The sequence below is a fragment of the Psittacula echo genome (genome assembly GCF_963264785.1).
Source record: "Psittacula echo genome assembly, chromosome: 3".
In the NCBI taxonomy this organism is placed as follows: Eukaryota; Metazoa; Chordata; class Aves; order Psittaciformes; family Psittacidae; genus Psittacula; species Psittacula echo.
The window spans coordinates 102,506,133-102,650,311 of NC_137736.1; the positions used below are offsets into that span (position 1 = coordinate 102,506,133).

Here is a 144,179-nt window from a genome sequence, read left to right on the forward strand (position 1 = left end):
AGATGAAAAAGGGCCTATGTTATCTATTCTCCTTCACTTCTTTCTCTAAATCAAACCTACACAGAGGACAAGGGCAAGCATATAAAAACAAACTTACTTGTTCACAATGATTTTTCAAGGAAACATGATGGCTTTTCAATTAATTATATTTTCATGTGTTTCCCTCCCACCCCAGCCCTCCCACCCCCACCCACCCCACCCCCCCCGTACATGCTTATTTTGCCCATTTTTTTATTTGGCTTAGTCATAATCCTGTATTTGCCTAATAGTATGCAAGTTTGATAAACAACATGCAAAGACACAGCCAGATGTTTTCAGAGGCAACCTCATTTTAAGTAATCTCAGGCTATAAAAGTGGTGGAACTGTGTTTCTGCCTGTGGTGGATGAAAATATCTGATAGTGGTTTTGATGAGCTAAAGTCTAATGAGAGTGACACTCCTGAAAATATCAGGGAAAGACAATAATTATGAGTGCTCTCTATTATTGATTGGCTTTGGGCCTCTCGGAAAAGATGTGAGAGGAAGGAAAATATAGGAGGTCTTTCCTTGATTTTTCATGGCTGATCAGTCAAGCTGTGCAAGGAGGACTTGCACAATCAGTTTGAACTCACCAACTCTTCTTGAAAATACCTTCATTTACACCAGGCATAATCACAGCTCTGTGTGTGACTGGACACACATAGATCCTTTTCCTGTTATTAGTCAGGCCAATCCACACATTAACTTCATATTTGGCTTATCAAGTTATTATAGAGGATATTGCAGCTTTTCTCTCAGCTACTTTCCTATTTCTCCAAGATCTCCAGGACTTATTATAACACTTGCATCTCTGCTTTGCTATATTAACTAAGTCTCCATGGCCTCATGCCAGTATCCACTGCCTTCAGCTCTATAGAATTAGCCAAGGATGACTGTAGAAGATAGTCAGAAGAATAAAGCATAAACTGCATTTAATTTCATACAGTGGAGTTAAATTATTTAAAGAGCCCTTGCACTGCTACCAGGAAATATTATTTTAAACACAGAAACAAGGGTTTAAAAATAAAGCCATTTAGTTCCTCTTGAATGTTTTGATGTTGACATGAAACATGTTCTTGGGCAACTCATTCATTCACTCAAATAAAATTGCCTGTAAATCCTGTCATTTTTACTTTTTTCTCTGCTTTTGTGAAGGAAATACCTTTGACTGTTGTGTCCCTGTGACCCATTCAAGACAGTTTTATATTGCAGTATCAAGTTTGTCACAGCACACTAAGAAATGGGGTATTTATGTAACACACAGACAGGGTGTTCTTTGGCCCTGAGTCAACATTTATTCCAAGCCTATAAGCAGATTATAGCACAAAATAATCCCTTTGCTTGCAGCTCCTCCATCTATCCACCTGGCATGGTAGCTCACTGAATAGCAAAGATGCAGTAGCGGCATTCAGCAGTGAAGAGCAGACCATGAAGGGAAAGAATCTGGGAGTATATTGTGAGGGAAGAGAGGGACGTGTACGACAAGAAAATTGCAGAGGCAAGGAAAGAGAAGCCTGTTGGAGGATGTACATACACTACATACAAAACTACCTTGTTTTCATTTTCATAGTATTGGAGCAAGTGTTATTATCCTTATATACTATAGAAATCATAGATTATATACTTCATAAAACAAAATGTAAGTATTAGAATGATTTGAAATCATATGTTTTCCATTATGGTTGCACATGAAATCATTATGGGTTCCTTTCGTGAAGCAGAAGGTGGAAATGCACCATATTTCCAATCTGCCCTTCAAACTCTGTCAGCAGTAAACCCCAGAAGAGCTTTAGCTTAAATTCAGTGAACTAATTTCACACTCATTTAACTGCTACGGAATATTTCTGAGTTTTGACAGTATTGGTGCGCATTTTTTTTCCCTTTTTCTCAGTGTTCCAGCATAATCATATCCTTCAAGCAATTGCTCTTGTACAGGTAGAATACAGTTTGAAATGATTCAGAGAAACTGTAAGGAGACAAAAACTGCCAATTTGAGCCTGTAGGTTCAACAGAAATCCTTCACAACATTTTTGAGCTTGTATGCAGTGGCACATTAAATTCATATGTGACATTATGACGGTAGCTTGCTCCCTTTCTTCAAGCACAGACATTCACTCACACTTGTCACAAGAATAACTGGAAAATTTTTGCCAGATTCCCTCAAATGCATTCCTGGTTTTCCCTGACAACATATGGTAGACTACATCTCCAGCTGGTCTAAATCAGAAGAGTTTCACTGAAGAATATTGATTCTAGAATTAATAAACTACACAATTTCAAAATAGCACATAAAATTTTAGAGGAACTTTCCCAATTTTCCATGGCATTTAATCTCCTAGAAACTGTATCTGTACCATATTATTCCATTCTACTGTGTTAGATTTGTGACCCATTTTGTGTCCTTACCTCAGGGAAATTTTAACTTTCTGATAGCATTGTGCTACTGATTAAATTAGTCTCAATATGACATTTCAACAAGCTGTTGAAAAACCTAGTCATGGATTTTCTTCCATTCTGAAAATCCCATGAGACTATACAAATCACTTCCAGAATCTGGTACAGTCAAAGAAGAAACTTTTTGTTGAGTTCAGGAAATTTAAGCAGGCTCCTATGTGTGTACCAGCCACTTTGCCAACTAACTGCTGAAGCTCCCATGAAGATGGCTCCTACCGGGCAGAAGAAGGATGTTTTCAAGGGACTCCTGAGGAATTAGAGGAATGCAGTCTTCCTTAAAGAATGAGAAGCATTTTGGATGAGATACCACAGAAAAGTCACTCCTCTCATGAGAAATAGAAACCTTTTGTGACAGTACTTGTGAGTTTTCCTGGTTGTGTTTACACATACACACACGTGGTTGTTGAAGAGGACACAGGCAAGAGCAACAGCATGAAGTACCTAAGCACATGAGCAATGCCCAATAGTTACTGTCAGGAGTGTCAGCTTCCCAAATATTTTCAGAAACTCTGATAGGCTCAAAGCCTGTAACAGCTTTGTCTGTATAAAAATAAAAACACCTTATGTTAGCCTGATTTTATTCAGGTAAGCAAATATAAAAGCAAATAGAACGGAAACAAAATAAAATATCTTCCAAAGTCAACAGATCATGCATTAAAGGGACCTGTTGCAACTCCTTGCATTTTCTTTCTTCTCCATGTAGTTGTAATGGAAATCCATATTGCACATTTTTGCAGAGCATGTGCCATTTCTTGTGCAAAGTTAATGCTCCCAAATTGCATGGTTGAAGAAAGATAATCAGCACCTTTGTGAAAATGGGCTCTTTCGAAGATGTAATTTTCAAAAGAAGTCTCAGGCAAAGAACTCCTCTATACAAGAAATAAAAGCACAAGTAGTGAAACTGAAAAGCAGTACATTTTAGAGGTGCCTTTTACATGACATAGTAGGATGTGTGGGTTATTGTTATGAGATGCATTCAAGCATTGGCCAGTAATAAAAGTAGAATTAGGCATCCATATAAATAATGAGAACATTCAAAGCTCTTTTTGAAAAGGTAAATGTTAAAGATATATATTATTCTTACCTTAGCTCACTAATGAAACATCCAGGAGAAGGAAGAACCTTCTGAAACGCAGGTTTTGCCCTTAGCTATCTGTCTGTCCTTAGATATATCTTTCTCAGATGCTGGTTCTGCTAGGACTGGATACTGAACAGAACGAGCAATTCTTTGCTCACAGATGAATAGAGTTCCTTCTATTATCTCTGGTGTTCTCAGTTATTTTCCAGAGGCCCATTGCACATACATTACATACTGTTACTTATCACTGCACCACACAATTCCTTGTGGCTCCTGAAGATGTCATGCTTCCAAAGGTTTCTCTGTCAGCTGACTCTGGAGACTCCAGTGAGGGGTTCACAACACAGAGCTACACCAGTTCTTATAAACTCCATCTGCGAGGGCTCAGCCCATTTCTCCCCTGATCTTCCTCAGGGGGAAGCACTCAGCAGACAAGTCTCTATAGCCCTGCTCGGCATGGACAGAACTGAGCTGTGCAGCTGCTCAGAAGAGCTTCTCAAGATCCATTGGACACAAAAGCACACTGCCAGAATATACAATCACACAAAAAAGGCCGTGGCCATGTTAAGGAAATGGGCTCAAAACAAATCCCATTTGCAAACCAGCCGTTGTGAACAACTAAGATTATGCTCAAATGACCCACCTTGTCCCAGACTGAACCCAAGACTTAGCTGTAAGCACCTCTAAAAGTGAGAGTTGTTGAAATTAGGATCTGAATTAAACCTTGTGGCCTCGATTTATGTTTAATAGTCATACTGTTCTTCTTGTATCACAGCTTGAAGGTCAATACTACTTTAGGGAGCTTTCACTTTTTTTTTAATTGCTCAGCATCATGCTGTTGGATGGAAAACAATGTTTCTATAACATTGAGATCTCTGGTTTCCAAAATACACTTTTTTCTCTTCCTTTTTTTTGGAAAAATCAGAATGACCAGGCAAAAGGTAAGAGAATACTTTCATTAAGCAAACAATCAAAATGCTAAGTTTTTATTTCCTAGAGGAATAAGAGGCTGGACGCCTGAAAGATGCAGTCACTAGTAACTTATGCTACTACAACTCCAGAGAGTACAGACAGCTTTCCAGCAAGGGAAGCATTAGGTCTCTCTGTACATGCATAGGCTGTATCCTCCAGAGGATCTCAAGCTGCAAATGCCAACAAGACTTTCCCAGGAACAAGCTGTGCTTCATAGCAGCATTCCAGACTGCAGGAGGGAAAACACCAGAAGGCCAAAGGAAAAAGAGCATAATGACCAAGTGATTTATAGCATTCATCGAAGGCAGTGTTATTACAAAATGAGGAAAACATCTTTTTCAGCACTCCAGTCACTTGGTGCAAGGTAGATGCCAAAACCTCACACCTTTGTATGGAGACCTAGATTTGCAAGAAATAAAGCAGTGGAAAGAGACTAACAACTGGGCTATAACAAATGCAAACAGTTATAACATCAAGCAAAATCTCTCACTAGTTATTTTGAAGAATCAGGTTCAGGAACAAAGTAAACTCATTCTCAATTCATACAAAGCACTCCTGAAGCTCTCCACCCTGCTGTGGTATTCAGCATTGTAAATTTCTCTCTCTCACTGGCACAAGCAAGTAGCATTGCAATTAGTATTGACAGTAAGCTCAGCAAATACTTTGATTTCTACCTTATTGCCTGCTTTTTCTCTGTTGAGTCTCTCCTGATAGCTGGGGGATCATTATCTATAAAAGCTGTTAATGCAGTGAGGTTTTGTGGTTTTGTTTGGTTGGTTGTTTTTTAACTGATTTCAGTTCCAATTTAGTAACTCTGCCAAGCTACCTTATGAAAAAGCTTCTAGAAACACACCCTCTAACCAAGCAACTGTGCTGCTTCCTCATGTGTTCCCTCTTGCCCTCCTGAATAGAAATGTACCTGTCTCCAACAAGTTAATTATTCTGGGCTGAATGCACTTGAACTAAGTCTTCTTGCCTACTAAGGGGAAAAAAAAAAAAAGGGCAAGTAACTGACAGCCAATGGTCAAAATGGGTAATAGACAAACTGAGCTCAGGGACAGAGGACAAAGAAAAACTCATCACCCCATGTTTTGCAAAGCTGCAGACCCACACACAAAAAACTGGATGGACCATAAGAAAAAGGAAGACTATTAGTATACGAATTCATGCCCTTCATGTTAAAAGCAAAAAAACTGCTTTATTTTTTAATCACTTCCTTTGGTGGTTAAGAAATCACTCTTGACTCTGTGTGATGACATTCAGACTACTGGCTGAAACTGAGAACAGAGATGGAGAGGATCAGAGCTTACCCTTGGATATGCCAGTTTGTGTTTCAAGGTCTGTTCTGCACTTGATGCTTAAAAAATGAAAAGAAAGGAATTGCCCTATCAGAACAGACTGCTGATCCATCTATCCAGTAAAAACTTGTGGGATAACCTATCCAGAGAAGGAATGTCTTGTTCACTCCAGACAAACAGTTGTTGAACCATATTCTGAAGTCCAGGTACTTATCCAAAACCAGTTCAATGTTTCCACTATATAAATACGTATAATCTCTTGATGCCTGCCAAATTTTGTTCCAATAGTTCATACTACAATCACCTAAAGTAAGAACTTCACCATAAATTTGGATGTTTCAGATTCTGATGAGTTGTCCAGATCCATCTCCTGATGAAAATGTCTATGAATAGTTTTTTCGAAAACATGAATTAGCATCTTTATGTACAACAGCAGCATCAGTAAGCCTGGTAAAGAGTCAATAGGTAAAGCATCAACTCTTAATCAGGTAAATGTTTCTTAGTGAAACTGAGTGCCAATGAAGTGCAGAAAGAGTAAGTTTTGATTTGCACTTTGCTTTCAACTGAAAATGGGTTACTACAATTACAGTTACAGTTCAGAGATCTGGTGTCACTGATGGAATATTAGTTTATAGAGATACCCAGCTTGGATTTCAAACCCTGCAATTCTGGCAATATTAGTATTTATTAATATATACATTAACTAATATATGTCTATATAAAAGAGAACAGAGCTAATCTACTGTCACTCACTAGTTCAACTCCTGTCAAAATGATTTATGATAGAAAGCTGGCTATTCATTATATCAAATGGAATGGAATATTTCAGTTAGAAGGGACCTACAATGATCATCTTGTCCAACTGCATGACCACTTCAGGACTGAAGAAAAGGTAAAGCATGTTATTAAGGGCATTGTCCAAATGCCTCTTCAACACTGACCGGCTGGGCTATCAACAGCCTCTCTAAAAAGCATGTTCCAGTGTTTGACCACTTGCTTCCTTATGTCCACTCTTACCCTAATGCCAAGCCAAAGTGACAAGCAATACACAATCAGACATCTCAAATCATTCCTCAAAAGACAAGTTTTCACACCGCATTGAACTGGGTGCTATGTATCAGTACTGTGATAAGCAGCGGGGCCCATCAAATCATGCACATAGCAAAAGTAAAGACAGAGCTCAGCTGCCTATGTAGAATAATAACTGCTACCCTAGGTTCCCTAGGAAGCTCTTTCTGAGGCTGAGATTTACATAATGGGAAAGGAATAGGACCCATTACAACCCTCCATTGCTTTGCAAGACGAAATAATGCTCCAGACTTTCCTAGAGACCTTTTCTATCCATAAAACATGCTTTTAAAGGGCAGATGCCAAAGACAGTCTCTCGGGTGCAGATACAATGTCAAAGTGCTGTCAATTATCTGTGGGATGAGACTCCTCTAAAGATGCAGAGTCAGCAAGCACAAATACAAGCTGGTTGATTCCAGCTGACTGACTGTTTTGTGGAGGGTTTTTGTAACATCAGTTTTGCTTTCCCCTAATAAATAGATAGATAGATAGATAGATAGATAGATAGATAGATAGATAGATAGATATTTAAGATGTGCATTCACTCCAGTTTGCATCTCAGGAGCATTTTCAAAGGGAAGGCAATTTGACGGCAAAAAAGTGAAATAACCAATTAACATTTTTGCTGGCATGTGACACAAAGATGCCAGCAGCTGATCAAACACCACATCTTTCTCCACTCTGGGCAGAGCAGCAGCACAAAGAACAGAGCAGCTCTTGGGTGAAGAGGCACCCGCTGCCCCTGGAGCTTTCTGGTCAGGCATTCGAGTCCCACCATCTAGGATTAGTCCTCACCCATTCTGCATTTTCAACTTCTCATTACTAATTTGTCCAAACAAACCACAGAAGCCTGTAATCTAAGCACACAGCACACACTGCAGATTTTCTCAGAACCAATTCACAAACCCTAAGGAGCTGTGGAACAGAGGTGAAAAATACTACCACCCACTTACAAATAAGTAGACAATGACTACACCTTTCTGTAAGGAAAGCCTGACATTAAGTTATTGTATTAATCCATACTTCTTACAGGAAACATCTTTGACAGACACAGTGGACAGGCTTTACTGGGGAAACTCTCCCAGGCATGACAGACAGAAATAATTAAATTAACAAATAAAGATTATATTTTAATGGACAGCCAAAAAAATAGAAATCTTTTAACTGCCTTTTCCAACAGCTCCCTTCAGGGCCGTATACAGGAAGATTATTGATGTGCTATTTAGCACCACCTTGTGCTGACTTGTCCGTTGCAAAAGAATGCAGTAAAGGGAGAGAAACACACTCAGTCTTAGCAAACAAATGGATAAGATGCTGAGTAAAACACTTTGGTGTCTGGGCTGGGTTTGTTAGATTCTTTTTCTCACACCAGCAATTTCAGAGTATAATAATTAAGAGCAGAAACTGCCAGTTATTACTATTATAGCATTTAAGATGGGAAAAAAAATTAAATTAAAAATTCATCATTAATAGTTACACATTAACAAAGAAAACAGTTTACTACATTTACTCTACTACAAATAGTCTTGAAAAGCTGCCTCTGGCCTAAAACTTTACAAGAAGCAACTAGTGAAATTAGAAATATTATCTGTGTAGAAAATATGAATTTACTTAAATTAATTGCACTTTGAATAATGTGAGAGGGAAAAATCTGGTTTTGAAGTCTGCACACCACAGGGTTAATTCCTCAGGGCTGCAGTTGATCTCCCTGTGGATATGAGGTTATACATTCACCCTCCCTCCTCCATCTCAGCCCTCCTGAGTGTCAAGAGTGACGCTCACAGCCCTGCTGACAGAGATGTGCGCCTGTTCATCTTCAGAGCACCTCTGTGGAGTAAGAAAGTGCTGCTATCTCTCCCTACCCCAAAGGGGGTCCTTTGCTTTACTCCTTGCCTAAAGTTGTGTAGCACAGGGTTTTTGGATCCAGACCATGGGCTAAATTTCATGACTGCAACCACACCTGCATGGGCTGCCAGGACCAAATGCAATTACCAATGCTGTGTTTAGATACTTGAAGCTTGAGGTAAAAGGCCCAGTCTGAAGCCTGACAAAACCTTAGTGCACAGCTTGTGAAAAATGATAACCTAATAACAAAAAAAAAGAAAACAGATAAAATAAAGATAGATTAGCCTATAATCAGTTTAAATCTCTGCATTGGGTACCAGGCTGTAAAATATGTTCAATGTGGCATTGCAAGGTCCAGGAGGTAACTGAAGCTGAAATATGAAAAGTTTCTCAGTCCAGGTGAAACTGGGAAGAATCGCATAAATCTATTAATTCTGGCCTGCATGAACCACATTAAAGAAAACTTTTTGAAAAGAGTTTTCTTTAAAGGCTTCTGTTAATCTTAAGTGTAATTCAGGATGCACACTTTAGCTGCCTATCTTACACATTCAGCTCACTTGAGGTTCAGTGGTCTTCCCTGGGACATGAGTCAGACCACCCAGTTATGCTGGAACATCAGGGGAGAGAAGTAAGAGCTCCTGAAGACCTCTGGACCAGGATCCTGATTCCAAGTTCCTGGTACCTAGATCCATTTTGGATCCAACCTACTTACTTTTCACCAGAAGGACTAAGGACTTGGTGACCACATCTTTCACCTTCTGCAGAGCAACATGTACAGTGCTTCAATCAGAAAAGGTTCAAACACTCACCTTTCACAAGACTGCCCTGGACTTCAGGATTGCAGGTCACTCATGAGAGGTGTTCTGTGCCAGCCATGTCAGGTTGCTATGTGGTCAGGCATGCAAGAGTCATAAGGCCAAAAAGAGGGTAGATAAAGGGGAGTGTGATTAAAGGGTAGCAATGAGGACAATCAGCTGGAAGGTAATAATTGTGGAGAACTCGTCTGAGGGCTGGAAACAGACTTCTGGATTAGGTTCCTCCCTTTATCCTATAAATCATATTGCCCACTGCACATTGGTGAACAAATCTTCTCTCTTTCTCTCTTTCTCTCTCTGTTTCCTAGTCTACCTTGCTTTCTTTGTTCTTTCTCTTTAGCTCAAATTCCTCTCAAGTTTCCCAAAAGGAAAACTGAAATCTCTCTAGTATGAAGTGCATGTTGTTCCATCATAAGGCTTCAGCTCATTTTTGAATGACAAGGTTTATTTCAGTGGTTTGCTAAACCACTGAAAAAGAAGGCAGTTTTTCCCTTTTCAGCCACAACCTTTGTTCATTAAAAAAAAAATGAGTTGCATCATCTGAAACTTGATTATAACTTGGGATTGGTGGGCTGGGGAGTATGAGGAGAAACAGATTATTTTTGTTTTGAAAAAAATGCTTGTGACTAGAAATGTTCTTATATGTGCATGGCAGAGGGATTGGAACTAGATGATCTTAAGGTTCTTTCAACCCAAACCATTCTATGATTCTATGCGCAAACATGTTCTTTTGCTAGGTGTATTAACCACCATTTTTTTCTATTAAATTGTCAGAACAATAGTTTTCTTACCCAATTCAGCAATTATATATTATATGAAAAAAATAAGAGTTCATTTAATGTCCATAAATCCAGTTCAAAGGTACGTACCGCCAGCAGTGGTAACACTGCCAGATCACCAGCAGAGTTGTGAAAATTACCATACTTGAGAATTTTCCATTATTAATTTATTCCGAGGCAGCTGGACAAGGCCTATTGATTCAGCATCTCTCCTGCTCCACCTGGGCAGATTTCAAACTTCCCCTAGCCAAAAACCTAGTACTTTTGGTTAGATCATGTCTAGACATAGTCTAGACCATGCCCAGCCCCATGGACAGGCACACGTCCCAGTTCCCAGGCCCAAATGTCCATATCCCAATTCTCATCCAGGCAGGTGTGTCCCCACCTACACCCCTCATCCTCCACGTGCCCAGACAGGCACCATGCAGTCTCCACCATCTGCTGGAGATGCATGATGGAGAGGCCAGGACTTTGGGGACAGCTGATGTGGGCAAGGTCGAGGTTACCAGATCAGATTAATGAGGTGTAGGGAAAAAGCAAGCCAAGTTGATTCAGTTGTCTAACACTGGTGTCTAGTGTCATTTTCAGTTACCTACAGTATTGAAGAGACAGGGCTAGCAGGTATGACAAGAACCTGTGGATGACCTATGTGCCTAAGGAAGGTGAAATGCCATCTTTTCTTTCTTTGAAGACAAGCTAAAATAGTTGCAAAATGGACAGAAGACATATCTGAAGCAGTTTATCTCCTCTAGCTTGAGTTGGCTTCCATAGCTTATTCTTTGTTCCTCCAACAAACGTACCTCTAATTCATAGAATCATAGAATCATAGAATAGTTAGGGTTGGAAAGGACCTTAAGATCATCTAGTTCCAACTCCCCTGCCATGAGCAGGGACACCTCACACTAAACCATGCCACCCAAGGCCTCATCCAACCTGGCCTTGAACACCGCCAAGGATGGAGCATTCACAACCTCCCTGGGCAACCCATTCCAGTGCCTCACCACCCTCTCAGTAAAGAATTTCTTCCTTATATCCAATCTAAACTTCCCCTGTTTAAGTTTGAATCCGTTACCCCTTGTCCTGTCACTACAGTCCCTGATGAAGAGTCCATCCCCAGCATCCTTGTAGGCCCCCTTCAGATACTGGAAAGCTGCTATGAGGTCTCCACACAGCCTTCTCTTCTCCAGGCTGAACAGCCCCAACTTTCTCAGCCTGTCTTCATACGGGAGGTGCTCCAGTCCCCTGATCATCCTCATGGCCCTCCTCTGGATTTGTTCCAACAGTTCCATGTCCTTTTTATGTTGAGGACACCAGAACTGCACACAATACTCCAAGTGAGGTCTCACGAGAGCAGAGTAGAGAGGCAGGATCACCGCCTTCGACCTGCTGGTCTCTCTCCTTTTGATGCAGCCCAGGATACGGTTGGCTTTCTGGGCTGCGAGCGCACACTGCTGGCTCATGTTCATTTTCTCATCGACCAACACCCCCAAGTCCTTCTCTGCAGGGCTGCTCTCAATCTGTTCTCTGCCCAACCTGTAGCTGTGCCTGGGATTGCTCTGACCCAGGTGTAGGACCTTGCACTTGGCATGGGTAAACTTCATGAGGTTGGCATCAGCCCACCTCACAAGCGTGTCGAGGTCCCTCTGGATGGCATCCCTTCCCTCCAGCGTATCAACCGAACCACACAGCTTGGTGTCATCGGCAAACTAGCAGAGGGCGCACTCAATCCCACTGTCCATGTCACCCACAAAGATGTTGAACAAGACCAGTCCCAATACCAATCCCTGAGGGACACCACTCGTTACCGGTCACCAGCCGGACATCGAGCCATTGACCACAACTCTTTGCATGCGGCCATCCAGCCAGTTCTTTATCCACCGAGTGGTCCACCCATCAAATTGATGTCTCTCCAATTTAGAGACAAGGATGTCGTGTGGGACAGTGTCGAATGCTTTGCACAAGTCCAGGTAGATGATGTCAACTGCTCTGCCCCTGTCCATCAGTTTCGTAGCCCCATCATAGAAGACCGCCAAATTGGTCAGGCAGGATTTCCCCTTAGTGAAGCCATGCTGGCTGTCACCAACCACCTCCTTGTTTTTCATGTGCCTTAGCATGCCTTCCAGGAGAATCTGCTCCAAGATTTTGCCAGGCACAGAGGTGAGACTGACTGGTCTGTCATTCCCCGGGTCATCCATTTTCCCCTTCTTGAAAATGGGGGTTATATTTCCCTTTTTCCAGTCGTCGGGAACTTCACCTGACTGCCATGATTTTTCAAATATGGTGGCCAGTGGCTTAGCAACTTCATTCGCCAGCTCCTTCAGGACCTGCGGATGGATTTCGTCAGGTCCTATGGACTTGTGTACGTTTAGGTTTTTAAGATGAGCTCGAACCAGACCCTCTCCTACAGTGGGCCTAGGGTCCTCATTCTCACAGTCCCTGCATTCCCCTTCCAAGACTTGGGTGGTGTGGTCAGAGACTTTGCCAATGAAGACTGAGGCAAAGAAGTCATTAAGAACTCTTCCCTCCTCCAGCTTTGGTTGTGGGTGCTCTAGACCAGCTCTGGTCTCACACACTGTGGCTGTAACCTTGGGTGCAGTTAATTGATAGGAACAAGCTGTGTAAGAGCCAGAAGAAGCCTCACTGAAGGCCTCTTCCCAGCTCAAGAGCTGCTTTTGGCCTCAGTCCCAGTTCACGGTCCTTCTCTGAGCCACATTGTAGGGATGCCTGTGTTAAGCCTTGTAGCCTCACCTACTTAAGTGAGCATAACCTTTCCAGCTTGGCTTCAGACCAAGTCCATCACCACAACCCTATCTAGCAATTAGGGCCATAGGCTGCTCTGGTTACTCTCAGACGTGTCCTGCTCCTCTTGTTTGGGTACCACAGGACAGGGCTCTTCTCTGAAGGTCTTTGCCCTTCACTCGGGGCTTACTTTCCCTTGCAGAGCAGTTCTGCAACCACTGCTCCCTGGCAGGCCTGAAAATGTTGGAAGATAAAAGTTAAGACAAGTGCAAGATCAAATGCTGGAGTACAGGCCTCTTTCACTACTCAGACAATGCATACTTCAAGGAATTATCTTAGTACACTACCCTTCAGGCATGATATCTGTCCACTGCTCATTGTTAGGAAAATTTATCCTAATTTTAATGACAAAAAAAAATTTAAACAATTCCATGAGCCAAATTGATGATGGGGTAAAATATAAACAAATGTTACATGGACATGTAAATGGCATTTAGCCAGCTACTCTATAAATCTACTGAAGCATCAAAGGGTGTTAATAAGGGTTGTCAGATGGCTAGAACTTATATAACTAAGATAGGTTTCCATAGTGGTTTTTTAGACAATTCCCAGTCTTGCCACATTTTCATCTTTCAGCAGGGAAGCCTTGATGATAGAAGAGCTTTTGGAGGAGTTTTTATACAAAGTTAAAGGAAAACCTCTTGCTGAAGTAGCTAAATCATCATGAATTCAAGACCCTTCTTCCTGATATGGAATCTTTTCTACATTAATAGTTTCACAATAGTATAAAAACCCAGTGTATGACTAGAAGAACTGTCTTTCTTTTCTGGTAACCCATCTGTAATCCAGGTGGACTACAGCAGATGCAAAACAAGTTCTAAATATTCTAAGCCCCTCAAGAATAAAATCTAAATATATACAGTTTATTACATTTTCTAAGCAAGGAAGAAAGAACTAATTTCAAATTGAAATATATCATCTCATTGCCTAAAGCTCCCTACTCCACAGTACATCATGAAAATGTAAAGGGGGGGGGGGGGGGCTTGTGTCTGTCTTTTTTGACAGCAAGTTTCCACTACTATTCTTAGCAGCACAGAAGCAGAAAAAGAGCATTGTTGTGGGGAAAAAATAGAGTGAAAAATCACATGAAAATATTCCCATTCATATTAGCTTGGATGTCTAGACAGAAAATGTGATAAGTTATCAGCAGCACATTAACTTAACACATGGCCTTTAAAGATTCATATGCCAGCAGTGAACTTGTTTTATGTTTGTCCCTGGCACCACTCACTATCATTAGAAGCCAATAACTGTAGATAGACATCAGGTTTGCAAATATCTTCAGCATTTTTATTTTACTTTTATTGCTTGCCTGATTTTTACCCTGCTTTTCCCTTTAGGAATTATTTATGCTTGTGGAAACTGAGAACTTTCTTCATGAATTCTTGCTTTAATTCTGAACCTTATAATTTAATAAACTACACACTATACTTTTCAGGTTAGACTTAGTGAAGAATGTACATCTCCTGGCTATCTGAAATCACAAGAACCTTGCCTAAATTTGGGGTTGGATATTTTCCACTGGAAAAACTGGCCATTAACAGAATTTATGTATTTTAACTTCCCTGTGTCCAGAAGAGACGAACTATGAAAAATTACCCAGAAGGAATTTCATGTGTAAATGAGATAGAGGTCAAGTATGCTGAGCTGGAAGTAACTGTCATAGTGATGTGGGAGTACAGTCTCTTTCCATCACATGAACACACATGATGTATATGGCTGTGCAAAAAAAAAAAAAAAAATTAAAAAATAGGGAAGTAGATCCTTTCTAAAAAGGAAAAGCTTTGTAAAAGCTTTTTGTTAAAAGTTTTGCAAAGCTAAAATTTTACATATACATACACAGAATATAGCAGGGATAGCAGAGACAAATTATTTGCAGTAAATATCCTTTAGATTTATATAAAACTAGAATTTTCTTCTCTGTTGAGAGAATAAACATAAATCCTTCAAACAGAAGCACATACTGGTAGACTGTCAGAAAAAGCAGATCACAGCATGTATGCAGACTTTGCTCACATGATGAAAGCAAACTGGAAAAGGAAGCACCTAAATTAAAGCTCCTGTTCATATGGATGCCTATGCCTGAAGTGTGGGACAGGACATCAAAGCTTCTGCTTCTGACTTTCTTTGACCTCAAGACAAGACACCTAAACCCATACACAGAGACTTACATATATGTCTTCATTTTCAAGGAAGCTGAAGTGCAGCTCCTCATTTAAAGGCTTACTAAAATTTCAGCACCCAAACATGTTCTGTGTTTCCCCTTATTTCACTTACACAGTAAAATGTTTAAAACATACTTAAATGACCTAGTAAAAAGTCAAAGTTCTATTTTAAGTGAAGAATATAAAGTTTTAGTATTACAGGTTCTCTCTGTATATTTTCTAAGGCTTTACAGTAGACAATCTTAATGGTGTTTAAAATGTCTTCAGCGAAGTGGTAGTCCAGATGACCTTAGCAAAGGTTAACTGCTTTTGGATTCACTCCTGTTGTCTGGCTAGGCCCCAGGGTAGTTTACGTAATACCAAAGGAGACAGGCAATTAGGAATCAAACTTCTTAGTCAGAGCTTCATATTTTAGTGGAAAATGTGGTTTTCAGCTCATAAAAACTGGAATCTGGATTTATTCTGACATCTAACTAACAATGACCAATTCTCATGTAAGTAGCTCACTCCCGCCTTCCTTCCCCACCTTCTCTGTTGCCTGAATTAGTCATGCAGTCAGACTGATGTGTCACCACCACAAGTAAGCAGTATTTTAGCTGTTAAAAAGAACAGTTGAAATGATAGAGCCTGATTATGGTCCTTTTTTCCCCGGTACTGTTTACTTAAGCATATCAATATTTTAAGAATGCAGACATATTGTTGGGATTATTTTCAAGGTCATAGAATGCAAAATAAAACATGTAAGAAAATAAATACCTAATAAGGATGACTCACATTTATTTGGAAAGGTCTAGGAAGTTATCAAACACCACTGTTCCTCATTGATAAATATTTTGTAGCATGCTTCATATTTCTCTGTCATAGTAAAATCAAAATATTGTATGTATAAGCCACAATCATTTCTTAGTTACAAGTTATTTAACTTGGAATTAGTCAGAATTTCAGAACAAGTGTTTGCCGCAAATGTCCCTTAAATTTATATTAAACTAATATTTTCTTCTCTGTTGAGAGAATAAACATAAATCTTTCAAACAGAAGCATATTCTGGTAGGCTGTCAGAAAAAGCAGATCACAGCATATATGCAGACTTTGCTCACATGATGAAAGCAAACTGGAAAAGGAAGTGCATAAATTAATATTCATACTGATGCCTATACCTGATATGTAGCTCCCACTGCACAATACACATATATGTAGGCTCTTTAATGCCACTATTCCTACAGAAGTGGGTCAGCACTTTCCAGTGGGTGTTCTGGGGATGACCAAAACAGGGTGACATTGTCTACAATGGGCCATATCCAAAGCCACATCATTCCATTCTGTACACAGCCAGAAGCTGCTCACTTGGAAGACATCCCATCATTAGGGCATAAACCCAGCTCAAATTTTGACAACCCAAACTATTCTATAATTCTATGATTCACAGAGCAGGGACGCTCCCAAACCCTGCACTTCTGCTGTTCTGAAAATAGGCTAATGAAATCTTTTACCAACTACCCAGTTCATAGAATCATAGAATGGTTTGGGTTGGAAGGGACCTTGAAGATCATCAATTTCCAACCCCCCCTGCCATGGGCAGGGACACCTTCCACTACACCAGGTTGCTCAGAGCCCCATCCACAACTTCTCTAGGTAGTTACAAATGCCTTTTCGTAATCACATACACATGTTCACTAGCTTGATATGATTTGTTTTATCATAGTGACTGGAAGTCGCAAGAAACATCTCATGGTAGATGACACATTAACATACTCTGAGTCAAAAGCCCTGCTCTGAAGAGCTAAATTAGGATTAAAATGATCTTATTCCTGAATAGAGACATCACAAAATAGGGTTATTCATACTTTCACCCCAGAAGTCCACCTCACCTCCAACACAGGAAAAACAAATGTGCTAAACCACTTACAAATCACCCTCTGAACTGCTCCAGTAAAGATTGTGGTATGTAAGGCAGACTAAAACTAGTGACACTTTAAATCATGACATTGCAATTTTTCCACTTCACTAGATGATAAATAGCAAATTCAGCTGTCCTCACCAGAGAAGAGGTGAAAGAAGAGAGAAGACAACCTAATTAGCCATCTTACCACCTTCTTTCCTCATGAATTTGGGCTCAAAGCAGAATAGACTGACAAACTGATGAGCAATGGGAGGGAATATGGTTTTCCTGTAAACTCACAATGGCTAGATACAGTATTTTGAACCTAGATTTTTAGAGTGACATCTCAGATTTGTAGCAGATAATCCCAATAGAGCATATGGTGTACTCATAAATCAATTGATGACACTGGGGAGAAGTGAGCAAGCAGTTGTGTGGGATCAACCTACCTACCAATGTGAACCAAAAAATACTCTACCTACACTCTTCAGCTCAATCTTATGTTGCCTTTTCCTCAGAAAACTATTCCAAAGGAGAAAGAAAAGAAACCCAAAACCCCGCCAAACAAACAAACAAAACCACAGACAAAGTAAGCATGAGCAGTAGGAGAAAACCTGATAGGGTAAAGAAGGCCCTGTGTCTCAGAAAGGAATATTACTGTGGGCCACAAAGATGAAGGGACTGGAGCATCATCTCTCTTATGAAGAGAGGCTGAGAGAGCTAGTGCTGTTCAGGCTAGAGAAGAGAAGGCTGTGGCAGTGCGTCCCTCCCCCTCTCTCTTGGACTCATCTGCTTTCCCAATAATTCCTATTAGCCTTTGCATAAATGCAAGGAGTTGGATGGATGGACACCCCTGACCATTAACACTAATCACCGAACAAAGACCACACAAATAACAGAAGGCCTGGATCCTCCCTTGTCATATCAGGAGTTCCTCTGAGATGGTAAATCATTCCCCAACAAAGATATGATATCAGGATTAAAATTTACACTGAGTAAAGCAAATCATCTTACAACCCTATAAATTGTGGATACCTCTCAGAGTCCGTAAACTCTCAAAGTTTATGAAATGGGGAGATCACCTGCCTGGGCCATTACTGTTGCTCAGTAACAACCCTGTGTCCATTGAGGAGCACTGGGAAAGCTGTCATGAGTATATTATTAGCAATATTACTTTTCACAGCACCTGAGGGTAATTTTTATCATGCATATGTGGATATATGTATATTCATCTAGATATCCATGTATCTCTTAGTGTGTTGTGTTAGTTTATATACTTAATTGTAAGTGCATGTATATTAGTATCAAGTGTTGTGATTCATTTTAACAATACAAACTGCTGCTAAATCACATTTGTAATCTTTTAGACATAAACCATTAACCGGGTCTGAGACTAAGTCTGGATCAATGTGCACCTAGTCTCCTTTCCAAGATGAAGTTTAGAAAGCAAGGGAGTCCAATCTGAACCTTGTGACTCAATGGGAGAGTCTTCCTTATTCCTTTGTATTTCTGGTTTCTGAACACACTATTTCAGCTCTGTATAAATCACTCTAATCCAATACTGTATAAATCATTGCCCATTGCTTGAGCAGGGAGGTTGGATCAGTAGACCTCCGGAGGTCCCTTCCAACCATAACCATTCTGTACTTCTCTGAAAATAAGCAATTATATCAGTGTTTACCAATGCATGCTCATCTGTAACTTATTTCATCTTTATTTCATATTTTATAAAGTAACGCTAAAGAATTAAATATAGAAGAGATATCACACCACACTATCACACACCTGTAATGTAAATACTTAAAAACTTACATTTTTTTAAATTGTAAGTCTTTAGTGCACTAAGACAAAGATTCATCTTACTTAACTCTGTTTCCCTTGGTAACTGAGGAAATCAGTTGTCTGGGCACCTGCTACTGGCAGTACAGTTCATTCCACACACTGTTTAACTGTGGTTAAATGGGTGTTTTTATGCAGCAGAAACCTGAATTGCCACCAACAGGGATTTTTCCACATCCTCCATGCTTCTGCATCCCTCCATGGAGACAGGCAGTATGCTGGATCCTGACCCTGCTCATTCCAGCAGCGGCTAAAAAGCTACAGAAGGAGCAATGGCATGAATGGAGCATGAAGGGACACCTCCTAAAGGCATGCTATCTCAAAGATGGCCTCTGACCATGACCTCAGTCTGCTTCTCTCCACTGGCTGTACAGGAGTTTTAAAAAAATAGCTCAGACTAGGCAGTCCGCTAGACAGAAATGAATCTCTTCTGCTGTAATTAAATGCATTTCATATTTAATCTGATCAACTCAGCTGTGCCCTAGCCAGTGGCAAAGCCCTACAATCTTCAGTGGTTCAAAATCAAGCCTAGTCTACCTGCAGACAGTTCTCAGTGATGAAGATACATGCACAAAGGAAGCTAAAATTTTATTTTTGTTACTTTGATCAGACACCTTTAGGTCAATTGTTGGTATTTCAAATTTACTGCGAGTATGAATCAAAACTCCTGTTACTGAGATCTACCTAGTCCTATATCCAAATAGAAGTGAATATGAATGAGAAGTCTTCAGAAAGACTTGCCTAGAAGTTCCACTTAAGCACAGAAAAATACACTCATGCATTGCATGATAATAACAAAGAATGTGCCAATTATCGGGAATTATACTCAAACAGAAACATGCTGTCTTTGAGATAATAATGTGATTCACAATAACTCTCCCAGAAGGAATAAGATCAGATTCCAGTCATTTTTAATACAGTAATTTTTCATCTGTTCATTAATCTAACTGCCTCACCATTTACAATTACATTTGTGTTAAAGATTTGCATATTTAACTCACTAGACAGCTGTCTGCTGCTTTCAGTCTGGCTTGTGTGACACAATCATATAAATGTTCCCATATGTCAATGACTTCATTCTAGTAAACACAGAAAAAGAGATGAGGGTGCCAATGAATACTGCTAAGCTTCTTCCATAACTGAATCACCGTGGCACAAAAAAATCCAATACTATAAAAGAATTACTAGGAATCAGCCATGAGAAACAGCTGCATAGTTCCCCAGACTGGATTAAAGTAATATTGCTAATGTTGGAACCTCTGGGACTATGACTCAAAGGAGAAACAGACTGAATATTCCAGCTACTTCTTGCTCTTTGTTTTCAGGGCTATGCAGCAATACCCTGCCATCCTACTTCCCTGAGCAGTTTTATGTCCAGAAATACTAGAGAAGGGCCAGCTGCACGTGTGCAAATCTGCTATACATATACAGTCCGTCTAATGGGGGACACAGGAAAATAAGCATCACCAGATTTCTAAAACTTTCTCTCCAAAGTTCATTCCTGTTCAAAGATTAGTCAAAAAGTGAGTTTAAAACAATTCTACCAGAAATGTTAACACTTATCTGTCAGAAATATAAATATCTGGATTCACATAAGTGAAGAAAACTGCAGAAGTTGAGCAATACCTTTTTGAATACTGAAATCAATGAATTATTACACTATTTGGCCATGTTCTCAACCACATATATACGCCACTATGGACTTTGGTGTCTCCAGTCTACTCTAGTGTTCCTTATTGAATGTGGATTTTGCAATAAATATGACCATCAGAAACAGAGGCTTGACATGGGATCCATATCACCTAACTTCAGACATCTATATAGAAACATTATCTTTATGGTTAAAAAATAGATACTTCTATGGCATGATTTATCTGCTCTATCTCATTGCCTTTCAGCTACTCAAAATTCACAGATCTGATCTGAACAGCAAGGATCCCTCGACAGTCATTAGGGAAAGACAGGAATCTCTAGAGGGTGATGCCATCCTGATACTGACATCTGAGATAGGAACAATGGCTGGCCATGGAAGAAAGTAATTTCTTAGCTTCAACATTCCTTCTAAGAGAATAGCAGCCTAGTGTGGGAACATCTTTCCATAATTATATATCAAGTCAGATCAAAAAGCAAATTATCCCACTAGTTATATTAAAGGTGAGTAGGTCTGTCTCTTAAGGGTTTTCCTTTAAACATTTATAAATACAAATACGAAATTAATTTATATAAGGACTGAAAGAAAAGACGAAACAAAGTTTACTAAGTTGAGAAGAGTGCTTTTTTCTTTGAGGCTATTTTTTACCATATTGGAGTGTAACCTATACACAATACTGTTGAGCAATACATGGTAATAATGTTCAGAAAGCGTTAACTCCACTGACATGCATATCAGTCCTACAGGTGCTATCAGATTTTTCCTCTAAAACCTCTCAGTCCCAGAAATGCATACTAAGCAGAAGCACCAACCAACCGCAGTTTCCACAGGCAGGCCCAGGAGGCTCAGTGCTTGTTTTTCCCTTCACACAAGAATCTAAGGCTGATCAGAGAGTCTCTGAGACGCCAAAGAATAAAAAATTAAAATAATATTCAAATATATGTGTCTTGCTTAACTGGTGCAGGTTCATCCATTTTCTGTGTGTCTCAGTTCCTAAAGAAAATAACAGATAGATGGAAACATCAGAGTACCATCCATATTTGTTATATAAAGTTCTACATCTCAACAACACCTAGTTCACCTTCCATGTTTTCAGTTGGCAGATTTGTTGCAGGTGGTCTTACAGATACAGGAGTTGAAGAGTTATAAGTACAGAGCTAACAGCTCAATTTGTTCCTTATAAATCAGTGTGGTGAGTGTGGGAATCTCCTCTATCTAAAAGATAACCTGCAGGTTGACTTCCCTGGTCACTTGCTTCCAGTTGCTATACCATGTGCCTTGTCAATGGCAATAAGACTAGCTCATGGTTTTACCTCCGTTTTTAAATGAATGGTTTGTTTCATTCAGAAAAGACTTTCTGTGACCATCCCATGGCTGCTTTTCTCAGTTTTTCACATCAAGCTTTCACATATATAATATACCAACATTTAGAAAAGTATGGCCTGCAGCCAAAATAATTTCCTACTCAAACATGAAAATACTAAAACATGAAAAGTCAGTGGTAAAGCCTTACAGTGGCTCAGTTGACACATGTAAGACAGATGAACGTCAGTTAGAGACACAGAGAGTTTATTGACAGTATTGACTGCTACATGTCTCTCTGGGAGAGATGTCAAATGATGGGCTCTGAAACATCCTACTCTCAAACTGGAAATCTAAAATAAAGAGCAATGTTTATTTATTAGGCAATCTGCATGGATTTGAAAAGAAAAGTGTAATATTAGCTAAAGCAGGTATTAACACGTAAAATACTCTAAAAGTGAGGACAATGTGGGTGGGAACCTAAGAATGTTAAGAACTGCCCTTCCAGCTACAAAACCAGATTCATTTAATTCCAGCAGTGGCCAGCACCTGATTCAAGGAAAAGAGCAGGAAAATGTGAGTATAGAGGGATTTGCTTTTAATATTTTCATCGTTCTCTAAAGTCATCAGTTCAGGGACATACTGTGCCAGAGTTTGTATCCAGAACACCATTTCTAACAGTTATGCAGACCATCTCTCATCCATTTGACTAATGAGAAACGCCCATTTTTGTCCTTTTTTTAATGATGAGAAACTGTGCAAAGTCACTGTCTTACTCAACGTCTCTACCAAAAAGTATTCAGAAAGCATGAAAATGAATGACTGGAAATGCCTTTTCCTCTTTCTTCCACTGAATACAAATGAGTTACTAAAGTTTAAAAGTTTCCCCCTGCATATGAACATATTTTCTCTTTCTCCCTTTTCTTTTTTGTCATTTTATCATTTTTCCAACAAAGAAGTTCTGAAACTTACAGAAGATAGAAAGGGTGGCAGGAAAAAGCACAAATCTTCAATGTTATTCTGTTTCACTCTAAACCAAAAAAAGAACAAAGGAAAAAGTAGTGGTGAAAACAGAACTCTGAAAAATTTAGTTCACCTCTTGCTGGGTTTGTAAGATAATTCCAGTTGGAAACCCTAGCTAGACTATATTCCAAGCTATGTGGTTTTATCATTTATCTGTCCAAAGCATATCTACTATATCTGCTATGCAAGCCACACGCTATTTGTACTATGCTATTTTTTTTTTTTGGGGGGGGGAGAAGGAAAATCTATCAGCAGCAAAACAGACACAGGGAACAAAATAATCTGGTTTTTACTGAAACATATCCCATTCTTTCATGCAATTTTGAGCTTTCCATTTAAGTGCTTAGCTAACTTTCTCCACATTTACAGAGGTTATGCTTTTCTTAAAGTGGAACTCACTGGAAAGATGTTTGCTTTTGGTTTTTTCATAAAATAACAACTGGAAATATGAATCATTTATTTCTTACTGGGTACATTTTCAACTAATTTTTCTTTGGATAATTAGAACAACTCTGAAGCAACAAAATTAAGAGGCAAGGCTTACCAGTCAATTCAATTTAATTATGTATTTTATGTGTCATCAATTGGTTGCAGTAATCGTATTTCCTTTATTTTGTATTTCAGTACCACTCAGCTGTAAAAATAGAATACTTAAATAGAAAAAGCTCCTCTCTGTGCAACGCTTTTGTCAGACAGGACTAATTATGTCAGGACCTGGTGGACAACCTATGTCAGGAACAACATCTGACAGTGATCAAAAGGGGCAGAAGGAAAAATTAGCTTAAGGAACCCCAGACATGGAAAGATGTATTAATGTTAGCTAAACAACTTTTACTCGTAGTCACATGAGCAATTTTTCCTGACTAATACTAATAAAATTAATAGAGTACCAAATTACTGAAGTGTAAAGAAATCTGAGAATAAAACAAGTAATATTCACCAAACAATACAATAAGTAACAATTTTCAAAAAACTTCTGTGGAAAAACATCCCCAAAAAAGTGCATTAGAGAAACCTGGTGTCCATGTGATGCTGCTTTGCTGACATCTGGAGAACTACCTTGTTGCAGGAGCAACAGTTTGAGATAAAACCCACAGTGAAAGTGACCTCTACTACAACAGGATTTCTGATTACCAGATCATGTAGCCATTCATTTTCTATCAAATCCTTTGTAGTTCACTCCACAGAGAGACCATCAATGTGCTAATGACCACCTGTTTAATGTGTTGTTTACTCTGTGTTCGCTTTCATGCATTATTCATAGTAGCCTATCTCACACTGCTCTGAAGACAGAAGTGTATGTTTGTGGGTATTTTTTCATGGTTATTTATAGTAGCTGAAATTGTATCTGTCTCCTGAGTGTATTGAGCATCCATGAGGCTTCAAAGGACATCTCCCATTGACTTCCACCCAGCTGCGAGTCCTTGGAATTTCTACAAATGTAACTGTAAGTTCTCAGACTGGGCAGCCCCTTGTTGACCATTTGTTGGCCACCAGAAAATGACTTTTCCATTAGCTCTGTCAGGAGTCTTCCTATAACACCTCGGACTGTGAGTGATACAGCACTGAGACTTTGAGTGTTGTATGACATGGGTCAACCAGTACTGAATTAAATCTTCATCAAAATGTTAAAATAAAACCTGAAGTTAAAGGTCTTTCTTCTTTATAAAGGACTCTGGCTACACTTTATAAGTCTCTGAAGTCCAGGAAGACAAACCTAATATCTGGATAAACTTAAATTGAGGCATTTCTATTTATTCTATGTAATGCATTTGTTGTCATGAAATGTTGTATAATTTTTTTCATATATTATGTAGTAACTGCTGCATTTGAAATAGGTAGCTGTCTGAAATGATATAAAACTTGTTATTTCAGAAGGCATTAGTTTCAGACAGAAATAGTAAAAAGCAATGCCAGAGACTTCTCCAGCTTACACCTGGACCAACTTCAAAATCTGATTTTTTGTCTAGCAATTCAGAATATTCTTTGCTGAGGAGAAGGGTGAGGTTTTGTAATTAAGCCTCTTCATAGCATCTGCAGAACTGGATAGTTGCTGTCTACACCAGAATAATGCTGGAGTTCTAATTAAGAACTTCATCAGTATGTTTAACTGTCTTAGTATTGTGAACTTAAAACAGGATTATGTACATGACATAAAATTTAAAACATACATGCAGGACCAGTGCCCAACACTTTGGGCATGATACAAAAATGATAGGTAGATTAACAGGGAGGTGATTAGTGGGACAATGAAGAACAAAGGCTGAAATTATTTCCAGATTTTGAAGATGACATTTGATGTTTCCTTACCAGATCTAGGGTAGCATTCAGTAGACTTGCAGGAAAAATGTGGAACCATAGCTGAAGTCCAGGAACGTACCTCTACCACCAAAAAGGACATTAAACTCAAATGCTTAGTAAACAAAATCTTCCTCCAGCCTACATAATCAATTGAGTTTACAGAATGATCCAGTTTATCGAAAAGAGACACATAACAGGTGATCAGCTGAGCAGTCTTCTAAAACCGTTCGGCTGAATTCAGGCAGCCAAATCCCAGCCTGTTCCCTCTACTGATCTCTCTCTTCACTGTATCAGCATCTAAGGTACCTTGCATGAATGTGGAAACTTGTACTGCGACACAGAACCTTAGCTGTCTATAGCCTGGACAAGAGTCCAATCTTGCGCTCTTGAAGATAAAAATACCTGAATGATACATGCGAATATGTATGAGAATTTAAAATAAAAATAGCATGCCCTGTCTAGTGCTCAACAGAGATTACAAATGTACAGAAATACAGGAACAGATGGGATATCCTCAGGTATCAAGTCCACTTTTTGACACCTGTAGAATAAGTTCTAACCAAGAAATGTCCATTCTTTGCACTTACACTCACATATGCCATGATACACTTCCTATTTCCCATACCAAATGTGATACTACCAATACAAAAGACCAGAAGCACCAAAAAATAGCCCTTGACATATGAAGAGCTTAGGCAATAATTAAAAGCACCATCAAACTGAGAGTATACAAATATGTATGATCTGCAAAGCCAAAAAGCATGCTATTCCCTGACAGTTTGTCCTGGACATAGCAATTAACATTTCTAGCAAAACAGAACAAAGACAAAACAAAAGAGTCCTCATACTGTGAAGGGACCTAGCTTAGTGAAAGATGCAATATCCACAGGCCTTGGGCTAGCCAGTCTCTTCAGTTAGCTTACCTGGCTGCACACTCTTCCCAGAAAATGAAACAGAACTCCATAGGAAAAAGTCATTAGAATCAGGAGGAGCAGGTGTTAGTATTGATAAGACATTTATTTTAACACATAAACAGGAACTACAAAACAACTTTTCATTACTATTATGGACAAAATTGGCTTTGTTTACATAAGAAAGGGCCAAATTTGATTTCAGTATCAGTTCAAAGTTTTAGATTTGTCATTTACAGCATATTGTACAATAATAATAATAATAACATGAAATTAAAAAAACAAAAAGCCAAAATGAAAAGGAAGCAAATTCCCACAGGAAAACTTTCTGGATTCTATACACAAAAAGAAGATGCAACGACTGTATTCTGTCTGGAAAATAACAAAAAGAAAATGGCTTTGAGTCAATGTTCTTCTTAACAGACACACATGAGGCTCATAAAGCTGAAAAGCAGTGGCTGCCAATAGCTGGAAAGAAACATATATCTTCAAACAAAATTATGACCTGATATATAAGACAAAGTTACACCATAAAGATACTTGGACTTCTCACCAGGTGAATTTTTCCATGCAGTGTCAGTTTAGCAATATTTAATCTGACTTCTTTTCAGAACAACTTCTTCATAAAAATATTATTTTTACTGAATAGCATTTTTAATTGACTTAAAACAGAGATATAGTGAAAATTTTAGAATTCTGAGGAACACAAAAAGAAGTATATCATAATGACATTCTTTCTGGGACTGAGAAACAAATGAAGGGCCTTGCTTTCAGCTATTTCATTGATCAGTTATTAGTTTTACTATAGCTAAAATTAGTAATAAATAACAATCTAGATCTCTCTTAAGCACCTGAGTCTCACTGTAGATGAGTCCCAACTGCTAATTTAGGTGTGTTAATTGAAAGTGTAGACCAGCAAGATCGCTATTTGGTATCTGTTCAATCTGGAGAGACAGAAACTGTGCAGCTGGTTTCTGATACCAGGTTCACCTGTTCACTACTATGCTGTACCTGGAAATTCTCAGAAGAAATCTACTCCTGACAACTCTGAGAAGCTCAGCACCTCTTTCATGCATAAACCAAACCAGGTGTTCCTCCAGCCCCAGGCCTGTAACCTCAAGAGCTCAATTCATGAGGTGTGTTCGGAGCGTAAACAGTGGATAAATCTCTCCTTAAAGGAGAACGAAGTGTCCCTCTTTCCAGCATTAGTGGTTGCACAATGGTTAGTGTGATTAGCAAAGATGTGGCTGATGGCCATTTAAGTCCACTCCTTGCTTGGGTGATTAAAGACCGTTCCTGCTTGCCTAAGTAAGAAATCTGTCTCCTACTCCTCCCCAGATCTAGGATGTTCAGAAACATGTGCATTTGTAGTATAAGACAGTGTGAGGGAAGAGCTGCAAAAAATTGGAGCTATTTTTGATAGCTTCATTCTAATTGAGCCATTTTTCATGGATAAAAGAACAAGAAAGAAAGTGAGCAAAAACTCCAGAGAAAGGGCTGATAAATATAGATCAAATTTCTGTATTTTGAGAGAAAGGACTGATAAAATATAGATCTAATCTCTGCATTTTGAGAGAAATGACTGATATCCAGCCTCAGACCACCACAATCCATCAGCCAATCCCAAAGGACAAAAAGATTGTCATCCTTCCCTCTTTAGAGCCTCACTATCCTAACTCTACTGGGTAACCAAATTAGTTTCAGAAGGCTTCCAACATGCAGCTCCTACATGTTTGTAGGAAAGCTGCTCTCAGGAGGAACCCCAAGGGCCCATTCACATCCAACCTAACACCCTTAATGCTAGTGACAACCACACCTTCACACAGAAGCCCATAGCTCTACAGCAGCAATGCCATGAGTAATTCAAAGGTTTAACCAATATCCTTTCATCTTTACCCTTAGGAAGACTTCCAAAGTGAATTAAAGGGCAATATTCCCCCACCTCCAAGATGTATGAAGTTGTTCAGGCTATCAGCTACATCATCAACACATGACTACTACGTAGAAGAAATGCTTGATATTTATTTTTGCATTTTGGCGTAAGTAGTAGGATGAAGATGCTCCAAATATCTTCTTAAACTGAGTGTCCTGAAAGACAGTATCATGAGAAAATTAAAAGGTGAGAGTTAAATGCTTATAGCAATTGAGGCTTCAGAACTGGCAAAAACCAAAAGAATCATAGAATCATAAAATAGGGTTGGAAAGGACCTTATGATCATCTAGTTCCAACCCTCCTGCCATGAGCAGGGATGTCTCATACAAGACCATGCCACCCAAGACTCCATCCAACCTGGCCCTGAACACTGCCAGGGATGGAGCATTTACCACTTCTTTGGGCAACCTGTTCCAATGCCTCACTACCCTCACAGTAAAGAACTTCTTTATATCTAAGAGATGGTCCTAGACTGCCAATGTGCTATAGCAAAAGTTGAATAAGGTCTATGATAGCAAATAATCAACTGGTCAGCGATTCTCTTACAAATCATCTCACTGACTTATTTGATCTGTCTACTGGAATGGCAAACTGTCTTCCAGAGATGATACTGTATCATGTAGCTGTTTCTTCTTTGTGAACAAGCTCCACATACAGCAGATCAAACTATACATTTAATATGGTAGAATACAAGCTATGAGAAATTTACAGGTCATTTTACAGTGTTCCTCATGAACACATTACAGAAAAGGATCTTTGCCTTTTCTTGTCACAATATATATCACCCTTCATGCTGACAGAGATAGCTAAGTTTGTTCTGCACCTCTTACAGTATTGTGAAGAATTTAGATGAGTCCACATTGTTTCTCCCAACCTTAGTCCACTAAGACAAGTGGAAAATGGAAGGCTGACAAATTCCAGCACATAATCTAAAGGATTTCTTTTGCTAAAGAGTACTGACAAATGTGCAAACACATCACATAGCATCCTCTTGCAAATACTGGTATCATCAGAGCTGCTTGGAAATACAACAGCTTCCATTTGAATTTAATCAAGTTCTGTAAGTATAAGATTCCTAAAAGATTAATCCAAAAATCATGGAAATAATTCTAAATAAATACACAACCACATATGTGAAATATTAATTTACAGACTTTTTCAAAAACTAAAGGATGGAGGGAGGTTTCATCCGCTGAAAAATGTTAAAACCAAATACTAGCAGACCTGTCAAACTTCTCAAACTCAATTTAATGCTCAATCTCCTGGCTCTGCTATGGTCTTTTCAGTTTGTGTTTTGCAGCTTCACTGCTCCAGAGCCCTATATGTCAGATGTCACCCTGATCTGGGATTTGTCGACTGGTCAACAAATTTGGTCAAAATGGCTACTGGGCTGGTAGAATGGCAGCAAAGCCAGGAGCACAATCGCACTCCATGGCCCACCAAAGCCAGGAGCATGATCCCACTGCATGGCTCTCTAGAGCAGCCACTCTGTACTATCAGCCCTTCCCTGTGGCACCCCCAGCACATATAACATAGAGTGCCCCTACTCCAAAAGAAGGCATACATTCCTCCTATGATGCTACATGCACAGCAAGGAGCTGGTGCTGCCATCACTCACCCCTACTTGCAGGCACACATCCATAACACAGACATCAGTCTGATAAATGAAACCTGTGTGTCTGAAGTTTTGTTACTCGAGAGAGATGTTTTATAGACGCTGATCTCATAGCAAACCATGGCAAAGGAAAGAGTGTCACTATTAGCTTCAGGATAAATACCAATTTCTTGTATATATGTATATTCTTGTGTATATATATATATAATATATACATATATAAAGGCTTTCCTTTTCTTGTCACAAGGCTTAGCTACCTATCTCAGGCTGATAGTGAACAGGGCAAGAATAGGCATGTCTCCTTTCTTACACCAGAAGCAATACCAAGATCCCCTGTCTGCCTTCTCTTCACTTTGATATATAATGATGTGGACACTGTAATTAACAGTTTGTATAGGTTTGCCATAAGTATCCTGGCTTCCTTTTGCTCTTGCATGTATGCATTTTACAAAAAGGACACTATTAAAGAACAGAATAAAATAATGCTAACAAAGTACTGATCATGTGCTGTGTTTTATTCATTCATAACAAGAAGAAATAAGATCTTGTAAACAGCAGGTAAGGAGTAAAAGTCCATGAACTGGGTGTCAAGCTATGAAATCTTATGTCAAAGACCTTGCCCATCATGCAGATTACAAACTGTGTTAACCCATTCATTCAAAATGCAGCTGAGAAAGTTACATGACTGGAATTAACCTTTGTTCTACAGAACTAAGAAATGTCCTTTACACCTGTCTCTGATCTTCTTCAGACATTTAAATAATGAGTGTATAAAATGCAATCACAAAACTGGAAATAAAGCCTCAACAACAATTAAATAGAAATCTAGGGATATATGATTTAAAAATACATTAGGTTTGGGAGGTTTTTCTGTCATTGCTAACTCAAGCTATATGACTTTACAATAACCATGGATCTGCCAATAGGTCTACTTCAGCAGTAAAAAATACATCTTGTAAATTTCTAAAATTTAAAAGCCTCTGACAAAATTTTCACTTCTGGCAACACGTTAAGGGATTTCTTACTAGATGATTTTTAACCTTAGCAGTACAGCCCTGACCTCTAGTGGGTTGACTGAAATAGTCATGCAGGCAGGATAATGCAGTAATTTGTTTTCATAAATAATTTCCTTTAAGGCTGGAAAATGTAGAAGTTCCAGGAAAGTCATACAATCAGGCAAGGACTAGCTGTTTTATTAAACAAATGAAAATTAACTATAGGCCAATAGCAGTGCTGTGTTTGCCTTACACCAACATCCATCTGATTGATGAGGTGTTTATGACACTCAGCAGATGAATGTTCATTCCCATTGGGAGCTCTTTATAAAGTAAACCCCATTGGTTTACTTTATTTTACTTCATTGGTCTCAGCCATTTGCATAGTTTGGATGACTTCTCTTTTTTTTTTTTTTTTTTTTTTTTTTTGGGGGGGGAGGGGTTACTTTAACTGTTGCCCAAGAGATATCTGTCATTGGATCCAGAAAAACAAATAAGTCAGGTTAGGGATAAGTACACTGCAATTTTTTGTAATCTAAGAATGCCTGATTGCTGCAAAGACTTACAAACCATTATTACATTTAGTGAAAACTTAACGCTTCCATGATACACTCCAGATTTCAAAGATTAAGGATCTTAGCTTTCCTGTTATTTTTGTCCCACAGTGAAAATCAAATCCAGAGCTCTGAAAAGATTGTTGCAATGATTTTCCAATGAAATATAGGAGGCTTCAATGTGAAGACTGCAGAAAATATGCAAGACACAACACAAAATTTAGCTGTCTTCATCCAGAAGGCCAAAGAAAGACACGAAGTGATGGGAATGAGGTCTGTGTCTTTCAAATCCCTGACACAGGGTAAATGATGTATGGAGGGTCTTAACAGCATAGCTATAGTTACTCTGCTGTGCTCCTCCCTATATATCCTAGAGTGTCCAGCTAAGAAGTGCTAATGAAAGCACGCACACAGTTGATTCTCTTTGTTACATTAGGTACCTACATCAGTATAAACAATGTTGTTCTGATTTACCATGAATAAGCAAAAGGGAAACAGACCAAACTAGACAGACAGAAGATAACACGGGCATCATTTCTGGAATAAAAAATAATTAAAAAATGAAACAAAGATACCTCTTCAATAGAGTCACAAGTGTCCCATATTTTCACATCATCTGTATATCTTCAACATGCAAATATGCAGATATGTTTTCCAGACTATGAGAACTGCAAGTGAAGACCAACGAAACTGTTTTTTATGAAGTCTGGAAAATTCAGCCCAAGCAGCTCATCCAAAAATTAATTATGTGGAAATGGTACATTCTTTGCTTATTCATTACAGAATCAGATTAATAAAAAATGCTCTTTTTTAAAAATCTTTGAAGGAGAAGAAAATATCCTTTTTTCTATTATTATTCTAGATTAATTAACTCAATATCCACATTAACTTTGCTCATAAATAGAAGTACATATGATTTTTGCCAACTGAAAAATAATTTGACAAAAATTCCTAGGGATTCCTGAGTGTGACCTAAATTCTGTTATGATGAGATTCATGCATTCAGAAATCACTGCATTAATTAGAGGGCCTCATTTCATTGTTCCAGTATGGTTTGCCTTTGCAACCTTCCTGTTTAGTAAAGCCAAGTTGACCACTATAATCTGTCATCTGGTACCAACTAGTACTGGACTAATCTTCCCCCCTGAGATACTTACAATGTAAGAGATGGCATAAAGGTAATCCTCCCTTTATATGCTAGAATACTGCAGTCCATTACATAAGCTTGGCATCATAGACTCATACTTGAATTTTCAGCTGTATCTATATTGACCTGAGGTCTCCTTGAAGTGCTCGCAGTGTCAAACTCCTCCAACCAGAGGTTCCCTGACTTTTGGATAGAGAATAACAGCTATCCCAATTCCAAAATCAAGCAATGGATTGACAATTGGTTGACACAATTGTGCAACAACATTAATTATTAAAAGCATGCTTTGGCATTCTCATAACAGTTTCTATGTAAGCACAGTGCAGGAAAAAGACCATAAAGTATAATGCAGACTGCACAGCCTTCTCTGGCCTTAGCTGACCCTGACTGCCTGCCTCTAGATCATCAGGGAGCTAACCTACTCTGACCATTGTCCATCTCCCCACTTCTCACTTCCTTCTCCCTCCCTTTCTCAAGAAAACAGAAAAACTGCAGCCAAAAATCACTCACAGTAACCTCAGCCTCTGGCTTACTCTCTGTGGCCCATGACGTTTCAGATGTACTAGCAGTCTGCTATAACTTTTTCTTTGCTTTATTTGCTATCCCAAGGAGGATGTTAGCTCCCAAATTCAGTCTCCAATTTCCACATTTATGTGTACAGAAATCCTAGCAAGTCTTTACCCAGCTCATGTCCTATTGACCAGTTTGTGCTGTGCCCAGTAGGAGCTGTCAAGTTCAAGCATGATCAAAGCAGTGAAGAATGGATGGTAATTAAACGTTCTGGACCAGGTTGCCCATCCTGCTCCCCTGTGTCTGTGAGATGCTGGTAGGAGTGAGACAATCTGTTATGAAGGGCTGGGAAGTAAAGTGTTTGAGGTATAAATAAGTGCAGGGTAGAGCAAGATGGAGATTTTGAAGAAGTTGGAATGGTCTGTGGAATAGAGGTTGTCTCCAGGTGTACACCTGTGGTGTGAATGCCCTGTTCATCCTCCTACAGCACCATAATGTCCTTTAATGCAGACAAGGTAGTCCAGATTTAGGTAGCCTTATTGCAACTGCCATCAGAAGAGAAAATCCAAAGTAACTCACATGGCTGGAACTGAGTAGCTTCAGCTATTACATTTTTCTGATAGAAATCATAAATAATTTGCAATGATAAATCAATTGATTTCTAGGCTTTATTGAACATAACAAAGATCTATGCTCCCAGCTCACCTACAATTACTTTATGTGTCTTAATTATGTACTGAATCCTACCCCAAAACACTTAAAAATACTCCACAGTATTTCATGCTTTCTTAATGTCTGCTGCCTGAATTTAAATTAAGGGGTTTCTCTCTAACTTTATGTGTCCGTGTTAATGAAGGAAAACAAATGTTCAGACAGCAAATTGAACATAAATTGAATAAGAATGTTGCTCATGTCTATTTGCCAACAGTAAAATTTGATTTAAACAATCAAATTAGAAATATCTGCCTACAAAACATTGGATGGTTATATTTGGCAAGGTGTATCTGACCTTAAAAATAAATAGAAGCTGTGGGTCTTCAGCATGCCTGCAAATCATTTAAGTTCTAAATATGGATATACATACCTATGGTAGGAAATGTTAGCCACAGGGATTTATAGCTGCCCACACAGAAAGTCAATGACATAACTGAGTTAGAATTCAGGAGTTCGTGGCTCTTTGCCCCAGGTTTCATTCACATGCCCACAGTCTGTCTGGCTTGAACAAAGAGCTTTACACTCACAGCACACCATCATTTCTTTTTTCATCTGTACTCAAATGAGAGGAACTATACTTGAATCACCGCCTCAGCCTGAACATATAAACCTGACTCAGATTCATATGCTTGCATTTTGAATAAAACAGGAAAACAGCACATGGAATGAAACAGCACAGGAAAATGAAAAACAGATTTGCAATTTTGTAATGGGACAAGTATATCGCTTATGGCTACAGAACTCTGATGCTCTGTTCCCACGAATGCATCAAACGCACCAATCATACAAACCTGTTTATAGCCAGCTAGCTATTATGAACTGTTATTGATAAAAAATAATCCAATTCAGATAGATTAACAATGAGACTGACTTCTCACAAGTTTTTAGAGCTAAAAATCCTACAGTGCCATCACAACACTTGGATTTGAAAACTCTTGCCCTGTCCTGTCTTGTATTTTTATTGTTTGATACAATCAGCAAAGTGAAACATAGGGATAGTAAAAGTTTGTCCTGCCTAAGAAATTTGAGGAAAAAAATTAATCTAACAATAGATATCACAGATTCAGACTCAGTCTTTGACTGATCTTATTACAGACAACTGAGCTCACTGTTCTTTGTAATTTATAGGTTCTGGCTTATAAACCAGAACATCAAGAGGAATAACAGGTTCTCAGTAGCTGCTTTTATGTAAAAGCCATTAGCTCATCAGATAATTCAGGATCTGAAGTGTTCAACCTCCTGCTCACAGCAAGATCAGCTGTGTAAGCAGACCAGGTTGTTCAGGATTTTGTTCAGTCTGGATAACAGGTAGGTAAGAAATGCAATGTAAGAAACTGAGAGAGTTTTAATTCTTTTCCCAAGAGGCATCTGAGGTTGCATGTGCAGGAAAATACCTTTCCAAGTGAATGGATTCATTTTCCCTCAAGTCTCAAGGGAACAAGAGGCATTGCAAATACTTCTCTTGTAGCTCATCCTCCAAGACAGGGAGATTAGCTATTCCCTCTTCCTTCTGTGGGGCTATGAGTGTAAGATCAACTGATTTCAAAGCTTAATTCAGTGAAGAAACAATGCTGAATTAAGAAGTATTGTCCAGTACTGTTTTGTCAGCATTAAAGAATAAAACCAACTTTGCAGACCCAAGGCAAAAGAGCCACACCACACTACAACTGAACGAGATGAGGAAGAGACAGACCTTAAGGGAAGCTCTGTCAATACAAAAGCACAAAATGGATGGAGATAAATGGCTTTAATTATTTATTGTTGGCATTTCCTATTCCGAAGGAGAAAGCATTGTTTGGTAGCAAGAGCTTTTAGTGAAATTTAATCAGTAAACTGCAAGATGAGTCATAGTACAATTTCTTGGACTGCATCTGCCTTACAATGCTCTGCATGTGTAGGAGGAATGGTAATCAAGAGGTTTAACTGTTTTTAAATGACATGCTGCACAAAGAAGAAAATGAGAAGATGAATAAATTGAAAAACAGATGGAACAAATTGTAAGGCAGTATAGATGGAATACCACCCATGAGTTCCGATTTTCCGTTTTTTTTTTCACTGGAAAAGTCACTAGGTTCCCAGATCAATCGTGTACCTCCAGTTTAGCTGGAACACCTGGGTTCAAAATCTTCACGCTTTTCCACATGGTTTGTAGAGAGCACTGGGAGAATATAAAACCAAATGGATTAAGCTAAAAGAAATCAAGAAAACATGACTTGCTTGAGGAAAGTCTAGGATTTCCCAAAGTATGAGTAATAGGAGATGACAGGCTTTACCATGAAACCCACTGGGGTCATTCAAGACTGTATAGGAGTTCATATTTCAAATTATCTCAGCCTGAAGTTCAGGATTCCTCAGAATGGAAGAGGGTGGTGAGGATATTCACCTAACATTATGAACGGTTAAATGACAAGGAAAGCATGTCTGCTGCTCCAAAGTTAATCACTGAACTCAGAAAAAAATATCAAATGTAAAGCCTCCTGTTCTGAGCAAGCATAGCAAAAGCCAGAAACGTATTGCATTTGTATCCCCATCACCAATCTTTTCTATCCCAAAACCATCATCACAAATCTTACAATCTTTCCAGGAGGGTAAGAACATGGACAGAATCTCCCAAGTGTTTCTTGCTGCATATTTTAATAGAATTATGAAGAAATAAATAGGTTTTATTTATGTAGATGCTTTATAACTCCAGCTTTAATGATCTTAGATGTATTATTGTCATGTATGTGATTTTTAGCTAGTTAGCTCCAATGATAAACTATCTGCAGTGAAAAGACTGATTTTCAGTAAAATGCTTACAACTAATATATGCCAAGTGAAGCAGAAGGTAGAATGACCATAATAGACAACGGCAAGTGTTCAAAACACAGTAATTACAATACTCTTTATCACTCTTGTTAAATTTGGCCATATGTTCTCATTTATTCCATCTGCATACAATAAGGAATGCATATTGTTTCTGAGGGGAGAAAGAGGACATAAAGAGGAAGGATGTTCAGAGAATATGCAAAACCATCTGTGATTCTAGGACATCTAGTTCTGTCATGTTGCTGGGCAGAAAGTCATTGCCTGCCTATCTCAAGTTTTCGTGGGTTCAGCAGTAGCAGTCATTTTTCTCCTTAGTAGCTGATGCAGTGCTGTGGTTTTGACTTTAGCCTGAGAACAGTGCTGATAACATCTAATGCTTACCCTGATCAAGGATTTTTCAGTCTCTCATGCTCTGCCAGCGAGGAGGGCCATGAGAGCCAGGAGAAAGCAGAAACACCTGACGCAAACTAGCCAAGGGGTATTCCATACCACAGCACGTGATGCCCAGTATATAAACTGGTGGGAGTCATCCGGAAGGCCCAGATCACTGCTCGGGTGAGGCTGGGTATGGGTCAGCAGGTGGTGAGCAATTGTATTGCGCATCACTTGTGTTTATTCTTTCCCTTCTCCTTTTAGTTTTATGTTCTCTTATTATTATTACTTCCCTTATCATTATTACTATTGGTGGCAGCAGTAGTGGTTTGTGTTACACCTTAGTTACTGGACTGTTCTTATCTCAACCCATGGGAGTTACATTCTTTTGATTCTCCTCCCCATCCCTGGGGGGTGGAAGAAGGGAAGGAGTGAGCAAGCAGCTTTGTGGCTCTGAGTTATGGGCTGGGCTTAAACCACAAGACAAGTCAAATGTAACGGAGTTCAGAAACACAAGAACCTTCTGCAGATTTCCACTCTGGTGGTGAGCCAGTGCTCCACAACACTGCTCTAGGCATCAGATTAAGCTAAAATGAAATTATACTTAATTTATGCCTGTCTTTTGCCATGTTCACTTGTGACCAATCATATTAAAATACAGAAAGTTAAGCAGAATTAAAAACCACAACCAAACATCCTTTTAAAACACAGGCTAGCTAGCTAGTTCTTCAATTCACAGGAAAAAAAGTAACCAAAAATGGCTTTCATAATGACAATTACGTTCTGATTAACTTTCACAGTCAATCACAACAGATGGCATAGAGCACAGCAGTTGCAGAACTGCAGTACCATACATCTATCAGGTGCATGGATGCATCCAGGAAGAACTGGTACCTGCTCCTAGTCCAGGGTGGGGCCCTGTTCATCTGTGGCGCTCAGGAGCAAAGCGCGCTCCTAACAAACCATTGAAACAGCTTTTCGCATGCTGAAATTAAGTGTCCAGCTTGATCCATCAGAGGTTTTACTGTAGGTACAGAGAACCTCCAAGGATTCCCAGGCATCCCTCGACCCTCCTCAGCACCCAGCGGCTGCCCAAGCCGCCAGCGGCCCCCCCCAAGACCCACCTCTACAGCAATCCCGTGAGTCCCTTCCCGCCCTCAGCCTATAACACCTCACCGCCATGGCGGCTGTTCCCGCCCCTTCCGGGAGCGACTCGGAAGCGGCGGGGCGGGTGCGGCCTGGGGCGCCGCGGTGGGGTAGATGAGGGGGCGGCGGGGGCTGTGGTGCGGGACATAGGACTCCGTGGGAGACTGGCAGGTAACGGCGCTGGGCATCACGGGTCGGGGAGGGGCGGCCGGGTCGCGGTGGCTCCCTGGCGGGCTGGGCTGGGTTGGGCCGGGCCGCGCTGGGTTGGGCCGGGCCGCGCTGGGTTGGGCCGGGCCGGCCGCGGCAGCTGAGGGCTCGGTCTGTGCCCTCTGGACCAACTGCAGCGCGGCCTTGCGGCTTGACGCGGGCCGGCCCTTCCCGTCTGACAGCTGCGGTCCGTGGTTCCGCCCTGCTGCCCTCCGTGTAGTAGAGGCAGCGGAGGTGAGATTGGCTCGAATGTCGGCCTGGCGGTGCTCGGCGGGGTGGCCACAGCAGAGCCTGAACAGATCGGGCTGCCCGCCCCTCGCCCATGCACCTGCACCTGCATCTAGCCGTGCTACGGGCTCTCTGACTCCCGCTTTTAAGACTTGGCTTCAGCCTGGGCCGTGTGGGGAGCGGAGGGGCGGCTCGGGCAGCAGCTGGCCTGGGGGATGGTGGGATGGACGTCCCCCGAGCCATTGTGTGCAGGCTCTTTTCCCCCGCCACCTCGCTATCTGCTAGGAGCCAGCAGGTTTGAGCCTTGCGGGGAGCTGTGAGTCACTCCCTGTTGTGGTTTTTTCCTTTCCTTTCCTTTCCTTTTTTTTTTTTCCTACAGCTGTTGAAATTTGTTCCACGCTGAAACAGCTGAGTAAGGTTTAGGGATGTCTCAGGGTGCAGACATACGTCGTCTAAAATCTAGGAAGGTGTTTGCCAAAATCAAGGCTGATGTGGAATGTGGCTGCAACAAAAGTATTTCTACAAATTAATATTATGCATAGTGGGATTTCTTGAGTGAACAATTCCAAGTATAGTAGGGCAGTGAAATGTTCAAGTGTGAAAATAAAATTGATTTTTCACATCTCTTGATTGGAAATGATGTGAAGAACGGGATTTAAAGGTTGGGCTTTGAGCTATTTTTTCATCAGACAGCTATCTAACTGAACTTAAATATGAAATGGCATAGAGACTTAGTATCTGAGGGCAAGAATGTCTAAAGAAGGTGCTAGTGCTGTGCAAATTTTATTCAGCTCATTATTGACAGCCTACTGTGAGTTAGTATTAAACTAACATTTCAAAATAGTGCTAGAAGGCACTGCTAGTGTAGGTGGTGATGTCTATGGAATAATACCTCCATAAAAGCAAAGTAAGAAACCTAATAGAGTATGCTAAATGTTGTGGCTGCTTGTCATTAAATGTTCTATCATTATATGCATCTGGGGATGTGATTTTTGAGGTGTGTATGTTGACTGCTGCAAAAGGGAAGAATATTTGGCTATATTATTTCAGTTACATACTTATTTTACTGTTTAATATAACTAATGTAAAATGATTGTGCAGAGTAGTAGCAGTCGTTAGAGTAGAAGCCTCTGCACTGGATGGAACTTTTTATTTCTCCTTTTGGAGGAAAGGATATATGCAAGTGAGATTTAAGTACAATTAACCACTGCAAATTTTGCATTTAAATAAAATGCTGATTTAATTTCTTAGTGATTTATTATCTCCTTGTTTTTTACTTATTTTTTTCAGTACCCCAAGTGTGACCATAAGATATGATTCTTTGCCTGCTGTGCCGAACTTCTTAAGTACTTTTTTTTGCCATTTGATCACCTGGCTTCAACTACAATGGTAAGTTGTGATTCGGAAAATATATTTTCAGATCTAGTCTGCTAGCTGTCTGGCTGATGAGGAGAAAGCCGTAAATGTTCAGCATCTTCTAAAAAACAAAAAAAAAGTTTTTGCTTGTCACTTCTGAGTTAGTGGTATGTTTTCAGTTAGGACTGATGTTAGACAATTGAGTATGTATAAATCCTATCTCCACATAGTAATTATTCTATTAATGGGTTATAATATTATCATGCATATTCATCTAATGTCAAGCAGTCAGTGAATTGAATGTCTGAAATCGACTAGACTTATATAGAAAGCATGAATTTTTGACATTTTCCTATAAACAGCAAGACACTTCTAAGTTTAAATGTTCTGTAGTGGCAGGTTCTAACGAGCAATAGCATGTTGTTAAGTGCTTTAATTATTAATTTTTATTTTTTTTTTAAGAGCAGGTAAGAAATTTTGTATTAGAGACACTACAGGGGAATGGTAGAACGCCTGAGGTTTTTTGCTGTGTATTTCTTTGTTGTTACTGTAGTATTTTTCCTGTCCTGAATTTTGTTCTAATGTATGAAGTAACTGCTACTGCCATGTACTGGAGATGGCTCAAATGCCTTCTGTTCCTTGAGGTTCAAGTAAAGGTATCTGCTTTCATGAACAACTGATAGGGGTGAGTTAAACTGAGGAAACGCAAATATATATATGTGTGTGCAGAAGAAGTACCTATTAGAAATGTTTCTAAGCTTTACTGAAGAGTGGAGGATTTTCCAAAACACTTCTCTGTTTTTTTTAGTAGTGTAGCTTATTTAAAAGTTTCTGGCTGTGGGGTTTAATGTGTAAGTTTTTTTTCAGTAACAGGGTTTTTTACTCTTATTAGTGCTTGTCACAAACATGTTCTTAAGAACTTTATACACCTGCCACTGAAGTGAATGCATTGCTTCTCTTGACTTACTTGGAGTTTAATCAAGCCCTTTCATTGTTCTAAGACTTCACAATTTAGCCAAAAGCTTGCAAATGTAGACACTTGGTAGTTGGATTAACTACTGTTGATGCAGCTACACGAGGTTTCAGCTGCTAAGTTTAGTATATGCCAAAGAAAGATTAATCCCATCTTCTAACTATAAATCCGTATCAGTAGTAATAGAGGTTTTGTGGTGTTTTTTATGCATAAGGATGTTCAAACAGTTAATGCGATTTCTAAGAAACCCCTTTGTAATTATTGCAGCAACAAGCTTTAGAACTGGCATTGGATCGTGCAGAGGTAAGGAGTAGCTCAGTTATTTCTTTGCACATAATATATTAATCTCAGAGCTTAAAATAACTATTGTATTTTTATATTTCTTTTGAAAAACAGTGGAGGAGCATGTTAAGTAAATATATTGTGTATAAATAATCACTGATACATATAACACTGGTTTTGCAAAATTCTCACTAAAATTGCTGTGTCATTTATTTGTTTCTTACCTGCTATACAGAGAATGTTATCTGGTACAATGATGGTAGGCTACGCGGGACTTCAGTTTTATCCTTTTACACAAGCAAATCTGTGGTCTGTGAAATATGCAGAGCTGTGCAGACACAGCTGGCAGAAACATATAGCAAAATCCTGTTTGTGTTTTTAAGTGTAGCTTATTTAGAATAAAGAGGCAAGTGCCTTCACATTTGTGTTATTTCATGCTGACATCTGATATAATGTTTATCTTGAATCCTGTTGTGGGAAATACATGTTTCTGTGGGAGAACCTCTCTTCACTGAAATTCTGAACTATGCTGTTAGTCAAAATATTTCAGACAAACAATAGAGATTTGGAAAAACTTTGTCAGAATGTAATCTACGTTTAATGTAGGATATCTATCTTTTTTCGTTTGAATATTTAATGTACATGGGTTGTATTTATAATACATGACTATTAAAGGAATGTTTTTATATGTATTTTATATATATTAATATATATAAATATATATATTTTATATGTATTTATAATACATGACTATTGGAAACTAGCTTAAGTGCAAGAGAGAATGGGAAAATTAAACTTCTCAAAGTTGGTTTTGTTGAGGAGTACTTGATTAGTAAACGTTGTTGAGCTAGTACACATAAATTTGATTGTATCTTAGCATGTTACCTTCAGTATGCTACTTCGTTAACTACAGTAGTGTTGTTTACTACTGTAATTACAAACCATGAATGTAGAATGAAGACTTCTTGTGCAACTCATACTGTAGCCATGAACTGTTGTGTTTCACAGCTAAACTGAGCTGTGTCCTTTTTGATAACTGTAACATACATCAGATCATGTTTAGTACTCATTTGAAACAGTTGTGTACCATATCAGATAATTACCTTCTGCATACATAGAATGCTGTCTGATCTAAATTTGCATCGTACCTACTAATAATTTCTTTATAATACATGGTTTGGTTTTTTTATTTTTTATTTTTTCTTCTAGTATATCATTGAAAGTGCCCGTCAGAGACCTCCCAAAAGAAAATATTTATCTAGTGGAAGGTAGTAAGAGTTTCACGATTTTGTTTTTAAATAGCATTTCTTTGGCTTAATTTTGGTTACATTTTAAGGTTGTTTTTTATTTCAGAATTTATTTATTTACTATTTTTTTATTTCAGAAAATCTGTATTTCAAAAACTCTATGATTTATATATAGAAGAATGTGAAAAAGAGCCTGAGATAAAGGTAAGTGGAAATTGCTAAGCAGCTTTTCATTGCTGTCTAAACAGACAAGTTTAGAAAATACTTTATTTCCCTTAATCCCTTTGTTAAAGAAAGAATAAACTCTGGTTGCTGTAGTAGTTACCTAAAGCTAAGACTACAAGAGGAACAATTATTATGACTTTTGTGGACTAAACTGTGTAATTTAATATCATCTTTGTTAAGTTTTAAATGAAAGCAAGGTGGTGGATGGCTTGATGACTACCTGGTAACCCTAAATCTGCTTTTAAAGGTAATAAAGGTGAATGCTGGCGGAGGATTGTAGAAATTATGCTCTTGAAATGCTTATCTCTATATGAAAAGAGAGAATTTCAAAAGAATGGTCTAAAATGGAGGGAGATCCAATCCAAGATGGGTGATATAATATGAATAGTAAGGCCTGCACTGGCTTGAGTGACTTGTTTGTTCTGGTTTAATCCTGTGTCATTAAAGTCAGTTGCGGTCAAGTTCAGGGCCAGAGTCAATGCCTTGTGTGGTGTTGTCAGTATCAGTGTTTCATAGTCAATTGCTTAGCATGACTATTCTTAGTGTTCATAGGGCAAATCAGATTTTCCACAGTAACTCACAAAGTACTAATTAATTATTCATCATCTATTAGTCCAGTCTGCCCAGCTTCATTACTTCCCAAGTGTCTCTTCTGCTTGTGCACATGCACACTACAAGAGGGGGGCTGATTATCTTAGAGTAATTTGTTTTGTTTGGACTCTAGTTTGCAGCATTCCTGTACCTAAAAATTGAAAGAAATAAAAAACAAACCAGTGATTTTGAAAGCAGTGTTAAACATGAGTGTGGAAATAGAGTTGGTCTTTGGACTGGAAGTATATATGTCAGGAAGGTAAATCTGAAGAGCTCATCTACAGAAAAAAAAAAAAAAAAAAAAAGAACAAAAAAAGAAATCACTACTCAGTCACCTGTTCTCAGTTGAAATGCATACTGAGTTGAAAAACATCTGAGTAATGAAAGTTTCAGAATGCTGAGTTCCATGTTGGACTTGTGCAAAAATGAGGCATTTTTATAGCAAAGTAGCAGGTGAGGTACACAGGTAGCTGAGCCAGATAACACTGGGGGCTTTCTTGTTAGTTTTGGTAGTGTTTCTTTTTGTCCTTGATTAATCTATAATGGTGATGAATGATTCACAGAGTTGGATGTATTTGGGATATTGTATAAAGCATCATATTGCATGCACCTTTCTGTTCTTGAAGAAAATAGAGCAAATTTGCATGTGTAAGGTGAGGACACAATTGACTGTAAGAATGCACTGTAAAGCAAAGCTAACCTCATCAGGTTGAAACAAGTTGACTTTGTTCAGATCACGGTATTCCCAAAGCTTGATCCGCAAAAACTTCCCTTAGGTGTTACTTACGAAACCGAAAAGTGTTCTTGCCTCCACTACAGAGACTTTGTGGCCCCTGTCTTTGAGCTACAGTAATACTAGCCTCTATTGGCATGGCAGCCAGTAGCGTAGTATACTTAGTTATGAGTTTCAGTCCTCTCTCAGGGCCCAATTTTGGTCCAGCTGGGTCACAAACATCTTTAGACTTCATAGAATCATAGAATCATCGAATAGTTAGGGTTGGAAAGGACCTTGAGATCATCTAGTTCCAACCCCCCTGCCATGGGCAGGGACACCCCACACTAAACCATGTCACCAAAGGCCTCATCCAACCTGGCCTTGAACACCGCCAAGGATGGAGCATTCACAACATCCCTGAGCAACCCATTCCAGTGCCTCACCACCCTCTCAGTAAAGAATTTCTTCCTTATATCCAATCTAAACTTCTCCTGTTTAAGTTTGAACCCGTTACCCCTTGTCCTGTCACTACAGTCCCTGATGAAGAGTCCCTCCCCAGCATCCTTGTAGGCCCCCTTCAGATACTGGAAGGCTGCTATGAGGTCTCCACGCAGCCTTCTCTTCTCCAGGCTGAACAGCTCCAACTTTCTCAGCCTGTCTCCATACGGGAGGTGCTCCAGTCCCCTGATCATCCTCGTGGCCCTCCTCTGGATTTGTTCCAACAGTTCCATGTCCTTTTTGTGTTGAGGACACCAGAACTGCACACAATACTCCAAGTGAGGTCTCCCGAGAGCAGAGTAGAGGGGCAGGATCACCTCCTTCGACCTGCTGGTCACGCTGCTTTTGATGCAGCCCAGGATACGGTTGGCTTTCTGGGCTGCGAGCGCACACTGCCAGCTCATGTTCATTTTTTCATCGACCAACACCCCCAAGTCCTTCTCCGCAGGGCTGCTCTGAATCTCTTCTCTGCCCAACCTGTAGCTGTGCCTGGGATTGCTCCGACCCAGGTGTAGGACCTTGCACTTGTCATGGTTAAACTTCATCAGGTTGGTATAAACTTCAGTTTATTCCTTGAATTTTGTAACCAAAAAAATTATGTTTCGAGTTGGGTTTTATTTTTCAGTCAATATATGCAAAACTCTGCTTTGCTTTTTGTGCTTCCTGAAAGAACAGTGCTTTGTTCTTACAATGTTTGCATTGTTCATTAATTTAATTTTCAAATAGTTCTGTTGAAGTTGTGACAAAGTTGTACCTTCCAAGGTGCATCTTCTGTGCATTCATAAAATGGTGCTGGGGTTAATGAAAAGCACCCAAAGTCAAGGGAAGAACTCAGGGTACTTGTTTTAGATTTCTACTCCACAGAGACAAATAGCTACAAGAGATTTTTTTTTATTATTATTATTATTTTTTATGAAGGTGATCTCTTTATTTAAAGGTTTTTGACCAACTCTTCAGTCATAAAGTGAGAAAATCACTTGAAGGTGCTACAGTGAGGGACAACAAAAGCAGTCATGATAAAATCATAATTTTAACACCAGTGTACCATTGGAGGAGTAGGTAAAATTAGCATTTTGCTCGTAGCCAAGGATGGAGGAGTAACAAATAGCTTGCCTTTTTTATTTTTAAATCCAACTTTACTATAAATAATTAGTTCGTTCTTAACTTCTCCTGTGTAACCTGATGATCCTTTTTTAAATCAACTCTTCCAGAATTCTCATATTCTTTTCTTCCTAATGCTATTGTGGAACCAAATATGAAAGTATTAATCTGCCCAGCGTTGGGGAAAAAATGCAAAAATTTTTCCATCATTAAAAGATGACACTATCTAAATTATTAAGAGAAAAGATGTCAGAATAGTTGAGTATTGTCCTTGTTCTCAGATGGCTTTTACTGTATTTACTGTACAGGCTGCTTCATACTGTGTCTCAGTAAAAGCCAAATAGTTACATCACCTACTCAGCAATGTGTCTGAAAATTGAAGCAGGGCATGTGCAGTCTCCTGGTTTGGGGTAGATTGGGGTGTGGTTAATAGGAGTTTTAACTGAAGAAGGTTTTGCATAACAGGCTACATATGCAGAGTCCTATATGAAGAATTTGCTTTCCTGAGCAGTCTCAGTTGTTGCCATGATTTGTTTTCCCCCATCACTCTTCCTCCTCCAGTTCTTTCCCCATTAGTTCTCCAGGATTTATGTGCTACTTTGTCATTTTCTTTGTGTTAGTGTCTGTCACTTCTAAACTGTAAAAGCCAGTAAGATGTAGTTACTGTCATTTATGATGTATGGGAAAGAGTTAACTTCGGGCCGTGGTTCTAAAACTGCATAGCAGGAGATGGAAAAGATTTTTTTCCTTTTTTTCCTTTGCGTATCTGTTAAAATGATGTGTTGGATTATATTGGTGTGGGATTTGGGGTTTTGTTTTCAGTATGTTTTTCTTTGTTCCCTTATAAGTAATGATTCTGCTTACTATCTTCTCGGTATCTCTGGAAAGATAAATCTGATCACAAAGAAACAACCCAGTTCTACTTAGTTGTGTGTATGTGAAGTGAGTGGTTGGGCAGTCTTAGTAGCATGCTAGGGTTAACTTGCAGTGAATGGCTCCACCCAGACCTTGTATTCAGCTATGAAATCTAGCCTCCAACCAGAAAGGGTAAAACTCCAAGGTTTAGAATTCATTGGTTTAAATTGTAAATGTTTAAATTAGTAGGAGGTATATGGGGTCTTTGAAACATAATAATTAATTAAGAAAAACCTCTGTTTACCTGGAAAAGATGGTTTGTACAGTTAAACAGAGAAATAGTCTACAGCTGCTGGGTCAGATTTCAGCAAATATAGACAAGGCATGTCAATTAAGAAAGCTTCCAAATGCTGTAATTCAATATTTTAATGCTAGAAAGAAATATCTCCTTTTGTTAGGAGTATTTGAAAGTACTAAATATTTTTTGCTATTATAAAACAATGTGTAAATGTATAAATGATGCTCAGAGAAATGATAGAAATTATACTGCACTGTAGATTGACAACATTGTAACATAGGGTTACTTTTGTTAACTGCGTCTCTGGACTTACAATTCAAGGGGGAGGTAATTTAAATGAATAGGTTTTTTTAAAAAAAGTCTGTGTATAAGTATGTATGATAATACATAATGTATATACTCTGCTGAATACAGTCCAATTAAATTTACCTGGGGTTGTTTAGATATATACTTCATCATTAATCTAAATAGTACTCATGTTCTAGCAATTGTTTTTATTTCTACTGATTACTTGATAGTATTATGTTCATGAGCAATGTTTACTTCTAAAGCAGAAGCTGAGGCGAAATGTGAATTTACTTGAGAAGCTGGTTATGCAGGAGACGTTGTCATGCCTGGTAGTGAACCTCTATCCGGGAAATGAGGGTTATTCACTTATGCTCAGGGGAAAAAATGGCTCAGGTAATATTTTTGCTCTTCAGTTCTTAAAAATACTCAGTATGCTCTATAAATATTTAGAATGTGTTATTGCTTACATGTAACTGTTTTACGTGTAGTGTAATCCCCAAAACAACATGACCAAAAACCAGCAGTAGTTGAACTAAAAATTTAGATAAAGGTGTGAGGTGCTCAGAAACGGCCTCTAATGGTGCATGTAAATCAGTACATATAGGTCATTTTGGTAGCCTTCCATTCTCTTATTTCCTCTTAGCGTCCTGAGTTGCTTATCCAAGCTACTCTTGCTTCATATTCCTTCTGTCAAATTGTTTATTCCAGAAATAGACGTAAAAAGTTAATACTGAAAAAAAATTCCCTGTTTCAGTAGGCTTCCACTGGCCCTGCTTTTTCCTGTGGCAGGCTTGTTTTATATTTCACATTGTTGATGTCTGAACTTGAAAGGCAGAAGAAAAGCAGTATGTTTTGTTTCAATTCAGATTCTGAGACCATCCGGCTGCCTTATGAGGAAGGAGAGCTGCTTGAATATTTGGATGCAGAAGAACTACCACCTATTTTGGTTGATCTTTTAGAAAAATCTCAGGTTTGAAAGTTCTGCTTTCAAAAACAAGTTTATTTTTAGATAGACCTTGATTTTTTCTTCTTTTTTTTTTTTTTTTTGAATACTTCACATATGTGATTCCAACCACATGTAAACCAATTGTGCATTTGGAACGGTAATATTTAATGCCCAAATAAATATCTTATTGATATATATATAGCAAAAAAATAAAAAGATACTGGGGAAAAAGGGATATAAGAGAGATTGCTTTGATTAAGGCTGCCAAGCAACTTCAACTCTATGCCTCTATGCTCTAGCAAAAGTCTTTTATTCTTTGTCCTTATGATATATTTGGCATGGGGATTTCTTAAAACTACATTGCTGATGTATGAAAAAACTATATTTGACGTTTGTATTTTGGGTATGTCGAGGTATGTAAAGACCACTGGTCTGACAAGATTAGTCATTAGTTTTATTTGTAGTATTACTGAATTTTATACGATACAATCAAACTTCTTTTTTTGGAGGCAGGGGCTGAGGCAGATTGGTAAATATTTTTGTTTACAAGTTGTTTTTTTGTTTCAACTAGGTTAATATTTTTCACTGTGGGTGTGTCATAGCAGAAATACGTGACTATAGGCAGTCTGGTAACATGAAATCTCCAATATACCAAAGCAAGCACATTCTTTTGCGTCCTACAATGCAGGTAAGAAACGTTTTAAGTTGTTCTTCAGTCTTACAGTAGTTCCTAGTCTAGGTATGAACTGCTATTGAACATATGTTAGGAAATTTATTATTTAGTTGAAAGCTAATCACCATTATGTCTTCTTCCTCAGACTTTAATTTGTGATGTGCATTCTATAACAAGTGACAACCACAAATGGACACAGGTGGGTTAGCAGTTATTGCAAAACTGGTTATATATATTTTTTTAATTATAGAATCATAGAATAGTTAGGGTTGGAAAGGACCTTAAGATCATCTAGTTCCAACCCCCCTGCCATGGGCAGGGACACCTCACACTAAACCATGTCACCCAAGGCTCTTTTCAACCTGGCCTTGAACACTGCCAGGGATGGAGCATTCACAGCTTCCCTGGGCAACCCATTCCAGTGCCTCACTACCCTTACAGTAAAGAGTTTCTTCCTTATATCCAATCTAAACTTCTCCTGTTTAAGTTTGAATCCGTTACCCCTTGTCCTGTCACTACAGTACCTAATGAGGAGTCCTTCCCAGCATCCCTATAGACCCCCTTCAGATACTGGAAGGCTGCTATGAGGACTCCACGCAGCTTTCCCTTCTCCAGGCTGAACAGCCCCAACTTTCTCAGCCTGTCTTCATACGCGAGGTGCTCCAGTCCCCTGATCATCCTCGTGGCCCTCCTCTGGATTTGTTCCAACAGTTCCATGTCCTTTTTATGTTGAGGACACCAGAACTGCACACAATACTCCAAGTGAGGTCTCCCGAGAGCAGAGTAGAGGGGCAGGATCACCTCCTTCGACCTGCTGGTCACGCTGCTTTTGATGCAGCCCAGGATATGGTTGGCTTTCTGGGCTGCGAGCGCACACTGCCAGCTCATGTTCATTTTTTCATCAACCAATATATCCAATTAATCCAATTAATTCAGACTGTCAATGATGTGCATAATGGTGCATGGTACATGTTCCAGAGACCTTGCCAAATTAACTTGCTAATAGCATCTTCCCAGAAGATGCCATAGAAAACAATAGGATTTGACAAAAGTTCTGTAGTATTGGAGCTTACTGTCATTCTGCATTACCAAAAATTATTGGAGTTACTCTAACAAGTTTACCTTACTTAAGTCATCTTCAACAATCAGCCTCAGAAGAGCAGTTGGAGTGTAATGACACAGTTGCTCCTTTACAATCATTTTACTATTGATACTGTTACAATAAGGAGAATTCCAACTACAGTTGTACAGTTCTAGTTAGTTAAATGCTGGATAGCATGGTGAACTCAATGTGCTCGTTTGTATTTCAGAGCCACAACCATGCTCAATTCTCTTTCAAATTGTAATCTAAAGTCCCAGGTAGATCCTCTTTATGACTAATTGTCAGTCCATCAATATAAATCACTGACAGTGGATTTCATTGCAACTAGTACTGTGCTTAAAACAAACAAACAAAGCATGCCCCCTACTTTTGTAAAGGATTTATTTTCCTATTGGAAACCTCACCCAAAGCTCTGTAACTCCTAATAATGGTTAGTGATTCTTAACTGTTGACTGTTTGTTTTCTTTTGTTGACTATCAACCCATCATTTTTCTAACTTATCTCTAAAATATTGTGCCCATAGGTAGATATCATCTTAATTAGTGTAAAAGTCTTCATATTTTTTACATTTATTAATAGCTGTATATATTACAGGAGGACAAACTCCTACTTGAAAGCCAGCTTATTTTGGCTACGGCAGAGCCTTTGTGTCTTGATCCTTCAATAGCAGTGACCTGTACTACAAACAGACTCCTGTACAACAAGCAGAAGATGAATACTCGCCCCATGAAACGGTAGTTTTCACTGCAAAGCATGTTGAGACTTTCTTTGCAATTTTATAGAGTCTTTCAAAGAAAAACAGAAGTAATGCTTTATGTGAAAATTTTTCTGCTTATATGCAATATCTACTTAAATATGAGGAACAGTCAAGAAATTATGTCTTATTTTTAAGTGCTCTGCATTGTACTATTTCAGTTAGTAGTAGATAGTGTAAGATGCTTATTTTTGTATATCAGAAGAATGTGTATATCATTTTTGTAACATAATACCTTACATTGCAGTTTTGATTTTGTCCTTTCTATGTAATTCAGATGTAAACTGAGTCAGACGGCAGCTCAGTAACCTAAAATATATAAATGAATGTTGTATATTAGTCTATGATTTGTTAAAAGCTGTGTGCAGGTTTAACCCTAAAGGAGGAAATCAAGGGAATTATTTATATGCTTGACATTCAGGCTAAACAGAAGCGTAGGCATATGAGAATCTTAGAAAACTTAAATGTAATGTGGAATTTCCTGTATGTAAAACACTTAAATTTTTTCACGTTTGTGCATGGTTGGTCACTTTTTTCCACAAAAGCTTGAAATGATTCACATTTGTTCTACCAAGAGTTGCTTTCAGTCTCTAGAATTAAACTGGTCTGTCAGAATTACTGAAATAATAAAAATTAGATTTGCATTGAACTGCTGTGTTAACATACAACCAATGGTAATGGCTAAAAAAGTGTAAATAATTACATTGATCAAACTGTCTTTAAAATTAGAGCTTGATGATCAACAAACATTGCACTAGAATAACAGCCAGAGGTGTTAAATGAATGTCCAAAACAGCATTAATGTACCAGTGGGTTTGGCATGAGACAAAGAATGGAGGGTAGTTACTGTGTTTATAACCTTACAGTTATATAAGTTATATATAATTATATATATAAGCAGAAACCTGTGAAAATATAGATATTTTAAGCTTGACAACTTCAGTGAGTTACTCATTTTGACAATATACTTCAATTATGCATTTAAAAAATAACCTTATTCTTAGTGCTCGAACACATGAACAATATGCTAGTGTTCTTAAAAAATTTAAAATCTAGAGTTTGAGTCATACAGTGTAATCCAGAATAACATTTAAAAATTAATATTTCAAATGCTGTAAGTACCATTTCACTGCATATTTTTGTTTGTACGTAGGCTGTGGGGAATTTAATTTTGATGGTTTTACAAGCTTATCTGTCATTTTACCATAGGTGCTTCAAGAGGTACTCAAGGTCATCTCTGAACAGACAGCAGGAAGTAGCTCACTATTCAACTCCACCTCAGCTCCGGCTGCTTGACTACTTGCAGAAGAGAAAGGAGAGGAAAGGAGCCCAGCAGTATGACCTTAAAATTTCTAAAGCTGGAAATGTAAGTGTTCTGAGACATTGGTGAGAGTACTTCTAGCTATTTATTTAAAACACTTAATACTACTTTTTCATCTTCCAGTGCGTAGATATGTGGAAACAGAACCCTTGTTACTTGACTGCGCCTTCTGAAGTGGATGTAAGTCCAGTTGTTACCATTAGCACTTAATAGCAATAGTATTGAACATTGTATTATGTGAAGAAGTGACTAACGAGTATCCAATGTCAAATAATGACCTTTAAAAAATAGGAGTAACTTTAAGTTTTTAAATAATTATTCTGTACTGTGAGGTCTAAACACAAGCTAAACCACACTGGAATACATTGCAATTGTGATGTGATAGTTTGGATGGGATAAACAGTGTGAACAAACCATGCAAAACAAATACACCATTCCACATTGCAGGCAGTGATTTAAATCTGTAGTCTTAAGCCATGTTTCACACTTTCATCAAGTTTAACATAGCAAATATGGTGTAACAAAATAAATGTAAAGTCCTGAAGGTTCCTCAATTTACTTTTTTCTGAATGCGCAACACAAAGTGGGGATGCTGTACGAAGTATCAAGCTCTCATAGCCTGTTTCTTGCACTCACTTTTTAAGAATATTATGTCAGCCATGTTAAAAACAAAAGGCTTTGCTAGTTTGACTCTGGCCCAATAAAACTATTGTTCTTTCTTTTCTGATATCTTGATTTTTCTTTAAGGTGGAGAAGTACGCCAAAGTGGAAAAGTCTATCAAGCCTGATGACTCGCAACCAACTGTCTGGCCAGCACATGTGAGTAGTTCAGGCCCTTGGCCAAATTTCTTTGTCTCTAGTTAAAATGCCTCCTATTTCAGCAAAATCAATGTAATGAGGAAATAATCTTCCCTCCCCCAATTTCATCATCCATGACTTATATGGACATAGAAAGGTTATTACAGTTACTTGTAACTTCGTACAGTGCAATATGCATGTGATTGGTTTTTAATTTCCTCAGGTTTTCCAGAAATACAAGGAAAAGCAACTTTAATCTTTCAAGTAACATGTGCTGTTGCTGCATAGTAAAGAAAGCATAATAATTTACAGAAAACAGAACTCTGATCCACAAATTACTCAGATACTCAAAGACTGATGGGAAAGAGCTTCAGTTAAAATGTTACATTTGTAAAGATTAAGTAATATTAAATACCTCTTAAAAAACTTTCTGCAATGTTTAAGTTGAACCTTAAGATTTTTGGCATAAAATATGTAATTTGGTAAGAAGTAGTCGTTTAATATAGTTAGTCATAAATTAATTAATTCTTTGCAATTTCAGAGGCAAGATACTATCTTTATTAACATCGTGATGCCTTTGTAGATTCATATTGGCAAAAAGTAATATGTTCCCATAGACCTTAATATTCAACATTTTACTTGGAAAATGTTTTGGCATCGTCATAATTTATATAAAAACTCAGTCTGTCTTGTTTTTGCAATAGTTTAGTATTTGTAACAGAAGATAAACTCTTCTCATCCCTTCAGATTTTTTCTGAAATCACTTATATTTTGTATAATGCACCCTTTCTTACAAAGTGTTACTTTCCTATAGAGTGTTTCTTACTGTATTGTATAGAACTAGCATATTTTACTGTCTTTTTCTGTTATTACTTGCATAAGACTTACCTGGTTATTCTGTCTTTTTAGGAAATAAAAGATGATTATGTGTTTGAATGTGAAATTGGTAATCAGCTTCAAAAAACAAAACTGACCATTTTTCAGTCTCTTGGCAATCCTTTGTACTACGGTAAAATTCAGACACTCAAAGGTGATGAAGAAAATGACAACCTATTAACTCCATCACAGTAAGTTACATGTTCTTTTAAACTGTGCTGTGATCTGGTAGATGAAGGAAGACAAACATTTTTTCTCATTTTCAGTCATAAAAATACTCCAGAACTAGAAATCGAAGTTTTATTTGAAAAATTCAGCTAATGAACAAAACCAAACTGATACAAAAACTATATTCAAACAACCATCATGTCTTAAATGTACTTTTATGTTAAATCTGCATATGCTTTTACATTAATGACATATTGTAAAAACCAAAACCAAATAAAAAAACATCAACAACAAAAAAAACAACTCACTCAAATTGTGGAGACACTGTGAGACGTTGTTAGCACTCTTTTTCAGTGTTACTCATAAATTTGGTTGTTGTCAGAATTAGCCTGATGCTGCAAAAATATAAGACTTGATTATGTTTACCATTATGCAGAGAAATTCAGGCTAAATAAAGGATGAAGGAAAACATGAGCTCCTAATAAGCTTCATCCTTTTGAATTTATTTGAGTCTGCTATTATTGCCTGTGGTTGTACAAAAATTCACTCTTCTTGGCTCTTTTTGTTGTGTGTACCAGATTGTATGGAGGAATCTGCAGCAGAATAGGCCCTATTAATTTCAATAAGACAAAGATCAGTAAGCCTGAGCACTTTTTAGTTAATAAAAGTTATTTTGATTTTCACAGAATCATAGAATGGTTCTTAAAGCTTATCTAGTTCCAGCCCCTCTGCCATGGGCCAGGGACACCTTCCACTAGACCAGGATGCTCAAAGCCCCGTCCAAGCTGGCCTTGAATACTGCTGTGGATAGGGCAGCCACAGCTTCTGTGGGCAACCTGTGGGGAACCCTGATAGGGCAACCACCCTCAGAGGAAAGAACTTCTTCCTAATGTCGAATCTAAATCTACCTCCTTCCGTTTAAAGCCATTCCCCCTTCTTCTATCACTCCAGGCCCTTGTGAAAAGTCCCTCTCCAGCTTTATTGTAGGCCCATTTTAGGTACTGGAAGGCTGCTATAAGGTATCCCCTGAGCCTTCTCCTATCTTATTTATTAAAATTTTAAAATCTTCTTAATACTCAGGATGTTTTATCCCCAGACTAAGGTATTTACTGTTTGTTTCTATACTCCTGTGGTTTAATCCCAGCTGACAGCTAAGCACCGCACAGCTGCTTGCTCACTCCACCACCATCTGTCTCCCCCTGCCTCGCACCACCCCCCCCACCCTCTGGCAGGTGGGAGAGAATTAGAAAGGTAAAAGTGAGAAAACCCATGGCCTGAGATAGACAGTTTAATAGGTAAAGCAAAAGCTGCATACACAAGCGAAGCAAATCAAGGAATGCTTTCACCACTTCCTACCTGCAGGCAGGTGTTTGGCTGTGGTGGTTTAACCCCAGCTGGCAGCTAAGTACCATGCGGCCATGCATTCACTCCCCATCCTCACTGAGATGGAGAGGAGAACTGGGGGGATGTAAAACCTGTGGATTGAGATAAGAACAGTTTAATAATTAAATTATAATACTAAGGCTAATAATAATAATAAAAAGGGAAATAACAAAAAGATTGGGAGAGAAAACAACAAACGCAAAACCAGACAGCAGTGATGCACAATACAGCTGCTCACCACGTGCTGCTGATATCCAGTCTGACCCAAGCAGCAATGAATTCCTTCCGGGTGACTCCCCCCAGTTTATATACTGAGCAGGACGTGCTGTGATGTGGAACATCTCTTTGGCTAGTTTGGGTCAGATGTCCTGTCTCTGCTTCCTCCCGGCTTCTTGTGCTCCTCCTCACTGTCAGAGTATGAGAGACTGAAATGTCCTTGATCAGAGTAAGCGCTACTTAGCAACAACTAAAACATCAGTGTGTTATCAGCATTGTTCTCAGACTGAAGCCAAAACACAGCACTGTGCCAGCTACTGGGAAGAAAATTAACTGTACCCCAGCTGAAACCAGGACATTGATTATCTCCAGGAAAGCTGGGCTCCATCATGCATAGCAGTTACTTGGGAAAACAAAATGCTGTAAGTCCAAAGGTCCCCCACTTTTTTCCTTCCCCAGCTTTATATGCTGAGAATGATACCATATAGTATGCAATATCCCTTTTGTCAGTTGGGGTCAGCTGTCCTGGCTGTGTCCCATCCCAGCTTCATGTGTACCCCTGAGCTACTCACTGGTGGAGTGAGGTGCAGGAAAGGCCTTGACTCTGTGTAAGCACTGCTCAGCAGTAACTAAAACATCCTTGAATTAGCAACACTTCTCTGCACAAATTGGAAACCTTACCCTATACCAGCTAGTGTGGAGAAAATTCTCTCCCAGCCAAAACCAGCACACATACTTAGTATTGATCTTCCTAGAACAGTAGTGCTATCTTATAATTGTGTAAGGTTGGGAATTAAAAGGATTTATAGGTGTTAAATGCTTCAGGTTTTTTTGGAAATCACTTCTCTAGTCCATTATTTTTAAGACATTTGGTGTTTGGACCAGGTGATTTCCAGAGATCCCTTCCAACCCTAGCAATTCTGTGATTGCCAGTTGAAGTTCATTAAAATTTGGGTATTTCTTCAGTAGGGATCTGTGTCATGTAAAGTGAAAGGTTCAGAATATGTTTTTGTTGTTCTACTATAAAATAAAGTGGTGTTTTTTTGTTTTTTTTTTAGATAGAAGCTCTGTGCTTAGAAAAAAAAAAAATCACTAAAGTAGCAAGTTTGCAAGCCATAACTGTTATACAAAAGGGAAATGCTTAATTTAGGAGTTCTGGAGAATCATGAGGTATCAAACTTTCATTAAGTGAAGTTGAGCGATGGAAGTGAAATGTTTGTTAGAATGTTACAAGTGGGGCTGTTTTTGACATACAGGACACTTAAGTTTATGTTTCAGTGTGAGCATGTTGGTATGTGTATTTATACGTAACCTTTCCCTTGTACTTTTTACAGTAGCAATTGTGTAGCAGTTTCTTCCTTTTTTTTTTCTAAGTATAAAATCTGAAACTTCCATTTTCTACCTTTTGTAAATAATTTACTCGTAGAGGAGACTCTTTGTGTATGCTGTATATGTAGCTATGAAGCCGCATTTGTAATTCAAGTACTAAATAATAACCCAGTCCATTAAATGAATACAGTATCTCCTATATTTTCAGCAGATCTGAAAGAAGAGCAGCACTGACGTTTGTTTGAACTTTTGTGGTTATAAAAACATACTCTTTTAATCCAATTAATGACTGAAAGTGTATTTTATATTTTATATTTCAGGTTCCTTATTGGTTCCAAGACTGATGCTGAAAGGTTAGTTAATATAGTATGTATAACCATATGGCTTGATGCCAAATAATTGATTTTGTTCTTTCTAGCTGTTATGACTGCTAGTATTATGGTTATGGAAACAGATGCAGAGCAGATGAAGGAAATAAGAGGAATTAATCATCATAAGAAGTAGAATATAGTGTTCAGTTTCTGTATTTAGCAAGCAAGAAAAATGGAGAAAAAGCAAATATGTGAATACAGTTTATACCTAAATTTCAAGCATGTTGTTAGCAATTTGCACAATTATTCCTGATTACACAGGTAATAATAAAATTCTGAGAGCGCTTAGCAGGAATTTCATCTTGACATTTTGTATGGTAAATTAGCATTCATGGAAGTAGTTAATTTGAACTTTTAAGCGTAATCTAGGACTTAAGATGTATACAACTTATTTTTGTGTGTCGTGCGTGCCTTGATTCATCTTTCTTAGAGAAGCAAGTAACAAAACAGTTTTCCAGTATATATTAGTTGTAGAATGATTAGGAGTAGCAGCTGCCAGATAACAAGCAGCAAAGTAAGTAGTTCCTCGGATATTCATGCGTCACATAGATACCTGCATTTGTGCATATGAGCACGGAACCTTTAAAAAACAATCTCTTTTCCACCCCCCCCTTTATGTGCCTGGCAGGGAGTCCTTGATTTGGTCAAAAATCAATAATAATATTCGTTTTAATAGGTAGTTTTGATAAAGAAACTCTTTGCTTATATTTTCTCCTTCCTCCTTTGTGCTAATAAAGACTTTTGCTGTTTGTGCTGCAAGCTGAATTGGGGGATTGGTTGGCTGAAAACTAAAACAATAATACAGCAGTTTAGTTTTAACTGGGATTTATTTCCTAATCGTGTTTGTTACTGGATTGCACGGATTCTTCTGTCGGGATAAACAGTTGGGTTTCAGGGACTAGGACAAGAAGAAACAGTAGAGGAGGAAGGAGGCAGGACCACCTTTTTGAGCACACAGTGTTTTATTACTGTGATACCACTTTAAGGCAGTCTAAAATCAAATTGCTGAAAAATGTACACTGCAGCCTTTCCTCTGCTGTGTGTCTTGGGCCCTTGCTTATGCCTGCATTAGTCACATGACAGATACTTGAATCAGTGCTATACCAAAATCATAGAATCATAGAAATAGTTAGGGTTGGGAAGGACCTTAAGATCATCTAGTTCCAACCCCCCTGCCATGGGCAGGGACACCTCACATTAAACCATGCCACCCAAGGCCTCATCCAGCTTGGCCTTGAACACTGCCAAGGATGGAGCGTTCACAACCTCCCTGGGCAACCCATTCCAGTGCCTCACCACCCTCACAGTAAAGAATTTCTTCCTTATATATCCAATCTAAACTTCCCCTGTTTAAGTTTGAACCCGTTACCCCTTGTCCTGTCACTACAGTCCCTGATGAATAGTCCCTCCCCAGCATCCCTATAGACCCCCTTCAGATACTGGAAGGCTGCTATGAGCAGCAGTTCATAGGCTGCTACGAACTACACTATAAAGTGTAGTTCATAGCATTTAGGTGTAAGCTAATGGAATATTCCTGCAGTTTGTCACTGAGGTTCAATCTGCCAGAGCATAAGTGACAGCAGGTCTTCAGCTTGATTTTTCAAGTATGTGAGGTCATTTTGTGTATTCTGCTCAGTTTTGTGGAACAGCATTCCCTCAGCTTGGTTCTTTCAGATTAGTAGAGATGTAGTATTTGATTTGGTAGAACAGTATTTTAAACTTGTTTGCCTGATGCTATTTATGCTTTAAATTCCTGAATGCATCACAGCTTATTAGTCTCGTAGAATAAGACCTAGCTGCCTTGGTGCTCAAAGAAGAGTGATCACTTCTGCTGAGATAACTGGTTCTTGGATGTGCGTTCAATGTGAACCTCTTAATTTATCCCTTGCTTTCAGAGTCCTCATCTGACATAGGCCTCAAGTTAAAGGAGGGTTGACTGTTCCACAGGGAGCATAAGCAGAGAGGACACAGCTTTATAAAAGATACTCAACCCTTGTAAAGGGAATGGGATCCCTATTGACTGACATCCCGAAGAACTGCAGTTGCTTTTGGGAACTGTTCTGTTTTACATATTCCTCCAAATATGTATCAGGAAGAGACAATGATTAAAAGAAAACTTGAAACAGAATAAATCTAAGAAAAGTGCCCAAGAACATAAAGATACATCTATATATTTTATATATGTGAATCTCTCTATATATACACTTGTGTGTAAAATATGTCATGTATGACTGTGCAACATACACAATCACATGTTTACATATATGTATCTACTTTGAAGTTCAACGTTGTTAATCTCTTTGTTCTTATTGTTTGTTTCAGAGTGGTGAACCAGTATCAGGAGTTAGTACAAAATGAAGCTAAATGTCCTGTGAAAATGTTTCATAATTCGGGTGGATCAGTCAATCTTAGTCATCTTTCTCCAGGGAAGGAAATGGAAGTGAGTTTATCAAGCCATACAATTCTTTCATTTGCACTTGATTATTAGAATAATTTTTGCTTTGTCATAATCATTCAGTGTGAGTATATTGGAAAAGTTAGATGAAAGCACTTTTGTTTTCACTGTTCAAATGTGCCTTTTAGCTTTGTGTTTCCCTCCCCAACCCCCAATGTATGGTATAGGTATGGTATAGGTAGATCCAAGGTTTTGCATTTTCCCATGGTTTATATGAACCTTTCACAGAGCAGTATAGTAAAATGCAGCTGTGAGTTATATTTTATAGGTCAGTAAGCATAGAAGCAGGTGGAGTAGCTGAACTTCTTTTACCTTCAGAAATTATTAAAATTACTTTCTCTTTGGGGACAAGACAAGGGGTAATGGGTGTAAACTGGAGCAGAAGAGGTTCCATGTGAACATCAGGGAAAACTTCTTTACTGTGAGAGTGACAGAGCACTGGAACAGGTTGCCCAGGGGGGTTGTGGAGTCTCCTACGTTGGAGATATTCAAGGCCCGGCTGGACAAGTTCCTGTGTGATGTACTCTAGATTACCCTGCTCTTGCAGGGGGGTTGGACTAGATGATCTTTTGAGGTCCCTTCCAACCCTTGGGATTCTGTGATTCTGTGATCAGGAAAATACTCACCAAAAACCCCAACACCAAAAACTTTAAAGAGCGTGTGTTTATATGCACACATCCAGTAGGAATTCCTGCATTCCTGTATTCTCATGCCTGTTGGCACTGCCTTTTGTTTCACTTGCTGCTCCTGGCTTTGTTGGTCGGATTCAGTACTCTAGCAGTGAACTGTATTTAGGGGTCCAACTAGTAAAGGAATTTTGTATCTGTTGGGCTATTTTCTTTGCTACATTTTTCCCCTAAATAACTGCTTTTAAACTGCAACAACATTGATCTGAAAGAGGTAGCTCTTGGTGTCAGCCAGAAGAACAGCATGCGGAGACCAGCAGTTGCAGAAAAGAATGAGTGTTTCTGCATGTGTGTATACACCTACAGACAAGTGCATGTGCGTTTGTATATATATGTATCTGTGTGTATGTATTAAAACCATAGAATAACTTGGGGTGGAAGGATACTTCTAGAAGTCATCTGTCTGGCTGTCCACGCCCCCACCAAAAGCTAGACCAGAGTTCCTCAGATTACTGTATTTAATGATCTAGTCCCCTTTTGAATTGGACATTAGTCTTTATTTTCAGAGTAAAGAAAGTGAGATATAATAGTAGAAAATTTATCCTCAGAATTTTCCTTTTTTTAATAAGCAAGCAATTAGAAACATACAGAGGGAGTGTCTTTTATCACTGAGAATCAGCAGAAGCTAAGCTCTCCAAAAGGGTTCTGCACAGTGCTGAATGCTCTGTTACCTTATGCACATCTAATTTAGGCTTCGGCATTGAAATATTCCATTCGCTGTACTGACAGACTCATTTTCTAGTTTCAGCAGTTCTACTTTTGTTTACAGGATGTCTGCTTTATAGGTAAATATATATGTAGACTAACTGTAAATGTGTTTCACTGTTGAGTCAGCTCATCAAAACACTGTTTTGATGGTGTCAGCTATTGAAATTATGGATTTGGGGTCTGTTGTGGGTGACACAGAAATACAGATTTGATTAGCTGAAGTTATTTATGTTCAAACAGCCTGGTAAGTAGGTCATAAGAACAAACAAAAAAGGAGCACCTTTCCTCTGAAAATGTTAGTGAGGTTCTGATCCTGTAGAAGTCAATGGGAAAATGTATATTGACTTCCATGCATTCAGAATTTTCCTGAATGAACTTAAATGTACTCTTTGAACTTAAATGTACTACAGGAAATCTGATCCTGTTCTCTAAATACATCTTGGTTGTAAATGGCAGATGTAAACAGATGGTGAATAAATGAAATTACGTAATTTTTCAAGTAAGACCAAATTGTCCTTTTACTTACAGTGCATCTGTCAGTGTGCGTTTGTGAAAATTACTAGGAGGGATTTCAGAATTGCAGAAACAAGAGAAACGCCTTAATTTTTTTTTATTATTATTTTTTCTTAGTTTAAATTTTACCTGCATTTTCAACCTGCTTCTTGATGGTAAGCATTTTATCTAAAGAGAATGTGTCATAGGTTAAGTTTCTAAAATACATAAATAAAAATCTGAAATGTTTGAGGGTAATTTTGTCATGGCTGAAAAATCTTTAATACAAATTAATTGAATTGTCTTTTCTGTCAAATATGTGGAAGTTCACATTATTGCTGTGGTAGTGTTAATTTCTCTTTCCTCCTAGCAGCCAGAAAGTATATCAGGCTCTGTTCAGTCTTCAGTATTGGGGAAAGGTGTAAAACACCGACCTCCTCCTATCAAATTACCTTCAAGTTCAGGAAGTAGCTCTTCAGGTAATTACTTATTGACTTGGGCATCTCCTTTTTATGTGTTCTGCCTGTTGTAAAATGACATCATATCCCTTTAATAATGGTTTAATTAAGATACTAATTTATTTTCTTTTTTTATCTGTGAAAAAAGCATATTTTTTTTTTTAATTTCTGATTATATTGTTCACAAAATTGTATCCTAACAATACTCAAGTTAACATCTACTCACAGAACAATAATGTATTTTATTTATGCTTTTTCAGGTAATATTTTTAGTCCACAACAGTCAAGTGGCCATCTGAAATCCCCAACTCCTCCTCCTCCTTCTAAGCCTCCTGGTCTTTCTCGGAAACAATCTATGGATCTTAATCAAGTTAGCATGCTCTCTCCAGCTGCTATGTCTCCTGCAAGCTCTTCACAAAGTGAGTCACGACCTAAATTCTCCATTAAATCTTAGGCTTTTGCATAAATGCTTCCTGAGATAAACTACTTAACCTGTGGAATGATGATACTTAAGTGTACAGTGTACCCTAAATTGTATAAGTTGTGCAGCCTTAGGCAGGTCTCTTGTTCACTGTATGTATTTTATGTTTATTGTAACTGTGTTCGTTTTTTCTGTATATATGTATGCACCCTCTGTGTATACGTTTTAATACATTTTATGCAATTAGTGTGATCTCCTCATTTATGAAAGGCTGGTAGATGATGTGATGAGATAAAATTCCAAAGTGTAGCTTTTTTCCTCCAGTGTAAAAACAGTATGTTAGATCAGTTTGCCTTTACATAATTGAAGCATTTTTAAATGTTATAGGAGCTGGTGCAGTTGTATCTCTATGTATGTATATAATCTGATCAGTCCCAAGGTGGTGATACAATAAACAATAAGACGATTTTTTAAAAACACTCCTGCACTGTTTTACAAATCATTGCTGATTACAAGTGTGGTGGTGATGCTGCTGCTGATAGCACCATATTCTCAGGTGTTAAAATGTAAATTCCAGTAAGTTACATCCTAGTTTAAATATTATTATTAACACTGACAGGATCATTACAATCATAGGTATAGATAATAAACACCTTTTAAAATATGTATGTGTCTTGAGACATTTCAAGAACAGACTTGTACAATGAGAAACCATAGCTGCATTTTTTCAGGTTTTTATGAATAATTGTATACTGCACATTCCAGTATTCTGCACAGTATTATAATACACTTTTTGCATTAAATAATTTAAAATCTGGATAGCTCAAAAGGTGTAATTTTTCTGCCTTCTTGTTTTGCACAGAGAAAAAAAGAAAACTTATAAAAGTTTTCTTCTAACATATTGACTCTGTTTTTTATGTTAGTGTTATGAATTGTGTAAATCTGCTGCACACAGTTGTTACTTTAAGGCTCTGGTCACAACATTCACATTTACTTCCTTTCTTGCTACAGGACATGAAAGCTAAATAAAGCCCATTAAAACAAACAAACAAAAAAAAAAAAAAACACCTCAAGCTTTTGGGGTTTTTTGTTTTTCTATTGATAAACTGTGCTTACTGCTTCCACAACGAGTTATAGCTATGCAATCTACATTTAAGCAGAAGGAATTACACATTAACTTTTAAAGATGCAGTATTATCCTCTGGTTCTTAAATATTTTTTAAAAATATTTTTATTTGGTCAAAATTTGGCAAATGGAAGTTTAACTCTCTCAGGAAACTTAGCTAAACCCCATGATTATTGCAGTAGTACATGTTCTTTGTTGAATCCGTTGTTTTCCATGATTTGTTTTTAACACAATGCTATTGTGCAGGCAGTGCATATAGACTGTATGTTTAACGTTTTAGGACAAAACCATTAATTACATGAAAATGGTCACTAAGAAACTGTTCTAATTTAAGTATTTCTGAATGGAGTTAGGACTTAATGTGCGATAAAATATGGGAGGCCTTAATGGAGGATACAAAGTGGTGTATAGCTTCAGGAATTAAGCATGGAGAGTGGGTTTTCTGTGTGATTATGCCGCATCCTTAACAATGAGTATGTGCTGCAACACTCATTGTCATGTAGAAATTAACACTTGCAGTCTGAAAAAATGGAACAAATTGTCAGTGCTAAATAACATTCCATTAACCTTATTATACAGAAAGGCTGGCCTTTTATAACAAACTAGCATTTTTTATTTTTCTCAATGAGCAGGGTCTGGAACTCCTAAACCATCTACTCCTACTCCAACCAACACCCCTTCATCGACCCCACACCCTCCTGGTGCTCAGAGCTCAACTCCTATTACCCCTTCTGCCACCCCTACTCCCCAAGATTCAGGCTTCACCCCTCAGCCCACTTTGTTAACCCCGTTTGCTCAGCAGCAGATGTCTCTGAGCCAGGCACTGCCTGTAATGACCATTCCTCTTTCCACCATGGTAACATCCATTACTACAGGAACAACATCCACCCAGGTCATGGCAAACCCTGCAGGACTTAACTTCATCAATGTAGTGGGCTCTGTGTGGTAAGTTCTGATGGTTTTTAATTTGCCCTGGGAACGTTGGTTGTTGGGGTGGGGAGGGTGGGAGTGATACAGGACTGTCCAGCATCCAGTGGGATAGATATTTTTCAGAATCTGCAATCCAAAAAGGTTGTTCACTTTGTAATTATGAAGTCAAAAGCCGTGAGAAACTATTTGTACTTCTTAAATATAAGGCACCTACTATAAGAATATATTAAGAAAGACGTATTGTTTTCAGCTTTTTGGATGTCTATAGTTTGATTTTGTAAGACTTAACCTCAGTTTGAGTACTTTCTGAGGTTTTTTCTCATGAATTTTAAAAACATTTTTATTAATCCAAGAGGAGATGAAGTATCATAGGTAGACAACTCTAAAAATTGAAAGAGATTTGGTACTAAAGTGCCTATGAATGAAAGGTAAAAAATGAGAGAACAACAAATCTGGTTTCTAAGAATTTGGTCTAACATTGAGGTTAAACATTCTTTGATCCTTACAACTCATTTTGTGGTTTAAAAAAAGAAAAAACCAGTAACTGCTGCTGTCCGAAATAGATTGTGTGTTATAATGTGAACTGCTTTTTAGACTAAATAAAATTCTGTGATCAATAGAAGTTGGCCAGTGTAAGACAGATGGTGTTCTTCAGTGCAAGTATCGGACACTTGAGTTACTCATCCAAAGTGTTCAGCAGTTGATCACCGTTGATTAATTAGATTTTTTTATTCAAAAAGAAAACATAAACTTGTTCCGTAACTTTTTGTTAATGATAGTTCAACTACTTTGAAGACTGACAATATTTCAGTATTTCTAGAAGAACCATGTGTGTTTTATTTTCTGTACATTATACCAAAGGGGGAAAAAGTGTATATCCTGAGAATACGGGTTTATGTATTGGTTATGCCCTAAGCATAATGATTTTTTTAAGCTGCCTTTATGCCTTATTCATAATCCCGTGTACAGCAAACAGTTAAATTACTTGTCATGAGACAGGGCAAAACTTTTAATTACTCAGATCTACTTGTACCACTTGGGTTTGATGCATTGTCTTTCCTCTTCTACAGTGGAGCGCAGACACTGATGAGTGGTTCAAACCCTATGTTGGGGTGCAACACTGGTGCTATAGCCCCTGCAGGTATAAATCTGAGTGGCATTTTACCATCAGGAGGTCTGGTACCAAATGCGCTGCCTGCTGCAATGCAGTCTGCCTCTCAAGCAGGTTAGTGCATAAGTTGGTAAGCCACCCTACAGATAGGGACAGCGTGAAAACATATTGTGAGTACAGTGTATAAAAGTAGCCACTGTGTGGATAGATTGTGTATTTGATGGCTGGAGCTCAGGAGCAACGTGTTTATTTTTGCGTTCAAAGTGTAGGCTATGCTTTAGATAGATTTTTGAGGAGCTAGAGTGGGGAAACATACTCTAAACCTGGATTGTTTGGTATGCTCACTAGGAAGTTTGAGATAATATCAAAGTTGCATATGAATTTGGAATTTGTTGACTGCTAGAAAAAAAGGCATGACATAGAGGCCTCACTTTTTAAATGTGCAAAGTATTTTATTCTGTCCTTGGTACAGCTTTATTATTATAGATATCATAGAATGGTTTGGGTTGGAAGGGACCTTAAAGATTGCCCATTTCCACCCTCCTGCCATGAGCAGGGATACCTCCCACTAGACCAGGTTGTTCAAAGCCCAGTCCAACCTGGTCTTGAACACTTCCTAAGATGGGGAATCCACAACTTCTCTGGGCAACATGTTCCAGTTCTAGTAGGACAATTAATCAGTTCCTTATTGCCTTCACATATGACTATATAAATCTCTATGCCTCAATATTCATTAAAGCAGGATTTTAAATTTTAGTTTATTTTTTCTGAATATACAAGAAATAAAAACTAATGTATGATTATGAAATCAGAATGATAGAAGAGACTTCAGGATATCCATCATTTATGCTGAAACAGGGTCAATCTGTCTAAAACACATTGAACCAATGTTTGTATAAACTGATTAAATGCCTTCACTAAAGAAGATTCCTATCTTTCTTGATGGCTGTTTCGAGTAGTTCATCTACACAAAATGTTTCATTCTGATTACAGTGCATCTCCTTAATAGCAATTTAAATTATTTTTTTTTCCTCTTATTCCTTGCAGACATTAAAAATAGTTGTTCACCCTTTCTCTTCACCTGCTAAGTATCAAACGTGCTGTCATGTCCCACATTTGTCTTTTCTTTCTGCTAGGTTGTACTTTTCAAACCTTTCATAATCTGTCACTCTCTTCTAGACTGTCCAATTTGCTTACATCCTTCTTAAAATGTGATAACCAAAACTGGACATAAGCCTGAGCTTGGCTGATTTACCACTGTGGAGCACAGCAGAATAAATGCATCTCATCTCTTTCACAACATTCCTGTTAACATTTTCCCAAATGAGGTCTGCCTATTTTTTATCTATGTTTTTTGCAACAGCATTATATTAACATAAGAATGGCATTACTGGTTTAGGCCAAAAATCCATCCAGTTTATATTCTGTCTCTGACAGTTGCCATTAGAGGATACTTAGGAGAGCTTAAGATGAGGCAGAAGCGTGAAGTAAAATATCCCTTGTATACAACCTGTTCCTCTTGTGGAAATCTACAGCTTTGAGACATTCTCAGCTAAAGACTATTGACATGGATCTTTGTGCTTAATATCCCATGCTAGACTTCTAGTTTGTGGATTTATCTATTTGGTTTTTGAATCCATTTATATTTTTGGACTCAACAGCATCTTGTGACAGTGAGTTATAGTGAGTTATTTATAAATGTAAACTGTATGAAAAGATTCTTTTGTGTGTTCTATAGTTTGTGATATGGATGGTTTGGATATGTGTGTGACTTACTGTAACTTCTTATGTCCTTTCTTGCTGTACATACACAAAGCTAGTTACAATTTTGTATTCATTCCTTTGTCTTTTTTTTATTCAGTGTTACTGAATTTTGGATCCTTTCTTTAATTCACTAGGATCACCTTTAATTCTAATTCTGTCCTTTCAAACACTATCAACCTTTATCAGTTTGATGTCACAGATTTTTACGTGCTGTGCTGTCACCCACATAACAGATGGAAGTAGTGAACTGAGCAAGGTCTGTGGAAGACCTTTTGGGAGTTCTTTTTGACAGACACTGTTTTACTGGAGAGTTTGTATCAGTTCTCTACCCACCTCATCGCTTACCACACGTAAATCTTTCTTTAGCGTAGCTTAGAAGAGTGCCATGCGGAATAATGCTAAAAGTTCTAGAATCATAGAATAGTTAGGGTTGGAAAGGACCTTAAGATCATCTAGTTCCAACCCCCCTGCCATGGGCAGGGAAGTCAGATACGTCTTGCCAGAAGCCCTTGGACGAGTGGGCAAGTGCTAAGATTTTGAGTGGAATTGTTTTCTGTTAGTGATTGAGAGACTGAGAGCCTGTTACTTCATTGAGCCCTTGGACATTTCTCGATTTACTGTACAAACAGTAAAATGTTTTAAAGCCAGAAGAAGAATAACTGAAAAATAACTGCTGCGATATTCTCCACATTCACCTTTGTGTAATGCATGAACAGGTTATATGTTACAGGTACAGGGTTTAGTAGTAATACACATTTCTTTCTGTTTAGTCAGCTCTCTGTAAATCTGAATCTGGATAACTATGAACTCACCAGCATTACAGAAAATACAGCATTGTATTAAGTATACAGTAAGCCAGTTTTCCAACTTCCACATGTTTAGAAATAATCCCAGTGGAAAGGGCTCTTAATTGCAATACACAAATGTAGTTAAGTGAAGAGTTCCTACTAATAAAAAGATGTTTTCTTTAACAGGCAGCCCCTTTGGTTTGAAAAATGCATCAAATCTTCGGCCCTTAAATCTTCTACAGGTAATTGATATACTTGGACACAATGATAATTTCCTGTATTTCTTTAGAGACATGTTTAGTACTGCATTGCCCCCCACCCTGGTCTTTTTGAAGCCAGTTGATTGGACAAACCATTTACTGCAAATTTTAATTGCTTATTTAAAATGCTTAGAATAAGCAAGATAGCTACTTCCATAAAGATACTAAGTGGAAATCATATTCCTAGCTTGTAACAAAGCAGCTAGTTCTCAATAATAATCTAAACATGCTGACATTTGAATTCAAGATATTAATCCTAAAATACAATCTTTTATTTTCAAGATTCACCTACACTTTTATTGAAAATCATTCTTTAAACTGAAATTGTTATTTTTAAAGTACAAAACTACAGTAGAATCAGGGGTTACACATATAATGCCTAAAAGCCAAGCTCAGCATGCACAGGTGGGTTCAGTAATTAATAGCTTTAAAGAGCTTCTGGTAACAGAAATAGAAGTTCATATAAGATATATGGAGTTTAGAAGGTCTGTAAATGTTTTCTTTCCACTAAGCATCCATAGAAGTACAAACATGAGCAAAAGTTCCTTATTATGTCACAGTTCCATTTGAAAGGAGAACAGGGTGTTTCTAGAACCAGCTGGAGATCCTGGATCTTGAAGTCAGCTGTAGATGCAGTTTCAGCATTCTACAAGTATTGCACTATGCTTTAAAACATTAATACCAGTAAAAGATCAGCTATACTTCTCCTCCCACTCCTGTACTCACTCCAGAAACATGGAAAAGGGCAGGCACAGGAGGCAGTTACACCAGGGTAGAGCTCTTCTGTAAAACTAAATATGTGTGTATTTTGTATGTGTCATTCCACATTGAAGTACATCCTTTCAAGCTACCTCTGCCACTCATATTAGCCAAGAATAATTTGCCTGAAATCAGTGCAATTAAAGCTGAGAAAAGGGGAAGGAATCAAGACTGTTTCACTCAAGCATTGTTTGGTTGGGGTTTTGCTTTTTGCATTAGACCTTGCAGTTCATTGACTGGAAGCTCTATTAAAATTCAGTGGAATATTCCAAAAGGGAAAACAATATACAGTGCTTTTGAAGCCTAACCTTTACATTTTCGGAATATAAATAATAAAACTCTATTTTCCTGTGAAAATATCTTGCTATAATTTGTATTCTGAGCATAAGGCTTTTTCACAAACAGCAGCAATTGTAAACTGATTTATTTCAAAGGATTAAAAAAAACAAACCCAAACTTAGAAACAACAAACAGAACCAAAGCCAAACCTCCAAGGAGTACATCATTATCAATATCATGTTTATCCTCAGTGAGAAACTCAGCAGTTTGATTGAATTATGCCTTTTGTTTTTAATCCTTAACAGCTTCCAGGTGGTTCACTTACTTTTAACCCACTCCAGCAGCAGCCACTGTCACAGTTTTCTCCACAGCAAGAATCTCAGCAGCCTATAACCTGTAGTCCTCAGCAACAGGGAGAACAGGTGTGTGCTAACAGCCCTCAGCCTGGGGTGCATGGATCAAACAGTGTCTTCTGTTCTCCGCATCTCCACAAGTAAATGAGCCTTTACCCAGTAGATCTGAAGCAGAGGGGAGGAAAGTCTTCCTCCAAACCCTTCTTAATCTGCAGAGACTGCAGCGGCTTTGTTGCCATGGCTGGAGCTGGGTTATTCTCCATTATTTGTATCCTGTATCAGAGCTGTAACAAAACAACTGGCTAAGCACTAACTCTAGCATAAAGAGAGCCAGCTCAGTGTATGAGAGGTGTAAAATCAGCTTAGTGTTGTCCTGTTTATAACTAGCTGATGTAGAGATATATCAGATAAACACATTAAAACCATAATCGGGATAACTATGGAGTAAGTACAAATTCTTACTTACACTGCTGTGAGTTGGCTTACGATCCTCACCGCGGTAGTTCAACACCAGTTCTCTTTGCACCAGAGGAAGTACCAGTTGGCTTTAAAGCTGTAATCTTAAGACACTTGCTACCGCTGCCTGTAAGTAGCATTAAAGGCTTTAATCACTGAAGAAGTCTGAAGTCCTGAAAGAGACTGATCTGCCTGTTGTCAAAATGACAGACTTTGGAGTGGTTGGTTCTACCTGTGCCTAAAAACCTTTACCAGCACTAATGCAGCAATTTGGGAGAAGTAGCTGCTCTGCTTTCGTGGTCTCTAGCTTTTGTCTTTCCAGACATGTTTACCAGACTTCTGTTTGCCAAATAGACTCTACTGGATACTCTGTTTATCATGATAATTTTGTTCATTCTGCTGTAGACTGGTCATAAATGAGATACTTCTTTCTAATATTTGTATGGCGTATAGTCTCCTGTATCACAAGCCTTATTCTGGAATGTGGGACAGTTTAATGGGATTTGTTCGCAGAATAGAAATGTCAGTTACTATTTGAACTACTAAAAAGAAATCATGCAAGCTCATACTATTGGGTTTTATTTTTGAGACATTCAACTTTCAAGAGCATTTACAAAAAAGACGATGTGAGCCTAGTTCTTCACGTGACAGAATGGTTTCCTCCAGAAGAACTATCTCTCTACATTGGCTGACTTGCCCTAAGGAACTTCTCTCTTACCACACATTATAGACTAGAACTAGGGCATGAGCTAAAATGAGCTCATACAAATACTCAATTTCTTAGCTTTCACAAAGGACAGATGCGTGGGTGCTCATAGTGCTGTAGTCCAGGTGCTTTGTGGAAAAAACTTATGCCCAAAAAGACTAGCAGTTTTCTGTGCTGCAAGCAGAATATATATGTTGTCATCTCGTATTTATGAGTTTTCTCCAAATGTTGGTTGTGACATTCTTAGTTATCTCCATCAAGATTATGATGTCTTCTTAATGTGTAGTCTTTTGGTCAAATTTACTTAGGTCTTAGTGGCATTATTTCATACGGTTATTCTGAAGAAGCATTGCAACTCTGGGAATGCACCGGCTCAAACGGTTTTATTTTCTGACAGATAAACCATGCAGCTTGCTTGACTTGCATATGTAATACTTTATTTCCCCACTTCTGAATCAATGCACAATTTAAGTTATAGAAGAGGTCATAATTCAGTACCCTTTGACTTCAGTAGACACTAGGTCAGACTACAGTAATTCCATTTGAATGATTACTGTGAGAACGATTCTGTTCTGAAAATAAAATTTTAAAAGCAGGGTTTGTATTATTTATGAATTCAAGGAGTGTGTGGCACAATGTGAACATGTGAATGTAAGCTTCAGACTTGGCACATTTTGACTGACAGAGACCTTTGCACATGGATGGTTTCAGGTGTCACCTGAAGACTGGGGTTGGCAGTGGGACAGGATATTGTCATAAGATTACAACCATGAACTGTAGTCTCTGCTGGCTGTAGGGAAGTTTACAACTACATGGGATTTCTGCTGCGTGACAGGCATTATACCATTTCTGCCAAAATGGAGCTGGTTTGGGGCATTCATCATCTGTTTGTTTTACTTTAGTAGTGACTACATCATAGCCTGTATCTATACACACTGGAAGATGTAGAATTAAATGGTTTTAAGTGGCACTTCAAAAGTTTGCCTTCACACTGGCTTTATTTACTTTCTCATTGTTACCAAAGTTTGGTAATAAGGATCAAGCTTTTCATTTTTGCTAGGGCTCTGACCAAGGTCCATCTACTCAAGATCAGGCATTATCTGCCCAACAAGCTGCTGTAATAAACCTGACCGGAGTAGGGAATTTTGTGCAACCTCAAGCCACAGGTATGTGCTTGCTGAGCCTCCTGGTGTGGTGAAGTGTGTATGTCAGTAAATTCACACTGAGATGAAGTTTGGTCTTAAAGAAGTCTTATGTTACATCAGAACAATTTACTATTTATTGTCAGCACATGAATTATATAAGAAATACTTCAAAGCATGCACTTTTCTGCTTTGTTTGGCAGTTAAGTGTAGGAAATTGATATCACATGAACATCACACTTGATACAAAAAGAAAATACAGAGAGCTTCCATGCCAGACTTCATTGAGGAACATGTCTTTAACTGTGTGCTTAACATCCAATATGAGAAACCTCTGTGTCTCCACAAGCACTTCATAATCTAATTATGTTCTAACTAACAGAGTGTGTAGATCATGGTTATTCTGCACTGTTTCCAATTTAACTCTGAAACTAATCCTCTTGATCCCTCTTTTCTGTTACACTCTATTCCTATGTCTTCCTTCCCTGACCCTGCCAAACTCAACCTGCCCTCTTTGACCTGCCTGCTCTCCCCTTCTCCTTTCTTAGTGTTGTCTCAGCTTGGCTCTGCTGTGAACAGACCTGGGCAAAGCCTTCCTCAGCAGAGACTCCAGCTCTCTTCTGCCTTACAACAGCAACAACAACAAGCCTTGCAGCAGCAGCAGCAACAGATACAAGTAATCCAGCAACTTCACTCTGTTTTAAAAAAATAATAATTTAAAAAATACAATTCTCAGCTCCAAACAAAAAAAAAATTACCCAATTTTGACTTCTAAAACTAATGTCCTTATGGTCTGGCAAATGAAAACCCCATGAATTTTGCAAACTATCATGGAAGATTTAAAATCTGATTCTCAGCTTGGAGCACTGAATTTATTTTTATTCATTTAAGCTATCCACCTTCCTGATTTGCTAACATTCAAGGAGTGCTTGTGGCACACACCTAAATGAGCTTATATTGGTCAATATAAGTTTTGAGCTTAGCACTGCTGTGGTCAGTACATGGGAGTGACAGCTCTGGCCAAGCATTCCTTTAGCACTCTGTTGTTCAGCTGCTTTATGAAAAAATGGTAATACATTTTTAGCACACAGCCTCCTCTTTGTGATACATGTAGAAAATATGTACAATGCATACCCTGAGAAGGTATTACATTAAAATATACTATGTAACCCAAACATTCATTGAAGTTGCTGAGTTACTGCAGTTACTGCGATGGAGAGAAAGGGCAAAGAAACAAAGCTGCCAAGAACACATGTGAAATGTTAGAAATGCCCTCAGCAGGCTTCTGTGCCACTGGTGCTGCTTGACTGTACTCATTGCCCCAGCACACAGTGTATTCCCTTTGTCAACCTGGTGCTTCCTCTTCTGTTTTCTTTTCCTTTTATTCCACACCCCTTCCTCATTCTTCCTGATGTGAAACAAAGCTTCATTGTCAACACTAACAAGCTTTTTCTCCCCCTTCTCCTTCACGGCAGCAGTTGCGATTCTTGCAGCATCAAATGGCTATGGCAGCAGCAGCGGCACAAACAGCTCACCTGCAGCAGCAACAGCATTCAGGCAGCCACTCAAAAAGTAAAAGGAAAAGAGGCACATCAGCCCCTCCACAGTCCTGAGACTTGCTCCCCCCACAGTACAAAACTGTTTCAGAGGGGATTGTTTTTTCTTTTTTTTTTTCCAATTTATAAAGGAGAAAGCTTAAAATCAAATCAGTGTTTTATAACACTGGTGGGAAAACAAACTTTGACGTTACACTGAAATAAATTGACTAGTTTTGGAAGCCAACCCTCCAGAACTTGGGAGATTTCACCTATAAAGCAGCTACTCTGGTTTCCTTAAGTCACTTAATTTTTTAACAGAATGTTGTATTTTTTACCACTCAGCAGCATTGTGTAAGGGTGAAAAACATTTTAGAAAAAAATGAACTTTGTAAATGTAGTACTGGTATTTGTTTATTTAGTATAAAAGGTTTGTGAACACTGTAACAAATACAATTTTTACAAATCCATTTTCAAAAAGATCTCTCCTTTTGTTCACTTGGGCTTAATGCTGTTTATTACTTTGTCTATCAGCTTCTTTACTTCTCTCTGTCTTGTAATTGCTCTGGTGATACAATCCTGAAGCTTGGCTCCTGTGAGAGGACTTCCACCTAAAAATTAAAGGAAACAAGTATTTTCTACTAATACTTCAGTTATGTATCTCTAAATGTATTTTCCAAATGAGCATATTAAGTAATACAATAATTCTCATGACCAGCAACTTTTACCTGGGGAACACACGGCAAAGAAAACAGAAACAAACTAGAGGTATAACAGGAGGCATGCTCAAAATCTGCTCTGTGCTGTACATAGGTCAGGCTGTGACTTCTTGAACTTCAGGCATGCCACCTTTTTGAAAAGGAATTTCAAGAGCAAGTCATTTAGTAAGTTCTCAAGTTGACAGTGTTCTCATGGAGCACTCACATTTTATAACAAAAAGCAGGTACCTAACATCTAGGTCAAGAAAAGGTTATTGTCTCCACAGGCTCTTGTGTAATGAACTTGGAAGTACCTGGTTTGTGGACAGAACAGAGTCTGTCTTCTTCATCAGTTACAACAGTCACTGTTCCAGTTGCTAAGTCTTCTTCTTCAGCATTTGGATCAACAATGAGCAGTGTGCTTGTGAAAAAAAGACATATGTGGAGGTGTCAGTGTGTTATTGCAAAATACACATAACATTAATTTTTACTGTAGTCTTTTACAAAATACTATTAGGTGGATTTAGTGCTCAGGGTTATCTGCTTTCTTACCAAAATGCACCAATTAAAAAAAAAAAACAACCAAAAATGTGGAAGATTCCACATATTCATGTGCATGCATCTTGTAATACCAGCTACTGAAAGTACAGCTTTATGCCAAAGTTTCATAGATTTGTGACACCCAATTTTATGAAAATGCCATTAAAATGCCACTTGCAGTAACTTATTTTGTGGTTATCAAAAGCAATGGTGTTGGTTTTAGGTGTAGGCTGCATTCGTCTCTGCCAGACCTTAAGGCAAATTTAATTTCCAATGGTAAATTCAGAGTAAACTTTTAACGCCAGACTAGGAACAGTCATAACTGGATTTACTGGGTTCCTTAAGGCAGCCAAAATAGGCTGTCACACATAACAGGATGCACACCATATAGAGAGACTAAATATTGTTATTTTGAACCATTTAAGTTAAAAATAGGGCAAACCAATGGGGGAGGGGGAAGGAGGATCTAATCTACAAGCTAACTTTGCACAAGAAAATCTTGAACTAAAGCTGAAATTTAAAGCATCACTAACAGTTTCACATTGCCATTTAATAGCAATGATGTAATGAAAACCTAAGTCCTTCTCTGCCCTACTCAGAAATACTGCTGTATTGGTTCTATCCACGTGCACTGTGCAGCATCAGCTATTTGCATGATGCATAGAGGGACCTTGCACACATGGAGAGTTTAAAGCATCAGACTCATTATCTCTGCAGGAGCCAGTTTTGGAGCTGCACAGCACCCTGCACCAGCAATCCTCACTCACGGCCACATGTCCAGCAATCCAGGAGTTTCATTGATTCAAGGAGGGCTTTTATGCAGAAGAAAAATGTCTCTGGAAGCCAGAGTATGTAAAACACATTCTGTAGAAGGCTGTGTCAACAGATGTACAAGAACTAATAAACCAGTATTTAAAAGAAACCCAGAACACCCAAACCACAAACCACAGGCACACATAAACACATCCACCCTCAATACTTAGCTTTAGGAGCTAAAGGGAGACTTGGGTAACTTGTTTAATGCAACAGCTGGTTTCAGTGAAGGGACAAAGCCCAACAGCCACTGAAAGCTTTCTTCCAACGTCAACTTTTTTTTTTCTACTGGTAAGTATGTGTGTGATTTTTGTGCAAATAATACCCTGCTGACAACATCTGCCGTGGTGCTAGCCAAACTCTCACTTCCAGTTTACGTCACACTTCAGATCCACAAAAACTGGTATTAAAGCAATTAACAGAAGCACTCTAAAGTACTGATCACTTTCTGCTTTGATTCATTTTGGTAATCACTTGGTCAACATTTGAGTTCAGTGCTCCCTGCCCCATCTCCTATGTGAATGAAAGAGCCTATTAATCATTTCTGCATATACAGATTAACGTGCTATAGGCCCCCAAAGTCTCTAAACATACCTAAATCTTCAATCAGACTCGTAGCACAGTGAGCACCATCTGTCATTCTCTACTTTTCAAATGGCTGCCACCACAGATCCCTGCATTTCTTGTAAATGGCAGCAGAACAATATTTAACACATCTGGACTAATGAAGAGCCAGTAAACAACTTCAGGTAAGGAGTCAAGTTATTAGATATTGTTATTTTGAAGTCTTATGATCAGATTCTTGATCTACATGAACAATGACTTAAGAGTGTTGATCAGACTTCACCTTGGGTGATTATGTTTTCAGCTATCCAAAGGCCCTGTTGTTCTCACCAGACTATTACTTCCTCTGTTTACCAAGTCCTTGATATATGTTGTTCAAGAACTACCATCTTGTATATCATTTATATAGGATTCTAAAATATTAGTTCTTCCTTCTCAGATACTGCAAAAACATACTCATTCCTGTACTTTTAAGTGTATATTTTAGGTTGGGAACAAGTTTTGTCTTAAGGAAAGTCTTGGATAGACTTTGTTTTGTCATACTGCATAATTGTTCATATTACTGAACTACAAGGCAGTTAACAAGAGAGGCTGTGAATTTCAGATCAAGTGAAACAGCACTATCCGAGGCTGCATGCACTTCACTAGCAGAAGAGCATAAACATCATCGGTAGCATCCTCTGTCTTTCACTTCTTTCCATAGTGGTGTTCATAAATACAAAATGATTATGAACTTACTCATCAAATATAGCAAAGGATGTGGCAACGGGATGCTTTCTGATCATCAAAGGATTCTTCTGTTTAAAATTAACTTCTGATAAACCAGTTTCTTCACTTATAATAACTGATGGCAGTTGTACTGAAAAATGACAATGGTATAATATTAAACGTTGTTGGATTTAGTAGGCCTACAGATGTTCAAGACTACTGAAATATTTAAGTTCTTCTAAGCCACTGAAAATTGATCAGAGTTCTGGCTACAGTACTGGTGTTCTATACAAAAAAAAAATATTACTGAATATGAGGGAAGTATTTATCTTACAACTACCTGGCCAAAGAATTATTTAATTTTTCTACTCAAGGTAACATTCTTCCTTGCACAGAAGAATGTGCCAGAAAAAGGTAACATTCTTCCTTGCTTCCAAAATGCCATACAACTACAATACTTTAGAGCCATATTTAACCAAAAGTATTTTTTCAAAAAAAAAAAAAAAAAAAGTCTACTGGACTATAGTCTCATCATGAGGAATATAGTCTCATCTCATGAGTTATATGTATCTGTAGAATCAGTGAATTTGATCTTCAGATAACTCTCGCTCTGAAAATGAGATCCATACAGTTTTGGGAGATGGAAATCAGGAGCAAAGCAGCTTTAAGAATTCGAAGGCAAGCAATTCACAGTTGGAAAAGGAGGCCTTACTGAAAATTCCCCTCTACTCTACCTCCTATGTGCATTTATAAGCCACATACCTGTGAACAATCAATCCACACACTGCATGCATGACAACTTTTTTTTCAAACTATCATATTAAGCTAGGAGTACTCTGTTGTTAAAAGAGTATTTATGTAAGCAAAGCCCCCAACAACATCTGCCTACACAAAATACATTAAGAGGTAAAAACCTGTTCCAGACATTAAAGTCGTTTATGGCCACTGCTGAAAGATTCAGCTCTCTGACATGGAAGAACACAAGGCAGAGTTAGCAGTCTTGCAAGAGAGCAGCAATACATATACAAATGGCTCCTACTCCTCAGGTGTTACACATCTATGGCATCCATACCATCATTTCCACCTGGGAGTGGCATTTTAATAATTTAGCATTCAAATGACAGGAACCAAGCAGTCTTAAGGAACTGTGACTCCACTACCTATTCATCATGGCTCAAAACTAACATTTCTCCAAGCAACACTAATTCAAGTGTGTCTCTTTCTCTAGAGAAGACTTACCGTTTTTTAACGCTGCTAACAAAGCGAAGGCACTGGCATCCAGAAGGTTTCCATCATAGTCCATACATATAATATCACAGTATAGCACCCAAACAAGCTAGCAAAAAAGGTTTGTACATGTGAGATGTTACAGCAGCTAAGCAAATGGTGCAAAATCTGAGAAAATGCTGGCCACATGACCAAAACTACTTATTTCTATCATACAATTTTTACACTTCAGATGTAAACCAAGCTATGAAAACTTAAAAGCAGCAACGACCCATAACTCCAAATACTTTAACATCTCAACACTGATCCTGTTGGTATATCTCTCTTCATTGTGAGATACAACTTACCTTGCCATTTGCAATACATAGGTCTTCTTTCTCTATTATCTGTGAACTGAAATAAAACAAGAATGTAAACCAGGAAACAGAAAATTGTCTTGCTGAGTTCTTGTGGTTTAGGTGCACTAAGATTGTTCTTACTTTTCAATCACATCTGCAATGAATTGGCTTGCTGCTTGAGCCTCTTCACCAGGTGGGCCAGAGCGAAACCTCGGTGAGCAGAGGGATGGCAGTTCTACATTTGGAACTAAGTAGCAAGAATCATTAGTCATAAGCTAAAGAAAGCAGGCAGTGGGATATCAAACACAAATAAGACTATACACACTCTTAATACCATTTTATGTCTTCAAATTAAAGGCAATTTTTCAATCAAGTCTTCCAACTTCTCTCAAAAATAAAGTTAGGCATGAATTTGTATTAAAGAACTTGCAGCACTCAGAAACTATACAGTTCACAGAGAAGCACATACTCCTAACTACCATCTTCTGTTTGCAATTTTGCTATGAATATGACCCCACACAAACGCTTCCTTGAGTGTTAAGCATTCTTCAACTTAACAAGAAACAACAGCATTTTCACACTACTGCCTGACTTTACTGGTATGCCATTAAAACCTGATGCTTTAGACCTGAAGCAAAACCAGGCATAAACGTTTATGAAAAAAGATGAAAACAAACACCGAAGCACAATCAAGTTACTGAAAACAACATACTTCAGAGATGCCTTATAAAAAGGGAATTTGTCTAAGCTCTCAGTTCCCACATAATTACTGCATTTCAAAAGAATCTCCAAACAGGCACGAGGATGTGTGCCTGGGACTTTCACAGTTCTCCCACAAACAAAGAGGGTTTATGTCACCTTGCATGCCACAATCTTTTATAAATGAGCTGCCTTCCCTCTTCTAGAATACATACTTCCTTCTGGCGCAGGTTTGTTTTCAGCCTGGCCTGGAATCAGCTGTAAGAAGGTAGCTGTAGATGGAAACTCCACAGGAAGAGCAGGCAGAATTCTGGCATTTCTGAAGGACCACTGCTTATACGTCAAGTTGGAAACTGACTTTAAGTAATACAATTTTACCCAAATTCATTCTTGTTTTAAGAGGCCTGAAAAACTTACCAATATATCCCTTATTAGCAGAATCTTCTGTGGGTGTAGCAAGTTCCTAGAGAAACAAACAAACAAACGATAAAACCTAAGAGCTGGATTTTGTACAAAAAGATTTTCCAGCTATTCTATAAAGAAACTGTGATTTTCTTGCCAGTTACCAATACAATGAGATTTACAAGAGCCACTTTTATCAGTCCCTGTCTGTATTTTTCCTACAGGAAAACTCAATACAGGGATATGTCATCAACTGTCTCACAGTTCATGGCAGTCCAGCAGTAAAATTGAAGCTACAAGACACTTAATAATCCAACCAACTAATTACCAATGCACTTATTGATCAAGATTCAGTAACTGCTTAACTATAAAGCTTTTATATAGAAATAAAAAAAGACTTGATTTTTGTATATCTCTTTCCCCATACACAATATACAGCACAAAAATGCACATTCTCAGACTATACAGGTAGGATTAGACAATTCCATGTCTGAAAGTAACTCAGGTGAAAGACTCTAATGGTATCTGACTGGTATATTATTGTAATTCTACAGGAGATTCATTCTAAACACAAATGCACAAGTTCAGCTAACACCTAAATTAAAACAAAAACCAACCGCTTTAACTCCACAAATCACTGTAGTATTTCCAAACTTCACCAGGGCAGAACCATCTGCAGTTGTAATTGAACCTGAAGAAAGAAAGCACTGTTAGGTAACAATCTATTTTCCAGTTCAAAGGGCCTTAATTAACACCCACCTTCACAAAGTGTTTACTTTCCATCACTTTATACTAAGCATGGGCTACGCAAAGTCTCAATGAATACAGGGTGGGAACAGAATCTATATTAAAAGTCAATCACACAGAAGGGTTGAGGCCGGAAGGGGTCGCTGGAGGTCACCTGGTCCAAGTGCTCTACTCGAGCAGGGCCACCTAGAGCAGGCTGCTCAGGAATGCATTCAGCTAGCTTTTGAGTATCTCCAAGGATGGAGACTCCACAACTCTCAACAACCTGGGCCAGTGCTCAGTGACACTCACAGGAAAAGCATTTCCTCATATTCACAGGCAACCTGTGTTTCAGTTTGTGCTCACTGCCTCATGTCCCATCACTGAGCACCACTGAACAGAGCCTGACTCTTCTTTACACCCTCCCTTGAGGTACTTATACACATGGACAAGACCCCTCTGTGCCTTCTCTTTTCTAGGCTGAATAGTCCCAGCTCCCTCAGGTTCTCTTCATAGGAGAAATGATGCTCCAGCCCTTTCATTATCTTTGTGTAAGAGTGGCATGTAAGGTGCCACCCTGCACCTTACTGCATAAGAGGTATCTTGCCTCTGCTCGATACAGTTGCTCATCAAGCTCAGAATAAAGCAGAGGCAAAGAATCACTGCCTCTTTTAGATGCCATCCAGTGCATCCATTTTGCACTGGTCAGTACATTCCTAGATATTGCCTTCACCACCTATATCATATGCTGCTGATCTCAGAAACAAGCTTCTACGACCACCAAAGATGTGCTGTGCACGCCAGCCCAGAAGCAGGACTGAATAACAACGCCCAAATCTATCACTGTATCATGCATTCTCTTCAATGCTTGTTGAAACTATAAATAAATATCCTTCCTCTTTCTTGTTCCAAAATGCAGGAACCAAGAAAACTCATTAGCAAGTCATGAAGGTCACTTCTATAATCTGAGATTAGTAATACCTCCTCCTTTATTATTATTCCAAATAAGCACTTGCCTATATTGACAGTGGTTGTCCGGAATTCACCCAGCTCTCGTCCATCAGGTCGACAGTTCTCTTTCTAAACAAAAAATACAAAGTTCAAATTAAACACTTCATTCAATAACACACCAATATTTTTTCTATAGGAGTTAATATAAAATAGTATTGTCTTTTTTAGCAGATACACACAGCTACAAAGATGATAGAGAGATCTCCATCACATTCTAGCCAATTTTCATCAATTGACACGCAGTTTGCGCTTATAAGCCTGCAAAAAAAGCTGTTTTTTAATTTATTAAGAAAATAAATACAACAATAGATTAATTGTCTCAAGGGTAAGTTCTACAGGCTACATTCAGGATATCGATCAAGAATTAATACTCATTGATACCTTAAAATGAGGGTTTCTGCCCATCTGCATTGTTTAGATTTTTGTAGGCAATTCCTTCCCCCATCCACATCTAGTGCAGCTCTTAAAACTGATGTTAGGGTGAACTAAAGAAAAAAATAAACAAAAAACCAACCAAACACCACCCCAAAAAAAAACCCCAACGTTCAAATACTATCAGTCAGAAGCTGTACAACACCTGAACCTTACGTGAGAAATTGCACCAATTCACCATCATGTTAGATATGAATTATTATTCATCACAATTTCAAGCTTCTTGAAAGAAAATACTTTTGGTTCAATTATGAGAACCAAAACTGACGGCTATAATACTGGACCTATTTCTAAGTATCTTAGTATTACCTTAGTAACGGATAAACTAACTTAATATAGCAAGTCAGTGGGTTTCCTTCACAGTTACAGTGGGCATGGTTAGCAGCAATAGTCTATTATTTATTTTTAGTCACAACATATAAGAGCCTGGTCTAACATGATTTTGTACTAGACACAAACCTGCACCACCATCTTGGTCAAATTAACTCTCATTCCTTTAGAGGCCAACAGAAACATTTATTTGTAAAGTTGAACAGGGACACAACCTGCTGCCGCAAAAATGCCACACACAGCGGGAAAAACACATTCGGAAGAGTACAACTATTCTTCCCCTGCTCAGTGCGATTTCTGGCTTTCCCTTCTAGTTTTAAGTTTCTATACAGACAAATTAGAAAAGCAGAAGCAAGCAAGAAAAAAAACAATTACAAGCAATTTATACATGCATATAGTGTTTTACTCACCAAAAATCTTCTGTAATATTCCAATGGTTCCACTGTTCTAAAACAAACAGAGAAGTTCACATGCAAACTCCCGAGCAGGCAAGAGCAAAAAAGATACACAAGCACTACCTACAACAACAAATAACTTGAAAATCAGGATAATTCACAAAGCTGCTTAACAATATGTTTACAGACAGATGAAAAAACTCTAACCTGATCTAAGAAAAAGATGTTTTCACTTCCAAGATGTTTGTATAAGGAACCTGCCTGCACATATACCTATATATACCACATATACTACTAGCTTTCACCTCAGTAATCTTGACTATTAGTTTTAATTCAAAAGGAGTGTTTATTGAGATAAAGATGTAGAATATTTTTGAAGAAATGCAGGAAGTGCAATTTTATTACAGCAACTGAAATATCCGTTAGTTCAACGACTGCATTCACATCTACAAAATGGTTTTAGTCTTGAAATGTTATGCTTTTTCTTAGAATCTAAGAAAATCTAGAATTGTGAAATATGCTCCATATTTGTACATGTTGTTGAGAAACAATTAATGCTTACCATTAATTATATACTACTAACAGCATTTATGTGTATTTTAAGCAGCAAACATTAAAGTAAACAAAAAAACCAAACTCATAAAAGTATTATCAGTATTTCAACAAAGCCTTCCCAGCTTTGTTAAAATAAACAATTAAGAGGAAAAAAAAAACCCAACCCACCCAAAAACAACCCAAAAAACCCCAACAATTTCTCCAAATGTAAACTAACATATGTAAGTATCATGACTCATGATAGCAACTACGAATTAATCCCTATAGGTTTCCCACATGTCCTGTACTACTGGTTTTTATCCCAAACACACGGCCTGATCCCTTCCAGTTTACATCAAAGCACTTGCTAAACCTTGGTTAACACATTTATGCCATAAATCTGAAAGAAGCAAGGGCACTGGCTGCCCAGAGAAGCTGTGGCTGCCCCATCCCTCGCAGTGTTCAAGGCCAGGTTGGACGGGGCTTGGAGCAACCCGGCATAGTGGAAGGTGTCCCTACCCGTATCAGGGCGTTGGAACTGGATGAGCTTTAAGGTCCCTTTCAACCCAAACCTGTCTGTGATTCCATGGTTCACACACGCGATCCTGTTTCAACCTGTATCTACAGCCACCTCTTCAGCTCGCCAGGCCCCGGCCCCAGCCACCTCAGCTCCCCGCCAGACGCGCCTTCGCCCGGCCACATCTCCCCGGTACGAGACGTCTCAAAGCGCAGCCAACAGCCGGGTGCCCGCGCGTGGCCGTGAAGCTCCAGGCGCCCAGAGGAAAGCTCCACGGGAGCCGCCGACACCCGCCTGCGACTCCAGGAGACGGCCGGCTTCCATGGCGACACCACAGCAACGGGAAACCGCATCGGAGTGAAAACGGTAAGTTAGAACACACGCCGGAGCTCCCCTCCCTTCCAGAGCAGGGGCTGGACTGCGGCGGGACCGGGGCGAAAGCCCCGACGGTTGCCAAAACAACACTATCACAACCCTCAGGAACGAGCCCGACACCTACTTGAAAGCCTCCGCCATAACTGCGCCGCTGCCACTCCGGATGTGGCACCGCCTTGTGACCGACCGGAAGCACTTTCCTTCGGCATGTCGGCGGTGGTGATGGCTCGTGCCGTTAGGGGGCGTCGACGACCTCAGAGCCAGTCCCCGGCAGAGCGGCCGCTCTCGGCACTGGCGCGGTGTTCGCTTCCGCCTCGCTGTCGCTGTGCGGTAGGGCGGTGCCTGCGGCTCGGCGCCGCTTTCCTCAGCGGGGATGGGGCTCCTGCTGCCCCCGTCCCTGCCCGCAGCTGCAGCCGTGCTGGCGCTGGCGCTGCCGGGCCTAGCTGCCTTTCTCCTGGTGCTGGTGAGAGCCGGGCCGCGGTCACCGCGGTGCCGGGCGGGCGCGGTACGTGGGGCCGCACTGCCGCCACAGCTGTGCGGGGTATGGGTGCTGCCGGCACCGGGCCTGCCGGGGTGCGCTGCGGCCTGCAGGCGAACTGGAGCCCCCGGGGCTGGGCAGCAGACCCCGGTTTGTGCAGCCGCTGGTGGGGCTTGTGCTTGTGCGTGGTGTTCTGTGGGGAGCCTGTTTCGCAAGGCGTTGGGTGAAACGCCTCGAAAACGAGCAAAAAATGGAGCGTTTCATTCTGACAGCGCGCCTTGTAGGATATCCCGTAATGCGCTTACACAGTGACCACTTGCTGGGAGTCCTGTACGCTTCCGAGTGGCTGAAATACTGTACGAGTGGGAGAAGTTTGACTCGTGGAGAGTGATACTCCACTGCCCGCCAACAGTACCGTGTGTGTCATGTTCCCAAGTAGTCTTACTCTCACTCCCAAAGACGAAGTTTTACAGATTTATTTTAGCTATGCATAAAGTTGACCGGAGCCTCAGTTTTGCAAGCACTGGCCCTGAGTAGTGACATTGATTTTGGTGGCTCTGTGCAGGATCAGAGGCAGTAGCAGTTTGTGTGGTAGAGATTCCTCGGGGAAGGGGCAGCAGGGCTTGGGTCACCACTTTGGAGCTATCTAGATGCTTTGCAGTTAAAAACAGTAACAAGCCAATGATGCTGGCAGTTGTCAGAGTGGGTGAAACGCTGTCATCAAATGGCCTGAGAAGGTTTTGGTCCTGTGTGATTTGATCAGCGAATGAAGGACTGCACTGTTGACCCATCTCATTACTGGAGTATAGTTGATTGCCCCTTGCAGCACATTCAACAGTTAGGTAAACCTTTAATAGAATGCTCAATTATTTTTTTCTCATTTCTTTTTGTTTTGCATCACAGATTTGTATGGTTGCTCATGTAACTGCCAGAAAAATGCCAACCTTTCACCGACATGAAAAAGAGAAATTCTTCATAAATGCTGAAGGCAGGAAAGAATCTGTGCCAAGTATACATGATCCCCCTACTAGAGAACTCTCTGTTGTTGTGCCTTCGTACAATGAGGAAGACCGATGTAAGATTTTTCTTGTTTTGTGAAAAAGAAGAAAATATGTTGTTGCTTTAATAGCTCAGAGGTCAGTTTATGTTAGCAGTAGATTCTGGCAGGCCAGTTTATGTATCTGATTTGGACACAGTTTCTAGAAGACAGTCTTAAGTACATTGAATCTCAAAATTAAGACACTGTGTAACTTGATTTCTGATGCTAAAAATAGCATGGGGCATTTGTGAGGAGCCTCTTTATTCTAATGAAATCCAGCAGAATGGCTGCTCATTGCCTATGTAAATGCTGTAAGGCTAGAAGCAGAAAAAGACTTTTTAAAATTGGTTTGAGATCTTCCCATTCTGTGCACAACAGCTGCAGCTCAGACGAGCAGGAAAAAAGGATGATCTCACAGGTCTCTGATGTGGCCGTATATGTGAATGTCTGATAGTAAAAAGGAAAGGCTTTCAGATGCAATACAAATAATCAAGCTTTAAAGCTTTACATGGGGTTGATGTGGTAGCAAATGTTGTCATTCATTTTCTTGGTGAGTGAAAATACTGAGCTGTTTGGGATCCCATGAAGAGAGATGTTGATGAAGTGTATCTGGACAAAAGGTAGGCCTGGCCCTTTCTCAAGTCTAATGCATTCCTCAGTTCTGGTTCTTGTACACCTGTTTTCAGTAAGCAGGGTCTTAATGTGATTTTCATTTGGATGTCCTTCTCTTTGGAGATGGAATAATAACCTGAAATGTGCTCAGGAATGAACCTGCAGTGCAACAGCAACTGTAAGGTTGAATGTCTTTCTGAACTGCAAATGCATCAGCTGCAAAGTAGTGGCTATTCGTTGGCTGATGCATCAGGGTCAGCAGCCTTAGTAAGAGAAAGCATGTTATTGGCTAGTGTTAGGAATTTATCTTGTTGGTTAAATAGATAAAGTCAGTGCTGATTCGTAGGGTTAGTCATGGACAATGATTATTTTTGTTCCTTTAGTATTGTGTAGATACATGTTTCAAAATGTAAAGTTTGTTCTTCAGAAGAAATCTTTTTATCATGTATTACATGTGAGATTCTCTTCAGTGTTCTTTTTGCATTCAGAAAGGAGGGGACTTAAGAGTTGCAGGTGCCAAGCTTATTTACTGAAGGTAGTGTTTTATGCAAGAGCGCATTTGCTCAGCTTTGCTCTGTGGTTATTTTCAGCTTGCTTTTGCAGGTGCTTTTGGTGCTTTGCCTGTTATGATTTACTAACCTGACCTCCTCCACCTTTTCTCTAGTACCTCTTATGATGGATGAAGCCTTGGATTATCTAGAAAAAAGACAGGTATTTTCATTTTGCATTCAAAGTTCATTATTTTTATATGCATCATGTATAATATGTCAGTGAACTATTCACGTTGTTATTTTGGTGTAGAATCATAGAATATTTAGGGTTAGAAAGGACCTTAAGATCATCTAGTTCCAACCCCCTGCCATGGGCCAGGACATCTCCCACTAAACCATGCCACCCAAGGCTCTGTCCAGCAGGACACCAGGGATGGAGCATTCACAACTTAAAACATTAAAACACTATTATTTAGCTGCTTGGAAGCAATGTTTCTGACTCTTATCAGTTATTTTTAAATTGAATGCTGGTAAGTTTTTAAATTAAGTAAAAATTTAATATACTACTACACGAGGAAAAGTCTTTGTATTCATGATATCTCTCCAAGATAGAAATGAAGTTTTAACCGTACAGTTAGCTTTCTAAACTAAATACTGGTTTGTTCCAACAAGTTGCTTAAGCATTTGTTTTTGGGTAAAAAGCCCATCCTGAAAGTTTGAGGATTTTGTTTTGTCTGGGTTTTCTTAGCATTGCTGCTGTTACGAGCTTTCATCTTTTAAAAGTAAGTTGATTTTTTTAGTTCTAGATCATAGCTGAAGAAAACTGTGAAAAGCTGATGTAATGGGTCACGCATCAAATATGGCAAAAGCCTTTAATTATGCCATCTTAACAAATTTACATTACTGTATTGTATTGTCTGTTGGCAACCATGAATGAGTTAAAAACTGATAGGAAGAAAAGAATGCTGATGTTTGAAAGACCTACTGCCTACTTCAGGAATTGGATGAAATGCGTTATTTCTGGTTTTGTTTTTAAGAAACAAGATCCTTCATTCACATATGAAGTAATAGTGGTGGATGATGGTAGTAAAGATGAAACTACAAAGGTAAGAAAAAGAAGTGTCTCACCAATCAGAGGTGTAGATTTCTGTACTTATTTGTGGAATATAGCAATGTTTTGCATTTATATTTCATTACTTGAAGTAGTTACCAATTAAAATTCATGTTTCTGAATACTTTGTCATTGTCTTGTATGCATTGTGGATGTCACATACACACATGCATATATATGTAATTATTTTGCAAATACTGCTATTCTTGTTTGGCATCTGTGACAGCCATTTCCTGCAGCTGAGATTCTAAAAATTCTAATCCTAACTTCAAGAAATTTCTTATGAAACTTTCTAAACATGCACAGGGATGTGAATGTGAACTTGGGGAAGCTAAAAAGCCTTTTAAAATCACTGTTCTATACTGTGACAGAACAGCTGGAACGTTGCGTAGCTCTTTCCCATACCCTTCATGGAATTGTTCATTTAAAAATCCCCATGCCACTGATAGGGTTTTCAAAACAGTTCTGCATTCTTCTGCTAGTTTGATGTATGTCACTGGAAAAAAAGGCTGGCCAACTTGAGGGTTTTTTTACTGCTGCTTAGAAGATGTTTTAGTTAGCTGCTAAAATTAATGCTGCTTTCTCTTTTACTTCCCTTAAGCTTGTCTGCTAATGTTTGCTTGTATATATGTTTTTGACTGCTTTGCATTCTTTCTGAATTAACTGGGAACACTATGGCCATAGGCTTCTGGACTTACAAGGACTTGAGATAATCTTTAGAAAAAAACAGAAGAAAACTCATGCTTTCTCTTCCCCACAACATGGGACAAAATGTGCACATTCCTGCAGGACAAGTGAAAAATAGGTAGCAGTAGTAGAAAATTATTTTTGTTTTATTACCTGTTGGTGTTGATATGAAAGGTCTGTAATAGTATGATATAAACTATATTAGTATTGAGGTTTTTGGACTTGGGTGAATGGGGTTTAGAATTACTTGGGGTGATAACCCTGTTCTTACTGAACATGATTAGCTACTTCACTCCTCTTGTGTTGACTCTGAACTGGTTTTTATTTTCCCAAACAGACTCCAGCAAACACTGGCAATGTATTTGTGGTGCTGGAAATGGTTATAGCTCCGTGATATTAATTGTTTTTTTAAAAAGGGTGAACAAATGTAAACTTCTGTCTTGATTTCTGTGTTTGTTTTATGCTGGTTTTTGTGTGTCTTATCAGGTTGCAATGAAGTACTGCAAGAAATATGGAAGCGACAAAGTGCGAGTGCTTACTTTGGTAAAAAATCGAGGGAAAGGAGGAGCAGTCAGGATGGTAATTGATGCTTTCATCTCCTTCTCTGTCTGAACTACCTGTGCCCAAATATGCAGCAGCTAGAGCTGTGCTGATAGACGTTTTGAGCTCCATGCATTAACAAAGTTATTATCAGAAAACTGAGTACGGGTTCTATAAATGAAGGCAAAAGGTCTTTTTAAAATAACCTCATTTTAGATCTTGGAAACAGTATTTTCTTGACAGGAAGATCAATAACAGAGTTTTGTTGTTGTTTTTTTTTTACTTGAGAGTTCAAAAGGAAAAAAAAAAAAAGGTAGATTTGAATTTTACGTTCCTGCTAGTTCCACTTAGAAATAGGCTTGCATTTAAAAAAAGTGACCAAACAAACAAGTAACCTTTTACATTAAAGTAAGGCTTTAGCAGAAAAAATACAGCTATATTTGTAGACATTGATTTCCATGTCATTCCTGTGGTTTTAAAAATGGCTAACAAACAAACAGTCTCATGCAGCAAAGTTTGTGTTCACTGGAGCCCACTGGTATCACCTGCATTTGATAGAACCAGCACCACTTATGTTTTCACATACTAATTTTCACATCATTTTATCATAAAATCATCATGTTCTAAAACTAAAATAGCTGTTACACCTTTAGAAGGACCATTTTTTTCCTAAGATGAATGACATTTTTATGAAAAATTGTTGTGTCATTTATGGGTTATCAGTGACTATCTTTTAAGCTCTATCTTTAATAAGTCAATTTAAATTATTTTTATATTAAACACAACTATAGCAAATGGAGAGAACATTAAATTCAAATATATGGAGCTTTTGTAAGGGATGTAATTACAAAGTTATTGCAAGAGAAGGAGAAAGATTCTCTGATACATTTTTGCACTACAGAGTGTAAGGTGGATGTATATACTACTGCTTCCTTGACAGGTTCTTCTGAAGTCACACATGCTTGGTTGCAGCAATACTTTTGTCAAACCCACTGCTGTTTTCCTGTCTGGATACCTTCAAAAATTGGCGAAGATGTCTGACCAAGAATATGACAAAACAAGCTGAGACCTGTGCATCGCAAATGCTTTGCAGTGGTGCTGTGACTTAAGACTTACTACTCAGGACTAATTTAAGATTATCTCTTGAATGCTCTTGAAACAGTGTTACAAAAAAACAACACTGCATCCTCCTTTCCAAATGACAAAGTAAAGCTACCTAAGGCAGCGGCAGCTGCTAATCACTGCTTCTTTGTGCTCCCCTGTGGAGCTGACTGTTGCAACTTGTTGTCTGTTGGGATTTTGGTTTATAAAGCTTTTAGTTTGCAAGCTTCTCTGGAGAAGGAATTGTTAATCTTTCATGTTCATGCATTGTCTATGGCTGTGGGACACTACCGAATGTGCAGTTGTTATTACAATATAAATTGTTAAGTTGTTGTCAGTTGCAGAATATTAACGTATTGTGTTGAATCTTTGAGATACCACTGTTCTAGTTACTTCATTAGGTTTTTGGGAGTGTCTTGTAGCTAGCTTAAGATAAATACTGATTTGAAAGGCGTTTATATTTATTGACTATTTTGATTGCAGGGTGTCTTTAGTTCTCGGGGGAAAAAAATTCTTATGGTTGATGCAGATGGAGCTACTAAATTTGAAGATATTGAAAAAGTAGAAGAAGGTCTAAAAAATCTTCAGCCATGGCCTGTGAGTATAAATTCTCATGGTTTTATTTTAATGCACGTGCATTCAGATTGATTTTTCTAATTCTCTTCAGTTTGAGTTTTTTGAGATCTGGTTGAAGAGGTAGATGTACATCTGGAAACCAAGGGTAAGGCCTAGAAGCTGCAAGAATAGGCTGTCAGAAGGTGGCTTTGCCAGAATTCTTACCTCCTTTGCATACACTGTGCCTATTCAATGCAGTACATAATGTTCTATTGACTGTTCTTCCATTGAAGTTGTTCTACTCTGTATAAATACCATATGTTGCCTATTCAGTTAAAAAATCAATTTTTTCTTTGCTAACTGTTTTGTATTTTCGTTTTATTTGATGTCATCCTATATACCTTTAAGGATACATCTTAATTTCACCCTGCTTTAGAGAAGTTCTCAGAGTTGTTAGTTTAATGATGGTATTTGGAAGAACTTTTATTGTAAATCAAAATTCAAAAACCTGTAGAACAAGAGCTCCTCCCTGCATCGTCATTCTCCTCTGGGTGCTTGACTTGAAAGAGATGAGGTTTATTTTCTGCTTAAATGCAGATGAGTGAGGTACTTGTAGCTAGTTTCCCGAGGTGCTAGACGCAGTGTGCCTCCTTCCAGCAGGAGCTGCGAGGGATGCTTCGTGCTCTGCGAGTGCAGGACCAGAAGTGCGGCAACCACCTGGCGGCGGTGTTCGGCTGATGCTGTCTGCTACCAAAGCGGCGGCAGCAGTTGCTGCTTCTGCAGCGTCAGTCTCGCACTCTCAGATACACCAGATTGAAGATATTTCATGTGAGCAGCAGTAGCGTGAGAATAATATTAAACCTTTCATTTTGATTACATCTTTTGATTAATTTGAGATGGTGTTTTTGGCTGATATCATGGCATTTTATTTGTGTGAAGGTACATCAGTGCACCAAGTAGTTTATTCTATTGTCCGTGCCACAGTACAATATTTAGGGAAAGTATATTATAACACTGAGTGCCTAGGAATGCTCAATGCTTATCTGTGCTTTTTAACACGTTCACAGTATGCATACCTCAGAGGAACAATGTAAGCTAAACCAGACCTGAATAAATTGCAACAATCTCTATCCAGCATATGCAAAATGTAATAAATTTTAGATGATCTGTTTAATTGTACAAAAGACTAATTTTAGCCTCAGAAACTAGCAGTAGAAAAAGTGCAGCTACAGGAGGCAGAAAAGTATACCGCTTTGAAGTTTTTTATTATACAGTTTTCAACACAAGATTCCACTGATTCAGAAAATGTTAGTTTAAGTAATAACTCTTTAATTTGTATCTGTGTGCAGAATGAAATGGCTATTTCCTGTGGCTCTAGAGCTCACCTGGAGAAGGACTCAGTAGCAAAGGTTTGTTTCCATTTCCTGCTGTGTACTAATACTCAAATACTTCCATTATTTTATGCTGTCCTGCATATTTTACAGTTAAATAATCAATATTTGTAAAAGAATGAAAGCTAAAAAATAGGAAAAGCTTTTCATAAGTTTTTTTCATAATTTTCATAAGTTTTTTCATAATTTTCATAAGTGTAGCATGTGCTCCATCATATACGTAGGATATGTATGCCTGTACATGTGCGTGGATTTCTGGGCACTTTGAACTGCTTTGGGTTAGTGCTCCAGTTTATGGATTGAATTTTCCTAGTTCAGAACATCTTACAAACAAAGCTTCTAATCCCTGACAGAATTGGTAGCTGGTAACCAGTACTGGGGCTGGAGTGGAATGCAACTGATGAGTTCGTTTTTATTGATCCCCTTCCAGTGCAAGAGCTTGACCTGCAGATCTTGAAACCTGTTTCAAATGAGTAAGGGATAATTAGCAACAAACTGTTTGAAGAGTATCTCAGTTCATAGGCAAATGCTATATGTTTTCCGTATTACTCATAGTAAAATTTTTGAGTTTTGAACACACAGACAGCACTGTTCTCTGTGTGACTCTTGTGGAATAAACAGTGGTGTATAGGCTCACAGTCTTATCTTGCATCTGGTTTTCTGATGTCTTGGCAGACAGTAGTTGACAAAGCACAGGCATGGGATTTGTATTGCAGCAGATGCATTGCTGGACTCGTTTTTTCAGCATCATTGGATGTGCTCATTATGTTGAATGTTCTCAAGAGTAACCTTTGTTTATACTGATGTTTAATATTTTAAATGCTTCTAAAATAGGTACACAACTACTAAAATAGTTCCAAAATATCAAAAGAAGTTACACTGGTAATATTCAGCCCCTTGTAGATCTTTAATTTCTTTCTTCTGGTTTATCAGGTAATATTAGAGTGGTTCACTGGAAAGAGTTCTTGTAAATACTGCTGTGGGTATGTTAGTGTCCAAACAAAACAAAAAAATCCAAAACCTTCATCATTATTAGAAATTAGGGTAAATCTTTGACATGGTACTTGCCTGCTTGTAGCACAGAATATACCATTTGCAGTTACTTGTTACCTGTGTAGGCAATGTATCCTGGAAATGTTGCTACTCAGGATGATCATGTAGCTGATGAATTTGAGCCCAGAAGAAAATGCTTCATTGTGTGGTCAGGTACTGAGTGTACATAAACTTTCTTTAGTGCATTCATGTGTCTTTTCGTGTTTAAAGGTCTTGATACATGTGGGAGAGGAATTGGAACAGGACTTTATCTTTTAATGCAAAAGTATGATTTTTAAGATGTGTCCATCCTTTGCTTCCTGTTTCTTCCCACATTTCTGACTTTCTGATAAAGGAATCACCAATTGTAGCCCATTTCATTTCATCACCCATCTGTCCCTCGACTGAAAAGGAAAGACTGCCTTTACTACATTGGGAAGAGACTGTTGTGTAGTGTAGTAGGTATAAAAAAATTTGCAGAACAATCTTTGAGAAGCTGGGGTTTCTCTCTGGGCTTAGTAGCACCTGAAATAGTAGAATGAAGCTGTGATAAGCAGCTGTATGGGATTTTTTTTTAAGACAAGAATTTAATCCTTAAATTCAGTCTTTAGATCAGGAATTGTGTTCTGCCTCTGGAGCTGGTAATGTACTTTAACAAACCCATAGTATGACATGCATAAAATCATGGGAGTGATAAACATAATCTAGGAACATTTCTTTGTGGAGTAAGTGCGCAGTTTCACTGGCTGACAGTCATGCAGTCTCTTAGAGCTTCACTTTTGGGTCTAGTAGCCTTGTGTTCTTGATCACAACCTGGTTCACCTTCACCAAAGAGCCAAAGAATCCACACCAGACCCATCATAAACCTAGGGTTAGAGCGTCTTTTGAGAGGCACAAGTTATGACTTTGAATCTCCTTAAGCCAGAGGCTATTATTTCATAAGCTGAGCATCTTCCCATTTTTCAAGTAACGTTTGAAATCATTAACTTTAAAGGCATCTCTTATCATCCAGAGATGCTTACCAGTTAAATTGTTGGCTCCTAAAGATTTTGTGTAGTATTTGGCTTGCATTCTTAAATGCAATCACTTAAATTGAGTTTAAGACCAGCAGTGAGTTCAGAAGCGATTTGTGGATCTAGTTGTTTAGGAGCTGTCCAGAATAAAAGACTAGTAGGGACCTCTGCAAACACAGAGACCAGCCTTTGGATTCCATGTACAAACTTGTCTGATTATTATGTCAGGAACAAAAGTATAACCAAAGAGTAGGCTGGGAGAACATACACCAGGAACATAAAATATGTTTGTGAAAGAAAAAGAGCAAAAGAGGTGACTGTGTAACATTGCTGGAAATATAAATGGTCTTGCACAGCAGCTGTTACTTCAGTCATGTTATTTACTTGGGCCATCATATACTGCACAAAAAAGTTCATTCTTATTGCATTCCCTAAAGTGCCTTAACACAATGTGTGCAAACTCTGGAGATCATTCAGTCTTGAATGAAAGAAGTGGGTGGCAAACAAGAAGAGATGGTCTCATTTGCTGGTTTTTTAGTATTATGAAACCTGGTTTTATTATTACTTTTATGTCAAAGTAGCAGCTGGAACCTTTCTAGTGTGTATTCTTAGGAGTATCAGTCTTTGTGCAGTCGTGCTGGCTTGTTCTCCATTGTTTGTCCTGGTAACTTCTGAATTTGTTAAATTTGATAAATTCTGAATTTGAACCAATTTTTAGGAAAAGGACTAGACAGGGGAGGAAAAATAGCTTGTAAGTTTCCAGTGGAGAAGAGAATGTAGTGTGTCATTCCCCCTCCTCCTTCACTCTTACTGGAGGAATTCCTAGAAAATCATGCAGAAGATACCATGGCTGTCTCACTAAGTAATTGAAATCCAGCTGCAGGTTCCTGCTCCACTTGGTAAGGCGTTATCCAGAACGGAAGGCTGCACTGAATTAGGGAAAGCAACAAGAAAAGAACATGGACTTTTTGTATCCTAAGCCAGAGTACTAACCATGCACTTGACTAGCAAGTCTTTCCTTTTCAGCTGTAATTTGGTTTCACTGTAAAAATTCTGGTTTCACTCCAGTGCAAAACAAAAACCATTTACAAACTTTGAAAGCTATCACAAAGCAGAGTTATTGTACTGTAAGCCAGTCTTGCACAAATACTTCACTCATCTCCTAAATGCAGCCATCTAACTTCTCACCTTTTGTCCGCAGCGCTCTTACTTTCGAACTATTCTAATGTATGGGTTCCACTTCCTTGTATGGTTTCTCTGTGTCAAAAAGATCAGGGACACACAGTGCGGATTTAAACTTCTGACCAGAGAAGCTGCCTTGTGGACTTTCTCAACACTTCATATAGAACGCTGGTAAATTCTTCCTTTTTCTGTTGCTTTTTCCTAATTTGCCATATTTTTGAAGAAGTAATTTTAATATTGAAGCTACTAGGAAGCATGTGATGTCTATGTATAAATCCTAGCTGCTCAGTTTAACCAGTTATAGTACTTGCACGTCAATTTAGATTTCTTATTATGTTAAAATACCCTGGTAATTGCTAGAACTTCTATTTTGTCATTAAGAGTCACTTTAGGAAATAGTTGGATATTTAGTTTTATTCTTTCTTCTGATTGTGATAAGGAGAAGGGGAACAGATGGGCTTACTAAGTTGACTTTAAAATAGCATCCAGTGTAAGCTGACAGAAGACTGCATTGGTGCGCTTTTGGGTGGCAACAATTGACTCCTTGCAAGTTCTTTTTTCTTTGGCATGTGGTATAGAAAGAGCTACATAATACTAAGTGGACATTTTGCTTTTGCTTTGTCAGAGCAACTGATAATTGGTTAGGAGAGGAGATTAAAAACAATGTAACTCTCCTCTCATCACCTCAGAAAGAAACTCCAAACAAGCAATTTTTGATTATGTTGTAATCCACTCTCTGTCTCTGAGAGTCCTCTCTCCTTTTTCAGATGTGAGCCATGCAAGCAGAGTAAAAATGGAGAGAAGCTTTTACTATGATATGAAAAGTTCAAAACTTTATTAGTCTGTTTTTATGCATTACAATTCAGTACTGCTTAACCAAAACATGGTACCTAAAACCCGTATCTGATAAGAAGTTTCTAATTGCTGAAGGCTCGAAGTGAAAGGAAATGCCTACTATTTTGCATCTTTTATTACTAGAATATTTCATGAGAGGACTATTGATAGAGCTCATTAATAAAAGACAGTAGAAAATAATGTATGGTCTTTGAATTATTTTAGAGCTCTCTTTCATTGTAATTTAAATAGAACAGTTCCCTTTAGAGAGTGATACAGTTGTGACTACTTTTATGGGACTGAAACACTGTTTCCACACAAATACCATAATTAAATTTCCTACACCACAACTGTTTATAGAAAGACTGGCTTAATTAAGCTTAATTAAATCTTTTCAAACTATTGTCTTGATCCAAGAAAATCTCTCATGGGCTACTGCTTGCTGACAGAGAACAGAATGACTGAACAAAGTTCTCATACAAAAGTGTGTGTAATCCTGTAGTCCTAGTCAATTCCAATACATCCAGTTTTAGGCTGAGCTTTCACAGTGACAGTTGAGCTATATTGCTCCTTCAGAATGGGATTGCAAAGGTAGTGTTTGGGCACATGAATCTGGTGCTGAATGTCGAGCTTCTGTTGAACTGAATCTGGAATTGTGAGCAGTCAAGCTTTTGGAAAAACACTTTCCTAGCTGAGTGGTTTGCTTATTGCCCTAAAAGAAACTATAGCTGAGCCAGATATATGATTTGTGCTGCTACCTCCAACACCAAACTTGATCTGTAAAGTTCTGTAAAATTCATATACAGGGGTGTTCTGAATACATGGTTAAACATGTATGCGAGGCCCAGAACTGCACATCTAAAAATTATCCTATTTAACTTGGCTTTATAAATTAAGTGCTTCAAGAAGAAATACTGAAAGAAATGAATGAGGGTAATCAGTTTAATCTGTAAAAATGTAGCCTTCAATCTTACTCTGTTGTAAACTGAAGATTTTAATTGCACTTAATTGTCAGACATACTATGTAAAATATTCAGGGTTTTTATTAAAAAATCTTCACAAACTTTCATCTTTCACTCAGATTCTCTAAAAGAATGAAAGAGTAAAAATAGTAGTGCTGTAGCCCATTATCCAGAAATAAAGCCAATGAAAAAGGGATATTGCTAACTTATAGTAATTACATTGCAGGTGTGAAACATTATCAGTATGTCTTGGTGTATTAATTCATTGTGCTTATATGTGCTGCTATAAAATGAGCCTTCTGTTCTTGATCTTTTATTTACTGTAATCCATAAAATAACCCCCTGAGTGTTTTCTTATTTATCTGAAATGTACTGGTTAGTGATGAAGAATGTTTGTTTTGTTGGTCAAAAAAAGAATTACTCAAGTGCTTCCAATAAACAGCTCTTCAGATACTTCCAAGTCACAAATTTGCCTAAAACAACAATAGTTTTGTTTTGGTTTGGTTTGAAGTTGGTTTAATTTTCTGCCAAAGTGGGCAATATATTGTCTAGTTTTATCCTCATCTGTCCTTCAACAGTCTCTGTGCTTCCCTGCCTTCATTTTCATACTTATTGGCTAATTTAAACCAAATCCAAAGGAACAGTAGACGTTTCAAGATCAAAACCTTTGGCAAGTTTCATGGAAACTGAAACCTCCATGGAGGAGAGAAACTCAGATTATTGCCAGTGCTGAAAGAGAAAACTGCAATAAGGATTCAAAGTTACTTGTCAGCTTCACAACTAGCCATTTGTCATGTGTAACTGGAAGATAACAAAGTGTCAGTGCACGAAACAGAGTACTGTTCCTTTTCCAGTTAATATTTATAAGATCTGGAGATAAACTGGGAGATGGGGAGGTGTAAGTGTGTGGAGAAAGTAGGTATTTCAAAGGAAAACAGTGATAGTGATTGAAATGTCTGTGTTGGACACACAGTTGGGATAACTGCAGTTGGAAATTACAAGGGGATATCAAACATTCATCCCATAGAACCATACATTGGATTCCTGTGTATGTAATAATGTAAGAATCTGAAACAGCCCAATACTGAAAGCTTCTTATTTTAAGCAAAAGTGGGCCCTGATATCTTACAATTGCATAATGTCGTGGTTTAAGTCCCGGCTGTAAATTAGAACCACGCAGTCTACTTCCCTCCCCCCCACTCCCCAGAGGGATGGGGAGGAGAATCGAAAGAATGTAACTCCCACGGGTTGAGATAAGAACAGTCCAGTAACTCAGGTATAACACAAATCACTACTGCTAACACCAATAATAATAATGATAAGAGAAATAACAAGGGAAGAAAATATAATACCGCTCGCCGGAAAAGAGCCCGACCGAAAGGAGGACGTGCCCTTCCGGGTAGCTCCCAGTTACATCCCCGGGCATGACGCGCTGTGGTATGGAATACCTCCTTGGCTAGCCTGGGTCAGGCGTCCTGTCCCTGCTTCCTCCCGGCCCCTCCTCCTCCCTGGCAGAGCATGAGACCCACAAAGTCCTTGGTCAGTCTAAACATCAGTTGTTATCAGCTCTTCCCAGGCCAAAAGTCAAAAACACAGCGCTGCACCAGCTACTAAGAAGGAGAAAAACTGACTGCTACTGCTGAACCCAGGACACATAATGTGTAAAAATGAAAATAAAAACCGGTTAAGCATTGTGCTGTGGAGGTTCTGTATGAGCATGAAGATGTAAGGGGAAGAAATAGTAGTCAGTATTATATTTCTGCTGACCTGGAGCAATGGGGAGTCCCTAATGGGTCACAGTACAACTCACTGATACTAACAGCAGAGGAACCACCATCTTGATACTGGACAGGATGCTCAGAAGTCTGGGTTTATTACTGCCTCTGCATTAGGGCTGTTTGACATCTGAAGAAATTACTTGATTCCTTCTGAATCTTAAAATCCCATTAGTGAAGTGTAGCTCTGTTAGGTATTGAAAGAGTTCAGTTCAGTATGGTCAGTGCTTGAGGAGAGTGATGGAGAATATTCAACAAACAAGCAGCATTTAATAGAATAAAAGCCATCTGAGAGCCAGCACCCTGGTCACTGAGTCTGTGGAGGGCTCCCCTGGTGTGTGGTGAGCTGTTGAAGAGAATGAACACAATTTGGTTTTTGCAGAAGCCTTGTCTGTCCTGTCTGCTCAGGTTCTGTCACGCTCAGATTTTTTGAGTACTACAGTAGAAAGTGAATTCTTATGTGAGGACATAATAAATATTTAAACTAGTTAATATGTAACATATTTATGCATGATGTGATATAAAATGACTATAAAATTTGCTATCTAATAATTCTTTCCCTGAACTGTTAAGCTTACTGCTCAGTTAGGATATGAATATGGATACACAACAGACAGGATTTGCTTTATCACACCTAAAGAGCCTCTACTTGTCATCTAGTCTCCCTTCTTAGACCAACAGAAGGGACAATCTTAGAATACAATCAATTTCATCCTAATACAGGCTTCTAAAATACACCAGATGAATTGCAGCCTATAAATGCTCATTTCCTGCCCTTGACTGTAAAGGTACTGTAGATAATTTGTACACAAGGTGTATCCACTGTAAATGACTGAAGTTCAGCAGGGTAAATTTAACGCATAGTGAAGCAATACATGAGGAAAAACGTGCTGGGTTGCTGGTACCTCAGCTGCATCAGAAGGATAAACTATTCAGTAAATCCTGGAGGTACTGAGTTAGAAAAAAACCACTGAAGCAATTCTGTATCAAAGGCAGCTCAGCTTCTGAGTTGTTTAGGCAGCACCTATTGTTTCTGTAGACAAAAAGCCCACAGAATTCTTCCCTTTGGATAAAAAAATCCAGGAATACCTAGGCATACAGGAGAGCACCAGTGCTGAACTAGCTTTGGACAATAGGAGACTGCCTTAAGTGCTGGATATTGCTGCTACTGCTCCAAAAGGCAGATCAATACTGTCCTGGGTTCAGCAGTGGCAGTCAGTTTTTTGTTTTTTTTTTCCTTCTTAGTAGCTGTTGCAGCACTGTGTTTTTGACTTTTGGCCTGGGAACAAAAACTGATAACACTGATGTTTAGACTGACCAAGGACTTTGTGAGTCTCATGCTCTGCCAGGGAGGAGGAGGGGCCGGGAGGAAGCGGGGACAGGACACCTGACCCAGACTGGCCAAGGAGGTGTTCCATACCACAGCACGTCATGCCAGGGGATGGAACTGGGAGCTACCCGGAAGGGCACGTCCCCTGGTCGGTCGGGCTGTCTTTTCCGGCGGGCGGTATCGTGTTCTCTTCCCTTGTTATTTCTCTTGTCGTTGTTATTGTTGGTGGCGGCAGTGGTGATTTGTGTTATACCTTAGTTATTAAACTGTTCTTATCTCAACCCGTGGGAGCTGCATTCTTTTGATTCTCCTCCCCGTCCCTCCAGAAGCGGAGGGAAGAAAGGTGGGGGGGGGGGGGGACAGTAGACTGCGTGGTTCTGATTTACAGCTTGGGCTTAAACCACGACAAATACAAATTCAAGAAATTATATTTTTATTTGTATGTCTCTAAGCAGGCTGATAACATACTTCAGTCAAAGAGCAAGTCTGAGGAGCAGTCTCTCTCAGTGTCTCATCACTCACAGTAAATAATTTCTTCCTAATATCTAATCTAAATTACCCTTTTTCAGTTTAAAGCCATTCCCCCTTGTTCTTTCTCTACATGGCCTTGTCGCTCTCCAGATTTTTTGCAGACACCTTTTAGGTACTGGATGGCTCCTCTAACAAATATCACCTCTTTAATGTTAAAAATACTGGAAAACAGACCACAGTTTTCTTCTTGCTGTGCTGAGTTTTATTTATAGATGCTTATATTTAGGAAATCTTAAAAGCAAACTGAAATACAGAAGAAAAACACAGTTTCATCCTTATGGTGATCAGGGTTATGTCACACTTTTTAAAGAGAGGGAGAGATTTCCTATAATATTTTGTTAATCTAATAAAGTTTATAAAGCATTTGAAAATTAATAGATACTGCAAGCTATTTATATATTTGATACTAAGAAGTAATGCTTATATCCTAAACTAGATTTGGTTTTTTGTGACTGCATTGTCTTTTTAACGGTTCTTTGGAGAGCTGGCTGTGTATGAATATGAGTATGAATATGGTATATATGAATACAAACCAAACATTGCTGAAATTTACTTTCTAAATAGCAAAGTTGTGACATTAGTTTGAAATGAGAGGAACCTTTTGAACAGAGAGCATATGCTTTGCGTTTTAGGTTCTGAATCTGATTACAGCACTAATTTATTTTTCAGAAATGGATGGAGCACATTTTTTAAATTAAAACTTAAAAGAAAATTAAAAGGCATGTTTTAAAAACGTAATAGAGGCAGTTGGAATTACTCACTTTCTGGTTCCCAAAGAAGTTCTAGTTTTGCCTCTGCAGTCTTGACCTGAGAAATGTAACTGTTTATGTTAAATTTTAATGCACAGGAGGAAAAATGGAGAATTAAATGTTCTCACTGGCAGAATTTTCCTGTCCTAAATTTTTCATTGATTTCTTCTGAAAAAAAAAAAAAATCATGAATTTTCTTTCAGCCAGAAAATGTCTTTCCTTATGTAGGAGAGCTGCACGTAGCATCACTTACTGTCCTACCTGGGATATTGATAGGATGATGGGGAATTCAAAGCATAGTTCTAGTCCTGGTTTGATTGACGTACTTTTGTGAAGTGGCAATTTATAATGATACTGTGCAACTCAGCAGATCACTGATTAGATCAAATTGTTGCTATTACTTTTAACTATAAAAAATGCCTTGTGCACTGAACAAGCCATGCCGTTTCACATTTAAAACTCAAAAGCTCAATATAAAAAAATTAATGTTTGTTGCTAATGTCTAAATGTAGTATCTATATAAAAATTACAGAAAATTAAGCATTAAAATTGCTACAGGGATTTCTTTTCCAATTCTTTGGCATTTTAGACTAACACAGGCAGTGGAATTAATTGTTTTTCCTGGGTTTGTGCATGGCAAGTAGAATTGTTTATGAAGTCTAATCAACACAAGAATATTTTGCTGTTATAACTATGTTTTGTCTTGTAAAAACTTCTGCTCCTGGCAGACATATGTGGACTTTCAAAAGCCCCAGTACAGCTACAGCAGTACTGGCAGTCTAACCTACTTGACATCCTATTTCATTGTTGGACCTCTTTGACCATTGGAAGTTTTCTCTGCCCATTGAGAATTTGCTGGAACAACTTATTTTGGGTTCAGAAAAGTTCTAAATTCCAGTTAAAACAGTATAACTGAAAGCCTGATTTTGAAATTTGAAACACTTAAAATTGATGTTTAAAAAAAGAAAGTCTTACTGTAATTTTAAAATACAGAATAATTTTGCAGGTTGCATATTTTATAAGTTGAAGCATTTTAAGGATTCAGTTTAAAAGGTTTAAATTCAATTAAACACCTGCAAATTTGGTGTTCAACTGAATGTTAGCCAGCATCATGTTAAATTGTAAGTTAACCAGAAGCACTCCTCAGCACATACACAAACAGATGGAGAAGTTTTTCTGTATTTTACACTTCATGTTTGTGTTAATAAACATATATTGGAGCCACTGTTAGAAGAAGAGGGGGAAGCTGTCGCACCATGTATGTTTGACTGTCTAACTTTGGATACTTAGATTAGAGCCTGAATTCATTTAGGCTGGAGCCAAACTTGAGTATCCTAAGCTGTCTCCTCCCTCCTTAGAGGCACCTACTTTCTCTCTTAGCAGCAGGATCTGGTGAAGTAGTGATGTGAATAATTCCCTGCTATTTCTAAGAGCAGTTCTGTCACATGTTAACTAGCCACAAATGGCTTCATGTCAAAACACATGTATTACACTCACCAGCTCATCCACTGGTGTTGCTTTGATCTCCTCTAGGGTAGGCTCCAGCTTACATACCCATGCTTAAATCCTAACTATAGAAATGTCTGTATGGTTCTTCTGTACCAGCTGGATCTGGTGATCTGCAGTATGGGTGTAATACCATCAGTGTATTGAGTACACTGCAATCTATATTCCCTGATTAACTATTCTAGGATGCGTATGAGGTGTACTGAAAAGTGGTGGAGAACAGGGGAAACAGCAAGATGTCCCAGCAGGATACTACAGAAGCCATTCTCCATTCAGTTTTGAGTAGGGTTTTTTTAATTTCAGGATATGTTCATTGTTACACAAAAGACAACCACATGTAACAGTATTAGTGTTCAACGTGATTAATTCCTGTGTCTTTAATCTTTTACTTTGATCACTGGAGTTCACCACATTATTTAATGCTGTTGTGCTGTGATGCATATGCTGACATTCCAGTAATTTGTTGTCCATAGGAATTGTTGCAAATAGCTATTAGCTCACGGGGCTAATACTTTCTGTAGTAATATTTTTAGAGCAGCTCCTACAGTATAATTCATCAAACAATTAAGATTTTTAGTCAGTTAAGTAGTAAGTATTACAAAATTAGGTTTAGTCTTAATTCGCAAGACTCAAACATTCAGAGGTGAATACATGGGAGTTTTGGCTTAAAATGTAAAATGTCAGCAAAAAAATAAATAATACAACTTCAGTAGAAGAGACCATGGCATAATTAATAAAACAGTATTCAACCGTCATTTAAAGAAACTCATGAAATGGCAAGGCTGCTTGGAGCAGATTGAGTTCACTGGGGTAAAAAAAAACCCAACACATTTCTTCCTGTAACTTTTTTGTGACAATTTAAATGCCTGTGTCCCAATCAAAAACAGGTTTACAAAGTGGTTCTCTAGCCATAGCAACTGTAGTCTCTGTAGATAACCTCTGTTTCTGCTGTCTTTGCAGAAAGAACACTGAGGCATGTCAGTGCTGTCCTGTGACATAAACGCACAGTGCAAGTTCAGGTTGATGCATGTTTGGTAATGATTTCACTTGCAAGCCAGCATGCTGTGGTCTGTACTTCAGTGGGAACCTACATGTATGTGTCATACTTAAGTGCACATTTCAGAGTGGACTTCTGTTGTTGCATCATTAATTGTTTGCAGAAATGCACTGCACTGCTTAAAAGGAGGCTAGAAGTAGAGGGAAATAACATCTGAACTTGGCTAGCAACCTGCTGAAGTTTGTCTTTTTGCCTGCACTTGATCACTTGTTTGTCCCTTTCTACCCTTTCTGTAGAGTTAAATGGGATTACCAACGACTTGAATTCAAGCAGTCATTGAAGCATGAACAAATATGTTATTATTTATTGCATGCACTTTCTCCAGTGGCAAAAAAAAATTATTTTTCTTTTAAATGATTATTGATTTTAAAAGAAAATTGCCTTGGACTTTGCAGTAACAATTTAAGTGGATTCTAAAATTATGATATTGAGAGAAAATGTGGACTGGTGTTGAATTGTACTTGAGTGCCTTGCGGCTGTATTTTCAAGACCTGTGTAAGCTGGTTTGGAACATCTGTTCCATTTACTTCAAACTGGAAACCTTACCAACAGCTACATTAAAATGTTTCCAATTCCTTAAACTTCAAGGTTTGCTTCCCTAGGGAAAAAACTCTGAATGATCTGATGAGGATGGCCATTGACAGCGTTTTCCAATACAGAATAGTATTTTTAAAGAACTTTTTATTCGGAGGGGTTTGGAAAGAGGATGTGGAGCTGCTTTGCTTAAATTCCTGTTACTAGATGTCATTTAAGGAATGAGACCCCTACTGGCATTTGAAGACTACAAGGGGAGGTAGGGGGGAAACTCAGGAATCAATAAATCTAAGAAATTTAACCCAAATCACCAGAATCTTTATAATTGTGGTTTGCATTCACTTTGTCAGTACTAGCTACTGGTAGTTGCATATGCTGATTTCTTTATGGGCATTACAAGCTGTAGTTGCCAAAACACTTTTCTAATGTAATTTTTCTAGTGACACAAGGGCAGCCTTGGCTGCACTGGCCATGAAATGATGGAGTTCAAGATCCTTAGAGCAGCATGGAGGGCGCACAGCAGGCTCACTACCCTGGACTTCAGGAGAGCAGACTTTGGGCTCTTCAGGGATCTCCTTGGTAGAGCCCTAGAAGGAAGAGGGACCCAAGAAAGCTGGTTAATATTCAAGGATCACCTCCTCCAAGCTCAGGAGTGACACATACCAACAAAGAGGAAGCCAGGCAAAAAAGCTGGGAGGTCTGCATGGATGAACAAGGTGCTCCTGGACAAACTCCAGCATGAAAAGGAAGAGGAAGCAAGGACGGGTAGCCTGGGAGGAGTGACTTTTTTACCTCAGTCTTGGTAAGTGCTCCAGCCACACTGATAGAGTCACAGACCGCAAAGGAAGGGACTGGGAGAATGAAGACTGTAAGAGAAGATTGGGTTTGAGAACATCTAAGGAGCCTGAAGGTGCACAAGTCTGTGGGACTTGACGAGATACATCAGCGGGAACTAGCAGATGTAGTTGCCAAACCATTTTCCATCATATTTGAGTTCTAAGGCATATACAAAATTAAGGAGGTGACTGGTGACAGCCAACGTGGCTTCACTAAGAGCAAATTGTGCCTGACAAGTTTGCTGGCCTTCTAAGATGGAGTCACAGCACTGGTGGATAAGCAAAGAGTGACTGACATCAGCTCCTGGACTTGTGCAAAGCATTTGACACTGTCCCACTCAACAACCCTTTCTCTAAACTGAAGAGACTATTCAATGGATAAGGAATTGTCTGGATGGTCACAATCAAAGAGTTGCTGTCAATTGCTCAATGTCCAAGTGGAGATCAGTGAAGAGTGGTGTTCCTCAGGGGTTGGTGTTGGGACCGATCCTGTTCAACATCTTTGTCGGTGACATGGACAGCAGGATTGAGTGCGCCCTTAGCAAGTTTGCCAGCAACACCAAGCTGTGTGATGTGGTCAACATGCTGAGGGAAGGGATGCTATCCAGAGGGACCTCGAGATGCCTGGGAGGTAAACCTCATGAAGTTCAACAAGGCCAAGTGCAAGGTCCTACACCTGGGTCAGGGCAATCCCTTGTGCAAATACAGGTTGGGCGAGAAGTGATTAAGAGAGCCCTGGGGAGAAGGACTTGGGTGTTGGTGGACGAGAAGTTCAACATGACCAAGTATTGGGTGCTTGCAGCCCAGAAAGCCAACCGTCTCCTGGACTGCATCAAAAGGAGCATGACCAGCAGGTCAAGGGAAGTGATCCTGCCTCTCTACTCTGCTCTCGTGAGACCCCACCTGTGTTCAGCTCTGGAACGCTCAATATAAGAAGGACCATAGACCTGTTGGAGCAAGTTCAGAGGAGGCCACAAAGATGATCAGAGGGCTGGAGCACCTCTCCTATGAAGACAAGCTGAGAGACTTGGGGTTGTTCAGCCTGGAGAAGAGGAGGCTCAGAGGACACCTTATAGTAGCCTTCCAATTAATACCTAAAGGGAGCCTACAGGAAATCTGGAAGGGAACTTTTATAAGAGCAGATAGTGATAGGACGAGGGGGAATGGCTTTAAGCTGGAAAAGGGGAGATTTAGATTAGCTGTAAGGAAGAAATAATTCACTATAAGGGTGATGAGGCACTGGCACAGGTTGCCCAGAGAAGCTGTGGCTGCTCCATCCCTGGCAGTGTTCAAGGCCAGGTTGGACAGGGCTTGGAGCAACCTGGTCTAGAGGAAGGTGTCCCTGCCTGTGTCAGGGAGGTTGGAACTGGATGATCTTTAAGGTAACTTCCAACCTAAACTGTTCTGTGATTCTGTGATTGTAATATCAAAAGCCTCAGTGTCTCAGATCCAGAAAACCCACTTGAGTGTGCAGTTGCAAGAATGAACCATACAGACAATTCTCTGTGCAGAGAAATGAGAGGTTTAAAGTGTTATTTTAGACAAACTGGGCAGGGAGGGGCAGCTGACTTAAAGTAGGATCACTTTCCCAATTCATTTTGCTGCACAACCTGCAAACAACTGTGCCAAGGCAGGTCTTGAGGGTTTCTGCGTTGTACATTAAATGGTCACCAGGTGAAGAACAACTGTTGTTCACTTTCTGTTATGCAAAGTAACATAAATAATTTCTCATATCTGTGCTGTTGCCTTTATTCTTGACTTAGAAACTACAGGGAGAATCCATCAGATCAGTGTAAAACCACAGCAGGTAGTTGTCCCCTTTGATGAAGCTACTAGAGATGTAGATTGACAGAGCACATTTGGCTGTTTTGTCTTTGGAAATGTTTAAATCATGATTGTGGCAGAATGAAAAGTGAGCAGTGGTCTGAGCACAGCATGACCTATACCTTTGGGAACAGGACACGATGTTGTTTGTATGCTGGCTATGTTCTGAGACGTTCACTCAGGGAAATTAATTTCCCTTTCATGTGCATCTGACCTGGAGAGCACTGGTATCAGCTTCATGACTGAACACCAACCTCCTTACATCAGGCTGGGGATTTAATTAACAGTGTCACCATCTTTATTCTGGAAATAAGTGTGACTGTATTTGCTGTTTTGTGTTCTTCAGGGCATTTGATGTGGAACTTCTTTATATAGCTCAGCGCTTGGGAATACCTATAGCAGAAGTTGCTGTCAACTGGACTGAAATTGAAGGTAGGGAAATTATTTATATTCTTATAAGATTCCTTATGTGTCAATCCAGAATAAAATATCCAAGAGTCTTCCCATATTTTACCCAGTTCTGATAACACATAGCTGCCTTTCCATACAAATTTTGAATTTCATGTCCTTGCCAGCCTTTTGCCATGACACAGTACAGGAAGTGTAGCTGAAGGGGTAGCAAGAGAGAAACTCTTCACTCCCACTGGAGACAAAAGTAGGTACTTATACTGCTAGGATAAAGCACTACTTTGGCGTGTCCCCTTGTTAAGAAAAACACTGCAATTGTAAAACACTGTGCAGGAAGTCTGACCATCACTGTTCATTGATTCAACTCCATTTCACTATGTCTTGTCTTCCAAAATTCTCAGCCCACCTATTAAGGCCTCCTTTTCTGAAGATGTGTTGTTCTTTCAGACCTGTAGGGAGGTCTCTGTTACTGGGTTACTGGAAGGTATAGTTCCATACGTATTTCTTCATAAGCAAAGCCAGTTTAAGAGATACAGCTTTGCTTCTTCTCACTTCCTCCTTTCCATCAAATGCAGTCCTTATTTTTTGCCTTTTTTTTTTTTTTTTGAATCTGAGTATCTTCTTAACACAGCCACTGAACAACAAAGTATAATGAACTGCAGTGGTGATGGAGAGTGCAAGTAGAGAATATCCTAAGCTGACTTTACTAGAAAAGAAATGCTTTCTTTCAATGCAGTTCCACATGTATATTGCACCCAACACAAAGATTAGCAGAGATGGAGGAGGGCTTGGTTTCATAGTGTGCGTTCCTTACCTTGCCTGAAGACTGGCACATTCATATTACTGATGGCGGTCCTCTTCTCCAATGTCGCTAAGAAATCCTTAATTATCGATGTTCACATTCCTATATACTTGAACAAAGCTTTGTCATAGAGAAGACTATGCATCTTGTGACATATATGGAATTAATGTGCTGCTTGCAAACTAGAATCACCCATTTATGGTATAATGTAATTAGTACAAAGCAGTAACTTTTGCAACATAAATTTTTATTAATGTCAAAGTCTAGGTTGTGGGGCCGAATGTGCTGAGAATGCAGAGGTTCATGACTACTTAAATGTGTCTCTTGCCAATGCTCATTTTTTCTAACAACGTCCTTCTGATTTTCTTCTTCATTAATCACAGGTTCTAAGTTAGTTCCCTTTTGGAGCTGGCTGCAAATGGGCAGGGATCTCCTTTTTATACGACTGCGATATATGACTGGTGCCTGGCAGCTTGAAACAAGAAAATGTAATTAGGTTATTTACATTTTCCAAATATATTATTATACTTAATGGAACATGAGAACAGTTTCAATCAAGTGAAGTGGTGATGAAAGCTGAGGTAATTCTTCATTACTCCTGTTGTATGTTTCATTTTTGCAGCATGCATGTGTTTTATAAGGTTGTCAGCAGGAGATTTGTACCGTGTTTTGAAAAGAAAAAGCATTTCCAAAAATATTTTCTTACCTGGTAATCAGTTTTTTTATAATATTAAATAGTAGCTTTAACATGTCTTATAAATTCACTCAAATAAATATATCTTCTTTTGTCTCATCATACATTTGGAATTTCCTTCCATATATTAAAAGGAGGCAGTCTATTCTACATGGTGCAATACTGTGTTGTGAATGACCACAACCATTTGTTTCTAGAGTAGCTGGAAATATAGGGCCATATTGCAACTTGGAATTATCAATCATGTTTCACACTGATTCAATGTTACGGGAAATATTAATGGGTTTTACTGAGTTACGACAGTAATGTTCATAAGGCTGTTCTAAGAACTTTCAGTAGTCTCTTGACATTCCAAATGTTTTTGTCTGAAGCTGAAATTGCTTGTCTGAAATCGAACTCTAGATCATCTCCAGACTGTGGAAGGTCCAAGAGAAAGCACATTTCATGTTAAAATGTTGTCTTCTATAAATATGTTTTGCTCATGTGTACTAATTAATACGGTATGTTCAAGGCTGGGAGTCCTTGGCATCTATAAATCTGTAGTGCAAAGGGTATGGAAAGATAATTCAGATCATACAAAAATGAGACCCAGTGTACACTGGGGGTCTGTGCATTAGCCAGTCTGACATTCTCACACTTCAAATGAGATCAGAAAGGGAGGAAGGGATCTTGAGCTTTTCTTTATAATGTCATACGCTGTTACATTCTGTAACAAGGGTATGACAGGTTTCAGTAGTGCTTTTGAAACAGTTGTGGATTGCCAACCAACTAAGCCAATCTGTCTTTCAGAAACTTACAAATCTGTACAGATTTAAAGAATGAGCGGTGTATGGTTGTACTTTCACATATGATTTCATTGGTGATTTTTCTTATTCCTTCTGCAATATTGAGTTATGCTCCTGTTAAGGTTGCCTCAGTTTTCTATGCATTGAAGTATTGGAATAAATTATCAAGAAGTACTTCCAGTTTGATTTTGCAGGCTTTATTCTCTTGCCTAGTTCACATCCCATCTCAGCTGCCTTTCAAAGCAGGCTTGCTACATTCAAACTATTTGTTGGAGATAGTAGTTGACCTGCCCAAAAATATTTTGAGAGCAGGGATAGGCAGCTTGTGGGACACCTGGCAAAGTGTAGTCTGACACATTCATTCAGTACAAGCAGAACAGGGATGAAAAAACAAAAGGAATAAACTGGGATAGAGGGAAATGGGGAGAAACAGAAAATGAGATTGATCTGGGGCTGAGATTGGAAGCCAGAGACTGAAATGGAAAATGGGAAGTACTGAGACTGTATGAGGAATGGGTCTGGAACAGCAATGGACTCAGCAAAGACTGGAGCAAGGGAATGGGGAATGAGACAGATCAGTTAAGGGTGGAAAAAAAGAAGTGTTGCTTCTAGGGGAAGGGGAAGCTGAAGGGCCTCGCTAAGCCAAGTGATCCACAGGAATAGGCTTAGGAGAGAAATTGTCTAAAACAAGTTGGGACTGAGGATACAGTGACATTTAGAGTCTGGGCTGGAATGTTGGACCCCTTTTCCAGAGTTTCTCAGCAATTATTTGACCTCTACAAAATCCTTTGGCAAATCTCTCATCTTCTTTCTGTGCCAGTCCATAAAGATAACAACTGGCTACCAGTATCAGTTGTTCTTCCGCGCTGGTCACTGAAACTTGCAGTAGATCTGCAGGCTCCAATTCTGAACTGCATGAAGGAGCAATGGAATCTTTCACAAAGATGTGGGAGGTGATACAAACAAACCAAGTTTCAATGAAAGCTCACTTTTCAGAGTTAGAAAGCCAGGTAGGAAACAAAAGTAGCCTTTCTGATTCATTCCCACATTGTGTTTACGTGCTATGAGAGGAGATACTTTTGTATGTAAGGATTACTTTTCTTAAAAGACATATTTTCAGTGCATGGGGCTGATTCAGGAAACACTGAGTTGTCTGGCAAAGGCAACTAGATTGGCCTTCTGTTTAGAAAATAGAAGTTTGGATAGAGTATAAATGAGACAAAGAATTAGAGAGAGGCTGTGTATTCTCCATTACCGGATAAAGTTAGACAGGCATATCGTTCTTTTCCTTCTTGCCCAAATGGTCAACACGCTCAGAGAGGGTATTAGAGATACAGATTCAGTTCCTTTATTGCTTAAGCCCACATCTAAAGCAGTGAAAGAATCGCCAAGCCCTTCTGCAAATCACTTCAAAGAGGTATTTGGACAGTTCAGTCATGGAGATATGGCACTGTCCCAATCTTTCTGAAGATCAAAGTTTAAAAAATTGAGTTCCAGGTCTGCCATAGTGTGTCCTGGGGTTGAAGCATTATCGATTGCTTTTCTGAGAACTGCTTTTCTTCACATGGAATGATCTCAGGTCTTTAACAGTTACCTGCACTTCTTGAACTAACTGCTTCAAGCTTTTTCTGAAGCAGAGGCAGCAAAGGAGACATTTTAGCTGAAAAGGATGGTTGGCTTTGCCTTCTGTCACTCGTGTAGTGACCAGAAGTCTTTGAGTAGCATACTCCTAGTATTTGCTGATCATGAAAACACAAGGTTCACAGGCTCAAATCATAGAACATCAAGCACATGCTGTAATGGTGTCATGGTTTAAGCCCAGCCAGTAACTCAGAACTACTCAGCCGCTCACTCACTCCCCCCCTTCTTCCTCCTCCTGCTCCCAGAGGGATGGGGAGGAGAATTGAAAGAATGTAACTCCCACAGGTTAAGAACAGTCCAGTAACTAAGGTATAACACAAATCACTACTGCTACCACCAATAATAATAATGATAAGGGAAATAACAAAGGAAGAGAATACAACCGCTCACCACCCACCGACCGATACCCAGCCCGACCCGAGCAGCGATCCAGCCTTTCCGGGTAACTGCCCCCAGTTTATATAGTGGGCATGATGTGCTGTGGTATGGAATACCTCTTTGGTTAGTTTGGGTCAGGTGTCCTGTCTCTGCTTCCTCCCAGCTTCCCCTCCTCCCCAGCAGAGCATGAGACTCAGAAAGTCGTAAACATTACTTAGCAACATCTAGAAACATCGGTGTTATCATTGCTGTTCTCAGGATGAAAGTCAAAAACAGCACTGCACCAGCTACTAAGGAGAAAAATGACTGCTACTGCTGAACCCAGGACAAGTGGAAGGTCAGATTCATAGAATCATAGAATCAGCTAGGTTGGAAAAGACCTTTAAAATCATCAAGTCCGACCATTACCCCAGGACTGCCAAGACCACCACTAAACTACGTCACTGAGGGCCTCATCTACACGGTTTTTGAACACTTCCAGGGATGTGATTCTACCACTGCCCAAGAAAGCCTGCTCCAATGTGTGACCACCCTCTCTGAAGAAATTTTTCCGAATAGCTTTTTGCTCACATTCAGTTATTAGCATTCCTGTAAAGGCATGTAGGGCAGGTACATGTGAACATGATACTCTTGAAGCAAATTAATAAGGAGCAAATAAAAGATTAGTAAAAAGTGTATTTTCTCTGTCAAAACTAAAGTTCATGGGACCCTGTCCCTCATGAAATGTAGTACACCTGAGAAACTTCAAAAGATTAAAGTCCATGGCTTTTACATGTCTTCAGGCCAGGCCACAGCAGTGAGAAGATTTTGAACTGATAAACTTCAAGTTTGGGTCAGATGTCTAAAATCCACTTGTGTCTTGAGCCCTATACCAATACGTAGGTTAACATTAGCTTAATCCAAATATTTACTGAATGCAGAAAAAAGGAAGAACAATGGCAAGTATGAACTGTAAACTATTAAGCAAATGTGAAGGATAATCCAGATATTTTGAAAAGCAGATACACAATGGCTATGAATTAGTTAAATAAGAGATGCCTCCATAGCAGAGACCCCAAATTACAGTATTAATTACACAAGCAGCAGTCTCTGACACCAAAACATTTTATGTTAACCTAAAAGATTCATAGAAATGTCAGAGGCAGAGTGATGGGAAACATAACTCCTTTAGAACTGCCATAAATGAGATCTTTTAAAAATTAAGAACTCATGTAATAGAAATCTGCAGCTATCAGAAATGCCCTTTGTATGAATTATATATCCTAAGTCATTCACATGCTGATCTTCCCCAAGCTTTTACCTTAAGAGGGTTAGCTCTTCTTGTTAAATCCATAAATCTGTAGATACTTGCTCAGGCTAGTTTATTTCCAAGTTTATTTAATTTATTGCCATTATTTTTCTGTGTAGCAATCTGAAACAATGGCTAGTTTGGAGTCATGTATCTTGATTTTCCCATGAGGATCACATCAGGTGAGAGGGTTTGGACTAGACCCAAGATATGACAAGTTAAGCATCAGGTTCCCAGGTGCCTACATTTAAGGTTATTGGAGGCCAGAATCGGGAACAAGGCACCTTTTATCTGTCTGAAATACTGCGTGTCCCAGGCCAAGCTGCTGGCTTTAGGCAGAGTTGCCTGACATAAGCCTGCTCCTCATGAGAGGAGATCTCTGCTCACTGCACAGCCCTGGACACTTTTCTTAGGGTAGGAAGGAGTAGAAGCCTTTCAGAAAACAGGTCTAAGCTTTCCCTTAGCAGCACAGGAGCCTGCTCACTAGTCTACTGATTCAACTCTGTATATAAGTAATGAAGACCAGGAGTAGATTCCCACACTAGAGGGAGATCAAACCTGTATGTCCAATGGGCTGTTCTCTAATTGCTTTCCATTTAAGCTGTTGTCATAAAGCTGAACAGAGAAACATAACTGCCTCATTTATCATGGCACTTGCCTGAGGGTGAGGAAGACATGGGTTCCAGCCCTTCTCTATGGGATATTTGCTGTCTGTCTTTTTACTATATATTTACTATACTATATATCAGGTGATAGATTTCTTGAGAGCACTACTCTCCTCTGTGTTCCTTCAGGGCAAACATATCTCAGTTGTTGCACAGCGACCCAAGAATCAGTGGAGGATTCCCCTAGGTACCATTTCAGAAGCAGCTGTCATGGTTTAATTGCATAAAGCCATGAAAAGGAGTGTTCCTGCTCCCTCTACACATTTCTGGGGCTGCTTGGAGTCTCCCTCAAGCCAGCTCAGCCCACTAGAATGGCAGGCTGCCATCTTCCACTTGTTTGAGGATTTCTCCTTTCTTTTTATGTGAGAGAGTGTTCTTCCATTTCAGTGATTTAAAATGACTCACTGAGTAGTCCAGCAGGCACAGGGTGCCCCAGCAGAACTCCCTTTTTGACAGCTGTGAACTCACCACAAGCTTAAAGAATGACTTGTTACCTGGAGGCTAGGGCAGTTTTCTAAGGTTGGAAATGTGAACCTGAATTCCCCCTTTCTTAGACCTGAGGTCTTGTTGCCCTCTCAAAATAAGACCTCTAATTATGGATCTCCAGCAAGAAAGTCATGGCTCCAACTCTTCATGTATTCCAGAGCCCCCAGTTGATTTTATTGAGTGCCACAACGCAGAATAGGAGGCTTGGGTGGAACATTTTGCAGTCATTCCTACTAGGAAAAAAATGATTAATTCATATTTGATGCAGTCTTGCTGAATTGCAGAGACTGTAAAGAACCAAGTCCCTCTGGCATATGTAGACAACTTCCCTGATCACAAAGCATGTCATGCAAACCATTGCACTGCCTAATTGTCCTCACTCTACTCTTATGGTCTTGCAGAGATACAAAAGGTCTCCTCTGTGTTTCACTGGAATCTTAGCCCTTACTATTTCCTCCTACCCTTGCAGGATGGTGATGCAACTCTTCTATATGACTCACTGTCCTGCATGACCCAGCTCTCCAAAGGCACATCAAAACAAAGCAATCACATACTTCAAAAAAGAAATCAAAAACAAATAGAGAAAATCTACATGGTAATTCTGCAGCATCCTTCCCAACATCAATGCCTGTGTAGTTAGCGCTTTCATAAGCACAGATTTCAATTTAAAAAAATAAATTTTTATATCTCTGCATAAACCCCTTTTCTGCACAAACCCCTTACTTTTCTGCACCATTTTACTAACACTTCATACGAGACTTTTCCATCAGGTACGGAATATCAGAGAATTTTCTTTGAAAACCCATGCAAAAAAAAAAAAAACCACCAAAACCCACAAGTTACTGAGAAAGGTTCAGTAGTTTACACAAGTTTTTTTCACTGTTACCATTTTTTATCACAACCCAAAGCAATAGCAATGCAAAAACCCCTGATCTGGCTTTTATCCTTACAAGCCATATTTTTAATTCATGTTTTAAATATGGGTTGGAAAAAACAGTAAAAATTGTCTCTTTACTCCCAGACATGTTCAGCTGATGCACAGTGTGTTTTCTGTCACAGCTCTAGCAGTTTATTTAGTATTCTTAACTGGTTTCTGTGACACTGCGGCATTACACAAAGCAGGGTAACTCTTAAATGAGTAATCACACAGATTTAATAAGTTTAATCCGTATAAAGTACTCAGAGATCACTACTGTGAAGAATAAGCAGACAAACATAGAAGACAGCTCCAGTTCATTCTGCAGAGTTGTGTTCAGCAACACATCAATTTACAAAGCTTCAGTGCCCACTTTTCTACTACCACCAATGCAGAGCAGTCCAGGTTAGCTTTTCACCATGAGAAATAAAATTGTATTAACATGTATAAGCACAACAACATCTTCAAGCCATTGAATAGTCCCAACCACAATTTAAGTTGAATCCTCTGCTAATGTTTAAATCTCTGGAGACCTATCCGTAATTATTTATGTACCTATTGTCCAAGTGTTCCTTGAGGTCACAGTCATAATGCTGACTGCAAACTAAAAATAGTCAAAATAAAGAGACAGGCAAAGACAGAAGGCTGCAATGAAGTTTCTGTATCTCAGTGTTTATCACTTAAAATAACATCTAACCTTATTTATGATCTGTGCATGTTTCTTAGGGATGCAGTGGCATGTCTGTTACAGCTCAAGGGACATGAATTAAAGTAGTGTTGCAGCACTGTTGAAGGCTGCACCCTGCCAGCTGAACCATAACTTATCTACCTTTTTGGGATATGGATTCAGAGGTTAAGACTTGGATGCTACTATGTCGTGCCTATTGCATTAGCTAACAGCACATAAGGGAGTCTCGAGCACAGTAGCCCAAGGGATCATCTAGGCTCAGGGGAGAAGCTAAAGACAAACTTTTGTTTCTTACTGCAAAAAGAGATGGTATTTTTATATGACCAAGCTTAAGTAATAGTTGTGAGATCATAGCTGAGAGGGGTGTGCTAGATTATGATTTCATTTAATAGATCCATCAGAAAAGAAACAGCTAACTAGCCTCCATTTTCCTGGGTATTTTTCAATCCATTTTTCTTTGTACTGTTCATTGATCTGTTCAACTGCCCTAACTGAATCGTTAGATATTTCCCTGGTGAAAAAAACCCAAAACATCAGACTCTTCCAGTCGCTCTTGCTGGGCGCAGTCTTCCAAGCACCAGTAAACTTTTTCATAGAAACTGAATCAGTCTGTAAGTTATCTGCCAGATTCTTATGCTACACACACAACCTTCATATCTGCACATTAGTGCAAAGGGTATCTCTTTTTCTTGCTAAAGAATTGTTATCAATAACCCCCTTTCTTGCAAAAGGAGATGAACTCTTGCTGTATGTGGAGTCCACTGGTAATAGCACTCCATACCTGACAAATGTAGAAACATCTATTTTAAAAGAAAGAAGTTAAACTGTGCAGCCTATTTCAGACCAGCAGCCGTGTCAGCATTAGCTCTTCCATGCACTGTAAATGCATGGCTGCAGTTACAAGCTGTAATCTGACTTGCTTGAGGCAAACAGCAGCAGGCAACTGCAGCAGCACAGGGTGTGGGTCAGCTGGGCGCGTTGGCAAGCGGCAAGGTGAGCATGACTGCAGCAGTTCACCAGGCCCAGGGAAATGCTTCTAGCTTCTCCTGAGGACAGCCACACTAGCAGGGAGTACTCCTCTGTGGACTTCCTGCAGCTCCCAGGTATTGCATTCAGGCTCCTAATTCTCATACCTTTTGTAAGGACAGTCTACCATCAGCGAGCAGTATTCAGTCATAAGCTCTTCCACAGTCTGTGGTGGTTATCCTTTGTATACATTTACCACACTTACCAGCATCCAAGCAGCAAATGATATAAATAACTCATGCTCACAGTCTCTTTCTACATGTACACTTCTTATTCAATGGACAGCTGCAGACCAATGTCTTCCCAAAATGTCTTACCTACAGGTGATTCTTCTTACCTACATGACCTTAACTCCTTCTCCATGCCTTTGCATGAGCCAGGGTATACCTTCCCTGGGTCTTAGTGTTCTGCTTGTCAAGATCTCTTTTCTCCTTTGAACATTCAGCAATTTGTTATTCTAGCAGAGTGAAGTTCAATATCCAGACTGAATCCAAGCCTTTGTCGCTGGCATGTTCTGTACTATATTCCTTAAGAATGAGGTGACACTGACTCTGGAATTCCCATCTGTTTTTTGCCATGTTCTAATATTTCATCTGGGGTTATTCTGAAGCTGTGTAAAGATTCCATTCCAAAACAAAGGGAAATACTGAGTGTCAGCTTTTGGACTGGAGATCAGAAGAGCTGTTTGAACCACAGGATGATGAAGAATCAGTGAGTTCTGCAAACAGTTTTGGCAAATTCACTTTGCATGGTCTCTGGGAAGCAGCCTTCCACATGTGGGACAAATCTTTATCTTCCTATCTTTGTAGTGTAGGGAAAGGTTTAGCTAATTATGTCAAGGACAAGCTTCATCCTGTAGCCACATTACAACCTCAGTTGCACAGGCTGTCATAAACTACCCCACTGCATGCTCTCAATCATCTGCTGTCAAACTAGGAACTAGGTCAAAACCACAAGGAATTTCTAACTCCTTTTGGCTGACTAGGTCTGATGCCATTTAAGGTCTCAACAACAGAAGTGCTGATAACTTTTGTATCTCATTGCCAAAAAACAAAAAATCCAAAACCATATCCATGGCCATCTTCCAGTCTTTGAGCCAAGTCATAAGATTTGGAAATGGTAATCAACTGTGTCAGCTCTTCCTTTGCTAGTTTAACAAGTCTGGCTAGGTTCTGCCTGGTAGAAGGTTTCATGATAATAAGAGCTTAAGCACAGATGAGGTTAGAATAACCTTTACTGTTTTTTAATCAAACAATAAAATTCTGGTCTCACAAATATGTTTTCTGATGTTATGTTTAATTTTACTATTCTTGACAATTTATTTACTTAATAAATGCTTCACAAGAATAGGAACAGAAGAGAAAAGCCTGGTTTTCTGCAGGAGTACTGCAATGGGACTACAAAAAGGACCAATTATTCTCGTAAAGGAGACAGCAAGCAGTTTCATGCCAGTATTTGCTAGAAAGCTAGAAAAAAAGAATGGTTGACTGCAGAAGAATTTATCAGATTTAAGCAACTTTTGTGTGCACTATTCATGCTTTTGTGCATTGCCTCAACTTCCATTATACCTCTGAAATTCTTATACCCACACTCGTTTCTGCATATATAGTGCAAGTGATCCCATGGCAAAACAATCTGGACTTTTTTGGTTCACTTACCAAATTAATTAATTACTGGGAAGGATTGTTTACCAAAATTGATAAATACAGCCAGATAACTTATTATGTGTGTGATGTTTGTCTTTCATACACTTACCAGTGCCTTCCTGAGCTTCCTAAGCTAACCAAGGAAGAGCTAACTTCATGTCCTGGATGTTGCCTTGTCCAGACAATAGAAAAGGATCATGGTTAAATCCCAAATACATGGTCACTGCTCAGGTACCCTAGAAATAAATTACACCTCATTCCAAGGAGAGAGAATGTGGCCGCATATTACACTGAAGACTAAAGGAAGGAAAATCCAGTGCAAGGCCCACTCCATTCCCTGAAACCATAGATGCTCTACTTTCAGTACTGAAAGTCCTGCAGGAAGTTGTGAGGAAAGGTTGATCTTGCTGCATGAACCTTCCCCTTCATGAAGGAATTCCAGGAGTGGCTTGAACAGACCTGCATGTTTAAAGGAATCTAATTTTACATGTACTCATTTCTCTGCATTGTAAAATAATGAAGCATTCTTTCTGTCCCTGGCCACTTCTGATTTACTCAAGATTATACAGTTTAGTCCTAATCAGGGAGATGAGCACGATAATTTATTTACCCTCAAAAAACCCCTACTGAATTTTACAACAGTAGGGCAAAAGATTTTAGTATGTTAGAATAGAAGCTCCTCGATGTGAAGAGCAAACATTCACAGTGGGGGTATGAAGTGATTTTGTTGATTACCAAGGACTCCAGTTACCCTGCCTGCAGGCTGCACTAAACATCCTGAGGTTTTAGCTCCTTCCTTCCTAAGATGTTCTCTATTAATGTAAGCATTATGCATATAGCTCTGTAGGTGTGCAGTGAACACCAAGCAACTACATTCCCTGCTTTAAGGAAGTTTTATTATGCATAGTGATTACTTTAGGGAGAATAGCATCTTTGCTACTAACTGCAAATCTAATGCATAATACAGCTGCACAAGTTAGTTTGAGCAATGTGCTAGAGCTTTTATTTTTCCATCAAGCAAGGTGTTTAGGGAAAGCATTTGCAGAGTGGTTATTCATAAAGCCAATACTGCACTCAGTCAGATGGTTAAGAATTGGGAAAAGTCAGCAAGCATGTAGACTGCTATTCTCAGCTGTGCTTAGGTAATAATTTACAAGGCCCCTAAAGTTTCTTAGGAAATTCACATTCCCAGCTAGCTCTGCAAAAGTTTCATTCTTTCCATGTTTCTGCTGGAGGCTTGTCAACATTTTGCCCCTAGTTTAATCTGCATTTCTCTTTGCTTACAGTTGAATTCCATATAGTCCTTTTAGATAGGGCTGTGTCCTGTATTTATTAATTCTTCATTCCCAAAGAAGAGGACAGATCAAAGTGAGCAATGTACCTAAGATGGCCATTGTCTTTGTAGGCAATAAGACACTAAATAACTTCAAAATAAATTGGCTCATGTTTCCCAGGGCTTTGCTTAACACAGCAAAAAACCTTATAGGAAACATTCACTGGATGTAAAGTCAGTGGCAAACATTATCTTTCATATCTGAGAGATGATGCAATTAAAAAAAAAAAAAGTGTATTTCTCATCTTGCTAAGATACAAACATCAAAATGTTATGTGGCAATACACCATTTGTCTTTGATATGCACCACTAAGTCAGAGGGAACAGACTTTTGTGTAGAAGAAAGGTTTGCAGCATAGAAGTTTCACACAAGAAACTCCCCAAATGCCAGAACAGAGCCCAAACATGTTAGTGCTAACAGTATCTCGTTTTCTATTGTGAGGCATTATACGTGCACACAGTATTTCAAATATAGATGTCATTTAGTAGATTGATTACATTAGTGCAAGGCTTCTCAAGTTTTATGATGCCATGGCTTTCTCAACAGCAGGGAACAGTCACTCTTACAGATCTACTACAATTTTGCCAGAAAATAAAAGGCTAATGACTTGAAATATGAATGCCACAGTAACGCACATGATTAATAGCCACTGAGTAATAAAATCATCGCTGACAAAATATGTCCACTCAAAAGTTTAAATCTTTTCCAATGAAAAGTTTAAGTATCCCCTCGGGAAATAAGTCCTCAGTCTTGTTTCCAGTGCTGTGGAGGCATTTTATTCAATGGCATGTCAGGCAACTGTTGTGAAGCAGTTCCCAGCACATGGACAAGAACCAAAACTTCCCATTCTCAGACACATCCCTCTACAAAACAGAAGGCTGTGTACCTCTCCACTTCGACTGTGTCCTCAAGAGTCTTGCACTCTTTGCTGAACAGCAGCCCAATTTCAAAAAGAGTTCAGTGACCTCAGGCTAGACCTTTCCATAGCTCACTGGCTATTTCAGAAAGGAGGTACCACAGATTAAATTCGTTTAAGCTAAGGAGGACCCAGAACCCCTCTGCTCCATTGCCGTAACCATTATGTTGCTGCAGTAACATCATCCACCCTTCCTACCTTTCTCAGAAGATGGTCTGGTGTTCAGTTTCCTACAAAGAGGTACAAGACCCTTGTGAAGCCTTGAGGCAAGTGCCTCTTGAAGCACACATTTCAAATGTATCATGTGTTTTGTAGCAGCTGACTCCAAATGGCTTTGTCCATGTATACATCAAAACAAAACCAGAAATTGCCTTGGCGAGGCATTCAGAGCCCTCATGCCATTGAGGGAGAGCCACCTCACTAAGCCTACATAAGATTCCCCTACTGCTGCGAGGTATGTCTTGATCTTCTTGTCTGTAAACCTCGTCTCTTCCTTCATGTCACTAGTACACAATCACACCTACATCAGCATGTTGTCCAGCTAAATGCTAACACATTTGAAGCATGCTTCATCTTCACTTGGACCTTTTACTCCTCAAACTCCCCACATGTGGAAACCCAATTATAAATGCATGTACAAGGGAATGGACAAGAAGGCACAGCTAGGGAAGGTGGGACAGTCACTACTGATAGCAGCCCTGCTTTCATCAGCTGAAGATCATTATAGAGCTGCACACACACTGTTCTCACCCCATTGCAGGAAGACCTAGTCTTAGCCATTACAAAGAACCAAACCACCTACTTTACACTGTGAGAATCACCCTGCTGTCACCAAGCACATACTCATGCTCAGCAACTTTTGACTGAGGGGCTAAGGCAGGCAGGAAAAACTGCTATAACTGCCATCAAAATTTTTCCAGAAGGGGATTATACAGCCATGTTGTGGAAATAAGATCAATTCTCCGACTCTTCATTAAGGCATAATTAATTGGGAAATCATTGTTACCTCTGCTAGAGAAAACTAAATTGGGATTATCATGGGAAAAGAAAACAAAATTTTTTCCAAAATATGCTCAGTCCATGCTCTCATTTCTTCATCCCCTGAAGAACCACTGTAGGGTAGTTGTTTATAGACTTGTCTTCACAAGGTACACAGTGAATAGCATCAGTCTACCGGAAGTACCAAATAACATTAAAGAAATATGAAGAGAGGTGTTGCTTCATCCAAAGAGAATATGGATGAGGTGACAGACTCCAGCTCAGGGAGTGACTGCCCCCACCAGAAGACTCCTGGCACTGTCCATCACACAGTGAGCCACAACACAGCCCCCTAAGCCAAAGCAAAGATTTGACCAGACATCTAGAGATGGGGGGCATATCACTACCACAACCTGGCCCCTACCCTCACTCTTTTCTTGTTCTTAGCAACCTTGACCTGGTGCCACTCCAGTCTGAGCCCTAATTGGGCTATAAAAGAGAAAGTAGCATCCACCTCTTTTTCTGAGGCTTTTGATCCTTCTCCTTGCTCACATCAGCAGGCCTCCAAGACCTGGTTCAAGAGGGTACAACAAGCACTAAGTGCCTGCCACTCATCTTCCCTACCCACCTCTCTTCCCAGCAAAGCCCCACAAGGCTGCATCACTCCACTACCTCTTAGTTGTCATGCAAACACTCTTATTACTGGATCAAAACCCACAGCTACTGCTCTTCTCACACTGGGATCTCTGAGTCCTTATATCCCAAAACTACAATCTCTCAACCTGCATTCTCCAGCACCTGAAGACTATTAGGTAAGACAGCACATGCTTCACACATGCTAGTGAGGAAAGTCGTCATCAATTTTAGATAATCCCACTGGAAAAGAGAGTAGCCTCATCCAAATACCAACAGTGGCACAGCAGGCCTTTGTCCCATTCACATCAGAAGTGTTACCCTTCTATACAGCCCTCAATTTCCAAGAACTTCCCTATACAACCTTCAAAACCTAAGTAAATCAAAAACCACTCACCCCCAGGAAGCCTTTAAAATCTGCCAGCTAAGACAATTTTCTGTGCTGATTCCTCAACACCTGCAATCTTTTCTTCCTACACAGCTGGGCTGTTGGTGGTCTAGATCATTAAAGGACCTAGATGCCCTAACGCAGACACATGTCAATACAGGCTAACATCCAAACAGGGAAGTTTGGATGTTACAGCAAAGGGTAACTGAGTTGTGGCACTGCTGCAGTATATGTTAAATATCTGTGCCTGGGACCTGGTACTTTACAGTGTTGTGATTTGTTATCCACACCACGGTGGAGATGCCCAGACCACATCATATTTTATCTCCCGTCAGAGCTGAAGAACTCTGGCTTCCCTAAACGTAAATGGAGAGTTTGAGGAAACACAAGCCTTTGATGTGTGTGAGGAGATGTAATGCATTTAGGCAGAATATTTTAATCATGTGAATTACAACAGGACAGCCTGCTCTTTTTTGCCTGCTGAGTCATTTCCACTTGGACTTTGCAGACATGGACCCATGCACTGAGTGTTTAAGTATTTGGAATAAACAATTAATGCTGTGCTCTAGCTTTTGCAAGCCTTAAGCAGAAAAAAAAAAGAAATCACTCCTTTTGTTCTTTATTTCTCCATGCTTGTTAGTGCCTCCTTTGGAAGAGACTGGAGCTAGTTGAATGTTCCACTTTGAGATACACAGTGCCAAGGCCAGTATGCTGAAACTATCTCACCCAGTTCCCAGGGACTGACTTCTGAAATGTCTCTGAGGCTTTCAGTTGCCATTAAGTCTCATTTGTGTACAAAATATGGAGAGTAATTTCTTGCCATTTATGAAGAAAACCTGATACCTTGTGCATAGCTCTGGTATTTCTATACACAGTTTACATACTTGCCACCAACTCAGTTTTATTTTTCTTTTGAGTCTTTTGATTTTTTCATACAGTAATTGTTCTGCTGAAGACTGTAGCTAAATGGGGTGTTTATCCAGCACCTATGCCTTCTAAAAATTTACTAATGAATATCTTTGAGAAAAGTTTTCCCTCAGCCTGTTCGCTAGGCAGTGTAACTTTTTCCATTTCTTTGATCCTAAAGCCCCCCTAATTTTTGATTATTCTTCCCTTGCAGCTGAAGGAAAATGTGGCAATATATAACAAGTCCTTCCCCACCCCTCCAGTTAACAAAGATACCAGTTGTAGATCAAAGAATCCATCAGAACAAACTGCTTCCTATGCAATAAACCCTCTGTCTCTGGAATAAGCAAGTTTATCTTCATTGTGCATTCCGATAAGATGTTATTATAGTAGTGACTTTAATTACATTTCTCATTATTACATTAGTGTGCAGTAACACAGGGTTTCACTGAATCTAAATGTGTTAGTTTGTAGAGTATGGTGCCTTTAAGTCTTGTGATGGAGGGAAGTAAAACTTCGGAAGCCACAAAACAACAAAATAATGAAAACTTTTATGGTTAGGGAGATGTCTCTGTGGAAGGAATGAGGAAATTTTTCTGGAATATAGACTGGAAGGTGGAAAAAGATGAAGAACATCATAAAAAGGCAACAGTATATGCACCATTGTACATCTCTGTAATGCAAATGTAGTAAGGTTCTAGAAAATAAGTGGCTGCTTTATGACTTAAGGAATAAATACATTTTTATCCAAAGCTCCTATAGTGATATACCGAGATACATATTTTAGTGGCACGTCTTTAAATACGGAGCTATTTTTCTCCATATTCTTTATTCTTCTCTCCCTATTTTTCTTTTTACAGGTTAAGGCTAGTAGTTGTATGACTAATGTGCTATTTCAAAGTATTTAATCTTAGGCATTGAGTGGTTTAAAAAATATTTGTAGGTTTAAAAATATTCTTTAAGATTTGTACATTTTGGATGTCTAACAAATAGTCACTGAACAGATACTCAGTAAAACAGATTCTCACGTAACTCAGCTTCTCCAATAACTTGATTAAATGTAAGGCCTGGTACTTGGTGCCAGGTGATTCCCGAGGGAGTGAGTTTATCACATGCTTAGTCTTGCAATTCCTTCCTCAATAACTGCTTAATCTCTGACTTATTGAAAATGGTGGTAGTTCTCATGGAGTAAACTTTGGCTGCAGTCAACTTTAAATAGGGGTATAAATTACCAAATGTATCTCCCTTTGAAACACACAGACCTCAAAATAGGCCATTGCCACTGGTCCTACAGAGTAGTAATAACTTTGTGATCTCGAAGACAACTGCTATAAGTGTCTTAATTAGCAAGGGCTGGATTGGAGTGCAACCATTTTCTTCTTGGAACCCCTAGGCAAAATATTCAGTTGGTACACAACTTGTTTTAAAGCAAGCACATGGTAAAACGAGGCATTGCTTGACCCCTATTGCTTGAAGCAACTATGAGTTTATGAGGCTCTTTTTACTTCTGCCAGATAGTGAAAATGCAGATAGATCTGATTCATATAAATCAAGTTTAAATTAAAATACATTGAGTTTTCTAATACAAATGGCATTTCCCTTCTAATCACTGCATCTTGCTTTAATGCCAATATGAAACAAATAAGCTTTGCTTATCACTACAATGTTCTTGACTGTCAAATATCACTAAGATTTTTTTTCCCCCTCTTATTGTATTTTTAATTTTAAATAGTCTAGTTTATAAAGATGTCTTCCCCACACACACCATGACCCTGGAAGGCATATATACTGTCTTTGTTTAAACCATGGGAGTGTTTTAATATAAAACATTATTAAGGAGATGTTTGCCATCAACATTAATTTTGAACATCCTTTCATGCTTTCATCTGGAGAGGGAAGGTCAGGGACATCATTTAGTGAAGACAGTTTCAAATGACATTCCGAGATGGGCTTTCTCAGAAGGTGAAACACATCTTTACAGTCTCTGTTTTGAGACACTTGTTACTGAGCTTGCAAGTCCATGAAGGGGGGGAGGGAGAAGTTCTTGCCTGTTCCCTGTTGTGACCATTATTTTCCCTTTCTACAGCAAGAACATGAAGAAACCACATTAAGTGTGTGAGGATAGAAATAAGCATACCTACAAAATAAACACAACATCCAAGGGCTTTTTAGGGATTACTGCTGTACTATGGCTAGTTTATGAAGATAAATCATGGTGAGAGCTACTAACATAACGCTTCTGTATGCCCATCCCTTAACATTAAAAAGGCATTTTGTTTCTACTTTGCACCAAACTTCTGTAGATGGAAATGCTTAAGCTGAGCTTGAAATGGAAGAAGGCCCACAAGAACTGAAATTAGCACTTTAGGATGACCCCACTGTTAATATTTCTAAAACATGTTGATCTTCTTCATACCTCTTCTTCAGTGATAGCATGGCCAAAAGAAATATCTCTCTGTGGACTGACTTTTACATGTACTTTCAGGAAGGGTCAGGAAGGATATCCTGTCAGGTCAATAATTCTTGTGAAAAGTTCTGCTCACTAAGGATAGCTTCCCGAGTGCCAAAAATTCAGCATCAAACATAAAAGAAACAGTCAAGACTCAGTCTTAACTGGTAGAGAAAGCTGTCACTACATTAACAAGATTGCTTAAGTACCAGGTATGACTTGATTGCATTTGTGATGTGTAAGCAGAAGATTGCTCAGACAGCTATATGTGTTCTTGGTAATTTAAAACAATATCCCAACAATCCAGTCTTACAAAGCTAAAACAGTTAGAAGTTAAATCAGCTGAAAAGAAATAAAATAAATAGAAAAGAGAATAATAATTAGGAACTGCTTAAAACATTCTAGGACATCCTCTCATAACCACAATCTGAGAACAGAGGCTATTCTGGTTAACACAGAACAGACCCAGAAGGATTATGAATACAAATATATTCTATAAAACACAGGAGACAAAAAAGAAATAGATATTTTAGAAAAAAAATAAATAATGGAAACAGAAGCAGGAGAAATCCATGGCTAGGAGAAATAACAGTAATAAAGGAGTTAAGTATCCCAGAAATTAAAATAATTCAAACAATTATTTGTACCAGTACCAGGTGGAAATGATTGAACAGCAAATAATAAAGCAAAGACTTCAAAAAGTATCTGAAAAAAGAAGTTAAATGATATGTTACTTCCAGGGCAAGGTTATAGGATATATTCTGTTTTAATGATAACTGAAATTGATGTTAAAAAGCAAATCCTAAGACACGTTGAAATCATCAGGTCCTGACACTTTGCTCTCAAGAATTTTAAATGTGAATGATGATGTATACTGCTAAAACAGATTTTGGAAGGCTAAGAATATTTAAAGTGGAAGAGAGCAAATATTATACCAGCATTTTTAGCAATATAAGGAATAGGTGGTGTGCTTAGAGGTCTTTCAGAGCTAAAACCAATTCCAGGTCAAACAGTGGAACAATTTACACGGGTCATAATTGCTAAAGAATTAAGAGGTCTTTCAGAGCTAAAACCAATTCCAGGTCAAACAGTGGAACAATTTACACGGGTCATAATTGCTTAAAGAATTAAAACAGATTTTGGAAGGCTAAGAATATTTAAAGTGGAAGAGAGCAAATATTATACCAGCATTTTTAGCAATATAAGGAATAGGTGGTGTGCTTAGAGGTCTTTCAGAGCTAAAACCAATTCCAGGTCAAACAGTGGAACAATTTACACGGGTCATAATTGCTAAAGAATTAAGGAGAGCAATGTAAGTACGACCAGTCAACGAAAATACCTACTGAAATGAAAACAGAATTAAAAGTTTAGCTGATAAAGGAAATGAGTTTGGTATTACAGACTTTTCAGAGGTATCCAGCTTCACACTACTCAACATTTTAATTAGGGAATTAATGTAAGCTGTATTGAATTTGTATTATTCTAAATTGATTAAAAATGGATTAGTTTCTAGGTCTGAAAACGTCACCATAAATGGGAAAAATTTTATCAACTTGATGGGCCTTTAATGAGAGCTCAAAGAGGTAATTTCTTGACCTTACAGTATGTAACTATGTTTTAATAATGACACAGAACTATGAAGTTGTTACTGAGGACTTTGCCAATGACGTAGATTATGGCGTTGTTGACAACAGAAGAGTAAAAAAAATCAAGGGGATAATGCAGTTAGATTGGCAATAGGGCAGATGAGGACCTTCAAGGTCAATCCAACCCTCCCCATTACCAAGGAATGACCAGCTGTTCTGCTAGATTTTTGCCTAATCTGTTCTTCAGAGGGGAGAAATTCCCCACCATGCATAGAGACGTTGTTCCAGTACTTGCTTGTAAGCCTGGTGCAAGAAAACAGTGCATGCTTCTTCACTCTCAAAGTGACATGACATGCAGGAGCAAAGAATGTTTGAAGTATAAGAAGATGGGGAGTCTAACCTGGAATCTAAAGAGATCTGGGGCATCATCTCAGCAAGAGTCAGAATTATTAAAATGCTACTGTGGTGTCTATAAGTTCGAATAAAGACACAATAAACAAGTCTAACAAAATTGGCTGAGCTCTCTGTATGCCCCCTGGTATCTGGTAGAACTGGAGAACCTGGGTTCTTGATGTCCACAAATCAAAACGTTGTTGCTAATTTGGAAAGGGCTCAAAGGAGACCCCAGCAACCCTTAAAATGATTTAATCACCTGATACTTAAGAGTCATTTTCCTCAAATGAGGAAAAGGTAGCATAAGCACAGACTATAAAGGAATAATGAGCTTTAGCCTTGTGTATAAAGATACAAGATCAAATTGATAGAAGCTGAAGTTAGACAAATTTAGAGGAGGAAAAGCCATTTTTCTTTACAGCAACGGTAAGTCTAGCCTCAGAACAACTTAGCAAGGCTTGTAATGGGTTTTCCATCGTGAAAGATTTCAAAATCTGTTTTTCCAGAAGATTTGCTCTAGCTTAACCATAGTTATTGGCTTTGATGCCAAAGTTCAGGGAAATCCTGGGACCTCTGGGTATGTGTGAAATCAGAGAACAATAGTTCATTCTTAATGTTTATGAATCTTTACAAAGTTTCTTTTCCATACTATTTCTTTCCATCTAAGCAAATCCTCAACAAGAAAACTGTTTGGGTTAAGACAAAGAGTGGACTCAGATAAAATGGTTGACAGTTCATTGGAGTCACCCCAACATGAGGTGTGAAGTTCAGAAGGTGAAGTGGAGGCAGGGGATTACAGTGGTTCTTGAACCAATGCCAGCTGAGACTGAGACATAAATATTTCAGCCAGGTCAAGCAAACAGCAAGGAAGTGATTTATTACACATTTCAGACAGTGCTAGCTAAAAAACCTGAAAATGGAATCATTCTAGAGTTTACCTTCTAAGGTTTACTAAGTCATCAACACTGTTATGCAAAAGGAACAAGTGCAGAAGTAGATTGTCTCTGTCCTCTTCCCCCACGTGGTCTCATAGTTGTAAGGAGGAAGGAATACCCTGTCACCCAGAAGATCTTGTACTTCAAACTAATCTCTTCTAGTTGAAGGTCATTTCATCTCTCCTGGAATAAAAAGACATCCCAACAGTCATATTGTTCTGAGCATCCCAGACTCTACTTTGTCTTCATCAGAGAACAAGCTCAGCACAAGTAACAAGAGAGGTAGCTGGATCTCAATGCATTAAAAACTTTGGTGGAATTAAGTCAAGACTTTGTATGTGGATCAAAGAAAAGCAAAAAACCAAGGGAGCATTGGTATAATAAGATGATGACAAATTTCATTCAAATTATTTAAAATTTATGTTCTTGTAGCTCAGAGCAGAATTTGCCCCCAGAATCTTTAATCACAAGCAATATGACTTCATTCTTGTGCAGCTGCTTCAGCAAGTACTTACAAACACAAAATAACAATATCTTTAGCTCAGTTATGGTGCTGGGTAGAATATTATCCTTTCCAGTTCTAAAAACTGTAGTAACCTGTACAGTTCAGTTGTTTTCGTAGGTTTTTTTTGGTTGGCAATTGCAAGTTTCCACAAACGTATTTTAAGTTCATTTGTCCTTATCACAGTCTGCTCATTCACTTCTTGACACCTGTTGCAATTCTGGAGGAAAAGTGCCATGAAGCTAAATGATAAAATTTTAGTTCTCTAAAATTCAGTTCCGATCATCTGACCCAAAAGGGACAGAATTAACATTCTGATGGCAGTACATGAGGCTGCTCAGCCTGCTCACCTCTGTGTCTCTTAATATTTCTGAACTACTGCTTTACAGTCTTCTCAGGTGTACCTTGTTACATGTCCACTCTAGTGCTGATTACCTTTTTTCCATCTCTCCCTTTAGGCATTCATCTCCAAACCTGCCTGCCTACCTCCTTCTTCTGTCTCTTTGAATTTATAGCTGCACTTTTAGAGTCTGAAGCAAAAGGTAGTGAGATGAGCAATTCTAATGCCTTCGATGTGATGGAACAGCGAGCCCAGCTGCCCAGCACAGTCTCTGCATTGCTGCATTCACCAACATGTTACACAAGATCGCAGCTGCTTTTTCCACCTGTTTTTCTTCTGAGAATTAGCATCTTAATTCACAAACATGCAGGAAATTAATATGAGTAGCATGAAACATGTTTGTAAGAAACCGATATTTTATCCTGCATGTGCTGAAAAGATGTGTGACAGAAGACTCCTGGATGGTTCAAGTGTTCATTGTTAAACCTGATGCAGATGTGTCCAAACTCTTCAGACCTTAGGATACTGAGATACCCAAACTATCTGTGAGTAAGAAGCTGGGTAAGCTGAGCAAGCTCCAAGCCTCTACACAGCGCAAGCAATGTCAAACTTGACCAAACCCAAGGATGAGGGGTCAAGGTTGACCCATTCCTACTCTGGGAAGGGGAACAAAAGGTGTGGAGCTAGGCATCCTGGCAGGGCTTGGGCTCTTTGTTCATGCACCCACAGAGGGAGTGAGGTGGTGACTGCTGCCACTTGAATAGTTAGCTTCTTCTGGGCAGTGCTGTCCTGCACGTCTGACTCCACTCTGTGATACAGGAACAGCCCTTGCTTTCCAGGGCTCTGGCACGGGCAAAGTGAGCAGCAGAACCACAGCTATGTTGCTGTTCTCAACAATCTGCTGCCAGAGGCAAGTGCCTGCTGTGTCTTTGCCTAGAGAAAGCCCATGAGGAAAATGTGACTCACATAGCAAATCTGTGATACTGTGTGTGGCTTGAAGTTTTCTAGTGCCTGCGCCCGCACCCTTGGAGCTGTCTGAGGTATCACCATTGCACAGTATATGACACTGCTGTTGTAACAGCTATTTCTTGTTCAGTGGTGGGCAGCACCCGTACTTCACTGGAACCCTGGAGCAGTGCACACAGAGTCGATATATTTACAGCCCTTAGGAACTTGCAGTTCCCTCAAGTGGAAAATCCATGTTATTCAATGTGTTTTACACAGTTTCAGTGCTAAAAGAAATTAGAACCCTTCCTTCCCTTTTACAGCTATATCCACTCTTTACTATTTTCTACATAGCCTTTTACTTATGATTTTCTTTACAGAGCTATCCAGCACAAAAAGATAAAATGCAGACCAGAAAAAAGGAGAACACTCTTAGATCAGTTTTTGGTTTAAGAATAAAGCAGCTTGATCTGTGTTCTATGGGATGGGATTTGAGAAGGAATGTTACACCGTATGCAGGCTAATGGAGGGCGTTTGCACTTACAGGGGCCAGTATAGGAAATGAGGCACTTGGGAAGGGTAATGGCAAACGAGAAATGGAATTAGCAGAGCCCAGGCAGTGCAGAGGAGTGACAGGTGATGAGTCACGCCAACAGGAGACTGTTAGAGAGGAGCCTTACAGCCAGGACACAGGCTTTGAAAGCCACCAGGATGAGAGTTTGGGGTCAGGGATGGGTCTGAAAGTGTGTGTGGAGAAAGAGTAAGGGAGAAGTGGGATATATATAAGCCCTGCTTCTGAGAAAGTGATACATTGTTCAATAGGTTTAGCAGAACACAGGTAACTCCAGAATATATTCAATCACATGATCTGAAATATAACTGTATGCAAAAAAAGTGTTCCCTGCTCTATAATCTGCAGTGTCTCAAACTCTAGTAATGTGTGTATATATATATATATATATGACTCTACTATCAAAGTAAAGATTTAGGAACTGACTGATAATTCTAGGCAGTGGATCTCCTGCTCTTCACCACTGATTGGGATCACTCCAGTAGCAGCAATGGTATTTTAATTCATCCTGACAATGAAGATGGGCTGGAGACAGCAAGCAGGCTGTGCACCAGAGAGGGAAGAGTACAGGTCCACCTTGTCCTGCCACATCTTTCCTGACAGCAGCAACTGTGAGCAGAGGCATGAGAAACTGAAGGTTTCAACACCTGGACAAGACACAGCGAGACCCAGCAGAACCTGCAGATGAGAGCCCTTGGGTATGGCACTTGCAGTGTGATGTCTTAAGTGTGTAAATTAAAAATTATCAGAATTATGGATATAAAATGCCAAGTCATGCTGAGTTAGAATGTGTGATTGGCATTTTATTAATGTTTACAGTGATTTATAAATAACAGCATCTCTTCTGCCACTCATCTGTCGAGAAGTCTCCTGTAGTACAGTATCAGGTAGAAGTAGGGAAGCTATAGTATTTTAAGATTTTTTGGGGCAAAATGGGAAACAGAGGTATTCAGGGTGCTACATTGTATCTCCCTGCTCCACCATAACCCTCACACACACATGCCTCAATACATTTGTGCTGTGGAGCTGTAATTCCATTGTGGCTTTTTGATGTCCACTCAAACAATATTAGCTTTTCTGTCATGTTTTACAATGTAAAAACTTTTGGTGAAAATGTCAGCAGGTTGGTATCTTTAATCATATTTATTGATTGACCTAAGAGGCTCAGTGCAATTTCACTGGAACCCCTCAATGCAAGCAGGGTCAGGCTCAGCCTGTAGCTATTCCTAGCATTGCCTACAGCCCCAGTTTCGTGAGTGCCTTTCATTTCTAGTGTCCTGAAGCCACTTGACTTCCCTGATGTTTCTCTTTCATGCCCTCCTTATTACAGCTAATACAATATGCTATGTAGCTAGAAATGGTTCTGCATAGGTAATATGAGGGTTTAATAGGTAGTATCTCAAGCAGGAAATGCATCTGTTCACCAATGTCTGCAGTTTGCTGTTCTCTGGCCAGTCCCATGAACTGACAGCAACATTCAAAAACCCTGTGCAGGTATTGCTAATCCTATTTACGAATTGTTTTTGTTGTTGTTCTCATTGCAGTCAAAAGCTAAATGTAGATCCTACGAGTCCAGCTCATGAAATCGCCAGGGACATTTTCAGGGCAGCAAATTGAAGACGCAGCCTCGGCAGTTGGTGGAGCCCAGCGGCTGGCTGTTACGGCCCCAAATGGTGGACGAAGAGGGTTTCTGTAGGACACCTCACGCAGGCGGCAGCCCTGTTGTGGGTCCAGGTGGAGAAGCCAAAGGTCGGTGGCCTCTGCACAGTCTGGCCCCCAAATACCTCTGCTGTCGTCCAGCTGTCCCAGAAGGACATCTTCCCAGGCTCACCCCACAGCTAGAGCTTGTTGCCTGTGTCCAACAGCTGGGTCAGCATCACCCGGAGCAGTGCAAGACGGATGTGAAGATATCCCGCGCTCAACTTGGCCACCGTGGCCATCCTCGTGTGCTCAGAGGCTGGTGCTCGGGGCCATGGATAAAGGGCTGGCTGCGGAAGCACCGAGCACCGGCCCCGCGGTCAGACGGAAAAGCCTCACCGACCCCACACAGCCCCAGGCCCACGCTCTGCCGCCAGGCTGGAGCTGGGCTCCGAGCAGCGCCGGGCAGGACAGGGGCAAGGACTCCCCATCAGCAGGGAGCAGCGGGGCGGGGAAATGGCGGCGCCTGAGGCGGCTGCACTCCGGCGGGACGCTGGGCTGGGGGCGAGTGCGTTTGCCAGTGGCGCGGAGTGCGTGTGAGCTGGGGCTGTGTGAAGGGTGGGCTCTGTGTGCAGTGTCTGTGCCGTGGGGCGACCTCTGAGAGCGGGGCGACCGTGTGCTGGGCAGGGGGGAATTCCACGCCTGAGGTGGGGTGAGCTGGAGGAGAAAGCAGCGTATGGTGGGGTTCAAGGCGCGCTTATGGGCCGGGAGGTGAGCTGTGCCTGCCTATGTGTCAGGGTGTACGTATGTGTCTGTGCGAGAGCGGGGTGGTGCGGGGGGGGCGCAGGGGCGGGCCAGCGGCAGCGGCGCAGCTGGCGGCGGTCCAGCCCGGCGCACTAATACAGCCTGGCGGCTCCCGCCTGACTGACGCCGGCCGGGGCTGCTGCTGCCGCTGCCGTTGCCGCTGCCGCTGAGCCCTGGCCCAGCAGCCGCCGCGCAGCTGCAGCCCCGCTCGCGCCCGCGGCACGCCGATACCCCATCCCGCGCCCGGTGGTGGCAGGTAGGAGCCGGGGCTCCCGGCCGCGTCCCGAGGGAGGGAGGGGAGCCAGGGGGACCGGGGACAGTCCCCCCGCCGCCGCCCCAAACTTCGCGCCGGGGCTGCTGCGCATCCTTCCCGGTGCGGTGTGGCGCGGGGTCCCGGGGCGGCGGCGGTCCGCATCATTCCCGCCGTGTGCCCGGTGTCCCCGCGGCGTCCCCGTGCCGTCCCCGCGGCTGGCGGCTGCGCTGCGCTGGGGCGGTCGGTGTGCGGGCGGGGGCTGGGGCAGTAGCGAGATGAGACAAGCCGACGCCAGGGCTGCGAGCGAAAGGAGGAGCGCGGGGGAAAAAACGTTTTAATGGATGGCTAAACACTGACAAGTCTTCCCGCTGTTCGCGTTTCTTTCCTTCTAGTTTAAGTAGGAGGAAAAAATAAAACCCAAACCAACAAACCCAACAAAAACCCACATGACACGTTTGGAAATACTTTTCCTTTCAGAGGTTATTTTCTGTTCAAGAAATCCCGCTCCTGGACACACTCCCAAGCAAAACCGAGCAGAATTGCTGGGATTTGGGTTTGTATTCCAGCTACAAACGGGGAGTCTCTTTTATTCTTCACTCTGAAGTTTAAACATTACTTGTTAGCAAGTATCCAAAATTTCCAAAACCAGTAGCCCTCGATATGGCAAATTATGAATGATTGTCATTTTATCTCCGTGCTCGAGCAGCTCCAAGTGGAGGGACTACAAAGTTCGGATCATTTCTAACAATTCGGATATTGTGCAGTAACTTTGTGTTTTCCTGCTTTGCTTTTATGGGTAAATTTATTTGATGCTAACCAGGTCTACTTTAAAAGAGGCATTGGTGGGAATAAAAATAAATGACACACACATGGATGTGTTAATTATTTGCATTTTATAAATTAGTGCAAAGAATTTTCAGCCCAGTGTGGTGAGCTTTTCGGTGAATGAGCTTTCCCTTGGCAGAAGTGGGAAATGATGTGCTCGGCTCAGGAATGTATTCGAGTTTGTGGTGGTTTGAGAAGGACACTGCAGATAGCAGAACTTTCTCCAGTGTGTGGAAATGTGCATCTTTATACATGCATGCATTTGTGTGGTAGGAGTTATCTTCTCATCTTCAGGAGTGTAAGCTGAAGAAAGCACTGCAAAATTCTTCCCCTCAGCAATGGTAGGACAAATGTCATCACTCAGACAAACCTCATCCGTTTTAATCCAGCTAGACAACTCCCTTCTTTCAGATTTGATAAATACCAGTGTCTGGCTTGTTCATGTTTGCTTCCTGTTAGGTTTTGAAGCAGAGGCTGGGGATATCTGTGGTTTGTTTGTTGATTTTTTTAGTTGTTTTTAATATCGAGTTAATTTGACATAGTAGCCAAAACAAATGTGCCCAAAAATCTATTTAAAGTGAGTTGCATCAAGAAGGATATCTTGTGCTGCATTTACTGAGTTTGGCAGTAGTTCCCATTCCCGTCTGCCCTTTGGGATGGAGCTGAAAACATTTTCTTCTTCACTTTGTTAACTCGCACATAAACTGATAAAGAGTAATTCCACAAAAATGACTGGAATAAGGGTCAAGTGTATTTTATCAAAATGCTTATGATAATCAGGATTTGTAAACTGATACGAGTTGGAGATAAAAGCTTTTATCTATGTGCAGCAACTGAAACGAATACTCACAAAGCTGTCAACTGTGCAAAATTGTGAAGAAGTTGAGTATTAATATTTTATCAACACACTTGCCCAAGGCAAAGAGGCATGCACACACGTGCCAAACATCTGCAGAAGGTGGGGATGCATGTAGAGAAACTGGGTAGCTCCTGGGGTTGGGAAGGTGCTCTCACACAAACTGGTGGTAGTTCCTCCCCTCTCTCTCCCCCCTGTTGCCTTCAGAAGGCACAAGACAAGGCCTAACCCACTAAAACAGGAATGTAGAAGTGTCGATATAATGTATCACATAACATCTGTACAGTTAATCCTCCTTTCTCTCCTTTTATTCTTTTACGGACTTTCTGCATCTCACATTTAAATCCTTAGCTATATGCTGTTATCAGCCCAGGAGATAGTGTGTCATGTAATCCTGAATGCTAAAGTGCTGTAATTTTGATGGCCAGGCTAATCTGTCTCCATAAAGTTTTATTTTTCCATTGTTAAATTCAAAGGACAATGACTACTAATTATGAGTGACCTCTAACCAAAACACTACCTTGAGTTTATCACTGGTGCTGATACTGGCTCACAGTAATTCCAGCATCAGCAGTTCTAGGCACCCTGTTTCAAAGAAACTTAACAGAATAAGGGGAGCCAGAAGGGAAATGCTCTGGGTAATTTGCTGCAAAAAATATAGTGAAAGTATACAGAGATACCATTTGCTGTGCACTATACCCCTTACAAATAATAATTACAGGGATGGGGAAGAAAGACAAAAAAATGCAATCATAAATATTTTAACTGAAAACAGCACAGCACAAACATACATAGGAAAGGTTGTTCTGGTAGACTGCCTGGTTTCCTGCTGCAGGCAGGTATAAAGAATCATTAGTGTTACTGTACATTAACAGCAAAAGATAGTAATAGCAATGACAATTTGAGAGAATCATTGCTTATTACTGTCTTTGAGAACATTTGTTGTAAGGAAGCATTAGACTCTGCATACAGTATAATAAAATTAATTTTTCAAAAATATTCCAAATTATTTCCCATCTTATGTTTTGTCTGTAATGTTTGAGTTGATAATGCTGTGGGAAATTTTACAGACGAGGAGGTGAATTAAAGAGTCTAGAGCCCTCTGTTTTTATTATACCAGGTGAAAACCTTGCTGTGCTTTTGCAGATGAGTGGATCTAACAGACTGAGGGATCAAAGCCCAGACTGAGATTCTGACCAATACATGCATGTGTTTAAATTGAAGCAGGTGAAATATCATGTGCCCAAATTTTGTGTGGTTTTTAGACAGATCGTTCTACAGGACCATTTGCAGGTTTCTGCAAGAACTATTGCAACATCTTAGAGGTAAGGCTGAACAGTTTGCTCTGAGATTCAGCTGCTCTGGACAAGGGCATAGCAAGGGCTTGGTGGAGGTGGACACAGAGTGGAGTTAGTTTCTCAGTTTACACAGTCACCCCTACATAAAAACACAAAACAGAAGAAGGAAATCTGATAATCAACTTCAGTTTTTCTGAGACAGCATTAAGATTGAGGTGTGTTTCTGACTGGGAGGAGAAATGTTTTCTCTTTCCCACACCCTTTGCTCTAGAACTTATTTCCTTCCCACTCTTCTTCCTTGTCAGTAGCATCACCGTCCTTCCCTCTGCCAAACTTAGCATCATCTTTGCCTCTTCTGTTTCCACACAGGTCTTGGTACTCCCAGATATCTCTTGACACTTTTTCTTCAAGTTAGTTCTTACATTCCTCTTTCCTTTTGTTTGCAGCTGCCAAAGCATTAGTCCACACTGTGGCAACCTTCCAGCTTGATACTGCAACCTCCCATTTCCCAACAAGCTCTTTTCTCCCACCTACGTTCTGCTCCCAGTCAGCATGACCCCTGCCAAAATCCTGCGTCTCTTGCTTTTCTTTCTGAAATGTCTCCATGCAGACTCCCATTCTGGAGTCTCTCTATACGCCTGGTCTTTGTTTAGGCTTTGAAAATGTTCCACACTTCCAGAGTTCCCCAGAACTGCTGGCCTCAAACTCGCCATTCACTGAAAGAGAGAAATGAGGAGGAAAGAAAATTAACAGACCCATGGGTTGTTACAGTTTGTTCTGCTTCAGGCTTCCTTTCACCCTCATTACATGGCTACAGCAGAAGCCAGATTGGCCATTTCTTGATCACGGTTATTCTGTTTGTTTGGGCTGGTGGTGCCCTCGGTCATGCAGCTGTGCTGTGAGGAACTCTTGGTGGTACCCTCCCCAGAAAGTTATATCTGCTAATAACAAAGCTCTGTGTGATGAAGAATCCTTTATAATGTAAATAACCCTGCTGCTGAGGTCAATACATTTCAACAATACTTTATTTATTTTATTTTTTGCGTGCTTTTGTGCCGTAACTTTCCTTGAAAAAAAAAAATCCTTTTTTTTTTTTTTTTTTTTTCTTTTCTGAAGCGTTCGTGTGCTTGGCTCCTCATCAGGAGAGCTCATAATGCTTTACAGAGCTGTCCCAGTCAGGGCAGATGCAGAAATCGAGGCACCTGAGGGAAAACCATTTATCCAGAGGCCTATAGCAGGATGTGATCCCACAGAATTGACTGGAGGCACAAGCAGTTCATGTGGCTTTTCAGACTCCCTTACGGTTACTTGCTGGGCTATCCAAACCTTCTTGTCTCTGTCAGATTACTCTGACCCAGGTGCCAATGTGCAGTTTCCTACCCTGCAGCACGTATGAGATAGCTAATTTATCTCTCTCTCATCAACGGATTTTGAATTACTTCACAGAGAGCGTGAGGCCTTCACAGGGACATCTAGAGCAGAAAAATCCAAATTCATTCCTGAGTGAGGCGGCAGCGTGTGGGTCCCATGCCTGCCCTGCTGCATGTCCTAAAGGGCTTGATGCTGGAGCCAAGGCTTCCTGGTGGTAACCTGCATGGGATAGATAGGCTCTGCGGGGGCAGAGCTGAGTGCTAGCAGGAGAGAAACAGCTCTGAAGAGATGGGGTATTTCTTGGACTCCTGGGATGGGTTTGCAGAAGAGAGAGATGTTTCTTTTAAAGACTCAGAGATCTATTTCTGCCTTTTGCTCAGTGTTTTCTGAATCTGGTTGTTAGCATGGCGTGTCATCTTACATTCTAAAGAGAATCCAGCCCTCGTTTTGTACTCCAGGCTCAAATGTAGCCATATGAAGTCTGTTTAATCTCATAAACAAGTGTTCTGGTTTACAGAGAAGCTGAGCACCCGCATCTTCAGCTGAAGTCCCTGGGAATGGCCAGCTGTCTCCTCTTTTTCCCCCACGGGAGGGAACTAGATAGACAAGTTCTTGCTCCTTTTGTTCTTAGCCCTGGTGTGAAATAACTTCCATACAGAGTCCAAGCATATCCAGATATTTTTCATGGAAAATGCCTCAGTGCTTTTGCATGTGAGCATTGGCCCCTTGTCCAAGGCAATCCCTGCCACTGAATCAGATCTTTAGATGGATAAAACACACTAATATTAGTGCTTACCTGTCCTCCACACTCTTATTTCTTGCAGTTCTCCAAGACAAAGGCCCTGTGGATGTTCCACCCTTCTCCCCCCTGCAGGGTTTCACAAACCACTGAGGGCTCAATTAGCACAGATTACTGTGGATGATCATGCAGGAGAACCTATATGTCACTGCATTAGCAATTTCCCACAGTGATGCACAATGAAAGCCTTTTAGGAAAAATAAATCTGAATGTGATATGGTTTGAACACAATGAAATGCTAATGTGATTCTATGGAAAACTGCTAACATGATGTATATGGAAAGCCTGTTGTGTGTGAAATGTATCCGCCTGTATGCCCTTGGCCAGGCTTTCTCACCTGGGAGCAAGGAGAAGTGGTCAGCAGTAGTGCTTCTCCCTCTCCAGGCCTGCTGTCAGTCAGAGAGGAAACACTTCCGGAAGTTCTTCTTTTTGAGTATTTTATTGATGATCTAGATATATGATTTAGTGATCTATATTTCAGTTGCCAAGCTGTGTGATGTTAAATCTTCTGCAAAGGATGCTTGCTGTGTTAACACCATAACTGAGTAGGGAACCCTTCAGGCATGTCGCTCCCTGTCTATGGCATCCTGGGTGTCAGACAGCAAGCCTCTGTGCCAGGCTACAGCCAGGAGGGGAAGGGCAGGGGGCTGTCAGCGAGGGGTGCTTAGAGCAACTAGACACAATTAGTGTCACAGGTTATCTCTGACTTTGTGGCATTAGATATCTGGCACAACTACACAGCAGATCTCAAAAGCATGAGATGCAGTCCTTGCATGGGGAGAACCAGGCACCAGTTGCTGTTGCTGGGATCAGACCTTGCAGATCTGCCAGAAGGAGCCAGCCTCCTATCAGTTCTTTGTATTCCCCCAGAAAATGAAGGTATTTGGCACCTTGCTGAACCTCACCCAGCTGGCCCTTAGGCCTCCTGTTAGGTAGGTGGGATGTGCTGTTATACAAAATGAGGAGAACATTTGCTTTATCCTTTTCCCCTTTGTGCACTGTAAATGTACAACCAAAGCTCCAAAAGTGCATTCCTTTCTAACAACTTAAGACACTAAACTTTCAGGACAGGTTCCCATCAGACTGGAGCCCCACATCCTTGGTGAAGTAATTGTTCTGTAGATGTATCCTTATTCACAGCATTCTTAATGTCTAACTCTAAGCAAATCCTTTTCCTAAAATGGGGGTTTAGGAATGGTTCCAAGAATGCCAGTGATTGATAACAAGGATTACAGAATCTGATTAGCGTGGATATAAACTTTAGGCCAGCAATGGAGCTGAAATTCTTTTCTAGTCCCCTTCTTCTTTTGTGAAGTGTTTGTTCTGGAGGCACTTGGCTGCATACTTTGTATTAGAGAAGAGTCAGCGTTTATTTTAAAAGCAGGAATTCTATTTTTGCGTATTTCCAACTGTTCCATTTTTAGAAACACCGATGAGCTTTGCTACAGTTTCTCTGGGGATGGTGGGTATGTGAGGAATGCAGAACTGACTGTCTATAAAGTGGGGATAACCAAAGCCACGAGAAGACATTTTTGCCCCACAGGGCAGATTGATGCACCTCCCCATCATATCCCACTGCCTCCTGCCTTCTCCCACAAATACATCCTCAGTGCTCCCCCATGGCATATGTGCTCCTTAGCCTCTGGTTCTGTGGGAGGAGGGTAGCTGAGAAAGGGGCTCTAGCTCAGAGCTGCCGATCTGAGCCTGAGCAAGGCAGACACAGGAAAGGATGAGGCAGGGACTGGGTGAATGGGTCTTCCTCCTGCCTACAGGGAGCAGGGCGTGGGGCGGAGAAGAGGATGTATCCCTGTGGGATGGCATCTCAGAAGCTTCAGTGTGGCCCAGCCAGGGAATACAGTGCACTTCACTCCATATAAACATCAGAGTTGCTGGTTTCCTTTAAAAATTAATACCAAGGAAGGAAGTGCAGTCAAAGAGAGATCACAGTGATAAATTGGTCTGGTTTCATATTTTTGCAGAGACTTTAGTTGTGGTAATTTTGTGGGGTGCCTTCAAATATTGTGGGAGATTTTCAAAGGCAAAAATCAGTGAGAACATCCAGCCCTCTGGTCTGGGTTTACCCTGAGCAGCAGGATGCAAGTAGCCCAGGGCCAGAGCCAGTGTAGTCATCCTAGCCTAGTGCTGCACCTGAAGACAGGGCTCTTTTGCTTGGTCATAGTAGGGGACATAGAGTCAGAAGGGCACATCTCAAGGTGTTTTCTTCCTCTCCAAGGCCAGCGCTGTTGTTCTTGAAAGTAAACTGAAGAAATTTCTTGAAGAAGGCTGTGTAATCTGCACTCACAGACCTCCAGCAGCGGTAACTATCCCAATGTATAACTATCTTATTCTTACGTTCTCGCTATTCAAGTGCACATGAGAGACAGATTGTCCCTATCTTGCCTGCAGCAGCCTTTTTCACTTTGGCATACTGTTGCCGTGTCCATGCCCCTCTCTTCTTCCTCTTAGGTCACACTAACAAAGCTTTGTTGAAGCATCTGTCCATGTGCTCACCCAGAGCTGTCCCATTGCAGTAACTGGTATATCCCTTCCCTGTCAGGCATCATGGGCATACCGAAAGTGAGCTGGGTATTTCATTTCTTTTTGTGTCAGAATTTATGGCTTTTAAACACATACACAGTGTTTGGCCTATGGAAATTTGTGTAACTGTGTGAAGGTGTGCAGCTTTTTATTTGAATCTTAACTTCTTTATTTTTATTTGAATCTTAGCTTCGTTATATCAAATGAGAATATGCTATTCCTGGTAAGAGAAGCTGAACGATGCTGAGTAGATAAGGTAATATTTGAGCAATTCCACAAGCACAGAGAAATTATCTGGATGTCATAGATTTTTAGGCACTGGCATCAAATTTTGTCCCTGTTTTATCCAGGAGGCAGTGGGTTCAGAGAAGACTCCACAGGGTGGATGAGAGGCTGGAGATGCGTGAAACACTGTGAGATTTGCTCTTCGGTAATGATGGCTTCACATAAAGTTAATTGTAGAACTGCTTGCAGAATAATCTTGAGAAATACCCAAGAAAATGAGTTTCAGAAGTTTGCATTATTCAGTCAAGCTTATAGGAATAAACAATGAGATGTTGCCAGGGCTGTGTGAAACATGGATAAATTCGAGTCTCAAGCACTTTACCTCCTATCATTGCAGCTGTTTTCAAATGGAGCAGTCCAGGGTCAAACCAGGAAAAAAAATTAGTTTCTTAATTAAAAAAAAAAAACAACCAAACTTCTTTACATCCCATTTAATTAAAACCTTGGGTGTCAGGTTCTGTGGTTGGGGAAGGACTCAGTAACATTGTAATGAATAATTCATTCACTGTATTTTGTTTGGTGCAAAAGACAGTGGTTTCAGGTAGATTCATAACAGCACCCTTGTCTGGTGGGTCCCAAGCATAACAAGAAGCCCCAGAGGATCTCAAATGAGGATCTGGGTGCGATGAGTGGAACATGAGTCTTTTCAAGTGATTTACATGCATCAAGAATTAACATGTGGCCACTGTTCCCAAGCCATGAGCTGGTTGCAGGAGCAGCAGCAGTGGTAGCTGTGCAGCTCAGGTGTGCACTTCCACAGTGAATGCACGTGTGAAACCTCTCCTGCGCAGCTCTCTCCTGCCATACCTGCAAATACCTGCTGACAGGGTTGGTGCTTCAGGCTTAGGGTGTGTGAGCAGGCCCAGGGCAAGGTTGGTGAGATTCCTCGGTCGTTTGAGGCCCAAGTGTTTGTGGACACACCTTTGTTTATTTTAAAGCCCTTTTTCCTGCTAAGGTCTGGAGGATCCCCATAGTGAATGGCAGTGATGATGTGTCCTGGGAAGTTCTTTGCCAGTCCTGGGTGCATGCTGGTTGCTGGGCACACCTGAAATCAAATCAAGACTCAATTACACTGGAAAAACTTGCATGCTGCTTTTTGATAGTAGGTCGAAGTAACCAAATCAGTACTAGGTAAAAATAACTAACCAAGTGCATGTTCTCAGCATTCTTCATGTTGTTTGACTGAATTAATGTTCTCCTTTGCAATTCTGTTGTGATTTAGTCACCAAGCAGCAGACTTCCAGCCATAAATGTCTCACGACTCCATTTCTGAGCGGCATGCGTCTCCAAGAACTGCAGAGCATATGTCTAGACGACCCTCTGAGAAATCTCCCTCTGTGGCCTTACTGAGCTTTTGCAGTGACACAGAGACTGATGATGTCAGCCATTTCCAAAACTGACAACCATGCTTCCCACGGCTCAGTTAGCTGAGGGAGGCGATCCGGGTGGAGGCATCGGATTGGAGCTTTATTCTGAGACCGCGAATACACACATCTGCATACACCTGTTCTTACATACATGTGCACAGATGTGCTTTTGGGGAAGGCTGGACACTGATTTTGCACAGTTGTGTTTTAAGCTTGTTTTCGTTAGCATAAATGAGGTTTTCCTTTTTGTCTTCTGCATGAAGCTTATAATGAAATGTAACGAGGACTGGCACGATTCCCCTGCTGAACCCATAGGAATTCAATTACAGGGAACTTCATCAGCATGTTGGCCTGCACAGGTATTCTGCCAAGGTGTGGTGTGTCTTCCCTGACACAGTGGATCCTCTTTACATTAAATGAAATCCAAATTTCCCAAAATCTTTCCATAGTGGAGGTGTCAGCATGCTGCCACATGACACAGAGGAGGGCATGTTTAATTTCCATGAGCTCTGGAACTCCTCTTACTGACTTCAGCAGTTAGGAAACAGTAAGCCCACAACAATGGTGTTTCTTCTGCTTTTCTCTGCTCTTGGTGTTTCAGGTTCTTTAGTAGTAGAGTGGAAGTTATTGCAGTGAAGTTCCTGAGGGAACACATTTCTCTTGCTGACCTGAGGACCTACTGGCTAGTTCTACACTGGAGGGTTGAACACAAGCTTAGGAATAGGAGAAAGTATTCTAGTCCCTTCTACTTCATGTCTGTTTTGCTGGTGCTAGCCTAGCAGTCATTCAGACTTGAGGTGAGACTCATCTCACCCAAGATTAGCTGTTTGCAGTGCCTAACTTCACTATTTTTTTTTGTAGATGTTTAGTTTTAGGTGGAATGGTCCATGACATGTACATGCATGTTTTTCCCAACTAGGTATTCAGGGACTTGAGGGTAAGTAGGACAGATATGAGTATCAACAATTTGGACATGTTTATATGGCCAAGTAAATTCTACTAGAATGTTGTTTCCATACTATTAAATCAAACATGCCTACTACTGTTCCTGGCCTTGAGGCCAGCTGAGATGGAGAGGCTTATTTCCATGCAATGGCTGTCTCACCCTCCAAAACAGAGTGGCTCTGTGAAGACTTCTTATTAGGA

The 144,179-nt window shown here is 39.6% G+C and overlaps 3 protein-coding genes across 22 annotated transcripts; 2 read left to right on the forward strand and 1 right to left on the reverse strand.

Moving 5' to 3' along the window:
• Positions 1-38,107: 38,107 nt before the first annotated feature.
• Positions 38,108-73,508, forward strand: SUPT20H (SPT20 homolog, SAGA complex component). 14 transcript variants are annotated; one of them, XM_080614397.1, is made up of 25 exons: positions 38,108-38,162; positions 39,717-39,815; positions 41,023-41,058; positions 42,247-42,305; positions 42,422-42,488; positions 47,122-47,248; positions 47,722-47,825; positions 48,373-48,489; positions 48,620-48,673; positions 50,171-50,310; positions 51,540-51,696; positions 51,775-51,831; positions 52,399-52,470; positions 53,359-53,516; positions 56,742-56,774; positions 59,115-59,232; positions 61,504-61,612; positions 61,852-62,010; positions 64,014-64,083; positions 65,139-65,293; positions 67,918-67,973; positions 69,335-69,451; positions 71,605-71,710; positions 72,235-72,362; positions 73,162-73,508. In XM_080614397.1, the coding sequence occupies exons 2-25, from the start codon at positions 39,813-39,815 to the stop codon at positions 73,297-73,299; spliced, it is 2,340 nt and encodes a 779-aa protein (XP_080470523.1). In that variant the 5' UTR covers positions 38,108-38,162; positions 39,717-39,812; the 3' UTR covers positions 73,300-73,508. The 14 variants fall into 14 exon arrangements, with proteins under 14 accessions (XP_080470523.1, XP_080470519.1, XP_080470527.1 ...); XM_080614393.1 differs by lacking the exon at positions 72,235-72,362 and having other exon boundaries at positions 47,119-47,248; positions 63,771-64,083; XM_080614401.1 differs by lacking the exon at positions 72,235-72,362 and having other exon boundaries at positions 47,119-47,248; positions 63,771-64,083; positions 73,165-73,508.
• A 109-nt stretch (positions 73,509-73,617) lies between these two features.
• EXOSC8 (exosome component 8) lies at positions 73,618-83,694 on the reverse strand. Of its 3 annotated transcripts, XM_080614409.1 has the most exons (12): positions 83,655-83,694; positions 83,303-83,472; positions 82,120-82,156; positions 80,953-81,016; positions 79,828-79,901; positions 79,226-79,271; positions 78,251-78,356; positions 78,119-78,164; positions 77,784-77,880; positions 76,575-76,695; positions 74,234-74,340; positions 73,618-73,832 (listed from the first exon to the last, which is right to left on the reverse strand). In XM_080614409.1, the coding sequence occupies exons 2-12, from the start codon at positions 83,338-83,340 to the stop codon at positions 73,717-73,719; spliced, it is 852 nt and encodes a 283-aa protein (XP_080470535.1). In that variant the 5' UTR covers positions 83,341-83,472; positions 83,655-83,694; the 3' UTR covers positions 73,618-73,716. The 3 variants fall into 3 exon arrangements, with proteins under 3 accessions (XP_080470535.1, XP_080470534.1, XP_080470536.1); XM_080614408.1 differs by having other exon boundaries at positions 83,303-83,694; XM_080614410.1 differs by lacking the exon at positions 83,303-83,472 and having other exon boundaries at positions 83,655-83,693.
• A 175-nt stretch (positions 83,695-83,869) lies between these two features.
• On the forward strand, positions 83,870-111,774 carry ALG5 (ALG5 dolichyl-phosphate beta-glucosyltransferase). Of its 5 annotated transcripts, none has more exons than XR_013956457.1 (11): positions 83,878-84,035; positions 84,912-85,083; positions 86,324-86,370; positions 87,188-87,256; positions 88,435-88,527; positions 90,073-90,186; positions 91,494-91,553; positions 94,782-94,933; positions 107,047-107,132; positions 108,294-108,491; positions 111,667-111,774. XR_013956457.1 is itself a non-coding variant. In XM_080613746.1 (10 exons), exons 1-10 carry the CDS (start codon positions 83,904-83,906, stop codon positions 108,404-108,406), a joined length of 996 nt encoding a protein of 331 aa, XP_080469872.1. In that variant the 5' UTR covers positions 83,870-83,903; the 3' UTR covers positions 108,407-108,895. The 5 variants fall into 5 exon arrangements, 2 of the variants coding, with proteins under 2 accessions (XP_080469872.1, XP_080469871.1); XR_013956458.1 differs by lacking the exon at positions 111,667-111,774 and adding an exon at positions 104,481-104,842 and having other exon boundaries at positions 108,294-108,315; XM_080613746.1 differs by lacking the exon at positions 111,667-111,774 and having other exon boundaries at positions 83,870-83,993; positions 108,294-108,895.
• The last annotated feature ends 32,405 nt before the right edge of the window (positions 111,775-144,179 follow it).

What these genes read in the sequence shown, in the direction of transcription:
- SUPT20H (XM_080614393.1), top strand. An exon ending in TTTTGCGTCCTACAATGCAG is followed by an intron (nt 48,490 to 48,619) that starts GTAAGAAACGTT and finishes CTTCTTCCTCAG; the next exon opens with ACTTTAATTTGTGATGTGCA. An exon ending in TCCTGCAAGCTCTTCACAAA is followed by an intron (nt 62,011 to 63,770) that starts GTGAGTCACGAC and finishes CTCAATGAGCAG; the next exon opens with GGTCTGGAACTCCTAAACCA.
- EXOSC8 (XM_080614408.1), bottom strand. Translation starts at nt 83,508, where the DNA reads ATGCGGTTTCCCGTTGCTGTGGTGTCGCCATGGAAGCCGGCCGTCTCC. An exon ending in GACAACCACTGTCAATATAG is followed by an intron (nt 79,902 to 80,952) that starts GCAAGTGCTTAT and finishes TTCTTTCTTCAG; the next exon opens with GTTCAATTACAACTGCAGAT. An exon ending in TGATTTGTGGAGTTAAAGCG is followed by an intron (nt 79,272 to 79,827) that starts GTTGGTTTTTGT and finishes TTGTTTCTCTAG; the next exon opens with GAACTTGCTACACCCACAGA.
- ALG5 (XM_080613745.1), top strand. Translation starts at nt 83,904, where the DNA reads ATGGGGCTCCTGCTGCCCCCGTCCCTGCCCGCAGCTGCAGCCGTGCTG. An exon ending in AGAAGGACTCAGTAGCAAAG is followed by an intron (nt 91,554 to 94,781) that starts GTTTGTTTCCAT and finishes TTTTGTCCGCAG; the next exon opens with CGCTCTTACTTTCGAACTAT. An exon ending in CAACTGGACTGAAATTGAAG is followed by an intron (nt 107,133 to 108,293) that starts GTAGGGAAATTA and finishes CATTAATCACAG; the next exon opens with GTTCTAAGTTAGTTCCCTTT.